Source organism: Phoxinus phoxinus (genome assembly GCF_949152265.1).
Source record: "Phoxinus phoxinus genome assembly, chromosome: 9".
NCBI classification, from domain to species: domain Eukaryota; kingdom Metazoa; phylum Chordata; class Actinopteri; order Cypriniformes; family Leuciscidae; genus Phoxinus; species Phoxinus phoxinus.
This window is the reverse complement of record NC_136884.1, coordinates 25,201,839-25,324,600: the sequence shown is the minus strand read 5'-3', so window position 1 is coordinate 25,324,600 and position 122,762 is coordinate 25,201,839. Positions and strand designations below refer to the sequence as shown.

At 39.8% G+C, this 122,762-nt stretch overlaps 4 protein-coding genes across 5 annotated transcripts; 2 read left to right on the top strand and 2 right to left on the bottom strand.

Moving 5' to 3' along the window:
- Positions 1–32,371: 32,371 nt before the first annotated feature.
- Positions 32,372–33,406, top strand: LOC307004507 (putative nuclease HARBI1; the record flags this gene model as incomplete). Its single annotated transcript, XM_079623827.1, has 1 exon — positions 32,372–33,406. One exon carries the CDS (start codon positions 32,372–32,374, stop codon positions 33,404–33,406), a length of 1,035 nt encoding a protein of 344 aa, XP_079479953.1.
- Positions 33,407–61,220: 27,814 nt separating this feature from the next.
- LOC307004306 (uncharacterized protein) lies at positions 61,221–79,115 on the bottom strand. Of its 2 annotated transcripts, XM_079623425.1 has the most exons (3): positions 79,010–79,115; positions 75,921–76,072; positions 61,221–63,869 (listed from the first exon to the last, which is right to left on the bottom strand). In XM_079623425.1, the coding sequence occupies exons 2-3, from the start codon at positions 76,003–76,005 to the stop codon at positions 62,509–62,511; spliced, it is 1,446 nt and encodes a 481-aa protein (XP_079479551.1). In that variant the 5' UTR covers positions 76,006–76,072; positions 79,010–79,115; the 3' UTR covers positions 61,221–62,508. The 2 variants fall into 2 exon arrangements, with proteins under 2 accessions (XP_079479551.1, XP_079479552.1); XM_079623426.1 differs by lacking the exons at positions 75,921–76,072; positions 79,010–79,115 and adding an exon at positions 75,532–75,588.
- A 17,491-nt stretch (positions 79,116–96,606) lies between these two features.
- On the top strand, positions 96,607–100,426 carry LOC307004202 (uncharacterized protein). The gene is made up of 3 exons (XM_079623307.1): positions 96,607–97,377; positions 97,566–99,122; positions 99,410–100,426. The coding sequence occupies exons 2-3, from the start codon at positions 98,942–98,944 to the stop codon at positions 99,559–99,561; spliced, it is 333 nt and encodes a 110-aa protein (XP_079479433.1). The 5' UTR covers positions 96,607–97,377; positions 97,566–98,941; the 3' UTR covers positions 99,562–100,426.
- A 327-nt stretch (positions 100,427–100,753) lies between these two features.
- Positions 100,754–116,949, bottom strand: LOC307004201 (uncharacterized protein). Its single transcript, XM_079623306.1, has 11 exons — positions 116,839–116,949; positions 116,560–116,689; positions 116,285–116,450; positions 114,541–114,582; positions 114,015–114,366; positions 113,771–113,911; positions 113,338–113,505; positions 109,331–109,549; positions 109,063–109,115; positions 108,637–108,737; positions 100,754–101,218 (listed from the first exon to the last, which is right to left on the bottom strand). The coding sequence occupies exons 4-11, from the start codon at positions 114,559–114,561 to the stop codon at positions 101,074–101,076; spliced, it is 1,200 nt and encodes a 399-aa protein (XP_079479432.1). The 5' UTR covers positions 114,562–114,582; positions 116,285–116,450; positions 116,560–116,689; positions 116,839–116,949; the 3' UTR covers positions 100,754–101,073.
- Positions 116,950–122,762: the final 5,813 nt, after the last annotated feature.

The following is a 122,762-nucleotide window of genomic DNA, read 5'->3' as shown; positions in this document are numbered from 1 at the left end:
CCCGGTGGGATAGTATATCTAGTGGGCCCAACCCACACCACGGCTATTACAAGGGAAGGAAGACAAACAAAACAAACAAAAAAAATATGAAACCGCTAGCCGGTGACCACAGTCAGTTCAATACACAAATATCTTACAGCCCACCGGCTAGTGGAAAAAGAAAAGAAAAATAAACAAAACGAATAAGAGTCTAAAAGCAGCACCTGCACATTCATACAGATGGTACTCAACCAGATTGCCTAATGCCAGGCACCGCGGCAAAACTACCGCGGTAAAAATAATCCAGTCGTATTTCAAAGTCATTCGCGAAATGACCGCCAGGTGGCGCAGAGGGACATTGTGCAAAACAGCAGCTATTGCCGTATTTTAAAATGTAAGCGGGGTTAATGTCAATTAACAGATAAAATAGGCTACTATAGAACATTGTTTAGGACAGAAAAATAGAATCATAATTTAAAAATAGAGACGAGAACAATATAGCCTTTATTTCATATTGTAGCCTACGCGTCGGTGGGCGACATAAGCCTATTGCCCGTTGGGAGCAGCGTGATAAAATAATAATAATAACAAAAATAACAAACAAAAATAAATTAGGGTGCAATGAAGCTGATTATTTGTTTACTACTCTATTGAGGAATGAGACGAATGATGAGCGCTTCTCTGGAGAAGACTCGAGACACCGGGCAATTCTCAGTGAGTAAATTCATGGCCGAGTGGTAGAACTTACGTATCGGTCATTTGGATGATACGGGTTCGAATCCCGAACAAACATAGACTATTGTACATTTTATATTAGCCTATTAATGCATGTCATAGCCTATTATTAATGCAGACAATCAAACAAACAAAACATTTTTTATACAGGATAGCCTTTTTTGGTTCCTATAAAGAGTTTGTAAAACATGGTTTTAAGCAAGGTGCGATTTGCCAGGGGGGACGGGGATTTCCTTCTGGTCTAAACATCCCTGCTTCTGCTGAATTATTTTAATCCCCCCTCCCTCCACAGTAATCAATGCTATAAATTACTTCACCAATAGACCATTTAAAATATATAAAATAAAGATATGCAACAGGAACGTTTAAACGACAAACAATAAAATCAGAACCAGTTTCAGTTACGTTCATGGTTCCAGTGGCCTTAATGCAAGCACGGCTTTCAAAATGTCACAAAGCGTTTTGAGATTATTTTGAATGAAATATTGAAGTTTATAATTAAGTATTTTGGCACACCACGCCGAGTGGCGCTATCCATTGTTCTGAAGTCGGGGTTTATTCTGGCATGTTGAATTAGTGTTCGACAGACGCGGCTGCGCGTTCATTTGGATTTATTTTTCTCATAACAGCTATAACTTAGGCCCTAATAGGCTACTCCGTAGTTTTTTAGTCATACAGATCAGAGTAGAGTAGCCTACATTGTTCAAAACTGTAAACTTTTATTCATATTCAAACTTTTATTCAAAAGTTTATCTGTCGTCTGTCTCCGGGAACTGCGCGTCACAAAAATGAACCGAAAGCCACTTTCCTCCACTCAGTCACGATAAGAAATCGGCTATGTCTAAAGCCTCTAAATGTCTAAATATTTAATAAATGTTATCTGATTAGGTAATCCGTATGAAACCGAGAGGTGCAGAGGATCTACTCAAACATGTTTAGCATGTGAGCGCTTCCCAATGATGAACGGACAAGGGTGAAAATCTCGCTATAATTAAATGTAGTCTAGGCTAAATCGCCCTGAATTAAATTGTAAAAACAGATCAGATAATTTATTTGTCGAAATGTTGCGCTATTGTTTCATTTAAGTTCATAATTATTATATAAATGTTATTTAGTTTAGCAGCAGCAAGCACTGTGGTTCGAGATTTATATATATATATATAAAAAATAAAAAAATAGCTAATTCACAAATCGCGCACCCTGGTTGTAAGGATCCAAAGAGCCTCGTAGAATTTAACATTGAGTTAAACATTGTATTCATGACAACAAATGAACATGCGTTTGAACAAATGAACATGCGTTTGAACAAATGAACATGCGTTTGTATTTAGGTTTGCTTGGAAAAAGCTGGCCCAAACCGAGGTAGCGTTTTATTTCTTCAATTATTGAAATAATTAAATGTTTATTAATAAACTTTTATGACAGAAATATTAGCCTATTAGCCTACATAGCCTAAATAATTAAATTATTTCATTATCAACACTTTACTAGCCTAATGCTAATGTCTAGAATTAAGTGTGAATTGCGACTTCTCTTTGTTTTAAGTCGGTCTCAAACTCAGATAGCCTGTGGGGGGTTGGGGCTTCAGGAGGTGTTAAATGTTCTGTCTTTCATATGGATAGTAAAGCCTGATGACCAGGCAAAGGCAAAATACTTTTAAAGATAAATCTCTCGATGTGTCCAAATGTAGGCCCTTAAATTATAAATATTGTAGTTTTATGTATTGTATTTAAAGAGGTTTCACACACACTTTCAGTTGAAGTGTTCAATCCATTTGTTTCAACTGGTTTTGTAGAATTTTAATGTTTGAGCAGTGAGTTTGTCAACAATCTGGCATTATCTAAACATGAACTATCGACGAAACGCGTTCTTGCCAACTAAACGAATGCAAGTGAGCAGCAGAGAGCTCTTTTATTCGCGATCCACCTCATTTATTGTACGGTGAATTCAACCAGGCATTCTGTTTCTTTGAAGCAAGGCTCAATCATTTGTTACAGGGTTTTTTTCGTGATTTGTCTGGATGACACACAGCGACATATACAGTATTATCAGCTGTATGCTGGATTTTTACCCTGGCCTGAAATGTTTAATTTCGAGAGAGACCCGGCATGCGCAGTGCAGGGAGACTAAATAAACTAAAATAAAAGAGATCCAGCGCGAGAGAGAAGCAAAGAAAAACGCATGATCTTAATTTATGTTGCTTTGAACAATTTTCGTTTTGTAGACTAGCCTACTGTTTTAATTGTTTATTTAGCAGCAATTTCTTTGGCAATACAGATTTAAAATGTCGCAAGAATAAGATTCTGTTTCTTAATTAAGAAACTCTAATAAACTCTAACTCGATGCAACCCTGTTTTAAATAAATAAACTGCCCCCGACACTTTAATTAAACCTTGAAATGTCAAGGATCTGTTTTTAAAAATTTCTTCCTTTGCTATGGCGGGTATCAATGTCAGTCATCTCAATTTCGTGGATGATTCACAAAACAATAATTTAGCAGATTAAAGAAAGCTTCGTCATTTTCATTTTCTGACGCGATCGGCTGACAATCTTCCTTCATCAGTTTTGTCGTCTGTGCAGCGGCTCTTCTGGAATGTAGCAAATTTATGTTGTAATGTGCCATTGATAATTAAACAAAACGCTTGACTTCAATAAACAGTTACCTATCTAAGCATCAAGAATGGTAAAACATTTAACGCTGTCAGCCAAAGCTTATGAGATTTGATCTCGCATCGCTTGAAGTTCCGTGAAGCTTGTGCTGTTGCGTTGTCCACTGCGCTATTGTCGGTCCGCTGATAAGACGATGCTCTTGCAAAGCCTCATTGATGTAGCTTAATATTTTTCTATTGCAATGTTTTGTGTTGAAATGTTTTCATTATTTATGAAATGTATTACATTTAATTTCAGTCTTGTGATTATATGAATTAATTTAACTACATGTTTCACTTGAATTGATCTGTTACCACATTTCAATCACTCAATGAGCCGCGGCGCGGCGGCAGATTACGCAATAGAGAGAATAAACTGACACTTTTCAAAGTCTGTGATTGTAGCGCCACTTAGCGGTCAAAGGCAGTAAATACAAACCCGCAATTTTACCGCCGCGGTAAAAGTCATATTCTGGTTGAGTACCATCTGTACGTAATCAAAACACATTCAAGAGAACAGCAGCCGACAATCGGATTGGCTTTCTGCAGTAGCAATTGGATGACTAGACAGTGTTCTGGTACTTCCTGCATTGACCAGGGTCACGAATGCTCCTCTGTGCTCGTCAGTTTAGACATTCCATACGTTTCGGAAGCGCGCACAGTCGCACACAAACAGTAGCGCCGTTGGTAATCACTAGGCACCCCTCGCGCTAGAACAGCACCCCGGAACACTGCTGCACTCCAACTCGTTTGTAGCTAGCGGCTGTCGATCGCTACTGGAAGAGAACCCCAGGTATCTATACACCTGCCTGTTCTCAATTAACAATCTCTCCCACCCACGTTAGGTGACGTAACGATACGGGGAGGAGTGAAAGCGAGCGGTAGGTAAATAAAGAGGGAGATGAGAGCGAGAGAAAAGAGTGCCTCCAACCCACAGGCCACATTATGCAACTTACCGTATTTTCCGGACTACAGGTTGCTCCGTAGTATAAGTCGCATCAGTCAATAAATGCGCCATGAAGAGGAAAAACAAGTTAAGTCATCTTAATTTATATAGCGCTTTTAACAATGTAGATTGTTTCACAGCAGCTTTACAGAGATAAACGTATAAATTAAGGTAACAGAGTTTGTTTTGGCTTTATAGCGGTTCTTGAATAATTTTATTTTCCAGCTTAAGTTAGTTTTGATTGATTCACTTCCGTGGAAATTATAATTTGTTATTAAATTGAGGGCCGCTAAGACGACACTGTTCTCTCTAAACAGATTTTAAACGCTGATGGCGCTCATGTGCACATCTAGAATTAATTCTATAGTTATGTGTGTTTAAATATATGTGCGCAGGTTTGTAATTCCCTACAAACAATGCCTAAACAAAATACTTGCCTATAAATTTTGATACAGAATTTTATTTTATCACTTCGGGGTAGGTACGCGAACCGAATTTTCCCACAACGCTTTATCTGTAGAGTGGTAAAGGGATCCTCCATAGGGAGAGGCTAGTTGGCACTTCAGCACTGCGTTGACATCGGGTCCAGGCGAAGGGCCTTCGTCAGATCTGGATCCGGCAGGCTGCGGGAAAACCTTGGGATAAACAAAGACACTAAAATGAATGTAGATGCCATTCTTATGATGTAACGAGTACATCAGGATTTAAGGGAAGTGTTCCCAGTTACGGCTGACCTAATCTATGCAATCTATGCAGCCTAACATTGAGTTATAGTCTATAATGTATTATGTTAAAGCTAGGTCAAAGAGATATGTCTTTAATCTAGCTTTGAACTGACAGTGTGTCTGCTTCCCGGACAATGGTAGTCAAAAACACATATATAAGTCGCACTAGACTATTTAGACATTTATTTCACAAAATTCAAGACCAAGAACAGACATTTAATCTGGAAAGGCAAGTAATTCAACTACACAATAACAACAGGCTGAATAGGTGTCCAGCATGTTAACGTAACACAGGGTTTCCTGCAGCACTTTGGAACTAAGGCGGCTGCCTAAGCAACACACGCCTGCCGCCTTAACTACGTCGTCAATGTAGTTTATATGAAAGGTATATGAGCGATATCCGCTGTGTTACTCTGTTCTGTTTAGAGCTTAGATTCTCTGCCCGAGCCCGCGGGACTAGATTTGATGGCCGAGTGCGAGCACGGGCAGTATTACACTCACTCTGTGTGTGCGGGCTGCGGGAGAATTAAATAGAAATATCTATGAATAAAATAATAAATTGTTATTCATCTGTTTGCAGAAAAGCAACAAGAACAACTAAAACAAAATAGAAACGATTTACAGGCCAGAGTTTCTATTTGTAACATGTTTGCAGCGTTGAACGATGTAGCCAATCATATATTTTGATTTCTTGAACGCAATGGCCAATCAGAAGCATTCAAAATAGACTCCCCTCAAATTCAAGTCCGCTCAAAACGGACTTTTTGTTCAGAATTCTGTATGCTGGCAAATCCTCTGATTATAACAAACAAAGTGTAGATATCATGAAAGATTCATTATGCAGTCAGCTTCATTGATAATAACAGAGATGTATGAGATCACGATGAACTGATGTCAGCTTTTTAGGAATTATTAAGGGAGCGCACTTGCGCGCATTCAGTCATGGCAAACCATACACGCAGCCTGCTTACTTTTATGTTAAATTAACAGTGGTTTGTGAATGTTAATGCTTTAATAACAAATAATTTATCAGGATCATTTATGCTGAGGTGTATGGTGGTGACATGTAGGCTAACTTGAAGGTATTTCATGGAGGTACAGAAAGAAAAAAAACTTCTGACAAACCCCACCCCACCACCCCAGGACTAGCCTAGAAATCTAGACGCACCCTAGCGGCAGCAAAATGTATTCCATCTCTCCATAGACCTTCTAGCTGCAAAAACCTAAATTGGTTCAGGCCAATCACGTTGTGTATAGAGTAGGCGGGGGCGGGCTTAACATATGATGACAGAGTTGCGACGGCTGCCACTTGAAAACAAAGAATGGCGGCTGCGGATGGAGAACAGCAGTCTTTCGAATCGGCTTTGGCCGCGACTCTGGAGGACTTAGAGTTAAGTTTATCTTTAAGAAAAGAGCAAAGAACGGCACTTGAGTCATTCTTAAAAAAGGAAGAAGTGTTCAGAGTTTTGATGGACTGGATCTTTGCCGCTCTGACTACGTCACCTTCTTCGTTGCTCTGGTTGGTTGTAGCGCTATCCTATTGCGTGCAGAGGGATTTTGAGAGACAACCGTTTATCCCGCCCCTCGGATTAAGCCGCGTCTATGGAGAGTTGCCAGACTAAACATCTTGATGCTACCCCAGGAATATTCCGGCGCAAAATGAACCTAGGGGTAATTAACACATGGTTACCGAGTCAATAGTTCTCTGGGATGTGTTTTCATGATAATCGAATGTAAAGAGTTTTATCTCTAAAAACTGATTAGCTTATAACACTAGTATATGGGGCATCGAATATAAGTAAACAGAAATCGCTAGTTAATACCACTATCAAGGCTCAAAATAGCCTCACACTAACACGGTAGCATAATGAGTGTCCCTACATGCAAACCCAAGCATTGAGAACTTTGTAAGTGTACAGACAGTTTAATAAGAAGATACTTTATAAAGACAGTACATTACACGTATACAGACAGGAGCCATCTTTGGAAATCAGTCTCGACCAGTCGAACCACGAACGCCGTGCTACATGAGCTGAACTGTGACTTGAACCGACCAGCTCACGTAGCACGGCGTTTGTGGCTCGACTGGTCGCCATGTGTCCCTAGGTTAATTTTTCGTCGGAATTGTCCTTTAACTAGCACATTTTCTGCGGGAAACCCTGATTCAGCTACACAATAGCATAAAGAACATATAACTGGGAGGCTGAAAAGGCTAAATTAACATAAGCCAGCAAGTCCAACAAGTTACCGGTAAGCAAGTTCACCAAGCTCCCGCGATCTCATTCCATTCCATCACTGTACTCTTCATCCTCGGTCCGCTAACTAGAGCGCCCTCTCGCGGCTGTAGACGGTAATGTTTTCTCTTGGTTCATCTCAGGCTGCGTTTACACTTGTAGACGGTGGGCCGAACACGGCTATCTGCTCTAGTTTTTGAAATGATAGATCCTTGAGGATAGAGTAGCTGCTTTTTTCACATAAACTAAAAAACATTTTTCTGAACATTTTCTGTATCCGTTTGTTGGCATTGTCAAGTTGATAGTTTTTTTGAAAACTAAATTTACGTTAAATAAACGGATTAGGCAAACGCGAGGGAATACTATACATCTAACCCAGGGGTCGGCAACCCGCGGCTCTTAAGCGCCACCCTAGTGGCTCCCTAGAGCTTTTTCAAAAATATGAAAATGGAAAAAATATTTTTTTCGTTTGAACACTTTCGCACGTACGATCACATTGGTCTGATCAGTCTTGGCTGGTCCCTGGAGCGTACGATCACACCGGTGGGATTAGAGCGGTCAGTGCATCACGTGATCAACTGCTAAATTCAAATGTGCTTTGGCGCATTGGCTGGCGCTGAGCCAGAGACGGACGCGCTCAGTGCTTGTCATATATCACAACTATTCAGTGTTTTCAACCACATAATGGTTATTTTAGGTTTAAGACATTTAAGAATCACATAAGTACAAAAAAAACAATGAATTTGATGTTGTAAAATATACACTGATGTCTATGGAAGCGGCAATAATAATCCTTTATAATAAAAAAAGACGACACGTTTTATTCATATCAGATACACGTTGTGTAAGTAGCTTTACATTTGACCCTATTCTTCTCCCAGTTCACCAACCACTTACTTTCATGTATTTCGGGAGAAGTGGATGAATTGACGTGTTGTAAATCCAACAGATCCGATTCTCTGAACTGTGGCACAAACTAACATGACGCCACCCATCGCGCATACAGCTCAACTAACGCGATCGTTATAAAGGTGTTTATACAACAAAACACATGCACATATTTGACGGAATATCAGTGTTTCATACTATAGATAATAAATGTGTGAATATTTTTAATAAAAAAGGAAAAATTACATAAAAGCAGATCATCATTTATTCAGTGCTGTGTTGTGGTTGCGCTGTGTCACGTGACAAGCAATGACGTGTAACCATGGAAACAATAAAGTGACAGATTCGAAACAACGTTCGGCTTGCTCATTATGTATTTGTAGCCTACTTATCATTTTGATACTAGGGGGCTAATAAAGCTAATATAGACACTTACAGCATGTGTTGCCTTCATTATAAGGCTTATTCAAGGCTTTTAATTTTTTGCGGCTCCAGACAGATTATATATTTTTTTTTTTTGGTCCAATATGGCTCTTTCAACATTTTGGGTTGCCGACCCCTGATCTAACCAATCAAAAAACGAATTATATCGTCACGTGACTAACGTCTGCCAATAATATTCGCTCAAAATATAGTGTCCTATCTAAAGTTGAGAAACATTAACAGCGGCATCCAAGATTACAGGTGTAATGGCTCCGGTAAATACAGCTGTTTATACCTGTTTTATATAAGTTAGCTAATGTTAGCTTAGTGCATGAACTCTGTAACGTTAAACGGTTAACATATAACGTTATTCCGTTTTATGTTTGTATTTACAGGTAACGTTAAGTTAATGTTACACTTGTTAGAAATGACATACAGATCACAGAGAAGAAAACATTTGTTTTGAGGAGATACAGAGCTAAGGTGTTAGATGTAATTTTAGCAGTGCATGTTAACGTTAACACAGTTATTCTATCAGTCTGTAGCGCCGTAAATTAGGAAATGAAAGACGATTACTACACAGAGATTAAAGTGGGAAAGATAACATTTATCATATAAGCATATGCATTATGCATTTTAATCAGGGTTCATCTATTACTCTAGTTTTTTTTTTTTGTAAGTGCCTCATAAATGTAAATCCTCATTTATTAGACCATGAACCAATCATTTTACTACACTGCTACAACTCTGCTAATCTGTTTCCCCAGGTAATCCCAGATCCTCAGCCCTGCTGTGAGACATCTTCTTGACCTGATCTGACTAAGCCCTGACACACATATTCTGCTGAAACAACGAAAATGCCCTTTGTTTTTAATGGTCTGATAAAACCATTTTCCATAAGCGTCGATTTTGGTGGGGACGCGTATCCACCAGATTTCGTCATGAGTCATTTTGTACCCACCATCTTTTTAGGGTTGCTAGTAGGGCTGTAACGATACACCAAACCCACGATTCGGTTCGTATCACGACTTTTGACCCACGATTCGGTTCGTATCACGATTTTATTTTGGATAAAAAATAAATGAATAAAAATCTCCATGTTTTCGGTGTTGATGCAGTGGTGACACGTTCATGTAACATGTAGGGGTGGCGCTGTCAATAAAGCACCTAAAAGCTGTCACAAAGAACCGGCAAAAGTAATGATTATGAATGTCAAATATAGCAAGGAGACATTTTAATTGTTTAGTAATAAACAAGTGTTTTCTGTGTCAGCTGCAAAGATGAAGTTGACAATGCTGACTCGCGACCTTCGCAGTAGGTGAACAGAGATAAATGCACATCTCGGATTACATAGTTTTCTTTCGTTTTGAATTGTTCTGGTTAAAAGTATGATTTCAAGCGTTCTGTAGATAATAGATATATTTCTCAGGTCTGTGAGGCAAGTAGGCTATGCTGAGTTTCGGTTCATTTATGAGACGAGCTCCAGTTCATGTGCCGGCGCCTCCGTGTCGTCGTGATATCTATTCTGCTTTACTTATTATTTATTAAATACAGGAAATTGGTTGATGAAACATTGATTAAAATTAAGATACAATTAATACAAAACAAAATTAACTTTAAAGAAACGCTTTGTGCTTTCAGTTTGAGGTCTCTGTGAAAGTTTTAAAGCAGTCTTTTAGTGCCGATTTCTGAGCGGTCACATCCGTAACAGTTTTTTTCCTCAAATGCGAACACGAAAAATAAAATAAATATTTTATGTTCTGTGGAGAGCATAGTAGCTTGGAGAGCTTACATTAGTAGCTACAGGACATCGTCTTTCAAAACGTGACCTGCACTAAAGAGAAAAAAAATGAATGCGTCATTGTACCCAGCACTTCTGAAAATGCCCTTCCGAATGCGTCTCTGTCCCCAGCACATTTCAAACCAAACTGACGCCCTTGCCCTTTTCATGCTTTGCTCATCTGATTGGTGGAGCACATTTTCAGTCGCAATATGTTGAAAAATGTGTCCACTAGATGTCGCTGTGTCTATAGTAGCCTTTTATTAGTTTACCTTGACTAAAATGCCAATTAAGACAGGGCTATGTCTGGCCTTTCTCTTAATAGTCAAGTCATCTTCATTTATATAGCGCTTTTAACAATGTAGATTGTTTCAAAGCGGCTTTACAGAGATAAACGTATAATTTAAGGTAACAGAGATTGTTTTGGCTTTATAGCGGTTCTTGAATAATGTTATTATCCAGCTAAAGTTAGTTTTGATTGATTAACTTCCGTCGAAAGGATAATTTGTTATTAAATTAGGGGCCGCTAAGACGATTAGGGGCCGCTAAGACTTTCTTTCTACACAGACTTTAAACGTGAACCTGTGATAAACTATGACGCTCACGTGCGCATCAAGAATTAATTCTATAGTTATGCTTTATCTGTCGAGTGGTAAAGGGATCCTCCATAGGGAGAGGCTAGTTGGCACTTCAGCACTGTGTTGACATCGGGTCCAAGCGAAGGTCCTTCGTCAGATCTGGATACGGCCTGGATCCGGCAGGCTGCGGGAAAACCTTGGGATAAACAAAGACACTAAAATTAGCGTAGATGCCATTCTTCTTATGATGTAACAAGTAGTGATGCTCCGATTGATCGGCCGCCGATCATGATTAGCCGATATTGGCTAAAAAAAGCTTGATCGGCGAACCCCAAAAGCGCAGATCAAAAAAGCCGATCAAGTGACAAATTACCCGCGCAACTTTTTTCCACCTGCATGCGTGGCGCACAGGCACACAACAGCAGACCGGAGCTTGCCAGTGGCAACATGACTTCTTCTCCTGTCTGGAAGTTTTTTTAAAGTGTCCGAGAAAAATTTGCCATTTGCAATGTGTCGTGCTGAAATCCCTCGAGGTGGAAGCCACCAATGGCATTTTAACACCACTAACATGATTAGGCATGTACGAACGGATTTTCATACGAGGTCTTACATTTAATTAAGTCAGGTCTAAAAAAGGTTTTATCCTTGGTCATTTCCAGAAACGCTGGCCGCAGAAGCGGAGCTGTAGAGCACTGGTCTCCAACACGGCCCTCGCGAGCTGCCAGTAGCTCGTGGCCTGACTGGAGGTAGCTTGCCAAGGGGCCGTTCACATATCGCGTCTTTTGCGTGCTCAAGTTTGTTATTTCAAATGTAGGCGTGCGGCAAGCGCGCTCATTAAGCGATGCGGACGTTTTTCCCAGGCGCAGCGAGATGAAAAAATATCAACTTCAGAACTCCATCTCATTAAACACAGATTAATGTCTTTTCACAAAATAATTTAAATTTTCTTTCTTCTTTTTTTTTATTTAGTTTGAAGTCACTGGATGAATTTTACTAATAGTCTTTGTCAGGATAAAACCAATTACTCTCACTGTCAGTTAAAGGATAATTCCGGTATTTAACACCTTGAGTCTATATTGTAGTTTGTTTTGGATGAACAAGAGTGGTGGACAACATTTTTTTTGACAATGGTTCCTCTCTCGAGTTTTTGACTATAATAGAATTGGCCATGGACCCATTTAACATTGGAGTCAATGGGCATGTCCAAAAATGTCATTAAAACAGCCAATAATGTTCGTTTACAAAACTGTTAAACTCACCGAGTGGTTAGTGGTGTTCGTTGATGATTATAAACAATATATCGTCGCAATATATGATTCCAATCTGTTGGAAAGGCGGGGCTTAGTGCACCTGTCAATCATCGCCCGGACGACGCAGAATGAAGCGAGAGACACTTGCACGGGACCGGGAAAATAACCCTTATCTGTGTGCTATAGTGTGCGTCTATTACTGATTGTAAGTGCCCGTTTTGATCAGCAGACAATCCTTGTTAATTATAGTATTCATTTTCGAGGCAATTTGGTATTTGTCCACTGTGGGTATTCAGAATGAACAGTGTGAGGAGAATTAAGCTCGCGCGTTCCGCGCATTCACGAGCTGTGTTTACAATATAACACAATCCTCGCAGTTGAGGATATCTGCAGCCTGTTCCGTACCTGTTTACTTATGTTACTATAATATTATACGTAATTCTTTGTCAGGTTCATTTAGGGGGTTCTGTATAGTGTGCTGTGTGATATTCATTGTCAATATGGTTACTTTCGGTTTCAACGTGCCGATGATGTTTACTTAAACAATGATAGCGCCAAATTGCATTGTATTGGTCCATGGAAAGTTGAGTTATGTATATTATAATATTGTATAGTGCAATGCTATGTGATGTATAATGTGATTTATTTGATATAACAGTCAAGTCATGTTATGCTGATTATTTATGTTTTATGTTTTATTGTAGAACCACACATATACCTCACACAGACCACAATAAACCCCTTTGATCGCCTCAAACTGACCTGATCCATTCCTGTGTTCTGATCGACACACCAAGAGGGAAGGCTAGAGACATTAGAACCACCTCAGAACGCAATCCTAGTTTAACTATTCAACACAATCCGTTTATTTTGCTATAGTGGAACTATTTTTTCAGACACTTCACAACCGTGTAACTTCCGCTTAATATTTGAATCTGAAGCGTTAGCACTCTCCCGACCACTTGATGGCGATAACCGATGTTTATGTCTCGCGGGACACTCACGGTCACAGTCGAGTTCAACTTCATATTGCACTGGTCAGTGGTCACGTCTTTCAATATGGTTAGAATTTGTGCCGTCAAAAACTGCGGTAAAGTTCCTAAAAAAATTATTGTTTATTTCGCTTACTCTCCCGGAGCACAGTTGCTCTGCTCGCTAGCCTTATGAGAAACGGAAGCGAGCAAAAAGACTACATCGACCAAATGTAAACAGCCCCCTTTCCGTTTCCGGTAGCGCATTTATATTAACGAGCACTCAGTCCTTCAACAGAATTCAATGGGATTTTACAAAATGACGAATAAAACACGACAGAAACTGTATTTCGCAACACTTTTTGTTTCTGGAACATCAACTAACATCACTAATCACTCGTTTCGTAGCTCGTTTTAAAGCCGCAACATGAAAGAGGAACCAATCAAACACTGACGTTTGAATAATGAAGATATTTTTATTTGTCTTCAATTAGAATTATTACCATTCATACAAACATAAGTCTAGGGCGCCAAAGAGCCACAGGGGAGGCGCGACACGCGAAGAAAAAAATAACTATGCAGCTAAATTGTCGTGTATTAGCTTTAAAATTAAAATGCATCGTTTCCTTGTCCCAAGTCAACAGAAGTCAGCATTAAGGGAAGAGACCGTCACAGGACCCAGCAAAAAAACGTAGGAAATATGATAGGCCTATTTAAAGTTAGGTTTTATCTGGTCGGGGTCCGAGGCTGCACCTCTGCCGCAGTGTGTGGTCTGCAAGGAGGTAATAGCAAATGATAGAGACTAGGCTTGCTACGATAGTCGGTGTTACCGGTGTTACGGTGTTCAGTCACAACACCGGTTTCATCACTTGCCCACCGCGGCACCGAAAAGAAAAGAAAAAAAGTTTAAAGCGTTCAAAATATTTAACGCAATTGACTAGCGTTGTATTATCACGCACTTATTAATATGCTTTTAAACCGTTTAAGCGCGACAAGACTAAAGAGACCGCGCTGTAAGTCCTGCCTATTACAAACACACACACGAGTCACGACCCAAAAGACGCGCGTCATTATCTCTTTCGGTCTTGAAAAAACCATAACACACAAATTATACCAAAATGTCCGTTTTGTCAAGTGTCCTCATACGAGCAGTCTTAAATTATTTAAATAAAGTCTTAAATGAACGTAGAGTTTTGTGAGGAAATGGGACGCGTGTCAGATCGCGTCTCTGTCAGCAGCGGCTGGTCTTAAAGTGTCAATAATGTTAATCAAAGAACAAAGGTAAGAGAGTAAATGACTCACTCAGACCCGGTGCCAGGAGGATTATTTTACCGGTAGCTTATAATCACGAATGCACTCCGCTATCTCCGGAGAATGGCTTCTTCACGCAAAATAAAAACTCATGTCATGAAGCGCAGTGAAATTCAGCGCCCTTTGTGGCGTTGATGGATCGAGGATCGTTAACTTAATACTAACTAAGCTATATAACTAAACTATATGATTCTAATATAACTAAATTATATTGTATAATTAAATAATAATCGAATATTAAAAAATCGTGACTAGCCTACAGATCAAGGCTGCAGGTGGTGGAGGACGACTTGCGTTTATTTCTCTCTGGAGTGCAGCCTCGCATCGAACACCTCTGCGCATCAATAGCACGTTCCCACTGATAAGGACGATTAAATTGAAACGCGTGTTGTCTTGAATGCATAAATTGATTGGGCCATATGGTTGATGACGCTCTTGTAGCGCAAATGACGTGAATTGCGCATTTTGTTTGTTGTTTAAATCTGAGGTTTTAGGTTGAAATCGTTAAAAAAAATCGTTAAAAAAAAATCATGAAAATATGTGAATCTGTTCGATCTGATAACATGCCTTTTAATGCAATTGACTGTTAAACGTTATGCGTTTCGTGAAAAAAACAGCGTTGTCGTTCATTGATCAGAGAGCTGTCCATTGTGCTGATTTTGTTCGAGACAATGCGCTTTTTCAGCCGTCAGGTGTCGTCCGCGGTATTTTGCGCCGATTACACGTTAAAGGGATAGTTCACTTCAAAATGAAAATTATGTCATCATTTACTCACCCTCAAGTTGTTTCAAGCCAGTATGAATTTATTTCTTCTGCTGATCACAAAGTAAGATATTTTGAAGAATGTCAGTAACCAAGCAGTTAACTGGTCTAATTGACTTCCATAGTATTTTTTTTCCTACTATGGAAGTCAATGGGACCAGTTAACTGTTTGGTTACTGACATTCTTGAAAAAATATCTTACTTTGTGTTCAGCAGAAGAAATAAATTCATACCGGTTTGAAACAACTTGAGGGTGAGTAAATTATGACAGAATTTTCATTTTGAAGTGAACTATCCTTTAAGTGTGTTTTGTTGACTTGTGGTTAGGCATAGGCTACTGATGTTCAGTGATTTTAAAAGTAGCCTCAATTAGGCCTGCATGAAGTTGGAAATTATTTGCTGTTGCAAAGAATCGTTTATGAATGCACTTTAAAAAAAGTTGTAGAAATACAATTTCTTCAAATACAATTAAAAAAGTTTTATCAGTTTATACATTTTATCAGTTGTTATTGAAACTCATCATTGCCTGGAACACACAAAAGATGCCATTTACTGCAGAGGCGTGTGTGGGTTAGGGCAGGCGGACGGGGTTTTGGGGAAGGGGGGGCTCGGCTGTCCTTACCTATTGTAAGGGGAGGCTCACATTCACCCAATTTGAAAACCCCTGGTCTAGGGAAAATAAAACAAACAAAACAAACTACAACAAAACAAACATTAAAGTTACATGACAAAGTAAGTATAAGATCAATAAGAATGAGCTGCTCCTGTGAGAAGTCGTCCCACAGAGAGTGCTAAACCAAATGAAAACTCAAACACTTAAATACTAAATTCTTAACAAACAATCAATTAACAATTAACATGGGGGAGTGACTCAAAACTCCCACAGACTGCCACCATCAGGGACGGAGTCACTCAGGGTCGTTACACCTCCCAATCCAAAAAGAGGTTCCCTAAAGAACCGACAAAGAGAAGAAACAAAACAAAATAAAGAAATATGAACAGCAAAATTTCTCTACAGATTAAAAAAAACATCAGGGTAGTTTATACTCATCTCGATAATCCCGTTCCATCCTTCTCTCGAATCTCCTGGGCCCTAGGAAAATCGAAGGAAGACAGAGGGAGGGAAAGAAAGAGAAATGCACAAACGCAACAATAAATTTTACACGCGCGAAAGAGCATCGGCAATCAAATTATCTTTGCCGCGGATATGTTTAATCAACAGATGAAAAGGTTGTAAGATCAGACTCCATCTCATAATCCTTTGGTTTTTACCACGCATCCGATCTAAAAAGGTCAAAGGATTGTGATCGGTGTAAACTACGATGGGACCACAAATTGAACTCAGGTAGACCTCAAAATGTTGCACTGCTAGCACAAGGGCTAAAGCCTCCTTTTCGACAGTAGAGTAAGCCTGCTGATGGCGATTACATTTTTTGGAAAAATAACTAACCGGATGTGCAATTTCATCGGCATCTTGCTGTAAAAGAACTGCACCAGCACCAGAAGCACTGGCATCTACTGCAAGGAGAAACGGTTTCTTGAAATCAGGTGCAGCAAGTACAGGAGCGTTGGCTAACAGGGCTTTCGCATTATCAAATGAACTCTGGCATTGTTCTGACCACTGGAATGGTTTCTTGGGACTCAATAAATCAGTTAAAGGAGTGACTACACTGGCAAAATTCTTACAAAATCCTCGATAGTATCCTACCATTCCAAGAAACCGACGGAGTTCACGGCGGGTACTGGGTGTAGGGAAACTACTAATAGCGTAAACTTTGGCATCGATGGGTTTTACATGACCTCGACCAACCACCTTACCCAAATATGTTACGGTGGCTTTTCCAAACTCACATTTGGCAAGGTTAACTGTCAAATTGGCTTCGGCAAGACGGACAAAAAGCTCTTTAATTTGGTCAAGATGTTCAGACCAAGAAGAACTAAACAAAACAACATCGTCTAAGTAAGCCTCGCATCCCGATAACCCAGACAGTACTCGATTTACCAACCGTTGGTTGGAATGTAGCGGGGGCATTTCGGACCCCAAAAGGCATAACGGTGTACTGCAGGAACCTATCAGGTGTCACGAAAGCAGACAATTCCTTAGCACGAGATGTCAAAGGTACTTGCCAGTAGCCTTTCAAAAGGTCGAACTTGCTGACATACTGTGCAGAGCCAACTCGATCTACGCAATCATCAATCCTGGGTAAGGGGTAACAATCAGGTTTTGTCATCGTTTTTGTACTGACTACAGGAAGCTGAATACACTAAGTATTATCAGGTTTATTGTAGCGGGGGCATTTCGGACCCCAAAAGGCATAACGGTGTACTGCAGGAACCTATCAGGTGTCACGAAAGCAGACAATTCCTTAGCACGAGATGTCAAAGGTACTTGCCAGTAGCCTTTCAAAAGGTCGAACTTGCTGACATACTGTGCAGAGCCAACTCGATCTACGCAATCATCAATCCTGGGTAAGGGGTAACAATCAGGTTTTGTCATCGTTTTTGTACTGACTACAGGAAGCTGAATACACTAAGTATTATCAGGTTTATTCACAAGAATGCAAGGAGAGCGCCAAGAGCTAAAACTGGGTTCTGCTAAATTATGAGCAAGTAAGTAATCTACCTCTTTCTTTAGCAATTCTCTTTTTACAGGGTTTACTTGGTATGCATGCTGTTTTACAGATTGAGCCACCCCAACATCAATGTCATGTTCAATGACATGAGTTCGAGTAGGGACATCAGAAAAAAGAGAGGGAAATGAACCTACCAACTTAATTATCTCAGTCTTCTCTGATTCAGACAAATGAGACAAATAGTTACTTAAATCAGCAAGAACTTCAGAATTTCGGAGTCGTCCTTCCACTACTCCTCGAGAAGGAGAAAATTTGGGTCCTATCTCATCAGGTACCTCTGAAGTGCTCTGACCAACAGTAGTTGACACTATATCAACAGGCAAATAAGTCACAGGAGTCATATAAGGCTTTAACAAATTAATATGACAAACCTGTAGTTTCTTTCGTCGGTCAGGTGTGTTCAACAGATAGTTGTTATTGGAGAAACATTTTGCAATGGTATACGGACCCATAAACCTAGCCTGAAAAGGACTAGTCAAAACTGGTAACACGGCCAGCACTTGGTCACCTACTTGAAATTCTCTAAATTTAACCCTTCGGTCAAACAGTCTCTGCATCTTCCCCTGAGACTTACCTAATTTTTTTTGTGCAATACCTCTAGCTTCATAGACTCGGTAACGAAAACTGCTTACGTAATCTAAAACATTTCCTGGCGGATCAGAAGTCTTCCATTCATCGGCCAAGACAGTAATAGGGCCTCTAACGGTGTGTCCAAACACTAACTCATTAGGACTAAACCCTATGCCCCTCTTGTACAACTTCACGGATTGCTAACAACATACAAGGAAGTCCCTCTTCCCATTCACAGTCAAGTTCAACACAATAAGATCTCAAAAGTGACTTCAGAGTCTGATGAAACCTCTCTAGCACCCCCTGGCTCTGAGGATGATAGGCACTTGAGATGTTATGTGTGACTTTAAGTTGTTGCATGACTTTAGAAAAGTTCCGAGACATGAAGTTCGACCCTCGATCAGATTGAATAATTTTCGGAATACGAAAACAGACATAAAACTAGTCAACGCCTTTAAAATTGATTTAGTCGTGATAGATCTCAAGGGGTAGGCTGCAGGATAACGTGTGGACTGACACATTACAGTAAGTAGATAAGCATGTCCCACCTTAGATCGTGGTAAAGGACCAACGCAATCTATAATCAAATGCTCAAAAGGAGTTGTGACAGCAGCAATAGGCTGTAAAGGAGCCAACGGAATTTTCTGATTTGGCTTCCCAGTCATTTGACATGTATGATAGGAGCGTATGAAATTAATCACATCACGTTTGACTCTAGGCCAATAGAATTCTCTCAAAATCCTGTCATATGTCTTCCGAACACCCATATGACCAGCAACGCCCTCATGAGACAGCTGCAGGACGGCTTGACGAAAAGTAGCAGGAACAACAATTTGGATCCTAGGATCTAATAAACTGTCAGAATGGATGGGTTGTTTCCTACAGTGCACTCCATTTCTGAGGAAATAGACAGGAAGTGAGTTCTGGTCACTTCCTTCATTCACCAAAGAAAACAGATCCTGGAGGGTGCCATCTGACTGCTGTTCTTTAATTAGTTCATCTCTAGAGACACTATAAAGTGGAGATAAAGAACAAGTGTTAACATGGTCACCACAGTCAACAGAACTTTCAAGGATGGAATCAGACTTTACTACATTGTCAATGACAGACTGTAACTCAGACACAGGGATCTTATCTTCAGTACCAGTGCAAACAGTATTACTTCCTGGTTGAGAGGAATCTACAGAAAAAATTAAGGTATCACTAAGATTAATCTCCCTGTCGTCTGATATTTTCTTGGCCTTTGCTCTAGTAATCGCACATGCAGGATATAAGTTATGACAGTCAGAGGAGTCATACATTTTTCCTCCAGCAGGAACTACTATAGGTGGAACCCCATCATCTGACTTTTCCCACACATTCCCTCCTGCTAGATCATTTCCAAGTATGACGGTGACACCAGGTACAGGAAGTACTGAACGAACTCCTACAACGACATCACCCGACACAAGCTTGGAGTTAAGATGAATGCGGTGCAGAGGAACTTCCATAAATCCCATCTCAATCCCTCTAACTAAAACATTAGTCCCAGTAGCAGTACTATCAGACAAAGGCAGAAGTCCTTCCAAAATAAAAGACCGCGAGGCTCCTGTATCTCGGAGCACACAAACAGGAACAGTCTTCTCAGAACCAGGCAAAGACACGGTTCCGTCTGTAAGAAATGGTGCATAATCATTATGACTCTTAACATCATCTACCTCAGAGATATTCTTCTGCATTTTCACAAACTGAGCAGGAATATGGTTTTCACATGATGTAGAAAATAAACCTACTGTTTTGGCAGATCTCTCTTTCTTCTTAAGAGTCACACAATCAGAAATTTTATGTCCTGCCTTTTTACAATAGAAGCAAACAATCTCTCCTTTAACATGTGTAGCAACATTATGACCAGGAGAAGAATGATCAGGAGATGAATGAGAAGCAACATTCTGACGTACAACAGTCGTTTTGCTCTTACCAAAAACACTGGACTTAGATCTATGCAGATCATTTAAATGGTTAATCGAGCCTCGGTGAGTAAGAACAAATTCATCGGCCATAAGAGCAGCATCCGATAATTTACTCAGCTTATGCTCATTTAAATACATAGCGACAGCATTTGGTACGCAATGTTTAAACTCCTCCAAAAGTATCAGCTCTCTAAGCTGTTCATAAGTGCTAACTTTCATTGACTACGTTTACATGCAGCCAATAACCCGTTCAAAACCGGGATATTAGCAATAACCCGGTCGCGCACGGCCATGTAAACACCGGCAAAAACCCGGATATGCTCATATCCCGGTTTTTAAAAACCGGGATATTATACCTGGGGTACCCCTTTTCTAACCCGAATATTTGGTCTTGTAAACGCGTTTCGGCATATCCCCATCAAAATGTGTGTTCTGCGCATGTTCTATTCGCAAGGAATCTTGGTCTTTTGAGTAGAGAAGGCGCATAAAAAAACCCCGCGTGCAGTATAGCGGAAGTAAACAAGTCGAGGTTAACATGGCGAGACGCAGCACAGCACCACACTTTTGGAGCGAGGAGGAGACCAATTTCTTTATATGTGTGGCACAGCTCCAGCTACATTTCCCTTCTTTTGCTCAATTTCTCTCATTCTATTAATAAAGACCACGAGGCACAGTAGTGTCAAGTGCTGCTGGTGGATCAGTACCCGCGCCAAAGCGCAAACAAAGACTATCGCTATCTGCCCCAAACTATTCATTATCCGCGCGCTGCTGCTGTTGTTGTTGTTGTTGTCTTTGGATACAGGAAAAAGAATCGGAAATTACGCATATTGCGTCTTAATGTTGTCCGTACGTCCAGACGCTAACCGTGCATCGCCGTTTACATCGGGATATTGGTGACTGATTACACATTCCATGTATACAGGAGTAACTCTCTCTGCTCACGCATGTAAACGGGTTATCCCCAATGTTTCAGAAACCCGAATAGTGACCTTAACCCGACCATAACCCGAATTTTAACAGCATGTAAACGTAGTCATTGAAGAACACCAACGATCAAACATGGTTACCTTTTCTCTGGCAAATTCAAGATAAGTGCACTTCTCAGATTTAAAAAAAACTTTTAAACCTCTGACGATATGCCTCAGGTGCTAATTCATAAGCTTGTAAGAGTGTAGACTTAACAGTTTCATACTCACGGCTTTGCTCAACAGTTAACGCAGAGTACACTTCTTGTGCTCTCCCTGTTAAAACACATTGCAATAATAATGTCCAAAATTCTTTGGGCCATTTTAGTGATTCTGCAACACGTTCAAAATGAGAAAAATATTTCTCTACCTCTTTCTCAGAAAATGGCGGTACCATCCTAATGTTTTTAAAAACATCAAACACAGGTGCAGCAGAAATTGATTCGTTAGCGGACACTGAATGTGTAGCACTAATCTGAGCTGTTTTTGCATTCAGCTCTAACTCAAGCTTCCTCAGCTGAAATTGTCTTTCATCTCTGTCTCTTTCGAGCTGCAACTCTAATTTTAGCAAGTCAAACTGCTTCTCTAACTCTTTCTCTTTTAAACTCAAAACATCACGTTCAGCACGAAGCTTTTCAGCATCAATGCATAATTGTTTTTCTTTTAGAGACATTTCACTAACCTTTACGTTACTATCATCAGCATCATCATCATCAGGAGACGATTTGATCTCTTCAGGGTTAACGTTAGTATTAGTAACAACATCTCTTACCTCTAAAACACCCCGCTCGAAAAATGCGCTTTTCAAAGTGTTTATTAGAGTTTCTTTAAGCTTCTTATCGTTACTCGTTAACTCCACACTAAAATGCTCAGCAATCCTCACCAACTCTTCCTTCGTGCATCTCTCCAGTAAGATTTCTGAAGGAAACGCGAAGAAATCTTCAATGACTGAAGACATTCTTGTTAGAGTTAAGCTAACACGATCAAAACAACAGTAAACAAACACACGCGTGAGAACGCCACTCTAACCTACAACGTTGAGACTACAAATCCCATAAGCCACTTCGCCAGGGACCGTCGCAGTATGACACGCTGCAAACTCCGCCTAATTACAAGATAGATGGGGAAAAAAAACTTACCACAAGTAATTTTCCAAAAATTCTTAACAGGCATGAGCACAGACACGGAGAACAATAAACAAAGTGTCAACTTAATTTAAATGAAAAATGAGAGACTTCAGTTCCTAACTACCTACAAGAAACCTAACTAAACCTACCTAATCTTCGAAGGTGTACCGGACTCGAGGCGGCATTTAAATGCTGAACTCATGGACAATTGGTCATTCAAACCAAAAGCCTGAAGCGTACCCCCGACAGAGTTTTTAAAAGCTCCGTCCAGAATAACCTTCAAAAATAAAAAAGGCAAAATAACAAACTAAAATAACAAACAGTGCCCCGATGGAAGGATTATTTAAACCCAGCTGAGGACACTCTAACTTACCGAAGTCTACTCATTTAAATGTTAGCCTACACAGGTGAACAACACATTATACTTACTCATCATGCATGTAACAATTCAGGACGAGCCTCCAATTTTATGTTACGACTAGCTCGTTTTAAAGCCGCAACATCAAAGAGGAACCAATCAAACACTGACGTTTGAATAATGAAGATATTTTTATTTATCTTCAATTAGAATTATTACCATTCATACAAACATAAGTCTAGGGAAAATAAAACAAACAAAACAAACTACAACAAAACAAACATTAAAGTTACATGACATAAAGTAAGTATAAGCATAAGATCAATAAGAATGAGCTGCTCCTGTGAGAAGTCGTCCCACAGAGAGTGCTAAACCAAATGAAAACTCAAACACTTAAATACTAAATTCTTAACAAACAATCAATTAACAATTAACAATTAACATGGGGGAGTGACTCAAAACTCCCACAGACTGCCACCATCAGGGAAGGAGTCACTCAGGGTCGTTACACTCGGTGAGTTGCACAGTTTTGAAAACTAATGTTAAAGGTTGTTTTAATGACATTTTCGGACATGCCCATTGACTCCAATGTTAAATGGGTCCATGGCCAATTCTTTTATAGTCAAAAACTCGAGAGAGGAACCATTGTCAAAAAAATGTTGTCCACCACTCTTGTTCATCCAAAACAAACTACAATATAGACTCAAGGGGCCCTATTTTAACGATCTGAAACGCAAGTGTCAAAGTGCAAAGCGCACGTAACTTTGTGGGCGGATCCCGGCGCTGTTGCTATTTTCCCGGCGGGATAAATGACTCTTGCGCCCGACGCAAATCTAAAAGGGGTTGGTCTGAAGTAGCTTCATTATTCAATAGGTGTGGTTTGGGCGTAACGTGAAATAAACCAATCAGAGCGTCCTCTCACATTCCCTTTAAGAGCCGGCGCTCTTGTTCCACGGCGGATTGCTATTATAACGGCGGATTTGCCAGCGCACGCCTGACGTTCTCGTCAGGGCTGTACAACACAGAGAAGTGACATTGGGGATGATGGGAGAAACCCACCCAAATTAGCTTTGGTTAAACAGGCGTATAATTTGGGTAGTAAATGTGTAGCCTAATCTAGATTTAAAATTTTTTTTTTATCTAGATCTAGATCTTTTTCACATCTTCACGGACACAACAATGATTTCCCTCGTGTGTTAAATTTGTCCTTGTAATAATGTATGATTTGCAAAAATGAAAACTGCTGCATCTGTTTATATTAGAGAATCAAAGTGGATGCGCGTTAACATTATGGCCAAGCACGCGCCCTTAAAATACCATATCACTTACGCGCAACGTGCCACTGTCTTTAGACTGTTTTTTTCCTGGTCAATGGCGCAATTGCTTTCTAAAACTGGAAAATAGCACCATGGAAGTTTTGCGCCGGAACACGCCTCATCTTTGCGCTGAACCGCCCCCGCGAGTGCAAGTTCATTCCCTAATTTACCGACGTGCGTCTGTGGAGGGAAAAGTCCGCTGTGCGCGGGTGCAAAATAGGAATGATACATGTGTCGGTGTACAAAGTCAATTGCGCTGGGTGCAAGATAGGGCCCAAGGTGTTAAATACCGGAATTATCCTTTAAGGTTGAGTGCTTGTTTTGAGATTGGCAGTGGTACTGATGGCTACAGCAGATGGCATGAAATTATACATTATACAATCATCGGACATTCACCAGCTAACACAAACAGAAATATCTTTACACCTTTCAGCTGTGACAATATTCTAACATGAGATTAAATCAATGAATGAATAAACAAATGAATAACAATGTAAAAAGTGTTGTTTCATTTCAGTTTATTTAGAACAATCACATTGATGTATTAAACATATAAATGAAGTTGTCACAAATTTGTGAAATAAATAGGTGGTTGAGTGTGATTTTTCATTATTTCTCTTCTCTACAGGTTTCCACTGGTGACTCGGCCGATGTCACCTCTACATCCTGTGAATGTCCTCGTGGAGAATATAAATGCAGTCACGCTGCTGCTCTGATGATCTGGGCTGTTCATAACCTGAGCTCCACGGACGTGGAGTGCAGGTGGAAAAAGCCTAGTGGTCCATCAGACACAGTCAAGGCAGTGGAGGGACTTTTCCCTGGATGTAGCTACAAGCCATTGACTCGTTCAGTGACCCCGGAGGACCGTAAGTGGTTGCTGGATCAATTCCAGGGTCACTTCACGGGGGTTTTTCTGGCTGCTCACTCCTGAGCCAGAAACTCAGCAGGGATCCCTTCTTCATCTCTGCAGTCAAGGCCGGATGTACCATTGGGCCGGTGCCCGGGGGCCTCCGACCTCTAGGGGGTCTATTTTATTATTGAATTAAAATAAAAGAAATTAATGATTGTGTGTTTGTATGTATGTTAACAATAATTTATTAACACACAAAAAAAGTGTCGGCTGTGTCTGATGATGACGAGTCAGCTTACCGCAGAGACTGTTGATAGTGGCAAAACAGGCGGTAAAAGATAGTGTGAAAAACAGAGAGTTGAGGACATCGAAAAAGCAAACAACATGGATAAAAAAACGGTGTAGCAGCGGAACCACAAAACGCAAAGCTAAAAGGGAGAAGGATAGCAGAGAGGATTTAATTAGGAGTAATATTCCAACCATCTCTACTTTTTTCAAAAGTCTGCTCGACGAATATAAAGAGCCTAGCGGTGCCTGCAGTGATGCTAGCAAAGAGGAGTTTAGCACAACATCCAGCCTTGCTATTTTAGATGAACCTGAGCTTCAGCACCAGCACGACAAGACAGAGAACCCCAGCCCGGCTGGAGTGACAGACACCTGTTCAAGTGCCCCCCCACCACTACAGTCTCCGACTCTGCTTGAGACCGAAACCGAAGCAGGTGCTTCAGAAGCCGTTGAAGGCAGCAGAGACCCGGCGGTGACGTGCATTACCAGTTTGACAGCCTTAAAATGTAGGCCTATATATTACTTTTCCCCCTTATTGTGATCAAAAAGTAGTTATCGTGACAGGTGAGTACAATAGTTTAGAACTTTTTCCACCTCTGCAACTCATTTTAATTATGCACCACTCTGCCCCCTTTTCTCACTGTCCTTGCCGTCTCCTAGTACCTAGCTGCTCTGATGAACCTCAGTGCCATCCTCCACCTGAATGGGAGACTTCTCAAAGTGGCTGCTTGAACCTCGAACCTATTCAAACGCAACCAGCACCTAAGCATGGATCATCAATGCAGGACGACTGGTTCAACAATGTTAAAGATCCAGCTTTATGGGGAGACACAAGTAGCGATATTGTTACATCTATTTTAATCGAAAGGGGTTCAGTGGCTTTTCATAACCGACGGTCAAACTATCCAGCTTCTGCCAGGGATAGGACCATTGGTGGTAAAAGGCGTTGCTTCAACAATGACTTGCTTACTTCTCGTCTACCAAATGGACAGACAGTATCTCGAGAATGGGTCATGTTCTCTCCATCAAATGGAAATATTTATTGTTTTGCATGTAAGCTTTTCTCAAAAAAGCATAATCAGTTTGTGGAAGGATTTAGTGACTGGAAACACTCAGAACGCATTGGGGATCATGAGAAGAGTAATGTGCACAGGAGCTGCATGCTATCTTTACATCAGAGATGTAAGGGCACTGCAACAATTGACTTTGAATTGGCAACAAAAAGAGTTGTGGCGGTGATCAAGTTTCTCGGGGAGAGAGGACTTGCCTTTAGAGGTGATAATGAATTGCTGGGGTCACCTCTAAATGGAAATTACCTCGGGATCCTAGAACTGATAGCTCAGTTTGACCCATTCTTAGCTAGACATATTGAAAAGTTTGGTAAGAAGCGGGAATGTTTCTTATTTGTCATCCACAACTTGTGAGGAATTTATTGATGTGATGGGAGAAAAAACTAGGCAGACTGTTGCGGATGAAATTAGGGAAGCCAAATACTTTTCTGTAGTTGTCGACTCAACCCCAGACCTGTCCCACGTTGATCAACTTACTTTTATTTTCAGATTTGTTGACAAGAAAGGAAAAGTTGTTGAGCGTTTTCTCGCTTTTGAGCCAATTGAAAGCCACACAGGTGAAAGTTTGGCAGAATGCGTTGTTGCCATGGTTGAGAGCTTAGGCTTGGAGCTATCAAATTGCAGAGGTCAGTCATATGACAATTCCAGTAATATGTCTGGAAAGTATAATGGACTTCAAGCTCATCTAAAGAAGATAAATCCTTTAATGCATTATGTACCCTGCGCAGCTCACTTGCTAAATTTAGTTGGAGTAAACAGTATAGAGGCAAGCTGCCCAGAAGTTGGAAATTACTTTAGCATGTTGCAGTCACTGTAAACATTTTGTTCCTCCTCTACCAACCGATGGGGGAAAGTTTTCCGTAACACCAACTGGATAAGTTTGACACTGAAATCTCTTTCAGGTACACGATGGAGCTGTCGAGCAGATGCCACCAAAGCTCTATCGAAAAACTATGCAAAGATAAAGGAGGCACTTGCAAATATAGCCAGCTCAGATGAGGAAAAAAGAGACAACAGACATGAGGCAGGGGTACTGTGCGCTAAGTTGATATATCTAGAAACTGCATTTATGGCCTTTTTCTGGGATACAATCCTTGACAGATTTCAAGCCACAAGCATAATGCTACAAAAAAGTGAGATCAACATTTTGACAGCGGTAAATATACTCGAGTCATTGCGTGCGTTTGTTTCCACACAACGTGATCAGTTTGAGATGTATGAAAAAGCAGCTTTGAATGTAACAGGTGTGCTCCACACCTACAAGTGTGACCTACAGCGAAGCAGAAAACGGAAAACCTTTGGAGATGAAGGGAGTGAGCCCCAAGAAGATCCAAGCAACCTACATGATGGGAGGAAGAAATTCCAAATAGGCACATTTTATGTAGTCATAGACTAACTATGGTTAACAACTGGTTAGCTGTCTTGATCATCGCCTGTCTGCCTACAAGGAATTTACGGATATATTTGGAGTTTTGTTCATGCCAGAAACAACGAGCAACAGTGAGGTCACAAAACACGCCAATGCACTACTCAATGCATATCCATCAGACCTAAACAACAGCTTTGCCAACGAACTCATGTGTGAGCAAGACAAGTCACCATCAAAGATGCTGAACACCGTGTTGGAACGTGGCCTGCAATCCGTCTTCCCTAATGTTTATGTGGCCTTGAGGATGTTTCTCACTTAGCCAGTGACAAACTGCGAATGGGAGCGCTCATTTTCCCACATGGCGAGAATTAAAAATGAACTGAGAACAAGGATAAGTCAACGCTTGAACTCTCTGGCAATTCTGGCAATAGAGTCGGATCTCGTCAGAGACCTGGGCCCGGTTTTTCAAAAAATGTAATCTGGCTCAAATTGATCCGGATTTGGAAATCCCATGTTTTGCTATCCAGGATCACCTGATCCATCTTACTTTTATGCCAGTTTTTTAAAGGAACCTTGGTTTGGATCACTGTGATCCAAATACCAAATTTCAGGATTACCAAATCCTGTTTACCAGAGCCTTAAATGGAACCAACAGTGTAGCCTACTGGCTTAGCAAAGAACAACAGGTAGGCAAAATACCGGTGGCCACAAAAAAACATTGTTTATTTTAATTTTAAGAAACTGAAACACTGTAATAAACAGAAAAATTTACTTTCCTTATTTTGTTATAATGTTAAATAACAAAACAAAAACAATACTATCCAATAGTCAAAAAATCATTTACAGGACAGATACCAGCTCTTTCCATCTCTGCCTTTAGGAGATGTATCTCCATCTGCACTTTTTTCTGCTGCAGTTGGGTAAGCAAGATTTGTTCTTTACCCAGTTCAATTTGTATTTCTGCTCTTTCGGTTTCTCGTTTCAGAAGCAACTCATAGCTGTCACCATCCTGGTTTGTAGCTGAGGAACGTTTGCGTTTTCTTGTAGGAACGTCTTGGACTGTCTTCATTACATCCACTGGGGATCTATCTTCCTCCTCATTCACTGAAGTCAAGTCTAGGACAAACATTTCCTCTGCAGGAGAATTTTGCTCGCATTCTTCTGAAGTCCTAGTCTCTGTAATTGTGGCCTCTCCATCTGCTTCTATGCCTTCAATGCCATGCAGAGCCTCTGATTTTTCTCCTCCTATGATATCAAGGACCATATCAGTGAAATCACCCCTCTTATATGGCTTGTTACCTGTTTGGGGGTTCTTGGCTTCAGTAAGGTCTTTTGTTGCCTTAGCCCTAAGGTTCTTCCATCGCAACATAACTTGTTTTATGGTCCTCTTTTGGCCAGACCCCATGGCATTGACATGATTGGTTATGTCCTCCCAAATGTTGTGTTTTCCTTTTTTGGTCAGTTCTCCACCCTTTGCAGAGCTGAAACCTCCTACTATCGAGGCAAAATTGGCCCGAACCCCCTCCAGCATTGCACAGGTTTCTGCCACAGTGAAATTAGGCCCTTTTGATTCCATGGTTCCAACTCTGTGGTGTCGCCAACACTGATCTTAAAAGCCTTGAGCATGATTACTTTGGCTTGTGCTCAATTAGGCTTACACCAATCAGCTCATTGCTGGTTAACCCCCTGGGGTCGGCAATCACGCCGGCGTGATCTGCTCGCTTTTTTTCTTATCAGTGCAAAAGAGATTCAAAATACTCTGTTGGTTTTGATCTTACATTTAAGTGTTTTACATCATTCGATCCAGTTAAGTTTCTATTTTTTTAATGTATACTCAGAATAAAAACAAAGTGTTGTGTCTTTCGCCAAATAAAGAAAAATAAACATGATGCGAGTTCTGCCTTCTCTCTGTCAGGAAAGTCCATTCTGAAACGCGTTCGAAAATGAACTGTAACTCAGCGAATACTTGTCACTCAGGAACGAGACATTTGTCTTTATGAAGCTAGAATTCTCTTCTTTTCAATGAAGTAATTTATATTCAAAAAAATATATTCTTAGTTTATGTAATCCGTTTGAAACCAAGGAGAGGCACGGTTTTTCATTCTTCCTTCATTATTTTTAATGAGCTGAGGCCGCCACGCCCCCCAGCGCTATTCACATGCTAATAGTTGAGGTGATCTATACGCATCGCACACGCCCCCGATCATTGCCAAGAAAAGACGCAGTTTCTCGTCAGATTCACGGATAGTTCATCGCGTTTTGAGGATGGCACGCTTCTCCGGTAAAGTCGTCCTTCAGATGATTATGGACAGCGAGGAAGAATTCACCTTTTCCTCAGAGAAAGATCGCATCAGACGGAGAACGGCTCCATTTTCAAGAGCGAATTGATCCAGCCGAAGATACAAGTTCGAGTAAGTTGTTTAGTGTTATATAATTCTTTTTCTGATTATATAGAACTCATATGAATTTTCAGACTATATTCTGCTTAGTTTTGGTTAGCTTTTGACATCTTACAGGAAGGATTGCCTTACAATATCCCTAACATTCGTATATGGTCGTGTTTCAATGTGATATTACTCTCTAAACATATTTGTATTATATTTCAATCCGTTTTGATTAGCTTATGACACTGATTATCATGCTAAAAATACTGACTTTTGCGAATATCTGCTTAGGTGTAAATATGATTTCGTGCAAATATATTTCAGCCTCCGGTAAAATGTGATAGCCTACTGTCTAAATACTAGACATTATATTTTTATATATAAATGTTTGGTTTTGGTTAGCCTATGATACACGCTAAAATATTGCCACAGATGATTGTGAATACAGGTGTAAATGTTTGAAATGCTCTAAATGCGTGCGCAGATAATGGCCATCAACAGCTCGCGATCTATGGCCCATAAATAGATATTTCTCCGTCCTATGGCCCATCAACAGATATATAGACTACATGCATTGTGCGTCCATACCCATTAATCGCCCATCTTTGGATAATGTATGCTAACACAGTTGTTTTTATTTTTTTAGGAATGTGTTTGCATCACACTCTCCTTCTCCAGCAGAGGGACACGCAGGTGTCGTTCAGTTCTCAATCGAGAATGATGGTAAGTGCACAGACGCAATATTTTACTGATGAAATGTAATTGTGTTTACAATATACATAATATACTCGTCATAATATACAAGTAGGGCCTACCTATTCTTGTGTGAAATTACAAAATCGGTTGTCTTTTTCTTAATCCATGGCCATAGTGATTGATAGCGATAATAATACAGTTTCTTTGATTGTGTTATCAACAGATGTGACAATGAACATGTCCAAGCACCGGTCCCGAAGAGAGCCATGGCAAACAAGCAACAGGTCCAAGTCCACCCTGTCATGGAAAACCGAGACTGATGTTGACATGGTTCCACAGACTGCGCGATTCCTGCCCGGGAAACTGGACCGCAAGTGACCTCTGTTTACTCACATTCGCCCATGAGTCTGTTTGTAACAGTATACACTACCTTTCTTTCTTTTTTTTAAAGGATGTGTTAAGTTATATTGTTAGGAAAGATTTCTATTTTGAATAAATGCTTTTCTTTTTAATCAGTGAATCCTGAAAAAAATATCACAGGTTATAAAAAAAATATTAAGCAGCACAACGGTTTCCAACATTGATAATACCTGATTATCAAATCATGATATTAGAATGATTTCTGAAGGATCATGTGACACTGAAGACTGGAGTAAGGATGCTGAAAATTCAGCTTTGATCAAAGAAATAAATTATATTTTAAAGTATATTAAAATAGAAAATCATTATTTTAAATTGAAATAATATTTCACAATATTACTGTTGTTTCTGTATTTTTTTATCAAATAAATGCAGCCATCTTCCAAAAATATAAAAAATATTAAAAATGGTAATGTGTCCAAACGTTTGACTGGTACTATATGTTTATATATGTACGGTAGCACTGTGGTCTTGTGAGGCACAACATTTAGTTCCTCCACATAGAGGAATTACAATAAAAACAGATTAAAAAACAAAACCTTTGAATGTCCTCTCATTCTCAGATTCTCCTCTCTGCCTCACAGCACCTTGATGGGGGCATTAGCCATGGATGGGGGAGTGTCTATTGTCTCCCCTCATTCATATTCATGGCCATCAACACCCCTACGCATAAAGCAGTACTGGCACAAAAACTGACTTGCAAAGTTTAAATCATTATATTGTTGTTTTGTGAAAGAGTGATCAGAATGATTTTCACATCATTTTGTAGTAAATATTCTAGCCTACAAGAATGGTAACTCAAAAGTCTTGTGCCAAGCTATTCAGTATGAGTTATATGGGCTCATTGCAGTGACAAATTTTTCCCCAAAACTTACTAACCACGCATAATATTTTTTTTCTATAAAATGCAAACATGTAACTTCCATTTTGCTCACATATGATTGTAGCAGAGTTTGTGCTGCAATACAGCAGAATTATGTGTTGGCCAAAGGTATGTTGTAAGTAGCTGAAATAAGCACAAATGTCAGGGCATGTCAAAACCTCTCAAGGGCCCCAAAAACCCCTCAGACTCCAGGGGGTTAATGGGTGACACCATTTAAACACATCATGTCTTTGCACCCATTTCTCTTAGCCTACAGAGGCATCCACATGGCGGGTATTGTTCATCGTTACCATAGGAGAATGTACCGTCAAAGGGTGCATGCTGAGCGTCCCAAACCACTCGAGCAATACACATCAGAAGAACTGTATGCACGTTTTCGCTTTGGGAGAGATGACATTAAGTACATTGCAGATCTTGTCAGGCCAACACTCCAACACCAAACCCAAAGGAGTCATGCTTTATCCGTGGAGGAACAGTGTTTAATCGCTCTGCGCTTTTACGCATGTGGGACTTTCTACCAAGTAATTGGTGACAATATGGGAGTGAGAAAAGCAACCGTGAGTAATGTGGTGAAGGCTATGTCAGTAGCACTGGGCAGTCTGATCAATCAATTTGTTTCCTTTCCCAAGGATGACCAGACAGCTCAGACTAAGCACACGTTTTTTCAAATGGGGAACATGCCTAGCACTATTGGTGCTATTGATTGTACTCACATGCATATCCAAGCACCTTGTGAAAGGGAGTGGGAGTATGTAAATCGAAAGGGGAGGCACAGCATCAACATCCAACTTGTGGGCAACGCCGACCTCATAATAACCAACTGTGTTGTGAAATGGCCAGGGTCTGTTCATGATGCACGTATTCTAAGAGAGAGTGCACTATACAGAGAGCTTCAATCCCACCGACCAAATGGCATAGTATTGGGAGACAGCGCGTATCCACTCCTACCATGGCTAATGACCCCTTTTCCAGTTGCAAACACACCTGAGCAGGCACGCTTCAACTCCTCACATTGCAAAACAAGATGTTTCATTGAACGCTTAAATGGAGTCCTGAAGAGACGGTTTGCGTGTCTTAACTACTTGCGAGTACAACCTAAGGTGGCATGCAACATAATCCTTGCCTGTATTGTTTTGCATAACATCGCCACCAGGCGTCATGTCCCTCTTGATGACAATTTTGATGGACCTGAGCCTGATGTAGAACCAGAACAGCCGCCAATGTTCTTACCTAATGAAGGACACACTGGGCATGCAATTAGAGATGCAATTGTGAGAAATTACTTTTCACTAGGCTACTGAATGACTGCCTATATTTGTTGTTGTCATTGCCATTAATATACTTTGGAATTATAGAGCTGTGAGCAACCGTGCGTTTATTTGACAGCTGATAGCTTTGAGATTTGAGATTTTTTTGTTTTTGTTTACCATATCTCATTAGATGTGACATGCTTCATATATGCTTCAAATATGAATAAATGTATATATTATCAGTAAACATTGATTTTGTGATCATTCACCTAAAAAAAACCCTCTCTGCTTTTATTTGGTTCGAAAAATGACAACTGAATCCACCCTTCTGGTGGGATCAGGATAATCCTGTTTTTTTGGATCAAATAGATCCCAAACCGAGTTAAAAGTTTTGAAAAACCCAAAGGGCAGGTTTGATCCAGATCAAATGTAAGATCGGATTACATGCTCTGATCTTAGTTCGGAATCCCTCTTTTGCTTTTGAAAAACCCATTTCCAAGATTTGATCCAATCCGTGATCCGAAATCCCACTGGATTACTTTTGAAAAACCGGGCCCTCGACTTTACTGAAGTCGTGGAGAAGTTTTCAAGAAGAAAGGCCAGAAAAAAGACTGTTGCATAAGGTTCCAGGCAGTAAAGAGTCCCTTTTGCTGTTAAACTGGAGGATTTAATTTAATCAGCTGTTTTTCCAAAGTCAGCTCTTTAGATAAAATGGTGGTCACTGTGGGAAGCAGACTCTACAGACATGACTAGTTATTCTTAGTTATGTTATTAGGCTGTATTTTAATAGATTTTAATCTGCTTTTATTAAAATAAATTCTGTTGATTTTGTTCTGTGATAGTTTCCATTCTTTCTTTTGTTTTATAGATATTTATAGATCTCTTTTGCTGTCACAGTTAGCATCACAATAAATGGAGTTGGAGAAAATGGTTTTGTTTTAACATTATAACAAAATAAGGAAAGTACAATTTTCTGTTTATTACAGTGTTTCTCATTAAAATAAACAATGGTTATTTGTGGCCACCGGTATTTTGCCTACCTGTTGTTCTTTGCTAAGCCAGTAGGCTGCACTGTTGGTTCCATTTAAGGCTCTGATAAACAGGATTTGGTAATCCTGAAATTTGATATTTGGATCACAGTGATCCAATCCAAGGTTCCTTTAAAAAACTGGCATAAAAGTAAGATGGATCAGGTGATCCTGGATAGCAAAACATGGGATTTCCAAATCCGGATCAATTTGATCCAGATTACTTTTTTTTTTTTAACTGGGCCCAGGGCATGTTTAATTTCTTTTGAGATGAAATTAACAATTTCTGTGCATGTGACATTAGTGTGTAAAACTCTCCCCATATTAAGACCATTCATGTGCTGTAGGTCAATGAGCGAAGGGTGATCTGTGTATGGCCGATTTCTTTTGGCAATGTGATATGCCATCCTAAACACTGGTGCACAGCTGTTCTTGTTGTGCTTTTAGGAAGCTGGCATCTAATGTACTTATTATTATTTTTTTCGCAGATTTTTTTTTTTTCACAGATCGACTCTGCTAATTTGTGGCTATGCGATGTTGCATGATCGCATTGTTTTTTTCCCCCGTAACGATCTTATCTGCTTGTCTTTAGTATCCCCATAAGGTTTAACTCTGCCGTATTGCCACTCTGATGAAAAAGTGTATTTGTTTGAACCAGATCTTAGCACACTTGGTGACCCTGCATCTCTGCATATTTCACATCCCAGTGCATTATCAGATAGGAATATGAACGAGTATTTGGTTTTGAAGTGTTCATATTGGGCCAGAGTCCAACAAATTGGCAAACTGAGTGCTGATGCTGGGCTGCTGCTGCTACTAACACTGCCATTGCTGAGAGCTGGGTTGCTGGTTGTGGCTTTCTTTAGTGCTTTTCTACTAAATGCATAGTTCCATACATCAAAATGACTGATTCTGCACATTTCTGGGCTTACATCTTCAATCTCTATCATTCTTTTGATATGGCAATTGCAGCATAAACTTACCCCCCAAAAAAAATTTCCAGGGTCCGCTTCATGTTATAGATCAATGTTTATTCAGCATCTGAATGAACACAATCAGCTTACCGGTATGTTTAATCTTTTTTTTTTTTTAAGACTGGTCTAAACTATGAACAGAGCGAATGCTAGTGGATTGCGTTGTCTCTTTCTCTGTTAACGTTGGGATACTTAATTAACTTAGTTGGAGCTGGCTGACTGAATGAGTGCTAGGCTGAAAGTGGGACATTCTAAAATGCTTACCGTGAAAAAACTTAACGTGGTTTAATGTACCTAAACAACGATCACCAAATTTCTCTCTTAGGAGCAATATGAGAGAGAAATTTGGTGATCACTGATCCTTGTTTAGGTGCATTAAACCATGTTAAGCTTTTTCCTTACAATAGGCACCAATGAAGAAGAAAATGTTAATTTGAGAACTTCTATAATCGTTGGATTTCGGTTTAGTTTTTTTGACAGGCTTAAGTGTTCATGACAAGATATGGCCATGAGAAATTTGGTGATCATTGATCGTTGTTTTCCGACTTTGAGCCACATTAAGCTTTTTCACGTTGTGTTTTAGAATGTCCCTCTAAAAGTTTTAGCTAGCAGCAATGATCAGCTAAATCTGCACTAGTTCTATTCCCAGCAAACACATTTACGTTGTGGCAATGTCTGTGGCACGTTGCATTTCTACTATGGCAACGTCACTATGTGCTCGCAACATTGTAACAACGTACAATTGTAAGACGCGACAGGGCTGTAGCAGCGTTGTTGCGCTACATTCAGCAACTGCGAGACGACGTTCTGACAATTTTTTTTTTTAAATGCTAGATGGGCCTAGATATCCCCCATTTAGCATTTTATGTTTTGAGGTTAAGTTTTAATTAGTCAGATGTTAGATAATTATATACTTTTTAAATATTGTTTATCCTTATTATTATTTAAAGCTGCAGTCCGGCACTTTTTTGTGTTTAAAAATATCAAAAAAGACATTTTTGAAAAAAAACTTAACCAGCCAGTGTTCAAAACGATCTGCTTGCCTTACCTCGATTCAAAACGGTAAGCTTGTAATAATGATTTTAATTCCAGTGGTACTGGTGGATTTCCGCGGGAATTTCAAGCATGTCTTTGCGTCATTACGTCACTTCTGTACACATATAGAATGAGTCCCGGCTAGTCGGCTATTATAGCGTGTGTGGATGATGGTGGAGATTTAGTTTAGCACTTGGTATTGGGGATCCCGAAAGTTTAAAGCGACAATCACCAGGGACAACTGGAGATTCACCAGTTGTAAAACCCAAAAGACTTCGGACTTCAGAGTGGCTACAGAAAAAAAGAGACTGCAACCGAGCCCAAGCTAAAACAAGGATAAACATCGGCAGGGCTTTTGAAAGGTGGCGTGAACTCCGTGTTTTGAAGGGGTTCAAAATGTATGTGAATAAAATTAGATTATATTACAGTTTTAAATAAGCATTTGATTACACACACGTGTGTGTTTTTTATTTAAAAGCGAAACAGTTATAACATTAATTTGTTGGTATGACAATTAGAATTTATACTGCACAGAAATGAAAACTGAACTACAGGTAGCCCTAATACACATTAAATGTAGTCACGCAATAATGATGTAGAATAATTAATAATCTGAGAACAAAATATATTTTTCACGTTTTGACGTGATAAAGCAATCGTTAGATTTAATCAGCATGATATAGCCTACTGCAATGCTTCCCCCCACCCCCCGAATTTGGTCAGAACAAAAGTGAATGTTACTTACTTGTTCAGATGACATGTACCGATGAAAATTCTAATGTTGGTTAACGTTATACATTGCTGATGACAGTAGTATACAGTATCCACAGCGACGCGGCAGCGACAGGTTCTCCTCAATACATTGTGTTCATCCGCGCTGTTTCATGCCGATTTACTACCCACGCACAGTTAATAATTCCGCGAATAACTGCAATTGCAGATTTCGAACAGAGATGGCGACAAAGAGGAAAAACGACGGACTGCAGCTTTAATGGTCAGTAAATTAGCATAATTATAATCAACACCTGCAAGTGTACACTTTGAAGAGTAAAATTTAAATGCATATCGTAATCAAATTGCACTTCCAAAAGTCATACATTTGTGAAAAAAAAGAAAAAACAAAGATCAGAACATTAAATAAAACAAAAACCAAAGATCAGAACATTTAATGAACAAAACCGGGTTCTGTACCTATATGGCAGACAGCGGAGCGTAGTCGAAAGCCGGGCGATAAAGGTCGGCAACCAGAATCAGTCCAGGAAACATCAACAAATCCAAAGGAGCAAAGAAACGAATGATACTAAATAGAAGACAAATCAAATTAAAAACTAAACAGTGTGAGTAAGGATACATTAGTCACATTAGAAAATGAAGTTGTAAGGTTGTGTTTGAATAATTACGTATCTTATTTAGCTGAGATAAATTAAACGCAATACTTGCGTATCCTTGCTCGATAAAGAATGAGAGACAACACAATGTGCCCAACGGCGGTTGAAATTTAAAAGGCAGATTTTCCCGCTTCAGGCCAGTGATGAGTACATGTCGTCCAGTGGTTGTCCAGACACCCTAGGCACCCTTAATCAATGGCCCTGAACGGTGGTTTAATGTCAACATTGTGTCAACACTGTAACAACCTTCACCACACAACGTAGTTATAGCAACCTTTTGGCCATGTTGTTAAAACGTTAGAAGGTTGGGTACGTTGTGCCAACGTTCTGTTTGCTGGCCCAAATTTTTTTTTTTTAACGGCAACAACAACAAAAAGGACCTCAGTGGTAGCTGCTCAATCGCTCTAACCGTTTGCGGGTTTCCATGGTAACGTCGCTGTTACGCTTACAATTGTGACAGTTTTCCCTTGATGGCTGTGGGCGGGGTGCTGAACCAGAGAAGTCAAGTCAAGTCAAGTCAAGAATATTTGTATAGCGCTTTTCACAATACAGATTGTATCAAAGCAGCTTCACAGTATTAAATTAAAATAATAATAAAACGTCCATGTTTGGTAATGCTAATCAATAGTAATATTGATTGATTCATTAAATTGAATATCCCCAACTGAGCAAGCCAAAGGCAACAGTGGCAAGGAAACGAAAAACTCCATCAGGTGACCTAATGGAGAAAAAAAAAAAACCTTGGGAGAACCCAGGCTCAGTCGGGGGCCAGTTCTCCTCTGGCGGTTATGAACTAGAGGCCGGATTTAACTGTAAGATTAAAACATTTATATGAATGCCTGGTTAAAGAGATGCGTCTTTAATCTAGTTTTGAACTGGGAGAGCGACTCTGAGCAACGAACAGTATCAGGAAGGCTATTCCAGAGTTTTGGAGCTAAATGTGAGAATGCTCTCCCTCCTTTGGTGGACTTAGATATCCTAGGTATAACCAAAAGCCTCGAATTTAGCGATCTTAAAGAGCGCGATGGATTATAGGGCGATAGAAGATCCGTTAAATAAACTGGAGCTAAGCCGTTTAGGGCTTTATAAGTCAGTAACAATACCTTATAATTAATACGGAACTTTATAGGTAACCAGTGTAGAGATGATAAGATCGGTGTTATATGATCATATTTTCTTGATCTGGTAAGAACTCTAGCGGCTGCATTTTGGACTAACTGTAGCTTGTTTATTGAGGATGCAGGACAACCAGCTAATAGAGCATTACAGTAATCTAGTCTCGAGGTCATGAATGCATGAACTAACTTTTCTGCATCAGAAACTGACAGCATATTACGTAGCTTAGCAATGTTTCTAAGGTGGAAAAATGCCGTTTTTGTAACATATGAAATATGATTTTTAAAAGACAGGTCGCAGTCTAGTATAACACCCAGGTCTTTTACTGTAGAGGATAAAGTAGCAGGACATCCTACTATGTTAAAGTTGTATTGTGAGAGGTTTTGTGGGCGGTTTTTTGAACCGATGAGTAGTACCTCCGTCTTGTCTGGATTTAATAGAAGAAAATTACGCGTCATCCAATCTTTTATATCTTTAACACACTCTGTCAATTTTGATAATTTAGCGTTTTCATCCGGCCGTGATGAAATATATAATTGAGTGTCATCAGCATAACAATGGAAACTAATTCCATGTTTCCTTATAATATTTCCAAGTGGCAGCATATATATTGAGAATAATAGAGGGCCTAGCACAGATCCCTGCGGCACTCCATAGTTTACTGAAGTTATGATCGATTTTTTTCCATTTAAATAGACAAAATGGTAGCGGTCTGATAAGTATGATCTAAACCAGCTTAATGCTTGTCCTTGAACGCCAGTATAATTTTGTAGTCGATCTAAGAGTATTGTGTGATCTATAGTATCGAACGCAGCACTAAGATCAAGTAAAACTAGTATTGAGATACAGCCTTGGTCTGAAGCTAAAAGTAAATCATTAGTGATTTTAACGAGCGCAGTTTCAGTGCTATGGTGCGGCCTGAATCCTGACTGAAACTTTTCATAGATGTCATTTTCTTGCAAGAAAGAGCACAGTTGAGCGGACACAACTTTTTCTAATATTTTAGACATAAATGGAAGATTTGAAATGGGTCTATAATTTGCTAGATTATGTGGGTCTAATTGTGGTTTCTTAATGAGTGGTTTTATAACTGCCAGTTTAAATGTTTTTGGAACGTGACCTAAAGATAGAGACGAGTTAATGATATTGAGAAGAGGCTCTTCCACTACAGGTAACACTTCTTTCAGTAGTTTAGTTGGTATAGGATCTAATAAGCACGTTGTTGTTTTAGATGAAGTGATAAGTTTATTTAGCTCTTTTTGTTCTATAGTTGTAAAGCACTGTAATTGTTCTTGCGGGGTGATAATTGAGGCTGATTTATAAGGCGCGATTGAAGATTGAGTGTTTACAATTGTGGTTCTGATGCTTTCTATTTTCTCAGTGAAGAAGTTCATGAAATCATTACTGCTAAACTGTAACGGGATATTTTGGTCAGGTGACGTTTGTTTATTTATTAGTCTAGCCACGGTGGTAAATAAAAATCTTGGATTATTTTGGTTGTTTTCTATTAGTTTGCGGAGATGCTCAGCCCTTGCCGCTTTTAGGGCCTTTTTATAACGTGACATACTGTCTTTCCACGCGATTCTAAAGACCTCTAAATTAGTTTGTTTCCATTTACGCTCTAATTTACGGGTTTCTCTCTTTAGAACATGCGTAGTATTGTTGTACCATGGTGCTTTACTTTTCTCTCTGACCTTTTTTAATCTAATGGGTGCAACAATATCCAATGTTCTAGAGAGAATGGTGCTCATAGTGCTAGTTACTTCCTCTAATTCGTCTGTTTGTTTGGGTTCAGGCAGTAACTGAGACAAATCAGATAAGCAATTTGAGAAATTATCTATGGTGGATGGAAGGATTGTTCTGCCTGGTCGGTAACGCGGCGCAGTATGACATAGTACTGTAGTCCGTAATATACAAGTTACCAGGAAGTGGTCACTGACACCATCACTTTGTGGAATGATATCTATATCGGTTGGATCGGTTCCATATGATATAATTAAATCGAGTGTATGATTAAGACGATGAGTTGGTCCGGTGACGTTTTGCTTGACCCCAAAGGAGTTTAATAAATCTGTAAACGCAGCCCCTAACGCATCATTTGAATTATCTACGTGTATGTTGAAATCTCCAACAATTAATGCTTTATCGACGTTGACCAATAGATCTGAGAGAAAATCTGCAAACTCTTTTAGGAAATCAGCGTAGGGCCCTGGCGGTCTATATACGGTAGCCAAGGCTAGAGATAATAGGGATTTTTCCCTTACATCTAAGAGCGTAACATTTAATACAAGTACTTCAAACGAATTAAATTTGTCACCTGTTTTCTGAGTAACATTAAGAATATCTCTATAGATTGTTGCAACACCGCCGCCACGACCAATCAGACGGGGCTCATGCTTATAACCATATCCTGGCGGAGTGGACTCATTTAGACCGAAATAGTCATTTGGTTTAAGCCAGGTTTCAGTAAGGCAAAGTACATCGATGCTATTATCTGTGACTATTTCATTTACAATAGCTGCTTTAGGTGTGAGTGATCTAATGTTCAGAAGACCTAGCTTTAGAAATTGTTTTTGTTCACTAATAGCGAGATTTTCTGTTTTAATAACAATTAGATTTTTCCTAGATCCTACAGTAGATTTATTATTTGATCTCACTAAACGAGGAATAGACACAGTTTCTATTAAATGTTCTACACTAGTATTTATATCAATTAATTTGGTGCAGCAGAGACTGTGATTTGGATTTTTGGTAACTAGTCAAACGGTCTTTAACGTCTTGGAGATGTTATCCGACAGAAGATCCGCTCCATTTCTACTTGGGTGTAAGCCATCAGCGCGGAAGAGCCTAGGACGCTCCCAAAATAGATTCCAATTATTTATAAAGAGCAGTTTCTGCTCATTGCACCATGACATTAACCATTCATTTAGCGCGAATAATCTACTGAACTTCTCATGCCCTTGTCGATACGTGGGAAGCGGCCCAGACACAATGATCGTTATTTCAGGCGATGCGGTGCGTACCGTCTCGATTAGGTTCCTATAATCCTTTTTCAAAACCTCCGTCTGCCGCAGCCTGACGTCGTTCGCTCCTGCGTGCAAGACGACAGCTCCGACGCGCTCGTCACCGTTCAAGATCTCGGGTACTCGCGCAGCGATATCAGAAACACGGTCATCAGGAAAACAGTGGCTACGCACCTTACTTTTACCTGACGTAGCGTGGACGTTCCGAACAATTGAATCGCCGATAATCACAGCATCGCGTTCCGTTTCGCGAAGAGGGGAGAAGCGGTTCTGAGTGGAAATCTCGAAAACCGGGAGGGGCGGAGAGATTCTTCGCGTCTTCCGCTGCGAAACAACCCAAGCTTCGTGACGGCGCCTCGGAGCCGGGGTGTATGAAACTTGTGAGAACCGCCTTGGCGCACGGGACCAATGCTGAGAGACGCACGGTGTTGACGCAATCGGAGTCTGCGGATTATTAACTGATTTGTGTGCATCGACGCGAGATGTTTCAAGAGCTAAACGCCGGTCTCTTAGCTCGGCTTGTCTCTCTAGAAGGTCGCGGATCTGCTTTTCTACAGCTTCCAGCTCAGACTGCACCGCCTGCAGCTCGAATGTGTCCTCACCTGCACCAAAAGGTAGACAACATAACGTTACATTTGATATATTCGCCATTTAAACAGATGGACAGTAAGTTAGCAACGACGCTACCAGTGATGCTATCAATATTAACGCTAATTTATAACTGAAATCTTGGATATAATCTGTCTTTTTAATGGTACGGGTGTGATGTAGACGCACGATAGGCGAGAAAATGTTCGTTTGTAAATGAGTGTAAAGAAGACGCGCTCAGCCGTTCGACCCACAGGTGTAACGGACCGGTATTGGGTCAATCGGTTTGAGACGCGTCTACTCAACAGTCCGCGTTGTAACTATGAGATTTTGAGCAGCAGTGCTTCTCAGTGAGTAAAAGTAGAAAATGTTCGTTTGTAAATGAGTGTAAAGAAGACGCGCTCAGCCGTCCGACCCACAGGTGTAACGGACCGGTATTGGGTCAATCGGTTTGAGACGCGTCTACTCAACAGTCCGCGTTGTAACTACGATATTTTGAGCGTCAGTGTTTCTCAGTGAGAAAAAGTAGAAAATATTAGTTGTAAGTGAGTTTAAAGAGAGAAATCCCGGATTTTGAATCAAATCGACGGAGCTCAAACACAAACAACGCGTTCAGGAAGTGACGTAACAGAGAAGAGAGAACACAGCGATTAATGCATTATGATGCTCCGACCAACAGGAAGTCAGATATTTTGGTTTGAATGTGTACTTTTTGGAGCATTTTCCCTCTGCCCCTCTGCGTCTCTGTGTGTGTGTGTGTGTGTGTGTGTGTGTGTGTGTGTGTGTGTGTGTGTGTGTGTGTGTGTGTGTGTGTGAGGAGGGGGGCTAGTTTAGTTTAACCCTTTCTCTGCTGTGTGCAAATTCTCTGGCACTTTTGGGGCCCTTAACGTGCTCAAAAACTCTTGAAACTTTGCACACAGGTCAGAACCCGCGGCCATCAGGGCCGGGCTGAAGCTGGTACCCGGGCGTGGCAGGGGAGCTCAACAGCGCCCCCTTGAACGTGGTCCGAAAACTTGGTCCATATATCAAACACGTTTGCATGTAATAATATGAAACTCGGTACACATATAGATTTAATCGGGCCGAACAACTTTCGTGCTCTAAGTTTTACGCCAGTCCAACAGGAAGTCTGCTATTATGGGTTGTTTAAAAAACGAATCCCCCTGGAATTTTATATACTCCTCCTAGAAAATTATTTCGATCGCCACCAAACTCAGTCAACATGAAGTCAAGACATTGAGGATGCTAAATTGCGGACGGATTTTTGATATCTCTAACGGTTTGGCCGTGGCGAGGAAACAAATTTATGGCGAGAAAAGAGAAACACGATGTGTTATAACGTCTTCATACATTAACTGATCTTGATGAAACTTCAGCAGTGTGTTTTTTGTAAGAGGCCGATCACATGGATCTAATGTCACTAATGTGAGTCAAAGTTATAGCGCCACCAACTGGCAGCAGGAAGTGTTACTTTCAAGATGCTTTTGACTAAAGTGGGGGGGTTCTTTTTACCTACAGTCACAAAACTCAGAATGTATTTTGTGCACATCGAGCCGGACAACTTTCTCATGTACAGTCATTAGCTCCGACCAACAGGAAGTCAGATATTTTGGTTTGAATGTGGTTTTGTCTCTCTCTGACAGAGTTCCCCCTGCCATTCTGTGTGTGTGTGTGTGTGTGTGTGTGTGTTTGTGTGTGTCTGTCTGTCTGTCTGTGTGGGGAGGGGAGGGAGGGCACACACACAGACAGCCCCCCCTGTCTCTGTGTGTGTGGGGAGGGGGGCAGAAAGACTCTATTAAAAATAGGTATATTGTGCCATCTAGTGTTTTATACTATGTATACATGTGTTTTTTCTTTAAAACAAGTGTTTTAAAGTACAGTAATTTCAATGAATATATATACCACACTTCATAGGAATTTTCGGTGTTGTGTTCTTACAATGGCTGCTGATTTCATGTGTCCGTTAAGTCCATGAGACTGTAGGGTGTCTAATTTTTCATTTTAGGTTTCAGAAGGGTGCTCACGCATACTTTGTGGTTGATATGTGCCCTCGATGCGCACTTTTGCAGAACCCACACTGATGCAAGCTCTAAAGCAGACTTCTTATCGACAGTCAAAGTGGAGTTACGTTATTGCCCGCCGTGCACAGGAACCCTAAAGGCACCGGGGTGGCGGTTTTTATATATATATATATATATATATATATATATATAAATAAATATAGCTGCAAGCAGCGATGGAGGGCCCAAGCCTATATTTATATTTATCTCCCCGAGCCGGACAACTTTCTAATTTACAGTCATTAGCTCCGACCAACAGAAAGTCAGATATTGTGGTTTGAATGTGGATTGTGTCTCTCTCTGTCTCTCTGCCATTCTGTGTGTGTGTTTCTGTCTGTGTGGGGAGGGGAGATCTGTGTATGTGTGTGTGTGTGTGTGTGTGTGTGTGTGTGTGTGTGTGGGGAGGGGGGCAGAAAGAGTCTTTTAAAAATAGTTATATTGTGCCATCAAGTGTTTTATACTATGTATACATGTGTTTTCTTCTTTTAAACAGTTTATTAAACTACACTCATTTCAGTTAATTCAACACGGCATTTTTATGTATATTTAAACATAATCAAAGTCTACTTTGTCACAATTAGGATTTTTTTTTTTTTTTTTTTTTCTCTGTCTCTGTCTCCCTCTGTCTGTCCTTCCCCTCCCCGTCACTCCACCAGTCTCTCTCTCTCTCTCTCTGTGTGTGTGTGTGTGTGTGTGTGTGTGTGTGTGTGTGTGTGTGTGTGGGGCTGGGTGTCTGTTACAGTGACAAGATTTTAACCTTTTCATTGCTGCGTGCAAATTTCTGCCTGCATTAAAAGATAAAGAAATCTCTTGGCTTGTCTTTTACACACGCGCGCGCGCGCATTGCAATCTTGACATCGCAGTATGTTCATTATAGCCTTAATAAAATAGTCAACCTAACATATAAAAATTACACTGCTCTGTTTAAATAGTCAGTTGTACAGTTCGTACCGTTCACAGTAAGCACCGCTCCACTGTGATGTTTCAAAGCACATTTTTGCACATTTGAAGAGGATCATTTTTCAATATTGGAACGTGAGTGAAATACAAAGCCTATAATAAAGAATAGTTTAGCATCCAAAATTTTTAATAATATATATATATATTATTATTATTATTATATATAGAATAATAATATACATGTTAAAAATAGGGAGGGGAAAAAAATATACACACATACGGTATATATATATATAATTGTTTTTCTTATATGTGCCCTCGATGCGCACTTTTGCAGAACCCACACTGATGCAAGCTCTAAAGCAGACTTCTTCTCGACAGTCAAAGCGGAGTTACGTTATTGCCCGTTGTGCACAAGAACCCTAAAGGCACCGGGGTGGCGGATTTTTATATATATATATATATATATATATATATATATATATATATATATATAAATAAATAAATATAGCTGCAAGCAGCGATGGAGGGCCCAAGCCGGTGGCACTGTCTTCCTGGTGCCTTTAGTGCAACTAAAGGCACCGGGGTGGCGGTGTCACCGGCTTGGGCCCGTAATCGCTGCTTGCAGCTATATTTAATGTTTGAACTTTATCAGTCCGTCTTGCCACACCTCTTCGTCTTCATAAAATCCTAATTACAACATTGTATAGATGACATTATCATATGATGCTCATAAGTTTCTTGATATTGCATTAGTAGCTGATAACACCAAATCAGTAAAAGAATAAACATTGCACTACGAAAGATCTCCATAAATTGCCTGTTTTTGCACTTCCTGCTTTTCCCTGCTTGAATTTCTGTCCAATGAATGGATGACCTTAGTACGTGTGGTTTTGTAAACACATTTTGGCTCACTTGCAAAAAAGGCAGTGTGAAAGCGAACCACACTAAACAAAAAAAACAAAAAATCAACATTGTATTTGGTCTGGACCAAAGCAAGTGAACTAGCGGACTTTCCTGGTTACGCCCTTATATTCAATTCTGTCAAGACAGAGGTATTAATTATTGGATAAAAAAAAACCCACACAAGATCTCCTTGTATGTGTGGTTTTCAAGAGGTAAAAACATCGATGTTGCGTTGACGGCAATCTTTACTTTTATATTACATTTCTAGAACAGTTTTCTTCCACCTTAGAAATGTTGCATTGGTCAATAAATAAGCTCTAATTGGTTCAAAATGCAACGGCTAGAATGTTTACTAGATGCAAGAATCCACTGAATACTACTTAGGGTCTGTATAAATGTAAGAATTCTGCTAAATGCACACCAAGCTTTGAATGCTCAATACTTATGCAATCTTCTACTGTTACAGACATGTGCCAGTATACGGTAGGATGAGGATGGGACTGTATTTTGTGCTTTGGGAATTGATAGGTTTCTGCTTATTGTTGACAAATCACATATTTCAAACAGGAATGGCCTTAAATGAGAAATTTTTCAAGGAATAAAAGATTTTCCTGAGTTAATCAATGTTTTTGGCACTAATCAGTTTAATTAAAGTTCAATTGTTAACTCATAAAGACAGTCACTTGTCGCCACCTACTGGCTTAATTATGCAAGTGGCGCAAACTCAGACAAGCGGAGTGATACAAACGGTGAAAAGGCTAATACTGGTGCTTAAATTAAAATAATATATAATATCAATATATTATTCTTCAAACAGTGCAGCAGAATCAGATTTAACAGATTTATTTTTTGACCAAATGTCTATTTGGTCAAAGTATGAGCAGATAGCAGGGAGAGGACCAGTGAACGAGAGGATCGTGATTCATGTAATTTTACCGGCTATAGGCTATACACCATGTTACAGCACAGTAGTGCTATTGCAAAAAGAAACAAGTCCAGAGAAATTTCATGTCGGCACGTTTTTTTAGCGGACTTTGCCTTTCCGGTGACGTGAGCAAAGCTCGCAACACACACACACACACACACGGAGGTTGCTTGCGGAACGTTGATTTTACATTTATATAGCGCTTTCATATGTACTACTGTACACCCAAAGCGCTTTACAATCATATCCGGGGTTTCTATTCAACCACCACCAGTGTGTAGCATCCACTGGGATGATGCGACGGCAGCCACAGTACAGCGGGGCCAGTGCGCTCACCACACACCAGATACAGGTGGAGAGGAGAGAGAGTGATAGAACCAATTCAATGGATATTTAGGCCTTGTTCTTATTTTTCCTGATTGAATGTGTAACTTTATAATAAGAAATGCCCAACGGGGAAGTACTATCTTCTTGGGTGCATTTTAAGGCAGCATTAGTATTTTTGTCCACATGAGGAAACCCGCTCCATGTCAAATAAAACGACTTTAATTAGGACACTAATATGACATTCTTCACATAGGCCTATATAAAAAAAAATATTTAGTCATATCTGTTTTAACAATTTTTTTTTTTTTTTTTAGGCAAGGTGATTTTTCTAATATATGTACTACCAGTGCGAAAACATGGACGTTTTAGTTCCCCTTTAAGGCAATACTCAGCATTGTGTTTGCGTACCCCCACGCAGCCTACCTCAGTTTGAGAACCACTGCTGGATATGCATTTTGATCGCAGATTTCACAAACCGCGCAAGCGGCTCGTGACGGAACACAGACCGACTGAATGACACTTTCATTTAAGTACAAAATCTCAAACAAAGATCGCTTAACTGAGAGCGCTTGCGCATGGATGCCAGATACTATTGAAAAGACCGGGTAGACGTGTTCTTTTAACGCTCTGACTGTGGATTTTTATTGAATTAAATTCTTATTGAAATTTGGCAACCATAAGCATGAACGCTCGTAAAAACAGTCTGTAATGTGTTGTCTCCTCCGCAATTCGACAAAAGCTAGTGGTTTTGATCAAGTTTTTATTTTTTTAAACACGTCTCGTCTTTTTTCGTCTACGATATTGCATGTGTTGATATAGTCACAGTTATCGTTTAATGATGTGTGTGTGTCGTCTTTCATCGTCATTTCATCACAGTGTCCGTTAAAAAATTAACACTGGTGGTTAATGTATTTTTTGGGATATTGATTTCATCTGGGGTTTTTTTTGGATATTGATTTCATCTGGGTTTTTTTTTAAGTGACATGGCCGGTGCTGGAGGGGAGCACTAACTTCTCAGGTATTGAGTGTACTTCATCACTGTACTTTGATTGTTTTCTTCCTTTTTGTTTTGTTTTAATGACATGATTGTGTATGGAGAAGAGTGGATTATTGTATGCATGTAGGGAGCGTTGTGTTTTGGCTGTAATGTCAGGATTATGCTTAGTTTAGTTGCCTTTTTGTTCCCATGTGTTTGGCTCTTGTGTTTCTAGTTCAGTTTAGTCTTTATTAATTCCTACTTAGTTCCCTTAGTTACTAATTACATTCACCTTAATGAATCGGAATTTGTTCCCGTATTATTCTCTGTGTATTTAAACCCTTAGTTTTTTTTGGTTCATTGTGCCATTGCATGTTTGGTTCCCTCACACTGTAGCACTATTCCTTTCTCTTAATCGCTCACTTAGCGCTGCACGATTAATCGTATTTTAATCGCGTTAACGATATCTGCCTCTCGATTCATTTTAAATAATCAGTGCGATATTTGCCTGCCAGTGGTGCCGCGTGATGCTTAGTAACGCGTTACTCTAATCTGACCACTTTTTTCAGTAACAAGTAATCTAACGCTTACTATTTCCAAACCAGTAATCAGTTTAAAGTTATTTATCCAAGTCACTGTGCGTTACTACTTTTGTAATTTTCTTTAGTAAAAATTAGGGCTGTAATGCGATATGAAACCGTAATCGCGACACTCAGATCCACAAACCTGTGTCGTGGTGTGAGAAGGCAGAATCGCGACACACCCCTTCCAACTCCCCGAGTTATCCTTCCCTATTTGTATTATTTGAAGTTAATATTATAAAATACGTAGACCTACACCACAAAACTAGTTGAGGATAAATTCTTCAAAATTGGGCAATTCCAGCGTTTCCAACGTGACAGTTGCAGTTTAAAAACTTGAAATATAAATTCTCAGAAAATGCATTTAATAGCAATATATTGAAACGTCTGTTTATATATTTAAAAACTTGAAATATAAATTCTCAGAAAATGCATTTAATACCAATATATTGAAACGTCTGTTTATATATCCATACTCAATTAATAAAGGAGTCCAGACATCGCCGATGAAGGCGAACTGCAGCTTGTCTCATAAATGAACCGAAACTCAGCGTATAAGGTAGCCTCTACTTGCCTCACAGACATGAAAAATATATCTATATTGAAATGTCTACTTTTAAACAGAACAATTCAAAATGAAAGAAAACAGACTGCTCTCTGCTTATGTAATCATTATGAAATGTGCATTTCTTTCTGGCGCATTCACTACTGCGAAGATTGCGAGTCCGCATCTTCAACTTACATTTATGCATTTGGCAGACACTTTTATCCAAAGCGACTTACATTGCACTATCCTATACATTTATACATAAGTATGTGCAATCCCCTGGGATCAAACCCACAACCTTGCGTTGTTTACGTAATGCTCTTACCACTGAGCTACAGGAAAGACTTCATCTTTACAGCCGAGCCGACACTGACAGAAAACACTTGTTTATTAAAAAACAATTAAAATGTCTCCTTTTAATTTGACATTCATAATCATTACTTTTGGCTGTTCTTTCTGACCGTTTTTAGGTGCTTTATTGGCAGTGTAGTGGCAGTTTTTAATGTTTTATTTCTTATTGTGTTTTCTCAATGATAATATATGAATGCCATATGTTCTGTATTTTGAGCTTTATGCTGTAACGTTGATACAGCTGTGATTGTGACACTGAGACAGAAGACTAGGGAGGGGTTGAGGCAACCATGGGGGTTCCTCAGTTCCTGCCCCCTGGGGTGGGTGTTTTAAAGAATGCTTTGATGAGAACATTATAAGACTCCAGAAAGAACACCTATCTTGGTCTCACTCGGCCTGCAGACTGGGCTGTAGGGTTGGTGGGTTTTCACGCTCACCCTGCAGCTGGCCTGTGTGGCTAGAATGGGAACTATTCTGCAGAATAAATGTATATTTTCTTTTAAATACAATTTGAATATTGACGTCTCTTTTGCCTGAGAATGCTGCGTTTGTTAAATATTGTTTTGCCACAACAATTGGTGTCAGAAGTGAGGATTCCTTGGAAGTGACCGCTGGCCCTGAGCGAACGGTGATTGATCAACCTGGACCTAAAAGTATAATCCAGCCCTACCTCGTAGACTTAAGAGAGATGGGGCCGATCGCATCAGAGCCAGCGTGGGTAACTCCACTGGAATTAAGGAAAAAGAACCGTGGCAGTAAGAGCATTTCAGGTAAAGAAGACAATCAAATTATTTTGTTTTGTTGGGGTAACTTGTGGTATAACTGTGGGTGAACCATAGTGGCTGGAACTATCTCTTTGGTGCGGGCACAGAAAGTTTTCGAGGGGGAAATTGTATGCCGAAAACTAGCTCGTAAGTATGGACGGAAGAGCCATACCGTGGACGGAAGAGCCATATCGTGGACGGAAGAGCCAACAGAGCATATTTGCTACCCTTGCTGATTTGAGGTGACAAAATCGGATTTGTTGAGAGACGTCTCACAGATTATTAGACGCGCGTCGAAGGAAAATCCAGGAGAGATAGGATCAGCCAATATGGGGTCACACAAGAGTAAACTGAATAATACTTTTTAATACACCGGTTGTTTTGTTCTGTAAAATGGGAAAATAATTATGGCCAGAAAAGCATGCAAGAAATTGGGTAACGGATAATTGTAACAGAAGGTTTTTTGTGATCGTGTTCAGCGTGTGTGTAAAACTGTGATCAGACAGAATTGTTGAACTGAAGAAGCAGGTAGAATAAAAAGAATTGTTGAATTGAAGATGAAAGAGAAGGAACTGAAAAGTAGCAAAGTATAGAAAATAGAATGTTTGTTTTTTTTCTGATGGAAAATTACAAAAGAGTGAGTTGTTGAACTGAATTGTTGGATTGCAGATAAGAGAACAGATGTAGAAAGAAACTGAAATGTTGGATTGAGAATTGTTGGATTGTGAGCAAACAGTGTTGCTTGAACTGGTTAGATGAAGCAGAGCGAAAAGAAAGTCAAATTAAGTTGAAATGGTCTGAAAAGTGAGTTTTAGATAAAAATAAGGCATTGAGTATGATTAACAGGGATTAACATGAGGAATGTTTCATTAAGCATAATGGGAAAAGTCTATATGTCAGTGTTATGATGTGAATGTGCATTATTGTATTAATGTTATGAAAACAAGGGAATTGAAGAATAGACATCTATATGTTTATAACAGATTTTATAAAAGATTTGAAGGTGCAAGCGACTATGGTAGCTGTCTGTAATTTAGGGACTGAGGAATAATGATGCTATTAAATTGAGCAGTCTGCAGATTAACTATTTGATAAAAGAAAAAAGCTTCCAAACAGTGTTAATGAAATTGATGACATGCTAAATGTCTTTATATTGTATGAACAGTTCTGATAAATAATGTGAGACAAAAGAGAGCAAATGTTGTAACCAGCTGAAGCTCTGACCTTAAAGAGATTTGCAAATGATGGTTTTGTAAAAGTTTGATTCTGATTGTAAAGAAACAATAAACATAGACTGGTTTCAAACAAAGAAATGCCAAAATGATACAAATTTGAAGAAAGCTTCTGTGTTAACATGGATTAGTAAAATAGAGTAATGTTACTATGATTTGGCATTTCAACTGACTTGTGAAAACTGCTCACAAAAATCCAAATTCTTTAGATTATAGCAACTTTTTTTTTTAACAGTAACGCAAATAGTTACTTTCCCTGGTAACGAGTTACTTTTATTATAGAGTAATTCAGTTACTAACTCAGTTACTTTTTGGAACAAGTAGTGAGTAACTATAACTAATTACTTTTTTAAAGTAACGTTCCCAACACTGCGTAGAAGCAGTGTTGATTATGAAAGAACTACAAGCTGATGTGCTGTTTGTAAATAAGATAAAGTTTATGATTTGGTTGAAAACAATTTGATTATCTGAATTTGATGTGTGCTGAAACAGTTTCAGTGCAACAGAGACTCATTCTGAGTAGGAATTTATAATGTCTAAATTCCCTATAGGGGCAAAGAAACCTATAAAAATCATGCTTGAATTGAAAATGCATGTAATTTATGGAAAAGATAACTAGGCTAGAGTTACCAAGATGAAGTTAGAAGTTAGAAAGTTTTGGAAAGTGCAAAAGTGCCAATACAAAGGGCCATTAGTACATGGCTAAAGATGAAGACAGATTTTGTAGATTCAAGGAAAAGATTGAGTAACGAAGGAACTAATACATAACATAAGTTATTGTAATGAATTTATTGTCACATTTTGTCTAAATTACAGTCTTAGAAGGCTGTTGAAAAGAGTATTTGTTTAGAGAAAGCAGCAGTCATGCGTGTTACGAAAGACTGCTTGAGGAAGGATTGACATGTTTTCTTTCTGTTATGGTCAGCTAAAAGAAAGCTGAAGCAAAGTAATGATAATGAACAAAAAAACAAAAACAAATGAAGTACAACTTTGAAAATGGTTAGAGAGGCCATGTAAAAATTAGGTAAAATTTTGATTTAAATGTAAATCTTTTTGGAGAAAAGACAAGAAATATGAACGGTTAATAGTCAGGTGTGTTTGATGATGACTGCAGTTAATTTCTTGATAAGTGTGAGTTTAGGTATAGCTATTCATAGTCTGAATAGTGTGCATAGATGACTTTAAGAAATGTTTGTAGATGACTGAGGCCCATTTGCATTTCAAACACATTAATAGGAGGATGAGAATGTGGTGTGGTAGAAAATTCATATTTTCTACCTTTTGTTTAGATATTAACTTTATTAGAAATTGTAGTAAGTATTTGTTTCTCTTCAGGGTATGTGTGAATGTTTGTAAAAGGCTTAAAATAAGCAGGACATGCAGCTGCTGAGTTAACAATTAACATTTCACGGGACACCTGCCAGGCAGGAAAAGACAGGGGTTATCAAACCAGGGGGGGTCAAGGATCATTATCTTCAGAGGACAGAGGGGTCATTTTGACCATAAGATAACACCTTTGATCTCACAGATGTAAAGACAGTAAAGCCCAAGGAGGGGAAGAAGTAGAATGACAATTGTATTCAGTTTTGCAGATGACTGAGAATTGAGATTGAGTTGAGAGACAAACTGTTGAGAGCAGTCTTGAAAAGCAGGATAAGCAAAGAGTGCATTTGCATTTCAAATAATTTGATAAGAAGATGAGATTGTGACTTAGAGTGAAGAATATAACATTTTGGTTAAGAGACAGAGAAAGATGTCTGCAGGACAGTGTTTAGTTTAATAAATCCAAACACAATTATGTTAAATTGATGAACAAGTAAAATGGTTTGGAATTTGCTGAAAGCCACCGCACAGGTGGACAAAAGTGTGCTTACAAGAAATGTTTTCAACAGGAAACAGGGAAGATGCAGCAGCATAACAACAAAAGAATTAACTATTTGACATTTGTTTTTCTTTACAGAGGATGTCAGGATGGATTGCATCAAACAGAATTGATTCTGTTCCAAATGTATAAATATTGTTTTGTTAACATGAGTGCTTTTTCAGGGGAAAAGGACTCTGAGTGCAAGAAATTATCTGATGATAATGTTTCAGGTTGATGATTCCACAGGTCGAATCAAGAGGGACGACCGACTAGATAAACAGTCACTAACAAAATCACTTAAGGTCTTCGTTCGCAGGTGACAGCAGAAAGTAAATGTTTTATTCCAGTGGGGGTACGGTCATGATCTAAGGGAAAATCTTGTTTAGAATCAGAAAATGATTGGAGAGTGTGAGACCTGAGTCCAAACTTCTCACCTTAGACTAAACGAACAAACACATGACAACGCGAAGTATAAAGTGAGGGATCAAAGGCTTGTGCTAGCAAACAGCCTCCATTACGTACGAGGGAGAAAGACGATTTGACCAACTAATGGTTTAGCAGAAGAATCTGTTTTGTGATGATGTTGATGATTTTATTTGATTGATTCAAACTAGGTATTGATTTGATTGGTGAAAATGTAGAAAATCTATTAATTGATGTGTAATAAGCAAAAAAGACGGTCCATAATGGAAATATTAGAGTAAATTTTGAAAAACTACATTGGTTAGAAGGATGAACAAAATTATGCAGACGATTCGAGTAGCGGAAGTTACAGTGAAATGTATTAATTGAGTTAAGATATGTTTTTTTGTTTTTCTTTGTTTTGTTTTGTTCTGTTTTTGATTTTCTTTTGTTTTTCTTTCTGAAGACGATGAAATGTAAAAAGTGACGTACAAGGACAGGATTTGAAATGAGGGGTTTTGTTATAATTTTTATTATTTTGTATGTTTGTTCAAATCAACCAGGGGTGTTGAATTGATATGGTTTTCATACTATGACAATCTATACAATTTTTTGTTTATACTGGAGTGAATGCGGGCCCGAATTCGGGAATGTGGTGACAGAGCTTACCCATTTAGCCCTGCTTCAGTTAATATTTAATTGCTTGATACTTCAACAAGGTTCAAGTGATCAATTATATGGAAAATTGTTTGTTTTGTTTTTCACAAAAATGTAATGCATAAGATTTTTATTAAGTTTTTAGATCTAGACTGAATGATAACAGTGTATTGCATCCAGTAATTGTTTGTTTTGTTTTTCTTTGGATTTACTTTATCACTTAAGTAATCATTTGTCTGACCAAGTTATTTTAAAATGTATGTCATTTTAACCGAAGTATAACTATTTGTATTCTCATTGAATTCTCATTAATGATTTTGAAACTTTTCTGAAACTTATTTGATTTTTGTTTATTTGTATTTTGTCCATTTGACTTGCAACAATATTTCTGGACATGAATTGAATCTCTGTGTTTGATTACACTGAATATTTTGCTGATACTCTTCATGAAATGATGTTTTAAACTAGCAGTTGTTGTTTTGTTGTAATGAAATTTATTTGAGTGTTTCCTGAAACAGTGTAAGATCTTCTTTTTTATCATTCCTTTGACCATATTTTTTTTAAGTATATCAATTTAAGGGCCTTTTGCCAGGAGACTAAATTCAATCTGACCATATCAATCCTCTGACCAATGACAAATGAGATGTGTCTGCTTTTGTGTCGTTGTGCTAGATGTTCTTTCAACCCAAGTTCACATTCTGTGTCCTCCTCGGAAAGAGGAACCGGCGTTTGCTCCAAGATTCAGTGACTGTTCTTGTGCAGGTATTCGATGGATGATTTGCATAACGGTGCAACCCAATTTGATAGAGCCTAATCCTGCAGGGCTGGATGGTGAACAAAAGACTGAACAACTGACAAACTGTTATTGATAGAAGCTTGGACGAAAAATCTGAAGATGGAACTGTACAAAACAGAAAGATGAACTGTGTCAACTTTGGACTCGATGTGTGTGGCCAACGGGACAAATGGGAAAATTGGAATTGAAAATAATCCAAGATATTTGAAATGAACAAAGACATCTGGTTTACTGTTTTTGACAACCTATTTCGATAATGACAATTTGGAGTCTGTAAAGGCACCGAGGTGCTGATAGTTATCAAGGCCTGTAGGCCTAAGATGAGTGTATTTTGGGGGTATGAAATTGTCAAAACTTTGGTACAATGGGGAAGTTATAATTATCTGATTGGTCAGTTTTGAATGTCTAAAAATTTGGGTTTTAGTCACATGGTCAAGGAAGGGATAAAAAAGGAAGATTGAAATGAAAGGTAAATATGATGAATTGACTTAAAATTGTTGCATTGATTTAGTTTTCAGAGTATGAAAAACAGGGAGAAGTGTAGTGGCAGTTTTTAATGTTTTATTTCTTATTGTGTTTTCTCAATGATAATATATGAATGCCATATGTTCTGTATTTTGAGCTTTATGCTGTAACGTTGATACAGCTGTGATTGTGACACTGAGACAGAAGACTAGGGAGGGGTTGAGGCAACCATGGGGGTTCCTCAGTTCCTGCCCCCTGGGGTGGGTGTTTTAAAGAATGCTTTGATGAGAACATTATAAGACTCCAGAAAGAACACCTATCTTGGTCTCACTCGGCCTGCAGACTGGGCTGTAGGGTTGGTGGGTTTTCACGCTCACCCTGCAGCTGGCCTGTGTGGCTAGAATGGGAACTATTCTGCAGAATAAATGTATATTTTCTTTTAAATACAATTTGAATATTGACGTCTCTTTTGCCTGAGAATGCTGCGTTTGTTAAATATTGTTTTGCCACAACAGCAGCATGTTTTTAGCTACTGTGTGTTAAGTGAAGTCAAGAAAGACTATTTAATTTTTTATAAAAATGTGTATTTTTTCAGGAAATTGTTTTTAAATTCAACTTAAAATGTCAGGAGATACATTGTTGATGATACTGTTAAAAATGCACTTCCAATAAAGTGAGTGTTGGGAAAACCAGTTGTCATTTTAATGTTGAAGCGGCGGGGGTGTTGTCGGCAGCTGCTGAATGTAACTAAGTTATATTACAAGTTACTTTATTAGTTACTTTTAAAATCAAGTAATCTGTAAAGTAACGAAGTTACTTTTTAAATGAGTAATCAGTAATCAGATCACTTTTTCAAAGTAACTGTGGCAACACTGTTGCCCGCTCGTTATTTATGCTGAAAAAGTTTTTTTATTTGACATTTGCGCTATCTTGCAATGGTTACAAGTAACTTGTAAATAGCTTCAATCCTCTAAGCAGAACTTTTCTCTTAAATTCTCTGCCACTTAATCTGTGCAATCTGGCAACTCTGCGCATGCTCACTCTACACTGCGGAAAAAGCACTGATGATCTGAAAACAATCATGTTAACAGACAAACAAGCTCTAATTCATCCCAAAGGTGTTCTATTCGGTTGAGTTCAGGACTCTCTGCAGGCCAGTCAAGTTCCTCCACACCTAACTCTCTCATTCATGTCTTTATGGATCTTGCTTTGTGCACTGGTGCGCAGTCATGTTGGAAAAGGAAGGGGCCATCCCAAACTGTTCCCACAAAGTTGAGAGCATGAAATTATTCAAAATGTCTTGGTATGCTGAAGCATTAAGAGTTTCTTTCACTGGAACTATCTGAACTACCAGCCCAACCCCTGAGAAACAACCCCACACCATAATCCCCCTCCTCCACCAAACTTTACACTTGGCACCGTGCAGTCAGGCAAGTAGTTCTCCTGGCAACCCCCAAACCCAGAGTCGTCCATTGGATTGCCAGACAGAGAAGCGTGATTCGTCACTCCAGAGATAACGTATCCACGGCTCTAGAGTCCAGTGGCGGCGTGCTTTACACCACTGAATCCGACGCTTTGCATTGCACTTGGTAAATGTAAGGCTTGGATCCAGCTGCTCGGAAACCAGTCAGTATCTGGTGTGACCACCATTTGCCTCACGCAGTGCAACACATCTCCTTTGCATAGAGTTGATCACGTTGTTGATTGTGGCCTGTGGAATGTTGGTCCACTCCTCTTCAATGGCTGTGAAGTTGCTGGATATTGGCAGGACCTGGAACACGCTGTCGTATACGCCAATCCAGAGCATCCCAAACATGGTCAATGGGTGACATGTGCGGTGAGTATGCTGGCCATGCAAGAACTGGGATGTTTTCAGCTTCCAGGAATTGTGTACAGATCCTTGCAACATGGGGCACAGATCCGTGCATTATCATGCTGCAACATGAAGTGATGGTCGTGGATGAATGGCACAATAATGGGCCTCAGGATCTCGTCATGGTGTCTCTGTGCATTCAAAATGCCATCAGTAAAATGCACCTGTGTTCATTGTCCATATACCATAACCCCACCACCACCATGGGCCACTTGATCCACAACGTTGACATCAGCAAACCGCTCACCCACACAACGCCATACACGCTGTCAGCCATCTGCCCTGTACAGTGAAAACCGGGATTTATCTGTGAAGAGAACACCTCTCCAAAGTGCCAGACACCATCGAATGTGAGCATTTGCCCACTCAAGTCGGTTACGACAACGAACTGCAGTCAGGTCGAGACCCAGATGAGGATGATGAGCATGCAGACGAGCTTCCCTGAGACGGTTTCTGACAGTTTGTGCAGAAATTCTTTGGTTATGCAAACCGATTGTTGCAGCAGCTGTTTGGGTGGCTGGTCTCAAACGATCTTGGAGGTGAAGATGCTGGATGTGTAGGTCCTGGGCTGGTGTGGTTACACATGGTCTGCGGTTGTGAGGCCGATTGGATGTACTGCCAAATTCTCTGAAACGCCTTTGGAGACAGGGCTCTACGCTAACTTTTTTCCCCAAGGAGTACATGTGCTCCTAAATGAAAACATTTAGGAGCACACAAAGAAATTTAGGAGCACAGTACAAAAAAGTTTTTTTTTTTTAAATTAGTTTATTAAACAAATGAACAAATGTCATGCATATACTGTGTGTGCAAAATTGGTATATCAGATGCAATATATCTTCTCCTCCTCAGATAGCAGCACTTGCCTTTTCAAGGCTGCTATCTCCGTGCTCGATGGTTTCTCCTGTCTCAACAGGTACAGGTCTCTACACTGAATATGCCGCCGCGAGATGTTATGTTTCGTTACGCTATCTTTTTTCAAATGTGGATTTCCTGACACGAACGACGAGTTGCCAGCCTGTTTCTGCCCTCTACAATATTTGCAGAACATGAGGTTGTTCTCGAAATCCAGCCATGGGAAAATGTTAAACCAATTGACATTAAATCAAATGTATATGATCTCTCTCTGCCGGCTCCAGTGGACGCTGAAGTGACAGCGCTAGTCACCGTAGGTTTGCTAAAGTTGTTCTCAGCTTCAGGTAAATCTTGTGAAGAAACCTCGTTAAAGTTAGTTGAACCTTCCATATCCCCCTCACCTGATTCCTCCTTCTCCTCATCTCTTTTTCGCTTAAAATAAAAACTTATGTTCTTCATTTTTAACTATTGTACCCAAGGGCGTAGGTTTGGTCTACGCTTTGGTGGGGACATCCCACCCCCACACCACCCCCTTATTTTTTCAGCCAATCTAATGACGCCGTTCCTTCGTCCTGGCCGTCGGAATCGATCCAATAGCTGCAGCAGGGTTTTTTCCTGGCTCAAAACTAGGCGGAGTTGGTAAAAATCTGATGATGTATTTTATTAAAAAGAAAATTTAACTTGTATTTTTCATATACCAACATATACCCTACTGTGTTTTCCACAGTACTTTTGTGGGTGGACCTTGGTACCTGGGTCTGGGGGCATGCCCACCCGTAAGAAAATTTTGTACATTTTAAAGATAAATTCATTAATCTGGTGCACTTTGAGTCACCAGAATCCGCTGTTAAAAATAAATAATCCACCCGCCCAAACCTATGATATTCTCTGATTTAGATATCTGATCATCACATTACAATTATTCAAATGATCAGTGTTAGCATGATAATATGGTAAAATGTCACACTGTAGTAGGGTGATTTAAAAATAACATTTATTTAAAATAAAAGTTCTTCTTTTGGCAAAATTACATTTCTTTAACAGCCTACGAGGCTTTACTCTCTTCAAACTTAAATTGTCAATGTTTCATTACGTCACTGTTGGAAAACAATCTTATCAGAATAAAAATGTTTTACCTTTATGAAGGGCATTTTCCCCCTAATTTTATTAAATGTATGCTCAGCGCCACCGCTCCCACCACGCGCTGTGCGTAGGGCACCAAGAGCTGAGGGGGCACCAAAAAAATTGCCTAATGAAAATCAATAATTATAATGCCGATATTATTTCAGTATAGAAATACAGACATCCCGGGAGTCTCCCGCATTTTGATAGCGGCTCACTGATGCCCGCGAATTAGTTGAAATCTCACGGAATCTAGAGCGAGCGCGCCCGCGAGACAGAGACTGTGCTCCAAACCACGTAGCGCGTGCACGGCAGAGAGGGAGAGAGAGCAAGAGACCGCGCGCGCGTGCCTCAGCCCTCAGGAAGCGCATGTAATATCACAGCGGCTGCCTCGTAATTCTCTATGCAGGAAAAAGAAGTAAATATTGGTGGGGACAATTTTGTCATTATAAAATATTGATTGGGACTAGTACCTAGCGTAAGTACTCGCACACTGTGCTCGTAAATTATTTTTCAAGTTCGCACATAACTATTTTTAGGCGCAAATGCGAGTGAAACACTCGCACTGTAGAGCCCTGGGAGACGGCTTATGGTAGAGAAATGAACATTCAATTCATGGGCAACAGCTCTGGTGGACATTCCTGCAGTCACCATGCCAATTGCACTCTTGCACTCAAACTTGCGACATCTGTGGCATTGTGCTGTGTGATAAAGAGGAGTGGACCAACATTCCACAATCAACAACCTGATCAACTCTATGCGAAGGAGATGTGTTGCACTGCGTGAGGCAAATGGTGGTCACACCAGGGGGGTTTTGGAATATAGTGTATGTATGTATATTAACTTCAATGGAATAAAATGAATTATAAACATATATAGGCTAGATCAAATTTCAGAATGAATTATGGCAATCATTTTTAAATCGACTGTTCCATTCTTCTACCAAACCGACAGTATAATCTTCTATCAACTCTTAAGGAAGATTATTCTTCTGTCCAAGACCTACAATAACCTTTCTTGTTCTGTATAATACTAACAGTACGAAAGTATGTAGCAAGATCAAACGTTAAAAAGACTTTGATCTGTGAGCTACAAACACAGACAATCGAGCATGGATATAATGTTTTTAATAAATGAAACTACGGACACAAACTAAACTTGAGCAAAAAAAAGTATATACACATATATACATACATAATAGTGAAAAGTAAAGAAAGCAGAGCAAAGAAGGGCAAGAATTACAAACCGTTAACCTTTGAGAACCATTAGAGAATCAAATCGCAAATGCTTTAAATGCATCTAAAGATCGATAAGAACAGTTACTTGCATTGGTTTGCTGCTGAACAAGAGTCCTGGATGCATGTAGAATACAGAGATTCTTGGTGAGTTCGTGAGCTGATGTGATTCTTCCGGAGAATGGTTGTCCACAGAAAGTTTGAACAAAGTTAACTTGAAGGTAAGTTTGCCAGACCTTTTTTTTTGTCTCCCTTCGCAGCATATTTGCATGTTTAATGGTGGTATAGGAATTTGTAGTTTTACACCAAAATATAGTAAAAAAAAAATAGGATAATGCATTTTACAGTAATGTACTCTACCCCATTAATTAAGGCATAACGAGAGGATAATTTCAATACAAAACAGAGGGGGTATGCAAACATGTAAAACAGTCATACATACTTAAACCTGGATATTAGCATTTGAAGTTACCCTAACATAACTAAAGATTCATAACTAGGTTAATATAATATAGGGACAAACATACAACACAGGAATACATCATATATATTTTGGGATAGTTTGATTATGAGTTAAATGGGACATGTCTGTGCCTATTCGTGCCTGGTGAAGTCTTTGAAGTCACAGGAAAGACTTAAGGCGGGCATACAATGCGATTTTCGTCCGATTTTGAGACGAATTCTGACTCGTGCGACTTTATCGGTTCGGGCCAATTTTCAGCTTTGTCGTGCATCGTTTGTCGTGCAGTGTACAGGGAAAAAAGAGAGGCGATTAACCTCTCACGACCGGTCGGATTAATTTCTGGCATGTTAGAAATTGGTCGCTCCTCGTGGCTATATCGCACAATTGAAGCAAAGCTACGAACCTATTGCCCTAAACTCTGTTGTTTCCCTCACTGCGCCTGTGCAAAAACAAAAGTTTATCCATTTAATCTGCAAAAAAAAAAAACACAAGGGAGATCTTTAAGTTCTGTAGTTCAAACTAGCTACAAATTACTGTTGCTTACCTCCAGTTCGTGTTGCAAAATGGATTATGAGAGAAAAAAAAAGTACACATTTAAGCATAAGGAAATGGTCTGAATACTATCAGAAAGCCATGCAGATGTATTTATTCAATACACTGATATCAAAGTATTATACTGAATCAAATATATGAGTTACAACTTCTATACAATGGAAAATATAGGACGTGAACGTAGCTTCGATTTCACACAGATACATATTTTCTGGTGCCATTTTAAATTGCTGAGCCATTTAAAACGCTTTCCACAATAAAAACAAGAATAGGGTCTCAAATCTGCATGACTTTTCATATGTATCTTTAAGTGTGATGGCAAAATAAATGTTTTTTTACACTGATCACAATTAAATCGCCTTCCTCCAGAGTGAATGTGCAGGTGATTTCTTACATTGCTCCTTTTTGTTAACCTCTCGTCATACTCAGAACATTGTAATTTCTTTCCAGAATGAGTTTGTAAATGACATTTCAAGTCTCTTTGATATGTGAAATTCTTTGCACACTGCTGACACTTGTAAGGCTTCTCTCCAGTGTGAATTCTCATGTGAACCTCAAGGTTTCCTTTAATCGTAAAACTCTTTCCACACTGAGGGCAGGTGTAAGGCTTCTCTCCAGTGTGAACTCTCATATGAATCTTAAGGTTTCCTTTAAGTGTGAAACTCTTTCCACAGTGATCGCACATAAAAGGCTTCTCTCCGATGTGAATTTTTACATGATTCGCAAGATGTTTTCGGTCTGTGAAACTCCTTTCACACCGATGACATTTAAAACAGTTCTCTCTTGAGTGAATCCTCATGTGCTCATTGAGAATTACTGTAAATCTGAAACTTTTTCCACACTGACTGCAAACAAACGGCTTCTCTCCAGTGTGAATTCTCATGTGGGCACTAAGGGTTGGTTTATGTGTAAAACTCTTACCACACTGAGTGCAGGTGAAAGGCTTTTCTCCGGTGTGAATTCTCATGTGGGCAGTAAGGGTTGGTTTATGTTTAAAACCCTTTCCACATTGAGGGCATGTGAAAGGCCTCTCTCCAGTGTGACTTCTCATGTGGCTTTTAAGGCTTCCTTTTTGAGTGAAACTTTTTCCACACTCTTGGCAGGTGAAAGGGTACTCTCCAGTGTGAATTCTCATGTGAACTTTAAGGCTTCCTTTTTGAGTGTAACTTTTTCCACAGTGTTGGCAGGTGAATTGACTCTCTCTAGAGTGAATTTTCATATGGAATTTCAGGTTTCCTTTTTGAGTGAAACTTTTTCCACACTGTTGGCAGGAGAAAGGCTTTTCTCCAGTGTGAACTCTCATGTGGCTTAAAAGGCTTTCATTTTGAGTGAAACTCTTTCCACATTGTTTGCAGGTGAAATTACTTCTAACTCCGGTCTTTTGAGCTCCTTTTTGTGACAAAGTCTTTTTAGTTTGTGAGCAACTAAAATATTTTTCTCCAGTTATGAAATCATGACTTTTCTCTTCCTTTTCATTCAGTTCTTGACTCTCTTCTTCCAGTGCCATCAGGTCTAAGGTAAAAAAAAAGAAAAAGACAAATAACCCCAGTTTAATGGCAAAAAGCAACAAACATCTCACCATTTAGACATTTAAAGTATCAAAAACAACATCATCTAACAACAATACGGCAAATATCAAACCCCTTATATATATATATATATTAGACCTAGGATAACTTGTTAGTAGATTGGTCTAAAAACATTAGAAATGTAGTGTTTGGTTTTGCAGAGAAACCATATGGAGAATTTCAGTCAAGATTTAAGCACCATATAAAAGTTACGATTTACCAGCTTTTGGCATTTAATCTAATCTTTAGGCTATCTCTTTTCTAGTGCTATTAGATCTTTTGACAACAGACCACAACATTCGCTTATATGTATGATGAATTGAGAATTATATTGCCATTTGTGGACTAGCATTAGCATGGTTCAGGTCCTTGTGATGTTTTACAGGGTTGAGATGATTATCTATGTGCAGCAATCTCTATTTTAACTAAAAACTAGGGGTGTGACGAGACCCTTATCTCACGAGACAAGACGAGACATGAGATTGGGTTCACAAGAACGAGACGAGACGAGATTTTTGCACAATATTTGATAGAAATCCTCAATTACAAAATTCATGACGTCCAAATGAAACTACTTTCCACAAATTGAAAATAGAAATAAAAACAGTATAAAATAACAGTTTTTCTTATTAATGCAAACGATAATTAAGTGCAAGTGCAACCATAATCAAAGTAGGCCAACTCTCTCTGTATTCAAAGTGCAAACAGAGACCAAAACAGAGACCAGAGCCACAACTACAACGTCCAGAGATAGGTTTGATATTGGGAGACGAGACAGGCTATTGTATGCAGTCTAATTTGCGTGCATCGTGTTTTACTTTCATTTTCATTTCGTAGTGGCGGTGCTGAGCGCGCGTTCTACAAGATAAGGGGCCATTCACACAGAATGCGTTTTTGCTTTATAAAATGCGATACGCTGGCAGTAGAATGGGGGAACTGATTTTAACTTGAGCGCCGCGTTTTTAGAATGCTGTGTCATGCGCGAGACGCTGCAAAAGATGCAAGACGCAAGCGCAAGGTTACACATCCGTCTAGCGCGTTTACATAGAAAAACAATGGAAAGGTACCGCACTTGAATGGAAAAACACGTTCTGTGTGAACCGTGCCAAGACATCTCAGATCGACTCTCTGTTGCGCAACAAATCCTCCGCCATCGTAACACGATCAGTGAACTGATTCCTGCTGCACTGTCACAGTCTGTGTGCGACTGCAACTCGTGCTGGATGAGCAGAGTAGACGTTCACAATAGCAAAACGACAGTGGAGGCGGCCGGTGCCGCGGTGTACAACGTAATGTAATGTGAATGTAGCTATGGCATATTCTATGCTAATTATGGCGATATCGCGAGACAACTTTTCACTCGACGAGAAATCTCGTCACATTTTAGTCTCGCGAGATCTCGTGGCACGAGATCTAGTCACACCCCTACTAAAAACTAAAAGAGAATTCAAGGAGAAACACAAACATGACAGAACCAAAGAAAGACAACAACTGACAGAACTGAGGAAACTAAGGACCATGGTTATGTCAGTGGAGCTGGAAGGATGAGGAGGAGCCAGGGAACTGGATGGAACCACTGGAAACAAGGTACTTGATAGAACCAACAGAGGAGACAAAGCCAGAAGACTTGACGGAACCAGCGGGATGGACATGGCGACAGGTTCTAGCCCTGGGGCAGTGGCACTGTCTCTGGGACCGTGGCAGGTAGAGGTATCGTCAGCCGATTTTGCCGGGGCTTCAGCCCCCAATGTTTTGAGTGTAGCCCCGAATGTATTTTGAAAAGTTGACTGACAAAAATGAAACCGGACAATAGCCTATGTTAACCCCAGAAATCATAACTTGCCTTATTTCATTGTGCTTTGGCTTTCTTTGCCAAACAAAGTTTCCAGTTGTTTGGCACTTTACTCGCTATAATATAACTCTTTTGTGATGACTTTATAGTAATGTACATGAAAATTCAAGAATCACGATAGATCTTAGAGCAATCCCACTGATCTGCTCTTCCCTCTTCCCTTATCCTCTCTCCTCCCTGAATCATCTGTGATGCAAAAGAACAGATACAGCACATAACTTATTGCAAATCAGCTTCAAACAAATAATTCATCAAGTGCAACCTATTTCAAATTGTAGACCAATACCATTGAAGAAAATGTCTTCAATATTGAAGAAAATGTCTTTAATATTAGTCGAGGATAGTATTAGAGATTTAGGAACTGTAGAAACAGGCCCAGCCAGAGCCAAACTCAAATATTACCCTCTCACAGGCTTTGGACTACAGATAAGGGCCTTCCAGCAAATATGGTTTGACTCTTTTTAGTGGTTAGAGTACTCTGCTAGCCGAAATGTAGCCTTCTGCTTCTCATGCAGGCTCTTTGGGAAACAAGTGTCTCGAGTAAAAAAAGATATGATAACCAGCTCTGTTTGATTTTCAAACTGGAAACGAGCTTTGGGCAGCTTTAGAGAGCACGATACTAGTTCAGGACACAAAGCTTCAATGCTTGCTTGGAAGAATTACAATGCCAGTTTAACACAAACACAGTCTTGGGAGAATGCATGTAGCCAATGTTGATGAGATAATTGAAAGAAGAGAATACCTCCTTCGTATCATTGCTTTCATTAGATTTTTGGGAAAGCAAGGCCTCACATTCCATGGCCATGATGAGAAAGAGTCCTCTGACAATCAGGGAAATTTCTTAGAGATTATGCAATTTCTGGAGGAATTCGACCCCTTTCTCCAAAGCTACACAACTCCCACTCATTCCACTTATCTTTCTTCAGGCTCACAGAATGAAATGATACAATGTTGTGCGGAGGAAGTTACTGAATCCATTATTGAAGAGATGAAGCATTTAAAAATGTATGCAGTGATGGCTGATGAGGCTCGAGATGGTCATGTGGAACACCTTGCTGTGTGTGTTTGTTATGTGGAATATGACAACACTGTCAAAGAACATTTTCTGGAAATTACAAGTCTGACGTCTTTCGATGCGCGTTCCATCACAGAGGCTATTGAAGAAGTTCTCAAATCCAAAGGCCTGCAAGACCAGGCTTATGACAGGGCATCTGTCATGAGCGGTGCTGTTCAGGCTCAATTCCATGTGAAGCATCCAGACGCAGTGTATGTGCACTGCTATGCACATGAACTGAATTTGGTGCTTTGTCACACTTGTAGGGCTGTGCCAGAAGCCATAGATTTCTTCGACACACTAGAGGGTGTGTACGGTTTCTTCAGTGTGTCTTTAGTTAATCATCAGTCTTTCTCTGACATGCAAAAAGCCTTGGGCTTAGTGAAGAGTGCACTTGTTCAGCTCTCGAAGACGTAATGGGCATGCCAGCTCATATCAGTCACAGCTGTGATTGCAAATCTGCCAGCATTGTTGTAGTGCCTCACAGACATGACTACTACTACCACAGCAATTGGACTCCTTTCCAAACTTTCATATGTCTATGCTTGTAATGTTCAAAGCTTTGCTGTCCACTACAGAGGGACTTCACAAGTACCTTCAAAAAGAGGATGTGGACTTAGCACAAGCTACATGGTATAAAGATGCGGTCCTTGTAACACTTAGGTCCAAGCGGACAGAGGAAATGGCAAAGAAATTCCATAATCAGGCCAAAGAAATTCTTGAGGCCAACAATCTGTCAGAGACCCCAGCTTCAGGAGGTTCTTACAGACGAAAGCAGAGGCGATTAGATGACTATGTGGTAGAGTCCACCACTGGCACAAGGGCTTATGTGAGCGCTGGGGATGAGATAAAAAAAATATATATATCACATTTTACCCATGCCTTGACAAAATGAGCTGGAGGGGAGATTTTGTGGTGTTGGTGCAGAGCAGATGAAAGGCATCCAAGCTTGCCATCCAGCAGCAAATGACTTCCTGTGTGAAGAATCACTAGAGCTGATTGCTAAACACTATAACATGAAGGTCGGTAAAGAAGAGGTCTCAGTGGCTAGACAGTTCCTGATCAAAAGAAGAGATGGTGTCATTTCAGATATGGCAAGTGTATACAAGCTCCTTGACCCTGACATGTTCCCAAGCCTGAGATCAGTCTTTCAAGCAGCACTAATGATTCCTGTCATCAGCTGCAGTTGCGAAAGATCATTCAATGCTCTGCGTCGCCTGCACACATGGTTGAGAAGAACCATGGGGCAGCAGAGGCTCAATTACCTGGCAATGATGTCCCATCGAGAGGGGAATTGTGTGTGTCACAGACCATAACAGTGTCATGGACCAATTTGTAATACTCAAACAGAGCGAGAGCGAGAGACAGAGAAAAAACAGCAAGTGATGAGAGAGACAACTCTTGAGGAAATTTGTTTATGTAGCCGTGACAACGAAACACGTGCATGCGTGAAACCAGCTCCTGAACAGATAAGAACACACACAGTGCTCTACTGAAAAAACAAAACAAAAGTGCACTTATGTAAATTGTTTGGCATGTCCAAAGCCACTCCTGCCGACCCCCTGCCCTTTTCATCCCCTGCAGGCCCCGTGCAGACACAGCTATGCTCAGATAGTGAGCAGAACATCCACAACAGCACCAGTGCAAGCCACATCAACAGAGCTAAGAGACATCCGTCAGATGCTCAACCTCATCTTCTCACACCTACTGTCATAGGTCAAAATGTATCACCAAAACTAAGACCCCATGGTCAACAAAGCATTTATCATAGTATGTTGGAATATTCAAGGCCTGAGATCATCTACCTTTGGCCTCAAAGGAAGAAACCCAGATTTCAACTCAGAAATCCAAAAAGCAAACATCATCATCCTGCAGGAGACATGGAGCAGAGGAGACGGACCCACCGGCTGCCCCAAAGGCTACAGAGAACTCATCATCCCATCCATTAAACTGCCTGGAGTGACACAAGGAAGAGACTCGGGAGGTATGCTTATGTACAGATCAAATCTTGCCTGTTTGACAAACTAAGGGTTTTAGAATCATCCATGATTCAACAATGACACTAGCCAAACTATTAGAAAAAAATATAAACCCTGAAATTGCAAAAAGCCTGTAGTGTCGATGGCATCCTAAATGAAATGATTAAATACACAGACCACAAATTAAAATTAGCCATTCTAAAGCTCTTCAATATCATCCTGAGTTTAGATACATGTATGTATATTCCCCAGCATTTGGAACAAAGGTCTAATTACCGCCAATCCATAAAAAACGGAGACAGATTTGACCCTAATAACTACCGTGGTATATGTGTAAACAGCAACCTAGGCAAACTTTTCTGCAACATCCTAAACAGCAGACAAGCCCATTTTCTCAGAGACAGAAATGTCCTGAGCAAGTGTCAAATTGGCTTCCAACCAAAATATCGCACATCAGACCATACACTCTCCATACCTTAATTGACAAGCAAATCAATCAAAACAAAAGTAAAATGTTCACATATTTAGTTGACTTCAAAAAAGCTTTTGACTCCATTTGGCATGAAGGTCTTTTTCTTCAATTAATCCAGTGTGGCATTGGAGGAAAAAACATATGACATCATCAAATCAATGTACACAAACAACAAATTTGCAGTTAAAATTGGTAACAAACACACATAATTCCCCCCTCAAGAGTCGTGGAGTGAGACAGGGCTACATTTTAAGTCCCACGCTGTTCAATATCTACATAAATGAGCTAGCGAGGGCTCTGGATCAGTCTGCAGCACCTGGCCTGGCCTTACTCTACTGGACACTGAAGTCAAATGCCTTCTGTTAGCTGATGATCTGGTGCTACTGTCTCCCACTATACAGCAGCATCTAGACCTCCTGCACAACTTCTGGCAGTTAACGGATTTTCCGAAAAAGACCCAGCCGCCAAGACCAACATCATAGTTTTACATTGGACAACATGCTCCTCGAACACACGCAGGACTACACTTACCTTGGCATAAACATCAGCAACACAGGGTATTTTTAAAAAGCTGTTAACGACATGAAAGACCAGGCACGGAGAGCTTTTTATGCTATTAAGAGAAATATCCAAATTGACATCCCAATCGGAATCTGGCTAAAAATAATCAACACTGTAATCGAGCCCATCGCGCTGTACGGTGTGAAGTCTGTGGTCCACTCACAGACCAAGAGTTCACTAAATGGGACAAACACCCAATAGACACTCTGCAGACCGAGCTGTGAAAATCTTGCTACAAGTTCAGCGCAAAACCCAAAACAATGCCTGTAGAGCAGAATTAGGATTATATCCACCTTGTGATAACTATTCAAAAAAGAGCCATTAAATTCCATGCCCACTTAAAAAATAGCAATGAACAGACCCTCCATTACAAAGCCCTGTCCTACCAAGAGCTGAAGCCAGAGAGAAACGCCCTCGGCCAATTGGTCTTAGCTGACATCACAAACTGACGCTACCTAAAATATTGGACAGACGCTACAGACAAACAGAGTAAATTGGAATGCTATTTGGCCCTAAACAGAAAATATGAATAAAGCACAACAGAGAGGAGATCTCCCTTCTACAAAGCATAGAGTAGTGAAGGAGACTGGTCCAACAGAGAAAGAAGCGGATTACAGGAAAGAAATAGAAATGCTTAAGAAACTCGGGAAATTAAAAACCAGGGAGAGGAGTACAGCAATCAGCTGTCTGTAATGAGGGAAGAGATGAGAAAGCTGACAGAGGAAAGAGAGTCCAACATAATACAGCTGTCAGCTGTGGAGAAGCCGCCGACACAGAGAGGAGAACAACAGAGCTTTGAAGAGACTCCTTCTCCAGCGACCACAGAGACCCACCCCAGCAGCCCTCCTACATCCCACTCCTACAGTCAATCACAGCCTCAGATTATACTCCTCATGGACTCCAATGGCAAGTTCATCGATGAAAAGAAACTGATTCCGAGAAGAAACATCCAAAAAAATATGGTGCCCAAACACACAGAAGGCCCTGGAGCTCTTGTGTGAAGAGCAGCTGGGTTCCCCCAGCCACATTATCATCCACACTGGCACCAACGACCTCAGAGCTCAGCGAGAGAGAGTAGCTACATCTCTCATTAATGTGACTGAGAAGGCCTCCTCCAACTTCCCCAACTCCAAAATCATCCTCTCCACCCTGCTACTGTGCTCCAGGGTATCTGCACATTTTTTAAAGTCAAATTTAAGGCTTTTTAAGACCTTTTTAAGACCTGAAGAAATCAAAATTAATACCGTACATTAGGGGTTTACAATATTAACAAAAATATATCTAGATATTTTCAAAGTTTTGTTGATAATAATTCAATGATATTTTACTGATTTTGTACTGGTACCATGGCTGGTTTAGGCCTGTTGTTGACAGCAGACTCACAAAGATATTCATATTTAACATATTCTATCTATGCAGTGGTCAGTTTACAGTAGTGACTGAAATAAAAAAAATTATTAAGGGGCAATATTTGCCACCTTAAATTGATTTCCACGGCCATTTTCACCTAAATATGGAAATTATTTCTAAACGTATTTAGAGGTATGCATCACCTTTTATGTCAAATTCTAACATTCAAATTCAATTCTATTAGAATAAGACCGTACCAAAACCATCCTTGCAGTGCAGAGGTGACACAGAAAAGCGGCATCCGAACTGGCATTACTATATTTACACTTAATTTGCAATTGCATAAATAAAGCTATTCAATATTTAAATATGAAATTATTTATAATTTTAACATTTTAATTAAAGGGTACTTTAAATATGCAACTAAACCCGCCAGTAGGTGGCAGTAAGTCACTGTCTTAATAAGCGAGTTGTTGGAGATTTATTCAACCGATTTGTTCAAACGGCCGATTCATTCATTGAATCAAATGATTCGTTCAAAACGCGGATTTCAGTTTTTAAAATAGAATCGCTGTCTGTTGGACTACAGTTTCATTATGAAATTCTCGTCGGCGAAATAAAGGGGGAAACAAACAATATTGACAATATAAAAAGTAACACACATTGTTAATTTAACTGTTGTATAAAATAAATAGCACATTTGCAATTGTGCACAGGAAAACGGCACTCTTGCTCGTGATATTCTAATATAACAACATAATATGATATAAATATAATAAAACAAAAACTCATTTGGGGACATAACTGCACTGACACATCACACAGTGAAAGCAAGCATGAGAGACAAACGCGATGTCAGCTCGAACTCGCGGTGCCTCGTACGTAACGTTAGTTAAAACAATGATTACAATATCATCATAGTTCATAGACAATCCTAAGCACAAAGAATGAACTTACTATTGAACTGACATTTACTCTTTCTCTTATCCTCTCCTCTCTCGCGCGCAGGAGACAGACGCAGGCTAATACGCTGCCGTAAATGACGCGAATTGTCACGTGAACAAGCAAATCCACAAAGATAGAATAATAAAAATAATACGTACGCTAATTAGATAGTTTTCATTTGGAAAGCATTTAGATACGTCGTCAAAGTGTCATCTAAAATTTAAGACCTTTCATAGGTAAAAATAAGACTTTTCATAAGTAAAAATAAGAATTTAAGACTTTTTAAGGCCTTAAATTTTAAATATCGAATTTAAGACTTTTTAATACTTTTTAAGGATCCGCGGGGACCCTGTGCTCTGATTTCCACCCAGACACCATCAGGCATATAAATGCTAGAGTATCCAGAGACTGTGCCCTAAAGCCCAACGTACACCTGGCTCAGCACCCCACACTGAATCTCAGCAGCCTTTACGATCATGTCAATCTTTACAGAAGGGCAGTCCCCATCTTTGCCAAAACCCTGAAGGACATCGCACTCAACCACAGCTCCAGCGCACCGCAGCGTCCTCATGGACACCCCATAGAGCCACTGCAGGGACACCCCTCAAATCACTACCCCCTCCACCACTTAACCTCTGACAAGGAGGAACACCACAACAGGCTCTGCGTTTCCCCATGGAAAACATTGCATGACCAGGCCTGCAGCCCCCTCGCCTTCTCATCCACATGAACATCAGCAGGAGCAGCAGCCGGAGCTACGCTGAAGCAGCCAGCAGATCACTGACCCACTGCAGCACCAGCACAGTCCACAGCCGGCCGGCCTCATCTCCATCCAGAGACCTCACAAACATCCAGCACATGCTGTGCTCACACCTCATGGGTTAGTGACTCACAAAAAAAGGGAGGGAGATAAAAAAGAATGTGTGTGTGTTTTATTTCTATTTATTTTAAAACAGATTCTTAGAAACCTCATATTATTTATTCTTCTTGAAAAAAAAAGTATATGTATAATATGAATATGATATCTTTGTATATTTATTTTACTTAATTTATATTCTTAGATGCATTATAATATTGAATACATTATTCTTGATTTGTCAAATAAATATACTGATGTCTGTCTTGTTTTGAAATAACAAATGTCAGTATTTAATGAGCTCATATTCCCTAAAAGTCACATGTTGGAATATTCAAGGACTGAGGTCCTCTGATTTTGGTATTAAGAGCCAACATTCAGACTTTCAAAAAAGAAATTCTAAATTCTGACATTATAATATTACAAGAAACATGAAATGTAAAAGATTTGTCCACTGGCTGCCCAATTGGATTTAGGGAAATAGTTCTACCATCAACGAAGCTAAGAGGGGTGGACTCAGGGCATAGAGTCAGGGGGAATGCAGATATGGTATAGAGCACACCTCATAGACTCAATCAAAACTATACAAATCGGAAAATTTTACATTTGGTTAAAATTTCAAAAAGACATGGTCTCCACAGACCGTCACATATTCTTGTGTGCTACATACCTACTCCCAGCTGAGTCTCCCTATTACAACGAGGAAATGTTCTCCATCCTGCAAGATGAGATTAGCCATTTCCAGAAAAAGGGGAATGTGTTAATGTGTGGCGATTTAAATGCCAGAACTGGAAATGAACCAGACTTTGTCAACACACAGGGAGACAAATATATTTCAACCACCAGCCACTCTCTGCCCTCACACCACCTCAGAAATAATTATGACAAACTCACAAACAAAAATGGGAAAAGCCTACTAGAGCTCTGTCGATCACTGGGCCTGTATAGTGAACGGTCGCATACCGGGAGACTCTTTTGGTTGTTATACCTTTAATTCTTTCTTGGGCAACGGTACTGTAGATTATTTCATTACAGACATTGACCCAGTGCATCTCAGGGCATTCACAATCAGTCCTCAAACACCTCTGTCAGACCACTGTAAAATGACACTATATTTAAGACAAACTCACAGCAATGAATCACACAGACCGCCCTCTCATCTACTGAGGCTGCAACCACCCTACAAGTGGACAAAAAACACCACAGAAAACTATCAAAATGCAATAGAAAGTCAAACGATCAAATTATTATTGGACAAATTTATAATTAACACATAATCACAAAATAAATAAGGCATAAATCTGGCACTAACTGACATTAGAAACATATTCCACCAATCAACCTCCATGTGCAATTTGAAAATCAAAATCAAAATCAAAAAGGAAAGCAAAAAACACCAACGAATTGTGGTTTGACAGTGAGTGCAAACAACGCGCTGACAGACAGGACAGACCAGGTTACTTTTCGGTTACTTTTGATATTTAACATACTAAATCAGCCAAACAGTTTAGATATTAAAGTCTGTTGTGATTGGTTTACCGTGTACAGCATGCGTCGAAAACAAAAACTCCCATTGCCATAACAACGTCAGCTGTCCTGAGGCATCCAACACCGGAAACCAGGGTTCCTCAAACTCGGTCCTGGAGGGCCACTGTCCTGCACAGTTTAGCTCCAACCCTGATCAAACACACCTAGCTGTGAGTTTCTAGTGATCCTGAAGACATTGATTAGCTTGTTCAGGTATGTTTGATCAGTGTTGGAGCTAAACTCTGCAGGACAGTGGCCCTCCAGGACCGAGTGTAAGGAACCCTGCTGTAAACTAAACACAGTAACGAACAATGACGTCGATTTTAACATATCAATCCGAGCACGAGTCCGATGATGAAACATTGAAAGATCTAGTCATTCAACCTGAACCTTCATCGCAAGGATGACTCGAACAGGACGTTACTCAGTTTGAGGTACATTACATTATAAGATGTTGCAACTGTAAATCCTCAGAATCAGCATTAACAAGTGCATATCCATCAACCGATTATTTTACTTTTCTAATATATTGCGGTGAACACGTGGAAACTGTATCAATAACAGTGTATGCAATGTATACATTAGCCGAGCTCTAGCGTGAATGACTGATGTAACACAAACATTGGTAAAACAAATCTTGCTCCATGCTTAATCTTTCCTCAAACTAGTGAGAATTACAGACAATCTGCATTAATAGACACAGTTTTAACCACAGCTGATCAGCAGAAGTATACAGAAGTTACACAGTAATAATGTGAGTTAGGCATTTAGCAGGAGACCTACACAATATAAAACTCAAAACGAAGTATTTTTGAACACCATCTTTCAAGAGCGAGCGGTTTGTGAATCATTCATTGAACTTCGATATTTGAGAAGCAGTCGTCAGTAAAATGAAGGCAACACAGCACAAGTTTAGGATTATACTGCTGTAGTATCGTGGTAAAGATGTATTTTAACCACTGATTCATCACATGCTCGTCCTTGGGCAGTGAAAAAAAAACTGCCTTTACCTTCATATTGTAGAGCACAGCGTCTCCTCGACATGATGCTGTCCAGTGTCCACAGGAATCAGCTGCAGTGTCTGGGGTTTAAATTTTCCCTGGTGTCTGCGTGCGCAATTAGTGGGCGGGCAATATGCTAATGTTTCGTCTTGAAGTCACGACGAAATGACTCGTTTGAAAAACAATTAATTTCATCGACTCTTACTTTTGAAAGACAATAACCTTATATACGGTGCACTTTCAGATTTAAAACTTTGCAGGAGGTTTTCTTAGAGCGATGTTACACACTACATGAAAGGTCGTTTTCAAAAATTCATAATAGGGGCCCTTTAAAAAAATCATTCATATCTGTTGACATTTTAATAAGGAATGAATTCAGCTTTGAGAATGAAACCAACCTGTTTGTTCCTCAGTTTCTTCTTTTTTCACACTGAAGGTTTCTTCAATCTTTATTTCTTCACTCTCCTCTTTAATAAACGCCATCTTTATAATAGTTCGTCACGTGGATCTCAGTCGCTTCACCAGGAGTTTTTCTGTGTGTTTGGACACTCTGTCAAGATTAAGATGAGAATAATTAACAGAAAGAAAAATGAATTCAAACTAAATCTCTGTTCAGCACACTGGTAAAAGTAAGACAGAGTGAGAGTTAATATACTTAAAGTTGACATGAAACAGAAGTTGTTTTTCCTATTCCTATCGAAACTCTTAAAGGAATGCGCCGACTTTTTGGGACTTTAGCTTATTCACCGTATCCCCCAGAGTTAGATAAGTCCATCTCCGCGCGTGCCGTAACTCTGACGCACCCACCGCTAGCCTAGCTTAGCACAGAGACTGGAGGTAAACGGCTCCAGCTAGCATACTGCTCCCAATAAGTGACAAAATAACACCAACATCTTCCTATTTACATGTTGTGATTAGTATAGTCACAGCGTGTACAAATAACAAGGTCACAAGAGACACAGCCATCTTCTAACCGAAGCACTGCTACTTCTGCGGAGTGATTTGCTCGCAGCATCTGAGAAGCCCCGTGGTGAGGAGCAGAGAGTTCGCTCAGTGTTGCGCTAATCACTCCGCAGAAGTAGCAGAAGGCCTTCTGAGAAAATAGTTCCCAGTATGTATATCTCAGATTTAATTTAAAATATCTTCATTTTGTGGTAAAATCTTGTGTTCCCGAAGATGAAAAAAGGTCTTACAGGTTTGTAACGACATGAGGGTGAGAAATTAATGACAGAACATGAGGGTGAGAAATTAATGACAGAATTTTCATTTTTGGGTGAAATAACCCTTTAAGGGGGAAAAGCGTAGTTGCAGCACGTCTTTAAAATTCAAACACATTATCTTCTCCAAGTGTACACACACCGGCAGCGCCATTCGGCCCCCTTCAGACTTTTCCATTGAGATAGCTATGCCCCGAATTTAATAATGATTTTAATCATTTTTATTCTCTGCTTATATTGTTATTTTTATTTCTTATGCATGATATCTTTATTTCTTATGCATCTGTAGTGGTTATTTTATTAATATTTTAATTCCTTTTCTATGTAAAGATTGTAAAGTAGATCACCATTGTGTATGAAATGTGAATAAACGTGCCTTGCCTAGTTTTCAAACCTTTGTACACTGTAAAAAAACACAAAAAAAACACTTGCAAATTGTTAGATCAGTTTAAAATTGAAGTGGACAAATTTGAGCACTGTGTTGAGTTTACTTAAACTGCACATTTACACCAATATTGTCCAATGAAAATAAACAATTAAATTGTGAAAACATCATATTTTGAGTTCTTTGTTCAACCGTTTTACTTAAGCCGGTGCGCACACGCAGTCTGTTGTCGCGGGGTTTCCTTCTTCAACCACACTGTTGAAGGGAATGGATTTCATCAGTTGTTTACCTGTTTACCAGTTATTTTTGAGAATAAACTGCGCACCTACTGTAAATGTTCCTAAAAGACTAAAGCACACGGTTATATTTTTTACGAGCTCAGACAGGTTAGCGATCTTATTATTTTAATCAACCGCTAACATTTGAAGGGTATGTTTCGAAATAAGGGACGCAAAGTATTTGCAAAATTTACAGGGGCTGGCCGATGATTTTATTGCAGTCCGAAATCAGAACGTCAGAGTTTTTCTCCCACCACAATCGCTGCCTGAATTATTATTTTTTTCTTTACAAACACCAAGGTTGTGTGGTCATTTAATTGGCCTCCGTATTCACATATCTTTTACAAGAGATCAATTCAAAATTCACTGTTTAAATCCTTTTTGACCACTGCAGTACGGTAGGTTCTCTGTAATTTGCATGCATTTTTAAGATGTATGCTTTTATTGCTGAAATGCTGGAAATTATTTCAAAGTACAATAGCCTATATCGTCGCTGCTCCGTTTTAGTGAGTGTGAACTGTTAAGAACAAATTGGAATTCAAATTAAACATTTGAAATGGGTCGATACTGTGGCAGCAATATTTGCAATACAATTGTACAATACGTATTATACAATTATATGCATCAAAAATAAACCAAGCAGCAGCTTATATATATATATATTAAGCAGCTTTATATTTACCTCATGTAAATAAGAGGCTGTATTAACTTATTTTTGCTAATTTCCACATTTTTAAAATGCCATCCATCAATTTAAGATAAAATGCAGCACAGAAAACCATTGAAACTATAGCATGTCATAAATTCAATCTAAAAAATAGAGAATTTTAACTTATTCTGTTATATGTAAATAAATGGTATATTATGTTAGCCTACATGTTATAATAAACATATAGGCCTAACTTAAATACAAACTTATTCTTATTATTTCAAGCATATGATATTTTATTTACAGCAGACAATCATGTGACAAAATTATTTTTAGTGACCACGTGAGAAACAATTACCGAATTTATCGGTTTATTTATATTTCGTGCTGATCAGCCAAAACAACACACAACTAGGAATATAAATTAATACAAGAACAAGCTTTCGGGACACTTCAAGTAATTTATGCTTTACATTTGATATTAGTTGATTAAAGCTAATCAATATTTAATAATATTTAGCAACACATGTTTGTGTTCTCGTTGCAAACTCTGTTTTAATCTGCAGTCTCGTCGAGGTATTAAACGAGTTAAACGGCGTCGGTGATTCGAGCGCTTTTGAATCACTGATTCATTTTACGAAGTAATTGATTCAATTCTTGCAGCGTTTCGAAAAGATCAGTTCTCCGTCGCTACTTACCCGTGGTCGAATTCATGTTTAAATTGGTCATAAACTGATTCACGGTGTAGGGAGCGAAATGAGATGCACCTTTTTTGTAACTTGTTTGGATGTGTTTCACTCACTAAATAACGTTCATTATTGTTAGATAAAGCCGTTTAATGTTACATTCAATAATACATAATTACATTACATCGCGTGTGAAAAAACAACAATAATATATATATACATTTGATTGAAGTTTACATTGATTAACACAATAAATGGTTTAAAACACCAACCTTTCTTCAGCCGAATCACAACCATAGGGATCACAACAGAGGCAGCAGAGCGGCGCGTTCATATGACGTCATATCGCCTGAGCAAAATAAAAGTCCTGTTCAAATCTTTTTCTTCTTCTTCTTTTGGATTTAATGGCGGGTCGCATACCAACTGTATGGTGCATACCGCCACCACCTGTGCTGGAGTGTGAAGTGATTTCATTCTAGTAGTATGTTAAAAGATGTCTAAATTCTATTCTTAAGACCACTATGCTTAATGAATTTTAAAACTGCTCTTATACTTTCCCAGTGTCCAATTCCCAGATTTAACATGTTGTTAATAGTTATTTCTTTGCATCCCATTTCCTGTATCTTTCTTATTAGCTCATTCCTTTCCTGTTCGTAATTGGGACAAGATAATACCACATGTTCAACTGTTTCCTTCACTGGACAGAATTCACATAATCCAGTATCATGTTTTCTTATTATAAAAAGTGTGGAATTTAGTCTAGTATGCCCCATCCTTAATCTTGATAAAATAACTTGATCCATTCTACTTAAATGAATTGTTCTAGCTCTTTGTCTTACGAATTTGTGAATATTACAAAAATGCCTTCCGGTTTTGCATTCATTCCAGTATTTTTGCCAAATCTGGATGCAAGCTTCTTTTATAATACTTTCCCCTTCCATCGTACTTAATGCAACAGTAATCGTGGGAGTATTTAATTTCAGTGACTCTTTAGTAATTTTATCCGATCTTTCGTTCCCTGGAATATCTACATGAGCGGGTACCCAAACAAATTTAATTATTATTCCAGCTTGCCTTAATCTATACAGTATATTCAACATTTCGGAATAAATATCTAATCTAACGGTTTGGTACGTTTGTAAGCTTATAAGTGATGCCATAGAATCCGAACAAATTACTACTTTGTTTGGCATTACTTCTTCCACCCAGCTAAGTGCCATCTGAATTGCCACCATTTCTGCAGGTCCTGTTCAAATCCTGCGGTCTGATTCACAAAAGAGCATTGAAACGTGTGTGTGTGTCAGTAAAAGTAATTCAGTTACCACATAGAAATCTGATCTGTGGCCATATAGCCAATAGTTTATATATGTAAAATAATATACGTTAATTGCATTCTTATTGTCTGCGCCTCTGTTACATGACAATGATAAACATTTGTCTGGAAATTTATGATTTTTAAACATACAGTATGACACATGAAAAAAGGTAATAGAAATAATTAACAAATATAAATAAATACAAATTTGCAGCCACATTTTAAAGCCACGATGTACAGAACATCACACAATATAGAACAAAATGTATAAACATTTTTGAAACAATAAAACAAAGAAATAACATAAATAACAGCAAAAAGGCCACACTGCAGACAGGATTTTCATTTCACATGTCGCAAATCAAATTAAATTGGCTAAATTGCCTGTGCTGTGCGAGCACACTCTAAGTACAGAGCAACATCGATGCACCGAAAACAACACAGTAACAGAGAATGTCTAATAAGGGGAGAAGGTTCACTCTCGCTACACTTCCGGCTTCTGAACTGGTTGCAGTTCCACTCTGATTCCACATGAGGGCGCTCACAGGACGAGTGCAGAATGAATGGTGGTCTATGGAGCTATACCCCTCAAAATCCACTTTTCTCAAGATATTATTTTTTGTCTAGTAATTTGAATGTTGTATTCGAAAGGAGATGCAAAGAAATTGCACATTGCTGGGTGTTAGATTTTAAGTCACTTATTTGCTTTAAAAAGTCTTTCAACATGTCAATGACGTCATACACATCGTACGACCAGAGATACTGCTTTACGGCAATCCTTCAGTCACTTTGGTGTTTTCGCACTCTGCACTTTCTCTTCTCTCGAGGCATCGCCAGCACAGCGGACACAGGTAAACACACGTGCTAGAAGAGTTTCTGCTAGAATACATTCTGTTCCCGCTTCGGATGCCATGATGCCATCAAGCGGTATCTCTGGTCATAATCAGTCATTCACTGACCAATCAGCGTTCATTAGCAGAATGCTAGCGTGTTATGGGCAACAACAACTCAACCTGTAAGAAATCGAAATGACATAAGTACTCGTTCATTCAACTTTCGACCTATAACCCATGTTGAACTTGCCAAACCTACAATCAAATCTGAGATTTCTCAATGGCAATCGGGTGAAAGAGACAAATTTAGCCGTCTAGCCCCATAGACTCCCATTCATTTTGCACTCGGGCGATCGCCCCCAGTGGAACTCTGGTGGAACTACAACCAAAAATTCGGTACAATAGGACTTAATAGGGAGTGAGCAGGCTCTCCGTAGACGGGCTCTCTGACAGTAGGCTTGTTTGAGATGCGCCTTGCCTCGCCTGAAATGTAGTCGAGAGTTGGCGGCTGCAGTGAGGGGAGGAGTGAAAAAAGTGCAGGCAAGACGGACAGATCTCTCTTCCTGTAGTTGATCAGACACCTGTGAGATCAAAGGCGGATATCGCAGGATTCACGATATTCACACTTGTGCGCGGTGTTGCTAATAAACTGGATGTAATTTAAGTTCTGTTGCTTTTATATGAAAATAAATATAATGAACAAGACACCAAAGTACTTGTTATTTAATTACATACCAAAGATGTGTTTATCAATAATTTTTACTTTAATTACATATGTTTTAAATATATGTTTTATAAATATGACAACAATCAAATAACCCATATAGAGATCACGCTGTCAGAGTTTGGGGATACTCACATTTATGGCCTACACATAAAACACATTTAAAAAAAAAAAAAAAAGAGAGAGAGAGAGAGGGAGAACAATAGGCTACATCACAGTTGTTTAAACCAATGAGCATTAAGCTGTGTCGTGGAGAGCAACTGCGTGCGACTGCAGAATCCGAAACGTGCGCCTTGCGCTTGCGAGAGTTTTTTGACATACGTCAGCATGACATCAGAGCCAGGCAAGGCTGTTAGCATTCCATTGACTCCCATTCATTTTGGCGTCACTTTGACAGCGAATAACTTTACATCTGAGGCGTTTAAAGACGTCATTTGTCCATTATTTACATAGAAACACGACAATGTATAAAAGGCTCCATTACCTTGTATCTTACGTTATGGCCCTGTAGATGCCGTTTTTGTAAAAATAGGCTAACGATTGCGTCATAACCACGCGACTCTGTCGCACAAGTCGAGAAATTACCGTATAGACAGGAGGAGAAGCTCGCAGGCAATCGGGGGGACGTGGAGGCATAAAGTCCGATAAAGTCAAGGGAGAAGCCCATAGAGTGATAAAGTTGATCCTGCTGCTAGCTCATGGACAGCTAATGCTCACGCTCTCCGTCTCTGCAAGATTCGGAAGGGAATGATTCAGATTTCTCTCGGCACAGCTACTAGAAGACTTACAACTCTCAGACATCACGTCACATACGTCGTCAAGCTCAGTTTGAGCCTGCGCAGTTCACCTGGCGATCAGGAATAGAGTGCGGATCGGGCCGAATTTTTCAGTCCGAGCCCGGCCCGCGTCCGACAGAGCAGTAACCGAACCCGACCCGAGCCCGACAGGCATAAAGATATTTATGTTTGAGCCCGACCCGAGACCGGCAGTTAAAATACCATTTTTTTCTCATACTAATGACAATTGTACGTTTGTTTGTGTGGAAAGCCCGCTTTTATTAAGTAACTGTAGAAAGGCAATCGGAAATGTCAACAGGACAAGCGCAAAAGCGCGCGGAGCAACAAGCGCTCTTAACACCTGGCGCGCGCACATTATGCACGTGTTTCGTTGTCACGGCTACATAAACAAATGTCCGCACACAGGAAGACGGATGTTATGGTAATATTTTACATGTATTTTAATCACAAAAACGAACGTTAGCATCAAGTGAAAGCATCAGGCACATCGGCTATCTACATAATAAGCTGTTTTAAATTTAAAATGTTCAATGCCTTATCGCGCTGATGTGACCGAGCCCGACCCGAACCCGAACATCATTTCTAAATATCTGTCCGAACCCGGCCCGGCCCGTCGGGTACCGGCGGGTCCCGTCGGGCTCGGGTCGGGTATCCATCCTCTAATCAGGAAGTGAGTGCTTCTAATGGGCTTCACTTTTCTCTGTTGAAATATATGGGGTCGCTGTGTCCAATTTATATACTGTTTATGGAGCAAGGCGGCATACATTTCTAACCGGCATACATCTCGCGGTGATCAGTTCTGCGCATATTTTGTTAATCTCAAACAAGCCTATTCTCACTCCCAACTCGTCACATATGGTTGCTTGACCAGGACGACCCCCTTGGCATCACTGGGCATACCTTTGTCGTCAATTTTCAACGTCCTTCAATTTTGCTTGCTCTTTATACTAACCCCCCACCACACACATACACACAGAAACACACACAATAAAGGCACTTTTAAGAGCCATGTCTTGTGTATACCTGTCTGTGCTGTAGTGTAATTGTCAGTCAGTCAGTCTCTCTCTCTCTCTCTCTCTCTCTCTCTCTCATTTCAATTAAATTCAAATGAGTTTTATTGGCATGACTGTGTAAAATAGCACAATATTGCCAAAGCAATAGACATATACAAACATATACTGTACGTACAGCTAGATAAATAAAAGTGAACAATAAAAAAAAATAAAAAAAATACATATTATGCATAAATATATCACAAATATAATAAATAAATAATATATATATATATATATATATATATATATATATATATATAAAATAACAAAAATAAGTACAGAGAGCAGTTTAAGGGAAAAGAGGGTTCAGCCCCTCATACGATGGCAGGAATACTGCGCTGCCAGGTGAATACACTCTTCTTTCTCTCCCAAAATATAACACAGTTTGTTTATGAGGCTCGCTTGTTGGAATTGAGGTAGAATCTGTGCTATTTGTGTGAAATAAGTGTCTCTGATGTTTGGAAGTGCAGCTCATCCTCTACGACTCCATCAGTGCAGTGTGAACACAGTCTGAGCTCTCTGGCTCTCCAGCTCGGCCTGTGTCGGCCCGTCTCCACACGCAGACTGTGGTCACTAATGCGATACCTTGTCAGGAGCTTTCTCTGACCATAATTACTGATATCGGTCAGGTATGATGCCAATTTATAATCAGACTTTATTTTATGGAAGTATTTTAATTTATTTAATTGTGTGACCTTTATCTGCCAATCTTGTATGTATTCTTCTTTGGTTATGTTCCCTATTTCTTTCACTTTTGAGTGTCTGAACTGAATTGTTGAATTAAGTTTATGTTTTATCACTAAATATCGCATGGGGCTATTGGTGTCCTGCCCTGTATCTGAGAGCGCAGTGATGGTAACTCTCTGTCTGCGCGTCTGATAGATAGTAAAGCCAGAACTTTACGAGGGAATCTGCCTAATTCTGCCCGGCAACCCAGACACGGAGCGTTTCTGTGAGTTCCCAGGATGTTCTTGCAGAACTCAAGGTGGAAAATTTCAACAGGGGTTTTGTCCCAGGATTCATAATTTAGTTTAAATTTGGGGCACCAGATTTCACAGCCGTATAGGAAGATCGGTTTGATGATGCTGTCAAAGATTTTCAGCCACAGTTTAATGGGTGGGTTATATTTGAACAGGGGTTTTCTTATACTATAATAAGCCTTACGTGCTTTATCAGTCAGATCCTTTATTGCAGTGTCAGATTTTCCAGATGCTGAGATAGTCAGACCCAAATAATTATAACAGGTGACATGATTAAGAATTGTTCCCCCAAGTGTAAATTTGTATTTCTTGTCAGTAAGGCAAGGTTTTTCCAGGACTTCTCCATGTTTATTGGTAAGGCCCAGTCACTGCTGTACTGTTGTAGCAGCGAGAGGCTTTGGCACAGACCCTCTTCATGAGGAGACAGCAGCAGAAGATCGTCAGCGTACAGGAGGCTTTTGATTTCTCTGTCCTCGAGGACAAGACAAGACCAGGACAAGAGGACTTCTCAAGTGTTGATGCCAATTCATTAATATCGATATTAAATAGAGTCCGGCTGAGGCTGCAGCCTTGACGGACTCCTTTAGTTTGACTGAAATAATCAGTACGTTTGTCATTAATCTTAACGCCGCATTTGTTCCCATTGTATATATTCTTTATGGTGTCAAATGTCCTTCCTCCTATTCCACTTTGGATTATTTGTAGGAAAAGTCCATTATGCCAAACCGAATCGAAGGCTTTTTTTAAATCAATGAAGCAGCCAAATATTTTCCCTTGTTTTATTTGTTGGACGTGTTTTTGTATGAGTGTGTGGAGTGTGTAAATATGATTTGATGTTCTCTGTTTAGGCATAAATCCAATTTGACAACTGTTGAGGATCTTGTGTTCTTGAATGAACTGAACTAATCTGTCATTGATGATGGAACAGAATAGTTTGCCCAGGTTGCTGCTCACTGTGATGCCCCTATAATTATTTGGGTCGTACTTCTCACCTTGTTTAAAAATTGGTGTAATAAAATTTTCTTTCCAGATCTCAGGAAAGTGTCCTGATTTTAATAAAAGATTGAATAATTTCAGAATTGCTGCTGTAGGAAACTTTTTCCTTCATCAAAGCAGAGACCAGGAGACGTTGGGATCGCGTTCAAACAGAAGTTATTATTTTTTTGAGAACTCTCTGTGCGTAGCTGCAGTTCGTCCAACAGTCTAGTTTAAACTGTATACATTTGTAGTTTAAATACATTCCAAGAGGGATTTACATAAAGGAGGAGACTCTGAATAAAATGTAAATAAAGTAGGCGTTAGCTCGTTACCAAACTTTCCGCTCTAATCTCATCAGCATAACTATTCAAAAGCATAGAGGCTAATCCAATCAGTCTAACTATTCAATGGGGCTGGGGCTCTGGCTCCAAGAGCCATTAAAGACAAAAGGTGAGAGTCTGACTCATTTACAGGTCGGGCAGGAATCTCCTGCTGGAAACTCAATAATCATCATTTATACCTCAAATGCTAAAATCAGTCTACTAAACTTTCTCAGTTTATATACGATTGTATTGGAATCTAAATTAAACATTTAATACATTTTTAATTCTACACTGCTTTCAGTTTGGGGCTGCTGTGTTTCAGCATCTCATTAGATATTAAATCTGTCATGATCCTGGCTCTCTTTACTCTGTCTCCCCCTTTTGGTCACACACACTCATGCACTCTCGCTGATCATCATACCTCTCATTACACACACACACATTTCTCTCATCACCCCCAGCTGTGTCCACTCTCTACTCGTTACTTTGTCACTCTTTCCACACCTGTTCTCTCTTTCTCTAATTATGTCTGCTTCTTTTAGCCCTGTTTCTCCCTGTCTCGTTGCCAGATTATTTCACGAGTAATACGTATGAGTCGTCAGTATTCTAACCTCTCGTTCCTGTCTTGTCTTGTCCTGTGTTTCCTTGGGAGATTGTTCTACCTCTCTACATGTGCGACTAAGCTGTGCTTGTTACAGAATACCTGCTCGTCTCCGCCTGCTGAGATCTGACCTCCTGTGAGTTACCTGTTTGCCTGGCATCGCCTCGGTGTTTTCGGTCTCCGAGATCGCACGGCTGTCTCTTCTGAGGATCAAGTTTCGTTCTGTCTATATTCCTCTGGAGGATCTTTTGTTATCCATTATCACTGAAGAAAGATTTGTTCTCATCCTCTGGACAGCCACTTTCTGTTATTAAAGACTGTTATTCCGCATCTCGCTATTGGGTCATTCTTCTCTCCACATCACAGAATAATCTGGCCACGATGGACCCAGCGAGCGGTAACCAGTTTCAATCTGCTGTCGAACTCCAAGGTGCTATGCTGGGCCGGCATGAGGAGGAGCTTACCGCCGCGAGACAAGCCGTCGAGTCCTTAGTCTCCCAGGTATCAGGTCTCTCCGCACAGCTCCATCATCTGCGCCATGAAGCTTCCGTTTCTCAGGATCACCGCGAGACACCGGAACCACGAGTCAACAACCCTCCGTGCTTCGCGGGTGAGCCCACTCAATGTCGCGCCTTCTTGACTCAATGTGAAGTAGTCTTCTCTCTTCAACCCTCGACCTATGCTTCGGATCGAGCCAGAGTGGCCTTTGTAATTTCTCTCCTTGCTGGACGAGCCCGTGAATGGGGAGCAGCCAACTGGGAGACTGAGGCGGCCTGTACTCTTGACTTTTCTCTGTTTAAAGCCGAGATGATTCGTGTCTTCGACCGCTCTGCGTATGGAGAGGAGGCTTCACGTTTACTCTCCTCCCTTCGCCAGGGTAGACGCTCCGCTGCGGATTTCTCGATTGAATTCCGCACTCTCGCGACCACCAGTGGTTGGAATGAGCCGGCTTTGGTGGCCCGCTTCCAGGAGGGGCTTAATTCCGAGCTAAAGGATGAGATCTGCGCTCGAGGGGTGCCGACTCGACTTGATGACCTGATCGACCTGGCGATCCGGATAGAGAAGCGATTCGACCTACGCCGTCGCTCACGCAACCTTGAGTTTTCTCTGCTCTCTCCCTCACCCTCCGTTCCTCCTTCGTCTTCCAGTGGTACGGAGCCGGAGGCGATGCAGCTCGGAGGATTACGCATCTCTGCTAGGGAACGAGAAAGGAGAGTGACCAATCGCCTCTGCATGTACTGTGCTTCCTCTGATCACTTTGTTAATAATTGCCCGGTAAAAGCCAGAGCTCGCCAGTAAGCGGAGGGCTACTGGCGAGCGCTTCTTCCAGGGACTCTCCATCGAGGTCGTGTACCACTCTCTCCATTTCTCTCCGCTGGCCTGGGTCTTCTGTCGCCTGTGCAGCCTTGATAGACTCTGGTGCGGAGGGGAATTTCGTCGACGAGGCGTGGGCTCAAGAGCAAGGTATTCCCCTCATTGACTTAAGAGACTCCACCCCACTTTATGCCCTAGACGGTAGTGCCCTTCCTCGGATTCGGAGGAGGACCGTTCCTCTCACTCTAACTGTCTCGGGGAACCACAGCGAGACCATTTCTTTTTTTGTTTTTTGTTCACCTTTTAGTCCGGTGGTTTTAGGACACCCCTGGCTGGTTCAGCATAATCCTCAAATCAATTGGTCTAATAATTCTGTGTTGTCTTGGAAATTGTCTTGTCATGTCGAATGTTTAACCTCTGCTATTCCTCCTGTGTCTTCTGTCTCTGTTTCTCAGGAGGGGCCGGGTGATTTGTCTGGGGTACCGGAGGAATATCACGATCTGCGGGAGGTGTTCAGTCGTTCCCGTGCCACTTCTCTTCCTCCTCATCGACCGTACGACTGTGGCATCGATCTCCTCCCGGGTACTATGCCCCCGCGGGGAGGACTTTATTCTTTGTCAGCCCCCGAACGCGAAGCACTCGAGAATTACCTTTTCGACTCCCTTAATGCAGGTACCATTGTACCCTCTTCGTCTCCTGCCGGCGCTGGTTTTTTTTTTGTTAAAAAGAAGGACGGTTCTTTGCGTCCCTGCATAGATTATAGAGGGCTGAATGAGATCACTGTCAAGAATCGTTATCCCTTGCCACTGATGTCTTCAGCCTTTGAACTACTGCAGGGAGCAAAGTTTTTTACTAATCTTGACCTTCGTAATGCTTATCATCTCGTGCGCATCAAGGAGGGCGATGAGTGGAAGACCGCCTTTAACACGCCCCTCGGTCACTTTGAATACCGGGTTCTTCCGTTCGGTCTGGTCAACGCTCCTGCCGTTTTTCAAGCCCTCGTCAACGATGTCCTTCGGGATATGCTTAATATTTTTGTCTTCGTTTATCTCGATGACATTTTGATTTTTTCACCCTCTCTCGAAGTGCACGTCCAACACGTTCGTCGGGTTCTCCAGCGGTTATTAGAGAATCGACTCTTTGTCAAAGCTGAGAAGTGCACCTTTCATGCTCCCTCTGTTACGTTTCTCGGCTCGATCATTTCTGCGGAGGGGATCGGTATGGATCCTTCTAAGGTCCAGGCGGTTATTGATTGGCCCGTTCCTGACTCTCGTGTCGCGCTGCAGCGATTTCTCGGTTTCGCTAATTTTTATCGCCGCTTTATACGCAACTTTAGTCAGGTGGCCGCCCCGCTCACCGCCTTGACTTCAGTCAAGTCTAGATTCGTGTGGTCAGTTCCGGCTCAGCGCGCTTTCGATCGTCTTAAATCCCTTTTCACTACCGCCCCCATTCTGCTCACCCCCGACGTCGCGAGACAGTTTATCGTCGAGGTCGACGCTTCTGAGGTGGGGGTCGGGGCGGTTCTCTCTCAGCGCTCGTCGGTCGATGAGAAGGTACACCCCTGTGCCTTCTTTTCGCACCGCCTCTCTCCCGCGGAGCGTAATTATGACGTCGGGAACCGTGAATTACTCGCCATACGCTTGGCACTGGGAGAGTGGCGTCAATGGTTAGAAGGGGCCCCAGTTCCGTTCATTGTTTGGACGGACCACAGAAACCTGGAGTATATTCGTTCCGCCAAGAGATTGAACGCTCGCCAGGCTCGTTGGGCTCTGTTTTTCACGCGTTTTGATTTTTCCATCTCTTATCGTCCCGGGTCGAAGAACGTTAAACCAGACGCTCTTTCCCGTCTCTTCGACTCCTCGACTTCCACCACTGCACAGGAGAAGATTATTCCTTCTAACTGTGTAGTGGGTGCGGCAGTCTGGGGAGTCGAGAGACTGGTAAAGCGCGCCCTCACTCACGCTACCGTTCCGCGCGCCTGTCCTAAGCATCTTCTGTTTGTTCCTACTCCTGCGCGCTTAGCAACCCTTCAGTGGGGCCACTCCTCTAAATTGTCCGCCCATCCCGGCGTGCGGGGCACTCTCGCCTCCATCCGTCAACGCTTTTGGTGGCCTAGATTGGAACGAGACGCGCGTCGTTTTGTCGCCTCCTGTCCTGTTTGTGCCCAGACCAAGGCCGGTAATTCGCCACCTGCAGGTCTACTTCGTCCCTTACCGGTTCCTTCACGTCCATGGTCCCACATTGGACTCGATTTTATCACCGGTCTTCCTCCGTCTGCAGGGAACACGGTCATTTTGACTGTCGTTGACCGCTTCTCTAAGTCCGCGCACTTCATTCCGCTCGTCAAGCTTCCCTCTGCCAAAGAGACGGCCCAGATCATGGTTGATCATGTTTTTAAATTACACGGTCTTCCCACCGACGTGGTTTCTGATAGGGGACCACAGTTCGCCTCTCAATTTTGGAGAGAGTTCTGTCGTCTTATCGGAGCTACCGCCAGCCTTTCGTCCGGGTTTCATCCCCAAACTAACGGTCAGGCCGAACGAGCCAATCAAATTGTCACCCGCAGTCTCCGCAGTCTTGCACACCGTAATCCCTCGTCTTGGTCAGAGCAACTTGCCTGGGCAGAATACGCGCACAATTCGCTTCCCAGTTCCGCCACGGGTCTCTCACCATTTAATTGTTGCCTGGGTTATCAACCCCCATTGTTCTCCTCGCAGAATACTGAATCTAATGTTCCTTCTGTACAAGCGTTCATCGATCGCTGCAAGCGCACTTGGAGAGAGGTGAGATCATCACTCTGTCGCTCGAGGAGGCGCATGAGCAACACCGCTAACAAACGTCGTGTCAAAAGTCCTCGCTATGTTTGTGGCCAACGGGTCTGGCTTTCCACGTCCAATTTACCTCTCCAATCAGAATCTCGTAAGCTAGCTCCTCGTTTTGTCGGGCCGTTTCGTATCGATAAGGTCATCAGTCCTGTCGTTGTTAAGCTCGCCCTTCCTCCTAGTCTTCGTCGTGTCCACCCCGTTTTTCACGTCTCCTGCATAAAACCGACCGTTCGCGCGCCCTCTCGCCCTTCTATTCCTCCCATTCGTGTTGAAGGGACGCCGGTTTACAAGGTCCGCAAGCTTTTAGATATGCGACGCCGAGGTCGTGGGCATCAATATTTAGTGGACTGGGAGGGGTACGGTCCTGAGGAGAGGAGTTGGGTCTCGGCTCGGGACATCCTGGACCCCTCGCTCATTGATGATTTCCTCCGGTCCCGTCAGTCTCCTGCCTCGGGAGCGCCAGGAGGCGCTCGTTGAGGAGAGGGTACTGTCATGATCCTGGCTCTCTTTACTCTGTCTCCCCCTTTTGGTCACACACACTCATGCACTCTCGCTGATCATCATACCTCTCATTACACACACACACATTTCTCTCATCACCCCCAGCTGTGTCCACTCTCTACTCGTTACTTTGTCACTCTTTCCACACCTGTTCTCTCTTTCTCTAATTATGTCTGCTTCTTTTAGCCCTGTTTCTCCCTGTCTCGTTGCCAGATTATTTCACGAGTAATACGTATGAGTCGTCAGTATTCTAACCTCTCGTTCCTGTCTTGTCTTGTCCTGTGTTTCCTTGGGAGATTGTTCTACCTCTCTACATGTGCGACTAAGCTGTGCTTGTTACAGAATACCTGCTCGTCTCCGCCTGCTGAGATCTGACCTCCTGTGAGTTACCTGTTTGCCTGGCATCGCCTCGGTGTTTTCGGTCTCCGAGATCGCACGGCTGTCTCTTCTGAGGATCAAGTTTCGTTCTGTCTATATTCCTCTGGAGGATCTTTTGTTATCCATTATCACTGAAGAAAGATTTGTTCTCATCCTCTGGACAGCCACTTTCTGTTATTAAAGACTGTTATTCCGCATCTCGCTATTGGGTCATTCTTCTCTCCACATCACAAAATCCACACCGCAGGATTTTTTTTTTTTTTTTAGGTATTTCATCTTGTCTGTCAGTTCATTTAATAATATGGGCTGGTCTAGATGGTTTAGCTGGTCTTTTACAGTACGCTCCAGGCAGAGGCGTGCCAAGGTTGAGGGGGCCCCCAGGCAAAATTAATCAATGGGGCCCTTCTAATATATATTTTTGTAAATATATATTTTTTACCTAGAGATATAATTATACAGCATAAAAAAGTAGTCAAAACACATCTAACAGAACATGAATTGTTTATTGTTTACAACATTAAAGTACTTAGGTTTTATCAAAATACAATATCCGTCAATTCACTCAGGAAAAGGTACAAATTAACACAGGATTTATTTATACACAAGATGCAAACTCAGATAATAAAACAAAAATTCAGAAAATACTCTGAATAGAATGTCTCTTAGACAATCTTCAAGGAATCAGGAATCAGTGACGTGGAACGAGATCCGACTGAACTGAAGTGAGACTGGGGATTATAGGGCATACAGTAAGCAGCGTGGTGATCAGAGCTGATGAAGTGCAGGATAATCAGGAATCAGAGTGCTTACAGGTGCAAATCCAGGAGAGTGCTGGGAGATGTAGTGAGGTGCAGGACAGGACCAAGGGTAACCGTGAAAATATCCTTCTCAAGAACGGTACATACATCTTCATATACAAACCCTTTCCAAAAAATTTGAATATCATGGAAAAGTTCATTTATTTCAGGAATTCAACTTAAAATGTGAAACTAATATATAGGTATATTATATAAAGCATCTTTATAAAGATTTTCTGCTGAAGGAAGCATGAAGTGCTCTAAATGTCCTGGAAGTCCAGAGTCAATGCAGCCGTCTACCAGGACATTTAGAGCACTTCATGCTTCCTTCAGCAGAAAATCTTTATGAAGATGCTTTATATATTATACCTATATAATATATGTTTCACATTTTAAATTGAATTCCTGAAATAAATTAACTTTTCATGATATTCTAATTTTTTGGAAAGGGTCTGTATTGTCATCTTAAAAACGCTGCTTGCGAGCCTTAGCTAAGGCAAATGATGTCACTATGTCCTCCATATCTAGAGACCTTCGAACGTTGCGTTCAATAGAAATTAGTGCAAGTGCTGAGAGCCTGTCTTGATTCATTGTTGACCTGAGGTATGATTAAAATTAACTTTAATGCTGAAAAACTTCTCTCACCAGAGGCAACAGTGACAGGAAGAGTAAGGAGCAGACGAAGAGCAATGCTTAAGTTTCCGTACAAATCTAGAAGTTGCTCCTTGAAGATGTAATCTAACATGTTACTTGGTGAAGTAGATGAATGATCAGGAAAGGTATGGACAGCAGCCCTGACCTCCATAGCCAAATCCTCTGAATGTATGTCATGTAAGGCTCTTTCCATTGTTTTGCAGTTATCTTCGAGTTGTCCACTATGCATTGCTTCTCTCATGTTTTCTTTTGAGAACAGAAAACTATACATGGCATAAACATCCTCTAGCTTACAGAATCGGTCATTGAGACTTCCAATGGCTGTGTCCACCAAGGGCAGAAAAAAATCTCTTCTGAAAGACTCTTCTGGTGTGCATTGTGTCTGATCTCTGCCCTCATATAGGAATTGTCGTGATGTTTTGCGTTGTCTTTTCTCAGGCAATGTCATGTCAATATCAAGAGCTTCTGCTATCTCTCTTGCATCCGTTTGACAAGCAGCAAGTCCACTTTCCCTGAAATTTTTCAAGTATGTTTGTACTCCCTGAGTTTCCTTTTTAAGTGTCTCTAGAGAAACACTTGGGCTCTGAAGAATTTTGCTCACATGGTTAATCTGATACAAGACATTGTACCAGATTACCACACACAGGACAAAACGCCAGGTCATCAGCTCATTCTGAATGCTGTTTGCTATGGACATTGTCTCAGAGTCTTTCTTCTCCACAGCAAATTTCTGGAGGGCAGATAGGGCTTCCACAGGCTCTGGCAGCAGGTAACGTACCACCTTCACGCTATCAATTCGAGCCTCCCATCGTGTTGTTGACAAATATTTGACAGTTAGCTGCTTCACATGTTGCTGTAGTATTGCCCAGCGCTGCACAGATGAGCTAAAGAAAGATATTATACAATCTCTGCAGAACACCAAAGAAAGAGACTGATGCCACAGATGACTTGGCTGCATCTGCCAAGACTAGGTTCAGAGTGTGACTGCTGCATGGGACACACCATGCCTTGTTGTTCAGCTTCAAGATTCTTGTCTGAACTCCTTGTTTACTGCCCATCATATTACTTCCATTGTCATAGGATTGGCCACGACAATCTGAAATCTTTATGTTGTGCTTCTCAAGTTTTTCCAAAAGGGTATCATACAGACCTTTTCCAGATGTATCCTGTACATCAATGAATCCACAGAAATGTTCAGTGATGAAGGCTCCAACAGAAGATTCACAATTCACAACACAACAGAAAGTTGTTCAGTATGGCTGACGTCAGGAGTACAGTCCATTATGACAGAATAGTACTTTGCTTTTGTCACCCTGCGAACTATCTCTTGCATTATTTTGTCTCCAATTAATGTTATGATCTCATTCTGTATTGTATTGCTAAGGTAATGAACCTTTACCTCTTTGTTTTGAATCCTCCTTATGTGTTCATTTAGAATGGGATCGAATTGTGCCATTAACTCTACCTGTGACAAGAAATTGCCATTGTGTGGGTCAAATAAAACATCTGTGTGGCCCCTCAAAGCATGATTGCGCTCCGAAAGATGGCAGATGATGGCAATCACTCTTCTTACAACACCTTTCCAATGTTGCACTTCAATCTGCATTAAATCTTGATGGACTTGATCAATGGTTGTTTTATTTAGCAACCTCTTTTGAAGATTATGCCAGCTTTCCATATTCTCAGCATGTGCCTTCGAATACTCATGTTCTTTTAAATGGCTGGCTATATATTTCCATGTGCGAAATCCACCTTTGCTGAGAGCATTTTCACATTTACCAAACAGTGCACATGCAAAGCAGAATACTGCATCTGTGCTGATAGAGTATACAAGCCACGACCTGTTTATTTTCTCTCCATTTTTCATTACAATCTTATAATTGTCTTTTGTGAATCGTCGAGGAACTTTTTCGTTATTTTGTGGAAACACTGCATCGGTTACTTGGACTGGGCCATTTCTCACAATTTCACAACCCTCATGATCTTGAAGAATCATTGGCCATTTTGCAGGGTCGTGAGACATTGGGAATCTTGTAGTACCTTTGTCAAGATCAACACTACTGCATGTGGAAGAAGTGAGTGGTGTTTCCTCATCATCAGCAGGTTGTTGTTGCAATGTCAACAAGATGGATGGTACTAAAAACATACAGAAGATATTTAGTCACAAAATACTTTAATAAAGCACATATATACTGAAATATTTTAGCACTATCTGACACTTTGAACTTACCATTTTCACTGTCAGGAGAGGCAGGAGAATCTTCTGTCTGAAGTGGTGGTGACAGGAACTTAAGTAATGCTCCTACATAAGAAATATATGGTTAGCATCTTATTAAATATGTATTTTATTATCCTATATTAGCTATCTGACACTCTGAACTTACCATTTTCACTGTCAGGAGAGGCTGGAGAATCTTCTGTCTGAAGTGGTGGTGACAGGAACTTAAGTAATGCTCCTACATAAGAAATATATGGTTAGCATCTTATTTAATATTTATTTTATTATCCTATATTAGCACTATCTGACACTCTGAACTTACCATTTTCACTGTCAGGAGGGACTGTATAATCTTCTGTCTGAAGTGGTGGTGAAAGGAATTTAAGTAATGCTCCTATAAAGAAATATAGCCTATTGTTAGGATCATAATTTTATATTTTATTATTATTATGTTAGTTTATCAGATAATAGTTTAGTTCTTTTTTACATGTTTAATCAATTACTTTTGCAGTACAGACACTTTCCAAGCAATGTTGCTGTGTACCAAAGGTATTCTATTTCAGCCTGCATTAATAATACCATTTATTACATGGCTTGGTTCAATTAAAATGTAGAATGCGGTCTGTTATTTCTTGATAACAGATCGCTGCAGTCAGAGTATAACAGACCATTGCCATGAAATGAAAAACAGAGCGTTGCTATGGACTCACAGGATTCTAACCGTAGAGACAGAGCGCACTATTTTCTTTGGCGGAAGCTTACTGGAAGCAAAACAATCGTAAACTATCAATAAACTCCTTTTTAAATCAATATTTTCTTTCAAAGTAATGATTTATTTGGTAGGTAGCCATGTAATAAGTGTGGTAATGTATAGCAAGTCGGTAGTTAAGAACGAGGTTGTGTGCTTTTTTTTTTTTTTACATTTCTGAATAACATTCTGATAACAGATCAATCGAGATAGATAGACATGTCTTTTCTGTAAAGCTGATTTAAAACAATACGTATTACTGTGAAAACTAGATGTGAATTGAACAAGGACAACATTTTTGTCATTAACGTTAATTATTATTCTTAACGTAAATTAAGTGTTAAGTCAATCATCATCTCATTCATTCTTCATCACTTACCGCAGTTCTGTTTTTTCTTTTCCACTTCATCTTGCTTTTTTTTCCGCTTCTGGCTTCCAGACGGATATGTCCTCTTCATGTTTAATACATGAATTCATGCATTTCTGGCTATGAATCGAAAATAGCTATAGAAACGCGAGTAAGCAGCGGCAGTTTGAAAAAAGCGCCAAAGGCTGCAATAGTATAAACAGCATTAAGAGAGGGGGCCCCACTAAGGGGTATGCGGAGGTGTGGCGGCGTCACTGCTTGTGCGTGCTATATTAATAGGAAAATTTTTGATTGTTTAAATGATCGATCCTCGGGGGCCCCCTCAAAATGCGGGGCCCCAGGCAATTGTCTGCCTTGCCTGTCCTATTGCAGCGCCTCTGGCTCCAGGGTATATAGTTGGGAGGTCAGATGTTTTTGGGTGAGGGTTGGTTCGTTTTGTGAATAGAGATTTCCAAAATGTTCGGTCCAGATGTTTGGGTCATAGATGGGAATGTGTTTGGGTTCTTTTGATTTATCTAAATTATTCCATAATTCCCAAAAATAATTCTGATCAACTGCCTCCTCAATCTTATTAAGCTTTGCTTTCCATGTGATCAGCTTTTTTCTGTATTAGTAGTGACTTGTATGTTTTGAGGGTTTGCTGATATGTCTCATTATAATGTTTCTATGTATCTTTAACTAGAATGGCACTTTATGTGGTGATGCGTTTTTGAAGAGCTTTTTCGAATGGTCCATCTGCCGTTATGAGGTTGACAAGATCTGCAATGAACAACATTTCACGTGCCCAGCTTGTACCCCTCTAATGCTGGCAGTTGCTGTGGAAGGCAACAGAAAACTTCACCATTTCAAAAAGGCTGGTAGTAAGTGTGTTGGTAGTAAGTGTGTTGTTGTTGTTGTATGGCAATAAGTAATTGTATTAAAATTATTATTTTTTTGGTCATTTTTTATACTATGACTTAATGTCTTGTGTCACTAATACAAAGACCTTGTAGCTGAATGTTTAAAATGACAGTTTTGTTCTTTCTATTATTGTCACAACAATTCGTTGAATTATCCTGAAATAGTTTTTTTGTAAGTTTGTGTTCATTGTCGTTTAAAAATCAGATCTAAAAAAATCTATCTAATTTAGTTTTATTAGTTCAGAGAGCTCTGGCTACTTCGAAGGGTTGTTTCTTTGCAAAAATGATGATGTTTCCTCTTTTGTTCAATATATCCGAGAAAAAGTGCAACACGTAAGTGTACTACACTGCCTCAGATTGCTTGCAAGTACACAGTATGATTTCATGATTTGTTTGTGAAAAGTTTTATACACTGATTTCACATAGAAAATGTGTACACAATTCATGAATCAAGCCTATCAGCTTGTTTTTTCTGTCTATCACAAATGCCTGTTTTTCCTTTTATCTTTTATGTCATGTAGATGGGAGGCAAAGGTGTTTGTGGATCTGCAGAGTTTGCAGCTGCCAAAGAGTTTTCCAGAAAGACCAGCAGTAAACTGGATGAAGAGGGCATTGAAGTCGCTGTCTGTCGGCATGGTGTTCTTTTGAGGGTACTCCATATGTTCAGAGGAGAGATCTATGCATATCCTTTGTACTTGCAGAAGGAACTTTAAGAAAATGCAACTTTCTTTTGTGCTGACATCATGTGCAAATACTGGCCATACTTGATCAAAGTTTGCCAGGCCTGCCCAGAACTGAGAAATCTTCTGAACATGAAGCCATTCCTCTCTGTTATGCATGCGAAAGTACATGGCATAAAATGTGAGGTATATTACACCAATGTGTTGTTCGTATTGCCTCTTTAAATGTTGTTATATATTCTGATAAAGCCTGCATGTACTAAACATTTTCTCACTATAAATAGATCAAATGGAGTGGAAGCTTTCAAACGGGTGCTGCATATACCATGGGGGAAGAAGTAGAACAAGCAAATAGCTTTTTATCAAGGATTGGTATAAGCACTAAGTTCATGTCCAAAGTATGTAATATGGCCCTCAATACCAATTTTCCAAATATTAAAATTTTCTAGGGACATTTAACAAAATAAATATGAGACTTTGTTGTTTGGTGTATATAACATTAGTTTATTTTGATTGACAGGACGCACAGATTTGCTCACATTGCAGTGTATGGGGTGGAACAAAATGGAAGGTTCAAAATATGTGCCAAACTCTTTGCACAAGATACCAAAAGGCAATGTTCATTTATATTAATCTTTATTATCTGTGTAAAATGTGAAGCATCAATCTCTTCTAAAGTGCCAGAAAGTACTTGAATAGGTCGGTTTCACGTGACGTCACGCTGCTGCATCGCGAGAGCGCGAAATTCAGATGGAGGGCAGGAAGTGAAATAGCTGAGGATCTGCCGACTGAAAAAATGCCAATGTTTTGTGTAGTTTACGGCTGCTCCAATCGTTCTAATCGAGAAAAGGGAAAGAGTTTTTATAGAGTACCGAAAATTGTCACTCATAAAGGTGATAAATGTAAAAAGCTCACAGAACAACGCCGTAAAAATCAACGCCGTGTCTGCAGCGACCACTTCGTCGGAGGTATGTTAGCTAACGTAGCCATCGTGTTTTTTGTGTCTGTGTTTATATAGCATTAGTTGTCGTTAAATGCTCATTTACTTAGTAATAATTATTAAGTTACCGGTAGTCTAATATGGACTTCATTGGGGCTTTTTAGGCTACCCTAGCGCTTTAGGTGACGTTGAGTCGGTAGATTGGGCTCCGGCGGTCAACCTAGGTTACCAAAAAACTAAGCCCAAATCAGAGGCGTCTCTTAAACGAGAGCAGAGGATGAAGCTCAAGGAAGACCAACAAAGACGATCGGAATGTGCAGAGGCTATATTGGATCTCCAACAGACAGATGAGAGCCCGGATCTGACGCAGACAGCCGAAAGCTCCGAACCGAAGCAGCCAGCTGACAATAACCCACAATCAGAGGGGATCGGGGGGAATGGGACATTAAATTATCAAGGTAAATTATTGTACTAAGATGTGTAACCAGCATTATTATTCATTGTTATTAATAATTATTAATTGTTACAAATGTTGAACAGAAAACTTGTATGTTTATTAAAATGTTGTAAAAAAAGATTACTTCACAACAATTCACATAATTCATATTAACTAAAATCACTCTGTATAATTGGACCAGAGAACTTGCATGTTTGTAAAAAGGTTGTCAAAAAGATAACTTCACAACAATTCACATAATTCATATTCATGAATTAATGAATTATGCTCCCCACTGATATGTTGCAGGCTATGTAGATGCCGGATGCCAGACTGAGCTAACAATGGATGACATTGAGAAGATGGAGGATGTTCTGAGACAAAACACAACAGAGCTGGGAGATCTTCGAGCCAAAGCACTGGACACACAGTTCAACAAGGAGTCCTTTGAAAAAAACTAAGACAAGACAAGGTTCTACACGGGGCTCCCCAACTTCTTAGTTTTAATTCAGATTTTTGAGCTGTGCAAACCCTACATCAGCTGTGGTCCTATGTCTGTGCTGTCTAAATTTGAACAGTTAATTTTAGTTTTGATGAAGCTGAGACTAAATCTCCCGCTGAAAGATTTACCTTTCAGGTTCAAGATCTCTCTGCCAACTGCTTCTAGAGTTTGGCATAAAGTAATTGACATACTTCATGAAAGGTTGGAATTTCAAATTGAGTGGCCAGAGCGACATGTTCTTCAAGCTACAATGCCAATGGGATTCAGACAGGCATTTGGATGTAAAGTTGCTGTGATAGTTGACTGTTTCAAAGTTTTTATTGAGAAGCCCTCAAATTTACTAGCCCAAGCACAAACGTGGTCAAACTACAAGCATCACCATACTGTAAAATTTCTGATTGGTGTTGCACCCAAAGGCTATGTCACTTACATATCTTGTGCCTGGGGAGGGAGAGTCAGCGATAAACAGATCACAATAGAGAGTGGCCTCCTAAAAAACCTGTTACCTGGAGATATTGTCCTAGCAGACCGTGGGTTCAATATTGGTGATAGTGTGGGATTTTACTGTGCTTCACTACAGATACCTGCCTTTACCAAGGGGAGAAAACAGCTGTCAGCGTATGAGGTGGCAGACACAAGAAAAATAGCGAATTTGCGTATTCATGTTGAGAGAGTTATTGGTTTAGTCAGAAGAAAATATCAGATTCTGCAAAGCAGGGCTATGCCCATAGAGAACAAAACAAGGTGAGGCACTAGCGTTGATTGACAAGATTGGGGTTATTTACTGTGTCTTTGTCTAATCTTTCGGAGTCTATTGTCCCATTGGAGTGAGGAGGGAGGGATAGGGATAATAATCAGTCAGTCCAGTACCTGAGCCCTCACACATGTAGTGTCCAATACCTGATCCCTGCTTCTTGGCTATGATGATAATAAGTAAGAGGACAGGGAGTAGTAGTATCTGAGCCCGACACGTGTCAGTCTGTTAATATGTTTTCAACAAGTGTAATACTTTTATCCACTAGTCCAATTGTACTGGCTATATGTATTATATGTAATTAAATTGATTCTAATCTGTTATTGCACATCATGTTCTTGATATTATAACAATTGTTGAAAAATCTTATCTTGTAAATAAACCACCATGTATAATTCGGTTTTCTCAGTGGCATTTAATCTTTTCATTTAAATTATACAACAGTCATAACAATAGTCAAAATGTAATCTTGTCTCATACAACAGTATTGATATTACAGCAATATCACACAGACCACTTTCAAGAGTGCCTGGATCCTTTCATTACATTACACATGTAAGTTTGTAACTTGCTGTCCCAGTATTTCTGGAAGTATACCGTTTCTAAAAAAGCACTCAACTTTAGGGATAACATCATCCCAAAGTTCAAGATCGGGCAAAATCCTTTCAACAGAAATGTCATTTTGGTTCCACACAACAAAATCACAGTACTCAGCGTCTACAATGTGAAGCTGTCCCTGAACTTGGTAGTAGTAGTCATGAGTCCGGTCCAGCATGACATTATCCCCATCATTGATGAGGCAGAAGCCCTTTTCCCCAGCATACAAGCGCAGATTGGCTTCATCTTGGTGAGAGTGTGGACACTAAAATCACAGAAAGAAGTAAGTAAGTAAGTAAGTAAAATGTATTTATATAGCAAATTTATCACAGCAAAGGTGACCAAAGCGCTAAACAAAGTCAAAGAATAAAATTAAATAAACAACACATACGATACAATAAACAATGGAACATAGATAAAAAACAAAAAAGAAAATTAAAATGCCTGGGAATAAAAATATGTTTTCAACTTCATTTTAAAGGTTATGATAGACGTTGCAAGATGAATGTCCAGTGGAAGTTGGTTCCAGAGTCGGGGGGCCGCAATAGAAAAAGCCCTATCACCCTTTGTCTTTAGGTGTGAACGAGGGACAACTAAGAGAGCTCTATCAGAAGATCTTAATGATCTGGAGGATGAAGAAGGAATAAGATGCTCTGAGAGATAAGACGGAGCTTGACCATTGAGAGCTTTATAAACAAACAACAAAATTTTAAATTGAATTCTGAGATAGACAGGAAGCCAATGAAGAGAGGCCAAAACTGGTGTAATGTGATCTGTTTTCTTTGCTCCAGTCAACAACCTTGCAGCAGCATTTTGTACCATCTGTAAGCGTGCAATGGATGACTGAGGAAGACCCAAATACCAAATATAATGAATTGCAGTAGTCGAGGCGGGAGGTAATAAAAGCATGATAAAGCATGAAAAGGCTGATAAAAACTGTTTTTGACAACTGTATTAATTTGTTTAGTTAAACAGAGTTCAGAGTCCAGAATGACACCAAGATTCCTGACCTTGGAGGAGACTGAGGGGAAGTGCTTGCCGAGCTCATTTATGATACAACTTCTTAACTTAGAGGGGCCAAAGACGATTACTTCCGTTTTATTTTCATTAAGTCTAAGAAAGTTGTTGGAAAGCCAATTTTTAATGTCCCCTAGGCAGGCCAATAAGGGTTGAATGGTATCACCAGCTTTCAATGGTATGTACAGCTGGGTATCATCAGCAAATAGATGAAATGCAACTTTATGTCTCCTAAGAATGTCTCCCAAAGTTTGCATATATAAATTAAAAAGGAGTGGCCCTAATATGGATCCTTGAGGCACTCCACAGATAATAGGAGCAACAGACGAAGAAAACTTACCCAACTCAACAGAAAAAAACCTGTCTCTAAGATATGAATTTAACCACTGCAAAGCAATACCCCCAATACCAAACAAATTTTCTAACCGACAGAGAAGAATATCATGATCAACTGTATCAAAAGCAGCTGTAACGGTACTGATCCACTTGTCCAACACGAATGTTGCGTGGTGTTGCGACGCCTCCCCACATTTGTACATTGATGGGCGTACACAGTTCCCTGATGAGTTTATGCTATGGGCGTGGTTTTGACCGAGCGGGAAATGTTGCGTATTGAAAACATTTTTCCGACGAAGTGATGTGTTTTATGAATTTCGTTAAGTAGTCATGAATAAAAAACAAAGAATGATAATTGTAGCTGCTTTGCTCTACCTCCGGAGGAAGAAGCCACGTCGTCGCTATTGGGTTCACCCTATCTGGAGAAGTTGTCCGGCAGGAGTGTGGGGAGTACCACCGCCTTGTGATGGAGCTCCGGCTTGATGATGACATGTTCAGGGAACATTTCAGGCTGTCCAAGGAGCTGTTCGACGACCTGCTGGCGCGAGTGGGACCCCGGATTGCCAAGACGAACACCTTTTTTCGTCGGGCAATTGGTCCTGCTCAGCGCCTTGCTATTTGTCTACGGTAGGCTACTTCAGATAATACAGTTATCAAATGATTATGTCAGGTTTACTATCGGAATACATCACTTTATTTTCAATATTAGTTTAATTTAGTAGTGGATGTACACTCAATATGATCTTAAAGCAACATTGTTTAATTACGGTAATTAATAGATATTTAACGTCAATAGGGTATTTCAACCACTACATTTCTGTTTTCAAATTTTCTTATGAGGGGTAATGAGTTAACGATATCTAAAACAGTGATTACATATACTGGTTAATGTGTAGGCTACTACCTGAATATACTACATTTATTAGATAATTAAGTAGTTTATTAACATTTATTTAATTTAGTCATTTATTTGTTATAAACACTTTGATTAATTAAAAAAGTGTTATTAATATGTTAAATTCAGTTTTTTTTTTTAACATACATGCAGATCGTTAAGTAATATTGTGTGTGTGTGTGTGTAGAAATAATGCCAATCGTTAATTTCTATTTCCTGTCTATATGTAAATTCATATTTATCTTCATATCTTCACAGATACCTCTCAGCAGGGGATTCGTTCAGGACAATATCCGGCAGCTACAGGGTGGGCCACTGCACTGTGGGAAGAGTGGTGAAAGAGGTGTCAGCTGCCATCTGGGATGCCCTGCTACCTGAGTACCTGCCTGCACCATGCATGGTGGACTGGTGTGCCATTGCAGACGTGTTCAGCCATCGCTGGAACTTCCCAAACTGTCTTGGTTCAGTGGATGGGAAGCACGTGGTCATCCAGGCTCCAGACAACTCCGGCTCCCTGTACTATAATTACAAGGGCACTTATTCCATCGGCAGTGGTCGATGCTGACTACCTCTTTAGGGTAGTTGACGTTGGTGGATATGGCAGGACGAGTGACGGCGGATCCCTCTACAACTCTGCATTTGGTGAGGGCCTTCGAGACGGCACCCTGGACCTCCCTGAATCTGCTGTCATCCCTGGGTCTGAGCATCGTGGAGCAATGCCATTTGTGTTTGTAGGAGATGAGACATTTCCCCTCCGCCGGAACCTCATGCGCCCTTTTCCTGGCCCCCATGTCCCTGCAGAGCAGAGGGTGTAAAACTACCGCCTCAGTCGTGCCAGGCTTGTAGTTGAGTGTGCTTTTGGCATTCTGTCTTCACAGTGGAGAATGTACAGAAGAGTGATGGCTGTCAGCCCCACTACTGCTGAGACGTGTGTCAGAGCCACTTGCGTTCTCCACAACTACCTGCGTGTCATGACCCTGAGGAGAAGGCACAGGGCAGGTAGTTACCGTAGGCCTGGTGATGGTAGTTGTCTCCGGGGAGTATCCAGGATGTCTGCTAACAACGCCACACGGGAGGCCTTGAGAGTGAGAGGCAACTTCGCCTCTTATTTCAGCGAAGAGGGCGCTGTTCCTTGGCAGGTTCAGCCATAAAACGACCCAGCAGCTGCATAACACAACGGCTCTTTTAAGAGCCACCCACATTGTCCTTTAAAGGCATAGTTCCAAAGTAGCACAAGCACTATACACAACAACCTGAATAACCACACTAAATAAACTTCACAGTGATTTTATCGTCAGTTGTCTTTTTTTCATTAAAATAAAAAAGTTATTATTTTAGTAAATAATCATTAGTTAATAATGGTTATTTATTAGTAGATAAATAAACATTTATCTACTAATAAATTGTAGATTTAGTTACTAAATCTAGGTAACTAAAGATTTAGTTTAGTTATTAACTAAACATCAGAATCAGATTTTAGTTTAGTTATTTATTAACTAAAATAAAGTTAATTGTATGTTAAAAATAAAGTTATTAGTTGTTTATCTGAAGTTTATCTCTTTTTTTATGTGGGTATCTACAGGATTCATCCAACCAACATTCTATTGTACTTGTACAGTTGCAATAAATACATCTATCTACAGTACCTGTCTAGCAAATGTGCACAGCAAGTTTAAAGGATAGTCATGAACACCATTTAAAAAAACAGAATTATTTATTGAACAAAATTGTATTACATTGAACAACATATAAACTTAATAAATATAAATATGACCTTTTTGAAAAAGATAAACGTAAAAAAATAAATATAAATATGAACACTTTAAACAAAATATTACCTTAATAAATATTAATATGAACTTTTTGAACAAAATAAACTAAAAATAAGAAATATTAAAACATTTATAAATGTAAAACACAAACATGAACATCAGTAACATTTTAAATAAAATGACTCCCTTCCGTCCATATCCCACTCCTGTTCTTCTCCCTCTCCTTCCTCTTTTCCCTGGTGTACTGGTCCCTCAAGCTCTTCCACCTTGACCGACACACATCCTCTAATAATAATAAAAATATATGTATGACAAAATTACAGGCTATGAATCTGTCTGTGCATCTAATGCTAATTATTGGTATTAAGCTATTATTTTAATCTTGCTTTAAGCTGCAAATTTATATGCCCAGCCATTTCAAATGGTTAGATCTGTCATGAGTTATGTATTTATTTATTTATGTAAAAGTCCATCAAAATCTCTCAATCTACCAACATACCTGCTATCATAAATACTACTAGCATATGAACCCGTTTCTGCAGATGCACATGTACTGTCTGCTACCTATATAACTCATCAGTTGAATTAACATTTTATTTAACACAGTACAAACTCATAAAACCCACCAGGGACTCCAACGAGCTCTGCCACCCTTCTCCAGGCAGAATTTCGTTGTTCGTTGTCCCTATAGGACAACAATGATGGGTCGTATACATTTGGGAACCCTGCAACCGCCACAATCAATTTCTCCTCCATTTTGTACTCGGAACTAAAGTTTCCTGCGCATTTTTGAAGTAGGATGTCTAGAACAGATGACCTGCGAGAGACTTCCCCCCCGTCTCCATATGCTCTACTTCTATTGGATAGACGCGTCGCGTTCAACAGAATTCATTTGCATTAAGATGGGCATTGGCCAGCTTTTTGACGCGCGACATTTTTTTTAAATGAAGCGCCGCCTTCCCGGAATGCTTTGCGGGCGGAATGCTTCCCGGAATGCTTTGCAAAGTCGATTGACGTCACCCATAGGAATATAGTGGAGTGCAGCGCAACAGAAGTGTCGCACGGACAAGTGGATCACCGCCGTAAGATCAAGAAGCAGCAGAACTGAATTTTTACCACTATCCACTGCAAGCAAAATGTCATTGAATTCTTTAAGCAAAGCAGACTCAGTGCTATGATGGGCAGAGAAACCAGATTGGAGAGGTTCTGTTAATTTAGCTGCATTCAAAAAGGAGATCAATTGTGAATATACAACTTTTTCTAAAAGTTTAGATAAAAATTAAAGCTTAGAGACAGGCCGATAATTATCAAAACAGTTTTCATCCAAACCCTGTTTCTTGAGCAAAGGTTGAACTACAGGATGTTTAAAAAATTCCGGGACTACCCCAGCACTTAGAGACGAGTTAATCAATGACTGAATGGAAGTACCGATTTCAGAAAAAGAGGCCTTAATAATCTCAGAAGGAATGACATCAAGTGAAGAGGTAGTTTTCTTCATCTTACTGACCAGATCACAAAGTTCCCTCAAAGAAACACTTTGAAAACAAGAAAAAGAAGCAGGACTTGCCAGCGAAAAACAGTGACAGATCTGATGACTGCAAGACAAAAGAGGAGCGGATAGCTAACACTTTATCTGAAAAAAAAACTGTAAAAAATCTTCACAAAGTTTAGTTGAGGGTTCCACATGAAACTGACAACCTGGATTAATTACTGAATTAATCGTGGAAAACAGAATTATAGGTCTATGAGAGTGTGTAGTAATTAAATCTGAAAAATACTTAGACCTGGCTGATTTTGCAGCTTTCTGAAAGTTAAATAAACATTCTTTATCAGAACATCAGAAAATCTGATTTTCTTGAGATAACTAAAGGTGTCCCTCAGGGATCAATCTTAGGACCCATTCTGTTTTCAATTTTTATATATGATTTGGATAGAGATGTTCAAGCCAAATTACATTTATACGCTGATGATACAGTGGTTTACACCCAGGCTTCCACCATATCAGTAGCAGTGCAGGAACTTCAGACTGCATTTCAGGCATTGCAATATACATTATTAAGTCTAAAAATGGCTTTAAATACACAGAAAACAAAGTTTATGGTCTTCTCAAAAGCTCGAGCACAGCTACCCGACAATTGTGGCATTTTGTCATTAGATGGGAAATCAATTGAAAGAGTGTCTTCATACAAGTACTTGGGGATATGGATAGATGATCTATTACAGAAACAAATCTTGCTTTACTTTTAGTGCTAAGAAGAAACTTGTGGAAGCTACTTTTCTGCCTGTAATTGATTATGGTGATACATTGTACATGCATGCTGCATTTTCCATCCTGCGTCATGTTGATTCAGTTTACCATGCATCACTACGATTCATAACAAATTCAAAGTCCCTTACCCATCACTGCATTCTTTATGATTTAGTTGGTTGGACATCACTTAAAATTCGTAGACAACAGCACTGGTATATCTTTATTTATAAAGCTATACTTGGCAAATTTCCACTGTACCTCTGTAACCTCCTTTCTGTTTGCTCTGGTACCGATCAGCTACGCTCCTCAAAGTGGTTGCTGTTTAATGTACCACGAGTTACAACCGAATTGGGAAAAACTGCTTTTTCCTATCTAGCACCTTGGGGGTGGAATAATCTACAAAAAGAGCTAAAGTTAGAAACCCTTATGTCCATAAATGAATTTAAAACTACTGTAAAGAGTGTTGTGAAGGAGACATGTTCTTGTTTTTCTTGAGCCTCATTGTGTTTTTATTTTTTTAACATTTTGTACTTCTTTTGTAATTTGTAAAAATGTAATTTGGTGTTTGTTATGTATGCATTTGTTGTAATTTGGCTGTTACATTGGCCAGGTCTCTCTTGTAAAAGAGATTTTGAATCTCAATGGGACCTCCTGGTTAAATAAAGGTATAATAAATAAAAAAAATTCTTTGAAAAACTCAGACACAGTTAACGAATCCTGTTTCCATTTCCTCTCCGCTTGACGACATGCCCACCTAAGAGAGCGAGCATTGTCGTCAAGCCAATAATAAGATTTATGTCTGGGTGTCTTTAACTTAAAAGGTGCAATAACATCTAAAATATCAGAACAATTTGTATAGAGAAGAGTAGTTAGTTAATCTGGCCCAGTGGAAGACTCAACAGCATTCAAAATGGATCCTTCAACAGCGTTAGCATGATAGATTTCACTAAACTGAGGAGGAATAGATGAATTTATACAACAATTATGGCCCAGATGTTTTTCCATAACTGCAGAATTCTCAGCATGGACATTAAAAACAATAGGGCTATGATCAGAAAAGGAGACATCTTCTATGTTTACATCATCTACAGCAACATCATGTAGGACACGTGAACAATAGATTAACAAATATATTTTCTGCCTTTTTGCTCAGTTTAGGCTAAAATCAGTCAAAGAAAAAGGCATGTTATTTCCAAATTATGACAATATTTGATATAATATTTGATGTAAAAACCATACTAACATTATAACATACTTTATACAATATAACATACTAACATTATATGGGCACCCCAGGCAACATTATCAAATAATAGAAAAAATCCAGTTCATGACCCCTTTAAAGCTCTCTCCAGTATGCTAGCAGTGTGTGTGTGTGTGAGAGAATAATTAATAATTTAATAATTACTTACCCTGCCATGCAATTACAATGAGCTGCAATGACTTCTCCATCCACCTTCGCAATAATCCAGGTCTTCAGAGGTGTTTCGCCTGATCTCTGAGGGTCGTTTACCTTGAAACATAAACGATTGTCAGTCTAAAGTCGTCGTAAAGATTTTTGTGTTGCACATTTTTGTGTTGCATGTTTGTTGACATTATAGGCGTTACTGCTAACATCTTAAAGGTGGGGTATGTAATTCTCTTTTTTGGCCATTTTTTCAAAATCACTTAAAATCCTATTCCTAACCCACTTACAGCCACTGAGTTAGAAGCACTGAAATAAAAATTAAGCAATTTAATCATCTGTGGAACGGGCAGGACTCGAAAAACTGCAGCCAATCATTTCCAAGACCACCTAGAATCATTGGACAGTAAGTGCGTCAATCAATCCGTCGTACCGTTGGTTTTGAGGCAGGCATATTAAGGACAGCAGCACTGGAGTCTACTGGATCTAAAGAGAGAGTGAATGTGGATAAATTAGACGGACAGACAGACAGTGACAGACAAACAAACAGACAGAGACAGACAGAAAGACAGACAGATAAATGACATCAACAGGTTGTGTAGAAAGTGTAGTACTTAATAATTCATTAGATTCTTGTGTATATATGGTATATAGTTAGAAACAATTGTTAGTTCTCAACAAAATAGATTATACATAATTACTTTTAGACTTCTCAAGGATCCTCTTTTTAATGGGTGGCTGGAAGGTGTATGAGAGTTCAGATGGGAGATCCACTGGAGTAAGGATCAAAGTAACTACATCCTCTCCACCGTCACTGGGACCATCTCCTTCTACTCCAGTGTTGAAATCACCAGTATCTTCCCCGCTGGAGGACATGCTAGGGTTACTTTCAACTCTAGTGTCCAGGGCAGAATATTTCACTATAAAATTAGCAGAGCAGAAGCTGTCAGAACAATTTCAATCATATCTTTAACTGACAAACACACACTGTATGTGTAATAGAGGTCGACCGATATGAGTTTTTTTAGGCCGATGCCGATTTTTTAAAATCCGGGTCGGCCGATGGCCGATTAATGCTGCCGATTTATTTTGGCCGATATTTGGCCGATATGTGCTTGTTTTTAACCTCTATTTGAAAGATATAATTTAAGTACACAAATAATTACTAAGATAGACAAAATTTCTCAACAAAAACATTTATTGAACACACCAATCTGAACTTGTACACTTAAATTAAAAATGTATAATGTAAAAACATTGTATAAATAATGTATAACAAATATATTAAATAAACGAAACAGGTAAGAAGAAAATAAGCTGTCAAATAAACTTGGCTGGGTGAAGCGCTGCCATGGGGGTGGTTTTCTTTTCAGCCATCAGACTGTAATGACTAAAAAAGGGGAAAAATAAAAGGTTATGTTAATATTTTTTGTATAGTATCTTGACATCATCTTCAAGTCATTTTATAGATAGGTATAGATATAAATCTAAAAAATGTTTCATAATTCAGCTAATAATTCAGTGCATTGTAAGTAATACAAGACTAAAAACATTTCTATCCTCTTCCCAAAAACTGTCCTGAAACATGTATTTATGGTTTATTTGTTTTGTTTTATGGACAAAGCTAAATGGACATAACACAATTATCGCAAAAAAGGGGGGGAAACGGAATTATTTAATAATATAGTAGTAGCAATAACGTACTAGTAAATTGTATGTTTCCACTGTTCGATCGCGTCCGCGCCTCACACACACACACACACACACACACACACATATAAGTAAACACTCTGCGACTTCTCGATCGCTCCCACGCCCCCCCCCTCTCTCTCTCTCTCTCTCTCTCTCTCTCTCTCTCTCTCTCTCTCTCTCTCTCTCTCTCTCTCTCTCTCACACACACACAAATATAAGTAAACACTCTTTGACTTCTCGTTCGCTCCCGCGCCTCTACAGTGAAATACAGTCACACAACATTACACTGTTTGGCCAGCATTTTTACCGTGTTTAATCCAGCTGACGGTATGCTAAAGTTAGCTGCTGACTAGCGTCACATGCAGCGACGCGGTGTTTCTGTTCTAACGTCCGTTTTCAGAGCATCCAAGAGAAACAAATGCATAACAGTAGCACCGAAATGAAGCAAAGAAATCCGTGTTGATATTCGGTCCGGTAGATAACGGTCGTTAAGGCACCAGTGCCGCGACGACGCTAGCAAAGCAAAGCCAGTCCTTCACTAGCTTATAGTGCGCGTTGGTCTCTTTTTTATTACTTATTTCTCTGCATTGAGTGACAACCCTCTCAAATATAAGACACACAAACAGAAAAAATAAGTCAAATGTGCAATTGCAAATTTCTTGCTTACTTATTGTGACATGATAGCAACCCTTCTGCTGTGATAATGCAACCTCAACTACGCTATCAATATCCAAAGTAGCCGAACGTCATGTCGCCTATTCATGTTTTTTCTCAAAGTTGGCAGTAACATGAAAAGTTTTTAATTAAATATAAAGGAGTTATAAGAATGGAATCCTTACCGTTTTCTTTAGGCACTGGAAGCTGAAGGTCTGCGGTCTGCTCACTCTGCTGGATAATGACTCTAGGGGCAGCGTGCGTCGTACACGTGTGCGCCTGCCTAATAATCGGCTTGATATAGGTGGATATTGGCCGATGCCGATTATGTTAAAAAATGCAAAAAATCGGCCGATTAATCGTCCGACCGATTAATCGGTCGACCTCTAATGTGTAAGGTGCAAATCAATTCCAGAACAATAGCAGGTTGCACAGCAGCAATGCCCTTGTGTAGATACCAGATAAAACATCTCTATTCAGGGAACTACACTAACCTTTTCCACTGGTGGCACTTGTGCTACTAACTTTTTCAGTTACTGGCGCAAAACATGATTTGGTCGCACAAATTATTTATAGTAAGCCGCTCTGGATAATAATGAACAATAATGAAACTGTATTGCATACAGGTGTGCTTTTTATTTTACTTTCCATCTTTTAAACCACATGCCGCCTTGTTTTCTTTAACATTGGTTGGGATAGATTTACTGCAATAGAAAATACAGTACACAATAATGTGCTAAATAAATTTATTTTGGATTTCAACATGCTATGGTTGCCACAGATGGGCAGACTCCTGAACTCTTAAAATAAAATAAATATAATCCATAAAATAATAATAGATTTTCAGCAGCTATTGACTATTCAGTATTACGCTCCCTACACACCGGACGCGAATAGTCTTTGCATTGACTTAACATTGAAATCACTCGCGCCTGACGCGCTATTCACGTCCGGTGTGAACGCACCATTAAAGATAATACAAAAATGCATGTCTACTTCACAATTAAGTGAAATATAATAAGCCACAAATAAGGCTATATTATAAGCTACATTGAACTTAGCCTAATTATCAATTCAGATTCCTCACTTGCTCGGTTTGCTTGATGCCGAAATGCAGTGGGGAGTGCTGCTGCGTCACGGGATATGTACATGTCTATACATTTCGCGTGCTTCATACTGTCATTGTGAAGCTTCAATTTACATGGACACTTATAATCGGATTGACGGCTCAATCGGACTAAAAAAATCTTCATGTAAACGCCTTAATCGATCGGATTGAGCTCGATCCGAATGCATTTTCGATCGGATTGAAAGGGGTGGTTTATTCCTTTTGTAATGCGATCGAGAGAACATGTCAACACTTGATCGGATTGAAAACCGAAACTGAAAGGACTGCGCATGTACAATAACGTAAGACGCGCAGAACAAGCTGTTCTTCCTGTTGAATAAAGTGTCATATAAATGAGTGTCCCGTCATTCTAAAATTCTCATTTCACTCAGCGCCTGTGAAGTGAAGCAGGACAACGTCCCACTAATTGTTTTGGATTCTCATCCACAGACGACTGGTTTTGGCCGCGGGAGGGGCATTTTTACTGCGTGATAAATATAAGCAGCACGGCAAAACGGTTCAATGCTCAATGTCTCCAAATCATGACCAGAGACGGATTAATATTACGTCTGCCGTTTAAAACAAATAAAGAGCCAATAGAGGAGAATGGTTATGCGCGAACAGCGGGAAACGTGTGACATATAGCCTAAACGCGCACATCAACCCGATTTCTTTATAAGTCGCGGGGCTGAAGCCAACTTTATGTGTTGAATGCTCAGAGCACGTTATAAAACGTATTCTTAAAATACACATTTCTGTTTTAATAAATGCTCATAAGTAAATCATAGCATATTGCCTAAAACATAAGGTAGGTACAAAAATAATCAGTGATACATTTGCGACCCATTAAAAATTAGGGTCGCAATGGCATTTCAAAAGGTCGCATATGCGACCATTTTGGTCGCAGTGTAGTTCCCTGCATTGACACATGTGAATAATTAGCAGGTTTAGCATTGAAGTTCATGTTCCTTATACTTTAAATGGCAACTTCTTGAATCTGCAATCCTATTACAGAATTTTTCACAAATAAAGTAATTGTTTAAAAAGATATGAATATGTGAATAAAAAGGAAGTAAACACTGTAACAGGACACTTCTAGTCATTTCGTGCACACTGGTAGTCATATTTTTTCAAATAAAGACAAGGCAATGCTAATTTTACATACAGCACAGTGAAAACGACACGAATATGACACAGTGGGCAACTGGCTACAACAAACTAGACTACAGCACCGCATGATAACTGGAGACTCACGTTCTGTTGGCTCGACTGGCGTCTGCTCCTGTCCGGGTGTTTGAGGAGGCTCCTGTGATAACACCGCAGTGTCTGGTGTGTTCTTAAACCAGTCATGATGATCTAAAATGTTCTGTACGGTGATCCCTGACTTTCTGTCACGAAGTTTCAGAAGTAGATCCTGGTATTCTGTAAAGGCTTTCAGAAGAGAGCTGATTAGTCCTGTATGACTTTGAGATACGTCGTTTATGTAAGTAAGGTAATGTTTGCTGCTGTTACTATGGCATTCTCTGGATGCCCATGAACATTTATTCATTGCTAAACTTCACCGTCTATCCGCTGTGCTTTACACTTCGCTTATTTGTCATCAAGGTAACTTTACTGTCACTTGTGTAAGAGCTTTATATGTTTTCAAGCAATGCTATTTCCATTTCGTTCTTGTTTTTGGTCTCACCTTTGGACAAGCCTGTATTTTTCCTACCAAACCAAAGACATTGTCCTTTGACCATCCTCTTCAGCGCTCTGTGTAAGCCTTTATTTGTTGCCATTAAAGCGTCAATTCTCCTCTCTGCCTCTGATTTCACTGCGGGTGTTTCTGTAAGCAATACGTTTTCAGTGTTAAAATAACTTTAAAACGCCCTTATTTCCATATCCTGTGCATAATAAATCAGTGACTTGTGCTCAAAAAGCAAACTCACGTCTCTCTCTGACGGACAGTGCTCCGTAAAAGCCGGTTAACTTGATCTGCATGGTGTCTGGGTCGATGAGCACTTTTTTCAGGCTTATGTCTTTATAATAAACACCCTTTTCACTGCAGTCCCGTAACGCAGTGATGAGTTTCTGCATGATGTCTTTTGCTTCTGCTTCAGTCAGACGACCTCCCTTATCTTTGATGAAGTCCCACAAGGTTATGCGGGTACCTGGATGTTCCATAATTAACATGTTGTAAACTTCTATTTCAAGCCAGTTGTATAACTTCATGACATGGTCGCTGTGTTCCATTATCTGCATTAGCGCTCCCTCTCGACACCGAGGTTTGGAACGGCCAATCTAAAAGAAGAGATTGACAAAAGGTGAGTTGACTCCGAAACTCAAACCTCCTTACTAAAGAGTGAGGGCAATTCCAGGAGAAAACAACAAACTCTACATGTACTTTACAACTGATGCTTAAAGATTTTCATTGTCTATTTCAGTTTTATGAATAATAAAATCTTTTCAACTTACGTGGAAATCAAACTGGCACATATTAACACATTTGATGATCACCTAAAAAATAAAGAAAATATGTGCAAGCATAAGTGAACTGATCCATTTTTGATTGTTTACATGATAGTCTTTTTTAAAACATGTTTTGATCAAAACTGTAAACACTGACAGGGAACTACACTAACCTTTTCCACTGGTGGCACTTGCGCTACTAACTTTTTCAGTTACTGGCGCAAAACATGATTTGGTCGCACAGATTAATTATAGTAAGCCGCTCTGGATAATAATGAACAATAATGAAACTGTATTGCATACAGATGTGCTTTTTATTTTACTTGCCATCTTTTAAACCACATGCCGCCTTGTTTTCTTTAACATTGGTTGGGATAGATTTACTGCAATAGAAAATACAGTACACAATAATGTGCTAAATAAATTTCTTTTGGATTTCAACATGCTATGGTTGGCACAGATGGGCAGACTCCTGAACTCTTAAAATAAAATAAATATAATCCATAAAATAATATAATAATAGATTTTCAGCAGCTATTGACTATTCTATATTAAAGATACAAAAAAAAAACAATGCCTATCCACTTCACAATTAAGTGAAATATAATAAGCAACAAATAAGGCTATATTATAAGCTACATTGAACTTAATTATCAATTCAGATTCCTCACTTGCTCGGTTTGCTTGACGCCGTAATGCAGTGGGGAGTGCTGCTGCGTCACGGGATATGTACCTGTCTATACATTTCGCGTGCTTCATACTGTCATTGTGAAGCTTCAATTTACATGAAGCTGCGTTTACATGGACACTTATAATCGGATTGACGGCTCAATCGGACTAAAAAATCTTCATGTAAACGCCTTAATCGATCGGATTGAGCTCGATCCGAATGAAATTCCGATCGGATTGAAAGGGGTGGTTTATTCCTTTTGTAATGCGATCGAGAGAACATGTCAACACTTAATCGGATTGAAAACCGAAACTGAAAGGACTGCGCATGTACAATAACGTAAGACGCGCGGAACGAGCTGTTCTTCCTGTTGAATAAAGTGTCATATAAATGAGTGTCCCGTCATTCTAAAATTCTCATTTCACTCAGCGCCTGTGAAGTGAAGCAGGACAACGTCCCACTAATTGTTTTGGATTCTCATCCACAGACGACTGGTTTTGGCCGCGGGGAGGGGCATTTTTACTGCGTGATAAATCAGCACGGCAAAACGGTTCAATGCTCAATGTCTCCAAATCATTACCAGAGACGGATTAATATTACGTCTGCCGTTTAAAACAAAGAACCAATAGAGGAGACTAGCTATGCGCGAACAGCGGGAAACGTGTGACATATAAACGCGCACATCAACCCGATTACTTTATAAGTCGCGGGGCTGAAGCCAACTTTGTGTTGAATGCTCAGAGCACGTTATAAAACGTATACTTAAAATACACATTTCTGTTTTAATAAATGCTCATAGTAAATCATAGCATATTGCCTAAAACATAAGGTAGGTACAAAAATAATCAGTGATACATTTGCGACCCATTAAAAATTAGGGTCGCAATGGCATTTCAAAAGGTCGCAGTGTAGTTCCCTGCTATTTCTACAGGCTGCTCAGTTAGAAAGGAGCCATTGCTCCAAATGTGATAACTACAGCCAAAATAGAATTTCACTACCGTACATTGATTGACATTAAAATTGGTTTCGCTAATGTGTGGTTAAAATTGCAAAATGGAAAATATGTAGCAGTACAGTTACCTTTTAGTACACTTGAAAAAATATTTGTGATTGTGTCTATCGACATTTTCTCCTGTGGGGAGGAAAAGGGATGATTTGTTATTATTTCTGTTGTGAAACATCCCGATAGATTCCTTTTCCCCAGGAGAAGAAGTGGATATGTTCCCAATGCTTGGAATTTGTGCATCTGTAATCACAAGGGAGAAAACATTAGTCTGACATTAATAGTAAAATGCTGAATGTTAAACATCACTTTTGATCAATTTAATTTAATAAAGTATCTCTCTCTCACTCACACACACATGTGATGAGAATCAGCACCTCCAAATCCGAGGCCATGGTCCTTAGTCGGAAAAGGGTGGCCTGCCCACTTCAGGTTGGTGGAGAGTTCCTGCCTCAAGTGGAGGAGTTTAAGTATCTTGGGGTCTTGTTCACGAGTGAGGGAAGGATGGAACGGGAGATTTGCAGATGGATCGGTGCAGCTTCTGCAGTAATGTGGTCGATGTACCGGTCTGTCGTGGTGAAGGAAGAGCTAAGCCCTCGATTTACCGGTCAATCTACGTTCCTATTCTCACCTATGGTCATGAGCTTTGGGTCATGACCGAAAGAACAAGATCCCGGATACAGGCGGCCGAAATGAGCTTCCTCCACAGGGTGGCTGGGCGATCCCTTAGAGATAGGGTGAGGAGCTCGGTCACTTGGGAGTAGGGCTGCAACGATTAGTCGACATTGTCGACAACGTCGACAATAAAAAATTGTCGACAAATATCTTTGTTGTCGAGTAGTCGTTTGATCTCACGTGACCAATGTATGGGCCTGCAATATCGCATTTTGACCGCTACGACGCTGTAGCGCTAGAGTGTAATGCAGCCGTTAAATGCTTTTGCGGTAGAAGAAAAAACAGCGCGAATTACATAGACAGTAAATAAACGGCGAATTATGGCGGAGTGTAAACGAGTTCGGACCAGTAAGGTGTGGGAAAGTTTCACAAAACTGCCAACTAAAAATGCTGTCATGTGCAATGCAAGGCTGAGCTTGCGTTTCATGGGAGCACAACATATGTTGGAGCACTTAAGAGAAAGCATCCCGGATCAAAAGGAGCCGGTGAGTGTTCAATTTCCAGGTGAAGCTAACTAACTAGTTGTAAATCTCTTTATTAGAGAATGCAATACTACCATTAATAAAAGTGATATTAAAAATTATAATATAAATACAGTAATGTGATTATTTATTTTGCATAGAATAAAGCTTCATTGAGCTTAGGAGTCAGGGCTGTTTTTATTATTGTAACACTATTAGGTAAATACGTTAGCTATTACATTAATATAAACACAATTAACTAACATGAACAAAAATGAATAATGTTACAAATTTGCTGCTCATATTAGTTAGTTCATGTTAGTAAATACATTAATGTTTACAAATTAAACTGTTACCTTAGTGTGAATTGCTTCTAGATTTCAAACTAAACACCCAGTAAAGATGATGACTAAACAACAGTTTAACCACTAAGAGAGTTAAAATAAAATGTTTTTTCTTTGCAAAAAATATCTTTTCTTTGCATTCCTGCAACATCCACTCCTGCAGAACGGATCTTCTCAGCTGCAGGAAACATTTGCTCACAAAAAAGAGCAAGCTTGTCACGTGAACATGTTGATATGCTGACCTTCCTTCATTTTAATTCAGCACTTATTTGAAAATCCAAAAAAGCCAGTGCAGAAAGGACACGTGTTACTTACTGCTTTTCATTAAACTAACTGAACACTTGGTTTTAGAAATAAAGCTCTTAATACTGCTGCCAAGAGATATTTACATTCAAACATATTTTTGTCTGCAATGCAGCTGATTTATTTTTGTTGACCTGTTTAGTTGGAGGTTCATTAAAGTTCATTAAAACACCATTTCAAAAGCTGAAGTGATTTTTTTTTTGTTGATTATAATATGTATAACTCAATGTTTTAACTTATTGAAAAGGCTGAATAATCATTCCAAACTTACTGATTAGTCGTCAATATAATCGACGATTAGTCGATTAATCGGTCCAATAATCGTTAGATTAATCGATTATCAAAATAATCGTTTGTTGCAGCCCTACTTGGGAGGAGCTCAGAGTAGAGCCGCTGCTCCTCCACATCGAGAGGGGTCAGCTGAGGTGGCTCGGGCATCTGTTCCGGATGCCTCCTGGACGCCTTCCCAGGAAAGGTGTTCCAGGCGCGTCCCACCGGGAGGAGACCCCGGGGAAGACCTAGGACACGCTGGAGGGACTATGTCTCCCGGCTGGCCTGGGAACGCCTTGGTGTCCCCCCGGAAGAGCTGGAGGAAGTGTCTAGGGAGAGAGAAGTCTGGGCATCTCTGCTTAGACTGCTGCCCCCGCGACCCGGCCCCGGATAAGCGGAAGAAAATGGATGGATGGATTTCCCTTTTTCATATTTGCAACCCATCGCTCATTTATTTTTTGTTTGGCAGCTTTTACAGATTTTTTCATGTCCTGCTTTTGTCCGCAGTGTTTGCAAGCCACAGAAATGTGGACATTGCATGATTTGCATTTTTTAAATATGGACCCAGGCATCCTGTGATAAACAAAAAATACTAATTTTTACAAGAGCATACATGTAGCAAGTCATTCACTAAAATGCAAGATTGTTATGCTTTTAAACAAAATAGCATAGACCAGTACAATTTCCATGCTGGTTAAGTAAAGTTGAAAATGAAAATGCGGTCATCATTTACTCACCCTCAAGTCGTTTCAAACCTGTATGAATTTCTTTATTCTGCTGGGAAAAAAATAAGATATTTTGAAGAATGTCGGTATGTAAACAGTTGTTGGACCCCGTCGACTTCCATAGTATTTTTTTCCCTCCTATGGAAGTGAATGGGGTCCATCCACTGTATACCAACATTCTTCAAAATATCTTCCTTTGTGTATAGCAGAAGAAAGAAATGTATGGTGTTGCTGTGGTGCTGTGTTTTGGAACATGTCATAAATTGGTTAAAAACAAACAGGTTAGTCCAAGCTGTTTCAAGTTGTTCATGAGCTGATCAAAGCTATTCAATTATTGTCCAAAGCTCAGCTGGTCCAAACAGGAAATGGGATGGGTTGATCCAAGCCTGGACCAATAGGCCTACCACTGGGTCATTGGAAAATGAACTCTCAGACTCCCTTAAAACATCTTAAACCAGTGACAACCATGTTCCAAAATACAGCTGTCATATGATATGTGATATGTAGCCTACTGGTGGCCTAAATACCACTGGTAGCCTACTAGTATATAATGCACTCTGAACTAAACTAAACTAGATTACAACATCAGCTAATTATTTTTTTAAAAGCCAGAAGATCGAGTTAGATAATGTTTAGTAAAGCATCATCATGTTGATTTGGTGTTTGGATAACATTAGCACATCTATGCAGCTAATGTTACACATTTTAATACATCGTTAAATTAAAAATATCAAGAGAATTAATACTGATCAACTAATATAGAATAAAATCTACTTTGAATACAATATCAGATAATAACCAAAAAGAAGGAAAACAAGATTTACCTGTTTAGCTATTTTTCTTTTCACCCAATTCGCGGGAGATTAAGCAAAACGATAAACACCGGAAGTGGTCCAAGCGTAAGGTTATATATATAAAAAAAAACTTTAAATAATTTGCTTAAGTTACCTGATAACAAAGCATGTTTAAAAATACAACACAAAAATACAAAAAGATGTTTGTACACTGAAAACACAGCCAATAATTTATATTTACCAATAGTATTTTCTTTAACACATTTTATTTATTTTTAAATTTCAGGCGCCCTGAAATTGTAATGTCTCGTCATGTTATATCCTGTTCTTTCTCTTTACTTTGTCTCCCTCCACTGGTCGTTATTAGTTACTTTTCTTTTCCTTTCTCTCTTCCCCCAGCTGTTCCTCATCATTCCTGACTACCTCGTTAATTCTCACCCCACCTGTTCCCTCTCTCCTCTGATTAGGTCCCTATTTCTCCCTCTGTTACTGCTTTCCTCTTTGTCAGATTCTCACTAGAGGTTCTCATGCAAGAAGCAAACTTTTGTCCTGTTTGTCTCAGTCCTAGCCCTGTCGGTGTCCGCCTGGCGAACGCTATCTGTTCTCTGCTAATCATCTATGTTTGTATGCTACCCAGTTCGTCTGATGCTGTGAGTGATCTGGTAACAGCGGAATATTCTCGATCCTGATTTTCTCTGAGAGACCTGCAGCCTGTCGCCGCTAACAGAGCTTTCCTCGACTTCTGTCTAAAGACCCTTTTTGAAGTTATCAGAAGACGTTTTTGTTTCATTTTTATCGCCCTCTCTGCGGGTTGCTTGTTTCATCTTTATCTCTCAAGAAGAGGATTTATTTTTCATCATTGCTCTGATATCATTAAAGACTCTATTTTTGTTAAATCGCTTTTGGGTCCTCTCTTACCTGCACAACAGAAATAGCTTTGATTCTGAAGGGTCAGTCGCGACATTACAATTGTGTTTGAAATTTATTTTTATACAGTCTAGGTTTCCGCCAACCAAAATCTGCTCATAGGGATCATCTTGACCAGTTGTATTATGGCAAGTATCCGTACAAGCAGGATAATAATCGGTTGTTATTAATCACCCTATAGCCCATTTAATATAATAACAATAAATAACATGCAGATGCAATATGAATACAATCATATTAACGACACAGTTTATATTCTCTAGGCTATCTGTACCCCAATTAATCATAATTTGCAAACACTAGGCCTACATGACTGAGTCGACATAATCTTCCAAAATATACTGTTTAATAGTCAGTAGGCTATGTTACTTATAAACTATTAAATATTAATTACATCCTAATTTGGTAGTCAAATTATAAAAATGCAGACCTTTCCCTGCCACGCTCCGCCCACTTTAAATTATAGGCCATACGTAAGCATTTATAAGTAATTTTTGTGCAAATACGTAAGAATTATACGTTTATAAAACCCACATACGTGTATATTGTATGTATAGTCGTCTATTAAAACGTAATTTTCATATGTTTACAGAGTGCAAATAAAACGTACAAATAGATACGTATTTTCATGAGATCACGTTGTTTTGCCAGACTCCCAATCAAGCAAGCAGGAACACTTGTCATGTCTGTTTTGCAAGCCTGTCCACCAAAAAGAAAATTAAAGAAGTTGTGCACTGTAAAAAAAAAAAACACCATATCTACTCAATAAAAATGAGGCAACAGATTACAAGCAATATTATTCATTAAATTTCACAAGGTTTGGTATTGAGTAAATATTATTAAATGAGACCCTTAATAGTTATCCATTTAATATGAGTAGATTCGAATAGAAAACAGTATAGAATTAATTATAACCTAAACAAAAATATTGAGTTGATTTGATAAAGATAAATTCCCTAATAATAAAAATTAATTTAATTCTACATATCAATGATACTTAATTGAGTAATAATAATCTACATTAATCTGCACATTGATTTGAATTTAATCAATGCAATGAATTAAATCTAAATATTTATTTCTTAGGAATAATATGGCACAGAAAGTACAGAACTTTACAAATACTCAAATAAGAATTTTATTTACAATTCACTTTTGTGCTTTCGACACATTGTAGCAGATCATTGTACACTGCAACCACAGTAAAAAAAAAAATCTTACTTTGAACTAACCACAATAGAAATCTCACTGACATTCGTGGGATAAGAGTCCAAATCTGTGCTAACTTACAAACATAGCACTTTAAAGGGTAACTAAACACTAAACCAACTTTTTTTAGTTAATGATCTGTAAGAATGGAGCTTAATAAATGCTGTTCATTGATTCGAGTACTTTTTTTAACATTTGAGTATAAAGTGTTTTAATTTTCAAATATATGGTGTAAAAACGTCTGAGTGCTGCCCTCTTCAGGCTAATAGTGTAGATTTTTAGCATTAGTTTTGTCTGTGTTTAGTACAGGCTGGTATAGGTGTAGTGTTGCCGGTTGCAACAGCACTGCTGGACTGCATAACTTTTCCCCAGACTTGGAAATTAGCGCCAGTGTTTACATGCACTTGTGTGCCAAACGCTGCTCTACCTGCATGGACACCACAACCGCCGGCGCGTTTTGCTGGATATTTTTTTTCACATAGCGGCAAAATATGCTTAACGTAGGTCAATAGTAATAATAATCCACTCAGATACTGGACCCATTCTCTCTTGCGCGGCTGCTTCGCTAGCATCGTCGGATGCCGATCGCGATGCGGGAGTTAATGCGATGCGACACCGCAGTTTGAGCTCGCGGCTCGAATTGATATGGTTTTAGCTCTGTGTCCACAGACAATTCGTCCACTTCAGGGGAAGGTGGGGTAGAAAAGTCCTCGACTTCAAATGACCGCTCTGTTGCAAAGCTGTTTGCGTCACTCCAGTCACTCTCTATCTTAGCGAGTCTGACAGCAGCTGTCAATCACTGCGTCACTGCGGGTCTGTCAATCACGCGCTCAGCCCCGCCCTCGGT

What these genes read in the sequence shown, in the direction of transcription:
- LOC307004306 (XM_079623425.1), bottom strand. Translation starts at nt 76,005, where the DNA reads ATGGCGTTTATTAAAGAGGAGAGTGAAGAAATAAAGATTGAAGAAACC. An exon ending in AGAAACTGAGGAACAAACAG is followed by an intron (nt 63,870 to 75,920) that starts GTTGGTTTCATT and finishes TTTTTACCTTAG; the next exon opens with ACCTGATGGCACTGGAAGAA.
- LOC307004202 (XM_079623307.1), top strand. Translation starts at nt 98,942, where the DNA reads ATGAAGCTCAAGGAAGACCAACAAAGACGATCGGAATGTGCAGAGGCT. An exon ending in TGGGACATTAAATTATCAAG is followed by an intron (nt 99,123 to 99,409) that starts GTAAATTATTGT and finishes GATATGTTGCAG; the next exon opens with GCTATGTAGATGCCGGATGC.
- LOC307004201 (XM_079623306.1), bottom strand. Translation starts at nt 114,561, where the DNA reads ATGTGCCAGTTTGATTTCCAC. An exon ending in GCCAGTCGAGCCAACAGAAC is followed by an intron (nt 109,550 to 113,337) that starts GTGAGTCTCCAG and finishes CTAATTTTATAG; the next exon opens with TGAAATATTCTGCCCTGGAC. An exon ending in GATCCTTGAGAAGTCTAAAA is followed by an intron (nt 109,116 to 109,330) that starts GTAATTATGTAT and finishes CTCTCTCTTTAG; the next exon opens with ATCCAGTAGACTCCAGTGCT.